At 36.6% G+C, this 142,863-nt stretch overlaps 11 protein-coding genes, 1 long non-coding RNA gene, 1 other non-coding gene and 1 pseudogene across 20 annotated transcripts; 6 read left to right on the plus strand and 8 right to left on the minus strand.

The window, feature by feature from the left end:
- The first annotated feature begins 4,672 nt into the window (after positions 1–4,672).
- LOC137737441 (acid phosphatase 1-like) lies at positions 4,673–7,232 on the plus strand. Its single transcript, XM_068476916.1, has 3 exons — positions 4,673–5,190; positions 6,541–6,750; positions 6,843–7,232. Exons 1-3 carry the CDS (start codon positions 4,802–4,804, stop codon positions 7,018–7,020), a joined length of 777 nt encoding a protein of 258 aa, XP_068333017.1. The 5' UTR covers positions 4,673–4,801; the 3' UTR covers positions 7,021–7,232.
- A 406-nt stretch (positions 7,233–7,638) lies between these two features.
- On the minus strand, positions 7,639–9,328 carry LOC137711173 (leucine-rich repeat extensin-like protein 6). Its single transcript, XM_068450384.1, has one exon. It carries the CDS (start codon positions 9,126–9,128, stop codon positions 7,929–7,931), a length of 1,200 nt encoding a protein of 399 aa, XP_068306485.1. The 5' UTR covers positions 9,129–9,328; the 3' UTR covers positions 7,639–7,928.
- A 5,377-nt stretch (positions 9,329–14,705) lies between these two features.
- Positions 14,706–18,977, plus strand: LOC137740635 (phosphatidylglycerophosphate phosphatase PTPMT2-like). 2 transcript variants are annotated; one of them, XR_011069172.1, is made up of 8 exons: positions 14,706–14,898; positions 15,036–15,258; positions 15,721–15,843; positions 17,248–17,341; positions 17,444–17,526; positions 17,642–17,731; positions 17,867–18,233; positions 18,592–18,977. XR_011069172.1 is itself a non-coding variant. In XM_068480472.1 (7 exons), exons 2-7 carry the CDS (start codon positions 15,058–15,060, stop codon positions 18,131–18,133), a joined length of 858 nt encoding a protein of 285 aa, XP_068336573.1. In that variant the 5' UTR covers positions 14,706–14,898; positions 15,036–15,057; the 3' UTR covers positions 18,134–18,478. The 2 variants fall into 2 exon arrangements, 1 of the variants encoding a protein (XP_068336573.1); XM_068480472.1 differs by lacking the exon at positions 18,592–18,977 and having other exon boundaries at positions 17,867–18,478.
- Positions 18,978–27,851: 8,874 nt separating this feature from the next.
- LOC137715762 (NAC domain-containing protein 75-like) lies at positions 27,852–33,202 on the minus strand. The gene is made up of 6 exons (XM_068455110.1): positions 32,448–33,202; positions 32,031–32,208; positions 31,149–31,753; positions 30,257–30,610; positions 29,290–29,427; positions 27,852–28,545 (listed from the first exon to the last, which is right to left on the minus strand). Exons 1-6 carry the CDS (start codon positions 32,568–32,570, stop codon positions 28,456–28,458), a joined length of 1,488 nt encoding a protein of 495 aa, XP_068311211.1. The 5' UTR covers positions 32,571–33,202; the 3' UTR covers positions 27,852–28,455.
- A 4,109-nt stretch (positions 33,203–37,311) lies between these two features.
- On the minus strand, positions 37,312–39,876 carry LOC137716095 (uncharacterized). Of its 6 annotated transcripts, XR_011065645.1 has the most exons (7): positions 39,690–39,876; positions 38,959–39,247; positions 38,768–38,848; positions 38,479–38,587; positions 38,157–38,254; positions 38,009–38,065; positions 37,312–37,629 (listed from the first exon to the last, which is right to left on the minus strand). It is a non-coding gene; the product is annotated as an uncharacterized lncRNA (long non-coding RNA). The 6 variants fall into 6 exon arrangements; XR_011065644.1 differs by having other exon boundaries at positions 37,312–38,065; XR_011065643.1 differs by having other exon boundaries at positions 37,312–38,254; positions 38,479–38,545.
- A 1,488-nt stretch (positions 39,877–41,364) lies between these two features.
- Positions 41,365–43,541, plus strand: LOC137729230 (nudix hydrolase 8-like). Its single transcript, XM_068468097.1, has 9 exons — positions 41,365–41,452; positions 41,679–41,944; positions 42,036–42,101; positions 42,317–42,454; positions 42,558–42,632; positions 42,720–42,770; positions 42,858–42,892; positions 42,976–43,084; positions 43,275–43,541. The coding sequence occupies exons 1-9, from the start codon at positions 41,365–41,367 to the stop codon at positions 43,458–43,460; spliced, it is 1,014 nt and encodes a 337-aa protein (XP_068324198.1). The 3' UTR covers positions 43,461–43,541.
- LOC137720543 (U6 spliceosomal RNA) lies at positions 42,124–42,225 on the minus strand. The gene has a single exon (XR_011066536.1). It is a non-coding gene; the product is annotated as a U6 spliceosomal RNA (small nuclear RNA).
- Positions 43,542–44,405: 864 nt separating the features above from the next.
- LOC137747535 (ATP-dependent 6-phosphofructokinase 7-like) lies at positions 44,406–46,048 on the plus strand (annotated as a pseudogene).
- Positions 46,049–46,759: 711 nt separating this feature from the next.
- On the plus strand, positions 46,760–48,508 carry LOC137743580 (AP-4 complex subunit sigma-like). The gene is made up of 4 exons (XM_068483506.1): positions 46,760–47,008; positions 47,890–47,976; positions 48,067–48,135; positions 48,255–48,508. Exons 1-4 carry the CDS (start codon positions 46,868–46,870, stop codon positions 48,387–48,389), a joined length of 432 nt encoding a protein of 143 aa, XP_068339607.1. The 5' UTR covers positions 46,760–46,867; the 3' UTR covers positions 48,390–48,508.
- On the minus strand, positions 48,486–51,940 carry LOC137743565 (glutathione hydrolase 3). 2 transcript variants are annotated; one of them, XM_068483488.1, is made up of 7 exons: positions 51,697–51,940; positions 50,875–51,215; positions 50,007–50,525; positions 49,639–49,874; positions 49,289–49,553; positions 49,068–49,205; positions 48,486–48,980 (listed from the first exon to the last, which is right to left on the minus strand). In XM_068483488.1, exons 1-7 carry the CDS (start codon positions 51,812–51,814, stop codon positions 48,708–48,710), a joined length of 1,890 nt encoding a protein of 629 aa, XP_068339589.1. In that variant the 5' UTR covers positions 51,815–51,940; the 3' UTR covers positions 48,486–48,707. The 2 variants fall into 2 exon arrangements, with proteins under 2 accessions (XP_068339589.1, XP_068339596.1); XM_068483495.1 differs by lacking the exon at positions 51,697–51,940 and adding an exon at positions 51,428–51,676.
- A 1,108-nt stretch (positions 51,941–53,048) lies between these two features.
- LOC137709178 (uncharacterized) lies at positions 53,049–61,600 on the minus strand. The gene is made up of 22 exons (XM_068448290.1): positions 60,370–61,600; positions 60,093–60,208; positions 59,708–59,916; positions 59,458–59,577; positions 59,156–59,284; positions 58,937–59,062; positions 58,530–58,585; positions 58,354–58,453; positions 58,116–58,233; positions 57,762–57,971; positions 57,216–57,546; positions 56,864–56,957; positions 56,416–56,524; positions 55,952–56,223; positions 55,694–55,821; positions 55,269–55,503; positions 54,968–55,156; positions 54,579–54,868; positions 54,319–54,502; positions 53,954–54,196; positions 53,756–53,841; positions 53,049–53,679 (listed from the first exon to the last, which is right to left on the minus strand). Exons 1-22 carry the CDS (start codon positions 61,188–61,190, stop codon positions 53,532–53,534), a joined length of 4,314 nt encoding a protein of 1,437 aa, XP_068304391.1. The 5' UTR covers positions 61,191–61,600; the 3' UTR covers positions 53,049–53,531.
- Positions 61,601–63,312: 1,712 nt separating this feature from the next.
- LOC137718336 (inositol oxygenase 2-like) lies at positions 63,313–65,887 on the minus strand. Its single transcript, XM_068457869.1, has 10 exons — positions 65,714–65,887; positions 65,283–65,472; positions 64,885–65,171; positions 64,516–64,575; positions 64,371–64,423; positions 64,152–64,274; positions 63,991–64,060; positions 63,829–63,907; positions 63,626–63,707; positions 63,313–63,530 (listed from the first exon to the last, which is right to left on the minus strand). Exons 1-10 carry the CDS (start codon positions 65,742–65,744, stop codon positions 63,504–63,506), a joined length of 1,002 nt encoding a protein of 333 aa, XP_068313970.1. The 5' UTR covers positions 65,745–65,887; the 3' UTR covers positions 63,313–63,503.
- A 25,011-nt stretch (positions 65,888–90,898) lies between these two features.
- On the minus strand, positions 90,899–91,216 carry LOC137747723 (uncharacterized). Its single transcript, XM_068487902.1, has one exon. The coding sequence runs from the start codon at positions 91,214–91,216 to the stop codon at positions 90,899–90,901; it is 318 nt and encodes a 105-aa protein (XP_068344003.1).
- A 46,043-nt stretch (positions 91,217–137,259) lies between these two features.
- LOC137713358 (zinc finger CCCH domain-containing protein 20-like) lies at positions 137,260–138,963 on the plus strand. The gene has a single exon (XM_068452651.1). The coding sequence runs from the start codon at positions 137,296–137,298 to the stop codon at positions 138,484–138,486; it is 1,191 nt and encodes a 396-aa protein (XP_068308752.1). The 5' UTR covers positions 137,260–137,295; the 3' UTR covers positions 138,487–138,963.
- The last annotated feature ends 3,900 nt before the right edge of the window (positions 138,964–142,863 follow it).

The following is a 142,863-nucleotide window of genomic DNA, read 5'->3' on the forward strand; positions in this document are numbered from 1 at the left end:
CCAATTGGAATAATGATCCTCAACTAAAAATCTATGACAATTGGTTCCCTAAGACCATCTCCAACCGCAAGGTCCAGAGGGCCGAAAATAGTCCGAAAATCGTCTCCAACCGAGGGTTAAAGCCAAAGGGCTTGTGGGCCCCACTAGACAAAAAAGGGCCAAAGAGCCAACCGCCTGGCCCAAATGAGCCAGCCAACCAGCCTCGGGCTAGGCTAGAATTTTGAGTATTCTTGTCGGATATAACCGACAACATTGTACTTATTCATGTCGGTTATATCCGACAAGAATGGTAGGCCTTTTTTTTTTTTTTTTTACAAAATTTTTAATTTTTTTTCTAAATTCTATTTTTTTCCTATAACTTCCTAAGCCATTATACAACATTAAACAATATCAAACAACATTAAACAACATTAAATTTAAATAATAAACTATGTTTGGCCCTATGGCCCTCGGTTGGAGACGAATTTTTTGTGACAGGGCTAAAACGAGCCATATGGCCCTTGGTTAGAGATGGGGGCAAACATGGCCATGTACTGTTCATTAAAATATTCATATATTGGAGGACTAGAGGGCTAAAATGAGCCATCTGGCCCTCATTCGGTTGGAGATGGCCTAACTCATCCAAATATGCCATTGTCTTTTTCGTCAACTCCGTCAGAACTTCCGTCAAAATGAGACACGTGTCATGCACGTGAGGCTGAATCAAGGGCCAAATATAGAAACCCAAATGAGAAAGTTGTAGCAATGGTCCCTCAATTTTAACTTAATTAGAGAAATTGTCCCTCAACGTTAATCCAATTATAGCAATGACTGACACACCTCGACTCGGAATGTTCACTACGACTCCGAATCGAGCTGTGTTGGCCGACACCTGAAATGTGACGAAGTCATAAAGTGTAGTGATGTGGAAAATGTAAATAAATTTAAACCTAAAAGTGCCTAAATATAAGAGTGCGCTGGTGACCGGGAGTGAACCCATTTCACACGTGATTACAGATCATAAGTAAGGTACAATAAGGTAAGATAATGATTATACCATCATCCATCATAGGTCAACACATGTTTTATTTGATGAACATGTGTTTCCTTAATTCCATAAGCTTTCTAGCTCTGAGATCTCTAGCTCTCAGTCACCTAAACCTTTGGTTGTGCATCCCACTACTTTTCATCATCCACCACTTGTTCTTTTTCCTTTCCCACAACTTTTTTCTCAGTTTACTTCTCCAACAAATGTTACTCTGTATTGCTCTCAGTCAACAAGTGACCTTGTCTCTACTGGTGGATCTCCGCAGTTGGTTCAAGACCCTATTTCTACACAAGTGCCTCATTCTGAGTTATATCCAGATTTGTCCATGTCTCAAGCAACAGTGTTACAACAAGTGTCTTTATCCTTAGGAAATGTTCATCCAATGCATACTAGATCTAAGTTTGGCATTATCAAGAAGAAGCAAGTTTTTAGTGCTCATGTGCAATAAGATTTCTCTGTCATAAAGCCTCAATCCTACTCTGCAACATCTAAACTTGTTCATTGGAAAACAGCTATGCAAAAGGAGATGGATGCCTTAGTTCAATAGGGCACTTGGAGTTTAGTTCCACTTCTTCCCAATAAAAATGTGGTAGGGTGTAAATGGATATATAAAGTTAAAAAGCATCCTGATGGTTCGGTTGCTTGCTATAAAGCCCAATTAGTAGCTAAGGGGTTATCTCAGAAAGTTGGCCTTCCCTGTAGTTAAACTTACTACAGTGAGGCTTATGTTATCTCTAGCTGCTTCAAAAGGGTGGAAACTGAAACAACTGGATGTCAAAAACGCTTTCTTACATGGCTTTCTTGACGAATAAGTCTTTATGGCTCAACCATAAGGCTTTGTGGATGTTGATCACCCAGATTTCTTTTATCTTTGGGGTTTCAATCCTCGTATGTCGATCCATCATTGTTTGTGAAGTCTACTGGCCAGTCTATTGTTGTTCTCCTTTTGTATATTGATGATATAATTTTGACTAGGAATGTTGAGAGTCATGTTCAAGTTGTGATAAATCAATTGACCAAAGAATTTGATATGAAGGATCTTGGTATGCTGCACTATTTCCTTGGCTTACAGATTGAATATCAAGCTCAAGGTATCTTTGTTCATCAGTCCAAATATATTACAAATCTTTTGCTGAAAACTGATATGCTTCATTGCAAGCCTTGCATCACTCATTGTCATCTCAATCACAAGTTACTAAATCGTGGTAGCTCTTCTGTATTGGATCATAGTCTTTACATAAGCATAGTTGAAGCATTACAATACCTCACCTTCACACACCCAGACATTGCGTATTCAGTTAATCAAGTGTGTGAGTTCATGCATTCCCCTATTGAAGATCATTTTGTTGCTGTAAAACGAATTTTGAGGTATCTTCGAGGTACCATTGGTCTCATACTATGTTTTAGACCTGGTTTCATGGATATTAAGGCATACACAGATGCTAATTAGGCTGGTGACTCGAATGATAGGCGTTCAACCACTTGTTTTGTTGTGTTTTTAGGCTCTAATTCGGTTTCTTGGAGTTCTAAGAAACAACATACAGTAAGTCGGTCATCTACAGAAGCTGAATATCAAGCAATGGCTACTACCACTGCTGAAGTAGTGTGGATTCAACAGCTACTCAAGGATCTGCATCTTTCTAGTTCATCTATTCCCCCACTACATTGTGACAATATTTCTACTAATCATGTGTTACACTCCAAAGCAAAGCATATTGAAGTTGACTGCCACTTTGTGCAAGAATGTGTTCAACAAGGCACAATTTTGTTGCATCTTGTCTCTTATGCAGAACAGTGTGCACATGTGCTTACTAAGGGGTTGTGCTCTTCTCAGTTCAATGTCCATTGTTCCAATCTTATGCTTGGTTCTCACCTCCATAAGATTGAGGGGGAATGTTAAGCTATAGAGATTAGCTTAGGATTGTGCCAAGTGTTATGTATTAGATGTGTGCCATGTATCACAAGTGTATTAGATGAGTTAGTTATATGGGGATGTATTTATATATAAACAAGTGATGTAACAATATTAATCAATACAGTGAACTATTGGGGGGCGTTTGTTGCGCCGGACTATCTCGGACTGGATTAGCTTCAAAGACTAAGCTGGACTGGCTTAGACTAGACTAAACTGGACTAACTTAGTGAAGCGTTTGGTGCAGTATTGGACTAAGAAGTTGGATAATAATAAATTCTAATATTATTTTATTTAATATATAAATTATTAATATTTTATTATGATCTTATCTTTTTCTCCATCTTTTCCTACCATTTCCGTCCCACTCTTTTCCTCTTCTCTCATCGTCCCACCCTCTCCCTCTTTTTTTCCTCTCAGACCTCTCAATTCATGTCTCTTTCTCATTCTTGGTCAAACTCCTTATTGATTCCAGTCTCTATTTTTTTGTCCTCCCTCCCTCTCTAGCTATGCGTTGTTCGAACGGAACCTCACGACTCCAATTTTCCCGACGAGTTGCAGGTTTCCCGATGTGTTTTTTGGCCAACCCTTATTAAATTGGATGAAGTTAGCACCGCCAAAAAATTCATCACCATCCTTGGACCGAGATCTTAGCTTTGCATGCTCGAATTTGTCATGGATTTGAAGAAGCCCAAACAGGCCGAGACTTCCAGGCCATTTTCCGGCCACATTCGACCACATTTTGGCCTCGATTCAAGTAAAATCGTAATCTTGTCATTCCAGCTTCAATTTGGTATATTTTATATGAAAGTTGGTTGTGAAATGGATCTAAAAGAGAGTCGGGAAGTTAATGATTGATCTAAGTGACCGGCGATGACGAGGAGTTTGTCGGGAGTGGTCGTTGAGCATGACAAGGACGAGAAATAGAGGATAGTCTTAGATAGTCCCATGGTTATTGGGGGGTCTCACTAAGACCTCATAGTGAAGGGTTTTGTCCATGCTAGTCCCCTTTAGTCTCATTAATGTTAGTCCCAGCATGGAACAAACACAGTATTGGACTAATAGCTAGTCCAGTCCAGTCCAGTCCGAGTTAGTGAGGGCAAACAAACGCCCCCTTGAAGAAATACACAATCTCTCTCTCTCTCTCTCTCTCTATGTAAGATTTGTTAACATAAATTACTATCTATTTATCCAATAAAATGGCAAAAACCAAAAAGGAAATTACTACCCAACTAAAGAGAAAAACCATTTCGCATGATTGTATTGGTCTCGAGGTACTAGGTTCTCACTTAGTTAAATTTCACCTTCATGAAGGCAGCGGATATATGCTATATCATGACTTATTATAGTTTGTTGTAAGTAACGAATGTTCATTTTATAAGTAATGTTAAATCCTATAAAACCCGTGAATGCGATTTATTATCTAAAATTTGATTGCTTTTCTGGTGATGAAACTAAAATTATTTATTTTTATAAATTTTTTTATAAGTAATGTTAAATCCTATAAAACCTGTGAATGCGATTTATTTTCTAAAATTTGATTGCTTTTCTGGTGATGAAACTAAAATTAATTGTTTTTATAAAAATTGATGTAAAATAATTATAGTTTTTACCGAAAAAATAAAAACCAAACTAAAATGCGGTAAAATTTGTAGTTTTTGCGGCAAAATTTGTATGTAAAAACTCTGTAAAAACTCTCGGGTTCGGATAAAATCATAAAAGAACAGGACAAAACCCCCCAAAATCGTTTAGAAAAAAAAGCTCTCGGAGTCTCTCCCTCCTCCCTCCTTCTCGATTCTCAATCCGAAACCAGAAAGCTCTTTCCGATTCCCGCAAAGATCTTTCTGGGTTCAGCAAAATCAATGGCCTCCGTTCGCCACCGCCCTCTCCTGCTCCTCATCACCCTCCTCGCAATCCCCACGTCCTTATCATCCCAATCCATCATCCAAATGCCGACGAAACGACACCGCGTCTCCGCCTCCGACGACAGCCTCTTCTGCGACAGCTGGAGATTCTCCGTCGAGACCAACGACGCCGGGACCTGGTCCAACATTCCGTCCAGGTGCGTCGGGTTCGTCCAGAACTACATGACCGGCGACCGGTACCTGTCCGATTCGGCGGCCGTCGCGAATTTCTCGCTGAGCTTCGCGAAGGGGGTGACCATAGGCGGCGATGGGAAGGACGCGTGGGTGTTCGACATCGATGAGACTCTGCTTTCGAATTTGCCCTACTATCAGGCACATGGATTCGGGTAAGCTCCAGTCGATCACAACCGTCCGATTTGCTTTGATTGGTTTGATTTTTACTGCAGATTAAATTGTTGTGGGTTAGGAATGTTAGGCCTTTTGTGGTTGGTGTGGAATATACACGTGATTGATTCGTCATTGGCAGGTGGGATTAGCTAATGAGAGGCCGCCACGTAAGGTGGATAGATAGTGTACTGTGTGATGCATGCTAGGGTGCAGGCCCCACCCAAAGCAGAAAGTGTGATGATCTTGATCTAATTTTAAGCTTTGCGACAAATGTCCAATTTTGATGAGGAAATATGGAATGATTGGATTTTGATTGTAAAATTGTATGTTTATAGAATTTAGAAGTTTAGATTCATGCATAAGAGAGCCTTTATTAGGAGAGAATGTCATACCTCTGCAGTCTGCAGATATATTTTTAAGTATCGGTAACACTCAGGTCACGTGATAAGGACGACTAACGTTAGAGATAGCCGGTGACTCAATGGATTTTCTCCATTGTTACAGGGCATTCTTTGTAGCCTTCATTTTGGTTTGTTTGTTTGTTGATCATTTGGTTTGTTAACTTATGAGTATTGCTTGTAAAAGATGATGATGCTGCATATACCTTATTAGTTTGTGCCAAAGTGATACCTTGCACCAAAGTGATACCTTGCACCAAAGTGATACCTTGCACTTTGTGACTTGTGACAAAGCACAGTGAGAAGGTCTAAATGGGAAGAAACAGTGTGACTTTTAGCAATTTAGAGTGAGAAGGAAATAACTTTTAGCAATTTGGTAACATTGTAATTTGGAGAAAACATTTCAAACCCAATACTTTAGTGGAAAACTTAACAGACGTGGTAATGAGGGAAGGGCACCATAGGAAATTATACAACTTCAAATCAATTAGAGCAAGACAAGTGGATAGATAAGTCATTTAAAACTTATCGTCGGGGTGTTTTTTTTGTTTTTTTTTTCTAATTTACACGGGGTAAGGGGAAAGGGAACATATAGCTGAAGTATGGGTAAGGTAAACAATCTTACTTGTGTTATACAGAACACATTTATGCTGCAGATTCCAGTTTTTTTTTCTTTGACGAACTGGGGTTGCATAATCATCACATTGTTCACTTCCTTCAAGTCCTCTATCCTCCATCGTAGCAATGAGAGTTCCACTGAAAACTCTCTGTTTTTCTTTGTAATTTTCGATTTCCCAACATCACTCTTAGCCGGTATAGGTCTGGTTTATGTTCCTTTAACTAGAGTGAGTTATGCGGGATTCTTGGAATACATCAATGATTTTAGTTGTCTTGATTGATAAGTTTTCCATACGATGAAATTTGACTGGGTCTACATTCTTTTGGACATAGATCAGAGACGTTCGATGAAGCATCTTTCGATGAGTGGGTGGAGTTGGCTGAGGCCCCTGCTCTCCCAGCAAGTTTAAATCTATACAGTCAGCTTGAGCGGTTGGGTTTCAAGATTTTTCTGTTAACTGGGCGGAGCGAATATCAGAGAAATGCCACCGCGAAAAACCTTCTAGTTGCAGGTTACAACAATTGGGAGAGGCTGCTGCTGAGGTACATTGCGCTAACTTCATTTCTTTCCTTGTCTTTCTTCGTAACTTGGTAGTAAAGACTGTTGATGTTTGGTTAATCCGCTAATGATACAGAGGACCTTCTGATCAAGGAACACTTGCCACGGTCTTCAAATCCCAGAAGAGATCGGACTTGATAAATGAAGGTTATCAAATTCATGGGAGCTCGGGAGATCAATGGAGTGATTTGGTGGGTTTTGCAATTGCTCAACGATCCTTTAAACTTCCAAACCCAATGTATTACATTGCCTAGCAAATTACCAACATTCAGCAATTGTCTGTAATATAATTACATTCTTGTATTTTCCCTTAAGTTCAATTGCCACAGTGATTAAAATTGGTTGCCATCGTTTGTCTGCTAACCCGGCGGCGAGCCAATCCAATCCGGAGAACCTTGTATTTGTATTCATCTTTTCAAGTGGTATGAAAGTCGGCTTGATTTAGAGTCGCATATGCCTTGTTTCATTTGATTGGAATAAGTTGGTGCAAACAGGAGTGCCAGGAACAGTCACACACTTGTGCAGAGATGGTCGAGCCAAGTGCGTACGCAAATGATCCTATCATTTTTTGTGGAAAACTTAAAAGACTTGTTTATGAATGCTTCTGAAGAAAACACTTTTAGCGCTTCAAGAACTATTAGAAACATGTTGAAACTTTTATTGAAAAACCAAGCGCACTTCAAAAAATACTTGGGCGTGGTTGCTTCTTGATAAAGTGCTTATACAATCCACAAGCGCTTTTAAGTTTTCTGTCCAAACGGAATTAGAAGTGCTTTTGCCGGTTACAACAATTAGGTAGAAACATTCAAGTTCTCAAGTATGTTTGTTCAACAACGGCAAAGACGAAAGCTTTTAATTATATGAGCACTGGATTGGAAATGCCAAAACAAGATTTTCAAAAGTTGAGATGAAGTCACGTGACACAAGCCGATAAACATACATGCGAGTGCGGCACAAAAAGATATCACATAAATTCCATAAGAATGTCACATGACAAACAGAAGCAAACCATTTTATATATCCCACTGTTTCTGCTCACGATTCTTCCATTGCTCAAATCCAAAGCCAATCATGAAATCTGCTTTTTAAAATAGTGCTTCTGGGAATCTTGGTTAACAAAACACTTGTCTGGATATTAGAGAAATTAAGCTCTGAAATCTCCTTATGGAGAAGACGACGGGTAGCGGGACCCACAGACCAGAGGCTTGGACCCCGGAATTCTCAGGCAATTCAACCCGCCGCCCGGAATCAGAGAGCATTCCGGCTGCGGCCGCTGCATGTTCCGCCCGGGAATGCAATTCAGGGAGAAATCAAACCACACATTCCGGTCAGACAACTTCGTACATTCCTGACTAAACCCAGAAAAGAAATTGTAAGCAACGGTCAGATTCTCCAGGCTTTTCAACGAACACACCAAGTCTGGCAGCACCCCCGACAGCTCGTTGTGCGCCAAGTTCAGAACTTCGATTTCTTCCAGGCAAGAAATCGTGTCGGGAAGATGACCCATCAGGGAATTATGGCTTGCATCGAACACCTTAACGTCTGTGAAGATCCCGACTCCTTCGGGAATGCAGCCGGTTAACTGGTTGTTGAGGAACAAAATCTCCTTCAGTTTCGTCCCCATGAAGCCGAAGCTGGCCGGGAGGTTTCCGGTGAACTGGTTGTTTGCGAAATTGATGACGGAGGCTTGGGAGTTTCCTAAACTCTCGGGGATTTCGCCTTCGAAATTGTTGTTGTTGAGGAAGATCGCGTCGAGTTTTTGGTTGAAGAGTTCGCCCGGGATGGTGCCGGAGAAGCTGTTGTATCGGAGGTCGAGGTAGATGAGGTTCGGAATTTGTAATGTGACCGTTGGGAAGCTGCCGGAGAAGTCGTTGTTGCTGAGGTCGAGTTCTTGGAGGGCGGTGAGGTCTCGGAAAGTTTCGGGGATTTGGCCGGAGAATCTGTTGCTGTTGAGGTGGATGAGAGAGAGTTGAGAGAGTAAAGAGAGCTCTTGGACGAGATTGCCCTTGAGATTGGCGTGGTTGAGATCTATGCCTGCAACTTCTTGAGAATCAGGTGAGCAGAAAACCCCTTTGTAAGAACACACATTCGGGCCGACCCATGAGTCTAGAACCTTTGATGGGTCGTCGGAGATGGCGGATTTCCACGCCTGGAGGGCGGTGAAAGCTCTCTCGAGGCCTGAAGGAGAAGACCCAGACGGGACTGGGGGATTCCCGTTTCCATTGATTCCTCCACCAATCCAGACACCGCCGCCGCCAACAGGGTCGACATTGACACCAACTCCTCCGCCCACGTTAATCCCAGCTTCCGTGGGGATAGCAATCAGTAGGAGAAGTGCACGAAACCACCACCATTTCTCCATTTTTTTAGTGGAGAAAACACTATAATGCTTCTTTGCTGGGTTTACTTGTAAAGTTGTCCAAATACGTTTGCAGCATTAATGAGAGTGGAAACTGGTGGGGTTTATTTGGCCTTGAACGAGAGTAAAATGTATTGTAACAATACTATTGTTGGCTTAAGATACCACTTCGTGACATTTTTGTTCACATGAAAGTGTCCATGATCGAGATATTGTTATAATAATATCACCGTAAAATAAAAATGATCATGATCAAGATACTGTTTCAATGACATTTTCCATCGGATGGAACTGTTTTAATTATATTTTTTTATTAATGTTTTTGTTTTCGTTTTAATGTTCTGGTTGTAACATTTCACTGTACATATGTTGACTTACGAGCGAGTGATTAAGTGTTATCATCATTCAATTTCATGGTGATAGAACAGGCTGGTCAGCTTCTTTTGGTGACAGAGAAGTTCTGGTCAGTAAGTTGGTCCATTAGTAAACCGACCAATATAAATGCGCAGGGGCAAATTAGTCTATATGAGCTTGCGTAATGATATGATATAGCTCCTAATCATTGACAGAAAGCAGAGTGAGAAGGATACAAACATTTTGGGTGGCTCATAATGTTATGAATCAGTACACGTAGTATTGATTAGATGGGACAAAGTTCAGATACCTATTGTATTTGTAGCCAGGCTCAAACTTATTATTCAGATAATAATATTTACTTCACTCTATTCATTTACTCTTTCTCGGTGTCTGAATCGAGATATTTTGGTAAATTGCCTGATTCTGACATTTTTCACTAGGTGAGATTAGTCCAAAATCAAATCATACAAAGATATAATATTTTTCTTTTTATTTGTAAAATATCATTTAAATGACGTAGTTAAGCAAACGTAACGTAACCAAACCAATCTTTTCTCTAAAACACTAAATGTTACGGTTTATGCCACATATGAGATGGTTTAACGCATGTCTAAATGGCGCAACTGCAATACTCCTATCACTTAAACTATATCCCAATCCATAGGGTAATCTATGGTTTTCAAGTTTTAACCTAGCTTGAGGATATCAGGTTCTTCATTCCCAGTTGATCTTGAAGTAAGTTGGGATCATTTGCTTGGTTGCGTGAAGAGCACAGGAGTTTTCTAGACGTCTAGTACGCACCGATGTACGGTATACACCTGAATCCTTAACATATCCAGCCCTCTATTCAGCTGAGGTAGATAAGTTTGCCCTATTGTCGGCATAATATTGCACATGCACTGTGGAACAAAAAGGGATTCATGGTGAGAACATGAATCAAAAGGCAAGCGCGTGCTCTACTTGGAGTTGAATCTCTCTATTGGATGGCAGCTAGCTTCCATGGTACCAAATTCAACTGTCTCACTATAAGTGGAAGCCCTGCAAATTAGTTTTGTTTACAAAAATCTTGGGCACAAGAATGTAAGCACCAATTTTTCTCTATTCATTTGTGATACCTATTATTTGCAGTTTTTTTGGAACGGTCGATATTTTGAAAACATCGAAGAAATTCTTAAATTTCGGATAATATCGACAGATTTCGTCAGTATTTACGATATATCGGTTAAATATTGACAAACTGCCTTTTAACATTCTCTAAAGTTTCATTTTAAATTTACACATTTTTGAGCAAATTTTCATTATTTCCATCGAAAAAAATATTATATGGGAGCTTTATATATAGGGACAATTTTTTTTACTATATTTCAAGGAACTCTACTAGTTTTTAAATATGTCAAGGAGAGACAAAAACATAAAAACAATTAAAGGCCAGCCCAAAAACATGAAAACAATATTTTAAAATACTAACCATACCCTCTAAGATTTTAGGCTTTCAATAGAATCCAACTCTCACAACTCCAACAAAATTAATATGTTTCATAAGCTCAACCCATTTTCGACTATTTCTGCAGAATCAGTTTTGAAATTATATGTAGAATAAGTTTGTATCATTTATTACTATAATCAGTTCAATCAGTCATTGACTATTTTTGCATAATCAGTTTAACCCGTTTTCGACTATTTTTGCAGAATCAATTCAACACATCTTCGACCATTTGCAGAATCAGTTCAACCCGTCTTCGACCATTTTTGCATAATTAGTTTAACCTGTCCTTGATTATTTTTGCAGAATCAGTTCAACCCGTCCTCGACCATTTGCAGAATTAGTTCAACCCGTTTTCGACCATTTTTGTAGATTCAATTTAATCCGCCATCGACCGTTTTTGCACAATCAGTTCAACCCGCCTTCGACCATTGTTGCAAAATCAGTTCAAACTGCCTTCGACCATTTTTGCAAAGTCAATTTCAAATACATGTAAAATCAGTTTTGTATACTTTTTTTACTTAAAAAAAATATATGCAACTTTCCTACTCATGCGAGGGAGGTGAGGGTTACGGAAGAATCGAGAGTATCATGGAACATGAAATTGAACCAGTTTTATATATTTTATAATAGAACCAGTTTGTATAGTTTTAGAAGAGTTAGTAAATGGGGAAGCCTAGTTTGTGTTGGGTTGAGTTAGATTGATTCTTACTCAGTATTTGTAAGTTCCAAAGAATTTACTTTTTTTTTATCAATCAAATTAAGTTCAAAGTTAATTAACATCCTCCTTCAAATTAAATTAATCACTGTGTATTAATTTAATTTCTCTTGTGCAAGCTTCATCATGTGTTTAATCTTTTGAGAGTTCATTGAACAATGTCCAAATGTATAAGAATATAAGATTGACGCTTGTTTTGTAAGTTGGTCTTTTGTTTACTTGGATCAATTTTTTTATCCTTTTAAAAAGTTTGAGAGCATATTTGATGTACCTAATGAAACAAATAAATTTGAAATAGGTTTTCTAAAGTCTCGTTCCCAAGTGTAAATATAATTGTTTTAGCTTTTGTACTAGTTAACCTCAACTTATGATGGGAAGCTCATTCTTGCGGCAAAAAGGTGTAGATGCCCAACCTGCACGACTACATCATCTCTTTAAACCCTGAGAAACAAGGCACCTAGGTGGCACGAACAACCCCAATGCTGGAGAGAGAAGTGTGAAAAGATACCATAGATAAAGGGTATTTTCGTAGGTTAAACTCCAAAGAAAAAAAAAACAAATGATGTCATCTTTCACATTTATTATTGTTTGTCTCTCCTTGAAATGTTTAAAAAATGTTGTCTCAATATAAAATTAAGTAGTAAAAGTATACTATATGTGTAATTTTTTCATATTATATCTATTGATATTTCCATAAATTTACATATTAATATTTTCAATGATACCGATATTTTAAACACTGTTAATACCCAACAATATAAAAATTAAAAGAAAAAAAAGAAGGAATCAAGGCAGCATGTGAATATTAGGTAAGCATCAAGATTTTTTGTGACAATAAATAATCTCATTCCTATGAATTATTTTAGAATGCAAGGGAATGTTGGGGATAAAAAAAAAAACCTAATTGTGTGAAGCCAGGTGGATAGGCTTCTAAATTGGCAAACCCAAAACTCACCTGTATCTCATGTGCTTGTGCTCAGTTGGGGTGGGAATTTATGCCAATTCTCCGATTGCTCTTAAGATCTTGATTCATTTACATTTATGGAGTGGAAGGAAACACAACTAGACAACTCTAAAAATTATATCAGTTGTCAGGTACTTTCTTTTACATTTATGGAGTGAAACGCAACTAGACAACTCTCAAAATTATATCAGTTGTCAGGTACTTGTAACTCACGTGCGATTAGAATTGTTTATTTATATATTAAGAAGTTTTAAGTTCGAATCTTTCTTCCGAAATATTCATTTACATAAAAAGATATCAAAGTACATAACTTGGGTCTTTTGGTTTGGATCTTTTGGAGGTGTTTTGAGATAGAAAACAGCAAAGTTGGACTCTGAAATGATAGAGTGAATTTTAGGGCCCAAAATTGTACTTGTTTAGACTTTTTGTTACCAATATTTGGACTGGGCTCATGCAACATGGCTAGGGCCTAATACAAACAGAACAATCTGGGTAATTAGGGTTTATTCAACTAATTAATCAAGTATTGACCAGCAACCAGTCCAAATTGTGATCAATTAATCACTCAATTAGTGTGTGCTTAGGAGTTAGGCAGAGTTTTGAAGATAGGGAACAGATGGTATCTGTTGCAACATAAATTATCCATCTAACCAATTAAATCCAAAATGATTATGTTTTTTATTTGTCCATCCAAAAGGATTATGTTGGATGAGGCGCGTAAAAGACCAGAAAAGAATCACCCCAACCCAACTATTACACACATACATATAATATTTGTCACTTTGATCCAAAACAAAATCAATCCATATGCTGCCCCTTTTTGTTAAGAGTAGTAATTTCGCGTCTAGGAATGAAGAGATTTTGCATGTACTTATGAGTAGTTTGACTAATCCTTCATGGTGTCTATGGAAAAAAAACTTCTTAAGGGTATTAGAGTAGGTTGTCTTGCTTGTGAAGCTCAACGGCTGCATATGCTTCAGGTCACCAATTTGTGTTGTCCACGTGCTAGTCTTGAAAATTCATCAAACGTGACGAGACATATTGAAAATATTAATTCCACATCGAATAAAGAAGAGACGTATATACCCTTATAAGTAATTGAGTTATTCTAATGTTACCAATTGTTTTTCACACCACTGAGCAGGAGTGAGTTATACAATAACCTACTTGAAACTACATTTTTACTCCTTGTGATTTATTAAAAAGTAATAAAAAATTTCCTGTTGGGGATTAGTTTTGAAGTGCAATTTCTGTGTTTCCGAAGTGAATGAGATTCATGCGACACCTACTTTGCATAAAAAAACTCCCACTTTCTTTACTTTTGAGACAAATTGTTCGATCCCCTCTGAGAAGCGGGGGACCACCACTCTCGTATCAACAAGATGTAACCCTACCTAGCTACCCTTCATATGCATGGTTCACGGTTGAACTTGAAGCTCCCTCTTTGCAGTCTTCTTTTCTACTGCCCACTTCACATTACTAATAAAATCTAAGAAACAACACTTGAGAAAATAGTACAACAAAGACCTAGGGGAGGGAATGCCGAAATACGACCTGAACGCGGAACCTCTTTCAATATTTAAAGAGTAAAGTACCATAGCTTCTGTTTTTACAAAGTTCAATTTCTTTAAACACAAATGTTGACTACAAAATTATTTAAAATGCAACTTATTATCCATGATGTAAATCAAATCCACGTCGAAGCACGTTGTTACACTCTTAGAGCATGAAATGAAAACGAAAAAAAACTTACTAACTTGGAGATTAAGTTAAGACTTATTCCTTGACAACTTTCTTGGTCATGCTTCCATCTAATTAATTACTTTTTCCTACCAAGGGCGCTAAGTTAACCTATCTTTTCCTTTATTAACTAACCACTTTAAGACCGACCCTTTTGACTAACCATTCGGATCACCCACCAGTCACCATGAGACACATAACCTTCCAATGGCATTTAACGTAATAAACTCCAACTCCAGCCCCCATTTATAACCACCACCTACCCGTATTTCCCAGATTTTGACTATTTACAACTTCCTATTTCAGTTACCAGAAATTATTCGCATACAAAATCCAATTCCTTGGCATCTAAGTTAAACAGTGCACACTCTTTCTCTAACTCCCCAAATTTAGAAGCCCACCTCTCTAATTTCCCTAATTTCCGTTTTCCCACCCAAAAATCCCTAATTTTCCATTCGGGATCGGCCCCCAATTTGCCTGTTCATTGCAATTCCGCTTCTTGGTTCGCCAAGTATGTAAATTTCTTGTTTGTTTTTTTATTCGGAAATTTATATCCCAATTGCGAATTAGGGATTCGGAAAATCGGAATCTTTTTGGGGATTTTATTACCCTTTGTGTTTTCTCATTAAATTTGGATCTGGTGGTCAGGGGTGTTTGTTGTGTGTGGGAAATGAAGATCGAGGAACTGGAGGCGGAGGGGGATTGCGATCGGAATGACGGCCTTTCCGGGAGGCAGGTAGTTGGGGTTGACGACGCCAAGCGAGCACTCGTTGGAGCCGGGGCGCGGATCCTCTTTTACCCGACCCTGTTGTATAATGTGCTGCGGAACAAGATGGAAGCTGAGTTCAGATGGTGGGATGAAGTTGACCAGGTTTTTCTTTCTCGATTTTGTTCAATTTATGTATTTTTGTGGTTGGGTTCGTTAATCCTCTGTTTGTTGACCTAGAAATTGTAGGAAAATTGATTTCTTTTCTTCTTTTTTTTTGTTGATTTTAATTTATATATCTTTGTTATGTAGCTACAATTTGTTTGGTTTCTGAGAAAGTTGGTTTCGAAAGAAGAAACGAGTTTTTGAAATTGATCAATCAGTTTTCTCACTTTCTTGGCAATCAATCGAAATTTGGGATAAGAAAAAAAATTTGAAAATTTGATGTTTTCAGGACTTTACACAAAAGTGGATTCTTGCATGTTGCTATTACATATATTTGAATAGACCGAGTATATATGTATGAATATCGTCTTGGATTTGTTGTAAGAGGTGTACTTGTTTGGTAAAATGTATTTCGTTGCTCATTTCGTGGTGTTTAATGGATACGCGGTGCTGTTCTTTCAGTTTGTTCTGCTCGGTGCGGTTCCATTTCCCAAAGACGTTCCCCAGTTGAAGCGGCTAGGTGTTGGTGGTGTTATCACTCTCAATGAACCTTACGAAACTTTGGTTCCGACATCCTTGTATCGTGTGTGTTACTTCTCTGCACCATATGGTTCTGAATTGCTACTACCATGTTAGAAATATAAATATTTTTTTTTTGGAGAAATTAGGTTCTCATCCATCCTTTTTCAACTCCGTTGATCAAAACCTTATTCATTTTCAATTTTTGATCAAGGTCCCTTGGTTTTAATAAACATCATTCAATACTAAAATATTTTACATATCAAAATAATTAAATTTTATTAATAAATATATTCATTTAGTGTTAGAAACGTTACATTTGATATATATATACACACACACACACACTTATGGGTAAATTTTGTATCATATATTTTTATGTTTAGTTTGTACCCATTTTAATTTGCAGCCCTTTTTTTAAATTGTACAAATTTTCTTTTCAGTTTTAGTTTGTACCCATATATTAATTTCTTTTTGTGTCCATATTTTTCAAACTTTTATTTTTACACCTTTTTTTAACCTTTTTTTTTTTGTACCAATAATTTATTGATAATGTACCTATTTTTCTTTAAAGATGTTCCACCTTGTTATATGTAAAATATACCAAATTTGTTTTTGTAAGTACCATGTTTTTTATGTAAAATGTACCCATTTTTTAATGTAAGATGTATTTATATTTTTAATCTAAAATGTACCCATTGTTTTATTATATAAAATGTACCCATTGTTTTGTATATAATATGTACCAATTTTTTCATCTAAAACGTACCACCTTTTTTGTATAAAATGTACCTAACTTTTTGTATGTAAATAGTATCATATAAAAATTACCAATTTTTTGTATGTAAAATGTCATTAATATTAGTAATGACAAATAATGTGTTTTATTTAAATATAATTTATCTTAATGACAAATCATGTCATTAATATAAATTATACTTTTTTTATATAAGTATAATTTATTTTTTGAATATTTTCAACCCAACAAATCATGAATTTTATTTAATATCTCATTAATATAAGTAACTACAAATATCAAATTTAATTTAAAATTATAATAACCAACATAGAAATGTATTATTGTATTAATTTCAGGGACCCCAATCAAAAACTAAAAACTAACCAGATTTCAATCAAAGAACGTTGATAAGTAAGGACCGCATCCAAAGTTACCCAATTTTTCTTGGTTCTTGTCCTTGGATAATATGATGTAACGAAATCATTATTTCAAGTTTTTTTCCTCTAACGAAAATATGTTTTTAAATGTCTAAATAAGGACAAGTTTGAAATCACCTTTATTTGATCTAACATATGAGAAAAGGAACCCCCAGATTAAGATTTGAAACTATAATGATTCTTTCTATTTGTTTTGAGATGTTTTCTTATCCTGCCAATAAGAAGAGTGAAATGCATTTAAATCTTCTCAATCTGGATTGTACTTATTCGTTTAAGATGTTTGATGGTTCTCAGGCCCATGGAATTGACCATCTTGTAATTCCCACGCGAGATTATCTATTTGCTCCTTCCTTTGTTGATATCGACAGAGCTGTAGAATTCATTCACGGTGAGGATCTTATTCAACTTCAATATTTTGCTAGTTCGTAATTTTTAGCTTTCATTTGTAGAGCTGTTAATTTAATTATTTAACCTTGGTTCCCAAACACAGAGAATGCATCGTGTGGTGAAGTTACTTATGTGCACTGTAAAGCTGGTCGGGGAAGGAGCACAACTATCGTGCTTTGCTATTTGGTAACTATCTCCTGCTTTTCAAAAGTTGCTGGTTGCATTAGCTGAAGAGTTACTGATGATGAACCCTTGTCAACCTCTAGGACATGATAGGATTGAATTGATTTGCTTTCTGCAGGTGAAATACAAGAACATGACACCATCTGCAGCCCTAGACTATGTCCGGTCTAGAAGACCACGTGTACTGCTAGCCCCCTCACAATGGAAGGTATGTGTTGTAGTTCTCTCTTGTATATATGCATTTTGTTATAATCTGCAATCTTCTATCATTCGTTGCTGACTGATTTTATTAATTCCCATTCCCGTACAACCTCAATCACCATGTTTTGCTGTTTCTTGGCAGGCTGTTCTAGAATACAGCAGATGTGGATCAACTACCGCAGCATGTTCTCCCTCAGGAGATGCAGTTTTAATTACCAAAGATGATCTTGAAGGGTACCATGGAACTTACGACGACACTGCTCGTAAGCAGTTGGCAATTGTTCCCAAAATGGTGAAAGCCAGCCCTATGATAGCTAGGTTATCATGCCTTTTCGCATCCTTGAAAGTCTCAGGAAATTGTGGACCAGTCGCGAGGCGGTTGTCTGTGCCGGAGCCACGTGCTTGCTGAGCTCTCACACATATCACGCAAGTGTCGATAGTTGTTTGCTTGTAGAAGTTTTATGACGCGCCAATGTTTCTGGTCGCTTCATGTTTACGAGAGAGAGAAGGTAAATGAAGAAATTAAAGATCAAAAAAAAAAAAAAGGTTTCGGCGGCATTCTTCAAGATTGTGTATAACGCATTGTCAATGGCTGAGGAATGTATTTTGGAGCTTCTACATGTACATTACACAGCACGTCAAATTTTCTTCCTTTTTTAATGTAATTTCTTCGTTGTTATTTTCCTAGTTTGTACCAATGGCACACTATGTACTGCTGCTGCTGCATTTAAAGCATCATTGTTTTGCTTTTTAACCTTTGGTGGTGTTGTGTTTTGCTTTAGCAACTTGTGCCAGCGGTGAAACTAGTACGAGGTTTCTTTCTTTCTATTATACATTGGCTAATGTCAAAGTTCTGAATGGCGACAGGTCTTTGGGAGGGCGAGGTGCCATAAACTATGGTACGGACAATGGAGACAAACTGATGCCTGACCTCTGTATACAAAGCATGATACACTAGAACGGATTTACTGTCATGTGGTGGTTCTGTTCCAATAAACAATGACAAGTGTAAGGCACGTGAGACCAAATACAGGGGGTGTGTTAGTATGGCTGCATGCACGTGGTATGGAGGGGCGGAAGCTAGAATTTTCCACGGACAATGGGTTACAAATGTTATCTTATGCTTAGTCGCGAGAGGTCTCGTACATATAACATAGTCATGCACCTTACCTAAGATTTTCCTCTATTTGAACATATGCAATAGCCAACTATTGTAGCTGTAGAGTTTGACCATTTTGATAATTTTCACATAATGGCCGGGTCTTATCTGTCGGGCTATTTTACATTGCTAGGTTGTTTGGATTATTTTGTGGTGATGGGGATCTTGTGATTTACGGATTCCGGCTCCAATTGGCCCATCCATCAATGCCCATTCAAGTCCGGCCAATTGACCAAAGCAATGTGCTATTCAAGTTTTAATCTTTTCGCGTGAATTAAAACAGCTTAGAATATGTTGCGTCATTCTTTCAAAATAGTAATATGCATATTAAGTCATCTCTTCTATATACAGTTCAGTTCAGATGTACCAATAATTATTACACGCTATGCAATTATCGCCGGAGGAACAAGAGCAAAAATAGAAACATGAAAAGTAGGTGGGGGTGGGAGAAAGACAGGTGAATTTTATGCTAACATTGTTTTCAACGTAGGTTTTTTCATTTAGTGTACGCGTAAGTGCGGACTTAAATGGAACCCTAATTTAAATTTCAAGCCTTCAAAAGTCAGGGCCATTTGGCCAGGAATCCGTTAAATCTCATTGTGCAGTCTTTATGGTTGATCTATTGTGGGTTGGCAAGGCTGTCTCTGAGATTTCAGGGGCTTGTATAAAATTTATGATGCGATATGATCATAAACATCGTCTCCATATCGACCTGTTCCATTCCCGAACCGATGTCCGATCTTTCAGCGAGTAATAATGATGCAGATGTCCCAAATTCAGTACCATAAGTTGAGCTATTAAGGGGTCTAAGTTCCGACGCCGAAATGAAAGGAGCTCCCAACCCTTTATTTATTAGGCAAACGTCCATGGTATTTGATTCTGCAAAACCAATAATCTCCTTTGTAACAATATCTAAAGCATTGCCACACCTCACCCTTAACCAAAAGTTGACGCCGAAATACAGATCAAATTCAGGCAGCTTGTTTTCTCCATTAATTGTAGTTTCCATACAAGAAGGGAGGTCTAATCAAATTCAATATATCTTGGAATGGATCTCCATTGTTTGGACAGTTCATTCCACGCTACATACACGCAGACGAATATCTAATTCAAAAGCTCTGGTGGAAAAGATCATGAAATTTCGATATCCAAGGCAAATGACTCTTCCCTTCCTCCCGTTCTCAATTGCCATGGAGATTTTCCAAGTCGTGCAGCTAGTTGAATCACCTACTTATGGTGAAGATGGTATGTCTTTTTTTGTCGAACCATCAAGCACATTCTTATATGTGTTGATATATGCTTTGGTGTGGGTGCCTGGAAGATCATGGAGCGTTCTATCCGGGGCTAGGTTCCCTCTAATCGCTTTGAGCGAGGGTAGGGTAGGATGCTTTAGTAGTCAGGTCACTTGGCCCTGGTGTGTAGTTGTGCTCCCATAATCCTCTTTTGTCCTCGCTACTGCCATTAAAACTAAGATAGGTTTTAGTGCATTGGTAATTGTTAGTTGCTCGGAAAAATATATGCTTTCACATCGTTCCTGTTTGATCTCTCTTTGTTAATGAATGCAGTCGATGCCATAAGGAACATCACTACTATGTATCAAATAAAAAGAAACTGGGCTGGTGATCCTTGTGGACCTAAGGATTTCTCTTGGGAAGGTCCAGAACGCAACTATATCACTTCGCTTGCTCGGATTATTTCCCTATGAGTCCTTCTGGGGAACTAGTTTTCTTACAATTCTTTGTCTTTGCAATTTCTAAGCAAAATTGCCCTTTATTGTGATTGGGAACTTGAGTTCAAGCAATTTGAATTGGATAATAGCTGCTTCCATTGCCAAGCTGTCATCGCTTGAGTCCTTGTAGTTGTTCTTCACTTTTGCTTCCATAAAGACTCATCTTGCTGAAGCTATTCACTTTAATATCCTGCAGAACATACTAACTATAATGCTTTTTGTCCCAGAGATTTGTCGAACAATAACTTAACCAGGCCAATGCCTCTGTTCCTGGAAGAATTGAAGTTTCTCAAATCCCTGTAAGTGTAATTAGTCCGTGATGATGTACTTATTTGACACAAGAATTCCATTATTAAGAGTTAACCTGCAGGAAATTGAAGGGCAATCCGCATTTGAACCTTTGCAACTCTCGAAACAGATTTCTTAGAAACAAAGAACATCCGCATTTACATTGTGGTCTCGAGAAAATTTCTGCAGTTATCTTTTTAAATCATGAAAAGCGAGGTATTTATCTGTAGGATGAGATTATTGAAGAGGACATGTATGTTATGTTTCTTCGCATTTGTTGCTTTGCTTTTCCAACAAGCTGCTAAACTCTTTATGCTTTTGTAAATAATGATCTTTCAACCGTTGAATCCTTATCAAACGATTGACATCGATTTTCAAACATGACCGTTTCTATTTCCTTTCTCGTAAAAAATACGATTGTCGAGTTTTAATTTGTAAGATCTTCAAGACAAAATTCCAACCCTACTTTTTTATTCTATATATATCCAATGTAGTAGGGTTTGGAAGAGCAAACTAATTGGAAAAAAAGATTAAGCACGCTAAAATGTTGTTTTGGCAAAAACTTTGTGTGTAAAATAGAAATTCTTATAAGTGGGAAGTGGCTTATCATTTATTGAGTTAGAAAAGTATTATTGATAATTATTAAAGCTAAATGCCATGGAAATTGGTCTTTTGATGGTCTTTCTACAATTTTTGCATAAAAGAACTGTAAACTAAGAGTTATAACTTATCATTTTTGTGAAAAATGCAACTTTTGAGTTTTGATAAGATCATTTGTATGTGCAGTATGAAAAATATTAGTCATTTAAAAGCGATCATACCTTAAGTTCCATAAGTGAATTTTATTGAATTCTTATATTGTAAAAAAAATAAAAACAAAAAATGAATACTAGCGGCCCATAACAGATATTAAAAGCCATTATATATTTTCAGTGGTAAGAACAACTATGGATTGTTCTGTATGAGTTTTATGAAACTTTTGTGCGGCAAAAATTTCACGAACTTAAGTTTAATAATGTTTTTTCAAAACTGCACAATATCAACTAAGCTAGTAAGAAAAATACGTTTGTTCGTTTTAATTTGTAAGATCTTTTCCTTGTGCATTAAGAAATATAATATAAATCATTTATGATTTATGGACTTCAGGTCCATGGTGCAAGACCCATTAAGCACATGCTGGTTAACATTCAGCTCATATAGTACATTTCAGTTTATAAGCGTTATTGTTATAGATACGTCAAAAAACTTAAATCCAAATGCTTCCAAGAACTATGATGAAAATTGAAAAATGATTTTTTTCTTAAACTTTTTTATGAAACGTTGTTAAAGGGATTACTTAGAATTATAAAGACACTTCTAAACATACCCTTAGAATTATAAACTAGTTCCTTTGTTAATGCAGTTTCTAATGTTTGCTACATATTAATCATATATTGTTTAGCTAGTTGCTTAATTTCATAACAGGCATATGATTGATTTGAAACTCTTTTCCATTACATACATATACATGCTTTCCTTCCAATCGATGTTTGCAGACGATCTTACATACGTTATAAGCACTCAAAGTTTGGCAGTTCATACATGTCTCTTTTCAGTCTTATCCAAACCCTATCCTAGAATATATACAATTATTATTATTAATTATTATTAGAGCATTGTTTTCAACATCCATAAGCCCTACATTCTATTATTTGTCCAATGGGACACTGCCCATTCAGTCCGTACCAGTTACATATCGACGATACTTTATTATAAACACTTCTCTAGCTTAAATTGATGTGATCTAATTGGGCCCTCATTTGCTTTTCAAAGAAAGCTCCTTTTCAACTTTAGTCCATTTTGTATCTGTATATATACACACAAAACTCTGGTGTTTATATCTGATACCGTATTCACAACATAATTGTAGATCCATTTTTTATGTAAATTAACAAACCATATCTGTGTTGTTCATCCTTCCATCCCAACTCTAATTTCCATATTTTATGCATACAAATCGTCCATGCATGGAACGCTATTCTAATGTTAAATTAATCTGGAAAAAATATGAGCATTGTAATTCACGTAGTTAAGAGGATTTAGTCATGTTTCCTTCAATATTATGTATCAAATTCTCCTACCCAATATCGTATATACTTATCTGCAAAACGGCAATATTAATTACATATGATGAAAAGTTGTCATTACTTAAATCCCTAAGATATAGTACTGGTTTGGTACTGAGATGCTTTTGAAAAAAGCGGGTATCAAAAAAAGCTGGGAGCTTTTTTGTGTTTGGTAAACTTTCAACTTCAGTTTTTTATTTTTATTTTTATTTTTTATTATTATTTTTTCACAGTTTTGGATGAAAAAAACCAAAAAACAGAAGCAGCAAAAGCTAGCTTTGAAAAACCAGCTTTTTTTGCTTCCACAGCTTCAGGGCAAACCTAATTTGCAAGAGGCGACGAGTCCTTTAATGAAACTTTCAAATACCCAAAATGGCCTTAAACAATTAAATAGAGTACACATAATACCAACTGGAAGACGTCGCCGACTTCAATTGGGAGATCGTCCTCGTGAACTCTGCCACAACACTGTTCACTCCCACCTTCAGCAATCATCGTTATTGACCTTTGATTCCATACCCTACGACATTGTTTATGTCTCTGTCCTTTCACCCATATATCGTTCGTCCTCTCTCACTCCCATGCTGACAAAATCACATCGAGAAACACCACCATATTTTCCAGTGATAACCAAACTCGGATTCAGATTCGGTTTTGGCATTGCGAACTTGCCCAGATTTCCCAGATTGCACCGCTTATAGGAGACTGATCTTCATATTTCTGCAAATTAGGAGAGCCTAGATTGCCCAGACGAAGAAAATGAGGAAGAAAAATGCAGTGAGACAGGTGAGAGAGATTGAGGAACAACCCATCAAAGACGGCATAATCACAGCGTTGGTGCCTTCGAAATCCATGGAGATGAAAATAAAAAAGAAGAAGATGGAGCAGAAAAAATAAAAACTGAGAAAATTGGGGTAGTGGGGGAGACTTCTAGAGAGATTTGTTTTGGTTTTTGGAAAAGTCTAGTCGATGCATATGGAGAGAATAAAGGGAGGAGACTCTAGAGAGAGTATTAATAAATAAAATAATAAATACAATTATTATTCTTTATTTTTTGTCAAATATAAATAAAATTATTCTTATTTTACATTTAATATCATACTCATTTTTGTCATTTGACATAGTTACAGTAGCTTTGTATAAAAGTTTACCAAACATCTTTACACTTAAGAGCACTTTAAAAAAAAAAAAAAAAGTTTATCAAACACTCAATTGCTTTATTTTACAATTGTTTATTCTTACAACACAGCAGAAGTATTTTTTTTTTTTTTTTTAAAGTATAGCAATACCAAACTAGCCCATAAAGTAACTGCTTAAGAGTTGCACTCATGCACCATACGCTTAAGTAACCCTCCAAACTAAAGATAGTCATGCATTTCTGCAATTACTTGAAGATCGATCCCCAAATGATATGTATATGAGCCTAGAATAAGCAGAAGCAGAAGCAGTAGTGGACCATATATGTGTGTGTGTTTTATATGAAAAATGAAAAGCAAATAAAAAGAGGTGGTGGGACGTTGTGGAAGAATATATCCCAAAAAGGGTGAGTTTGGCCATGTTGTGATATTCGTCCTTGCACTACCCACCACCCACAATTCTTCCTGCAACTTCTTTATGGGACCAAATCTCTAGACACCAACAAATCTCAATATATATATACTTGCTACCGCTATGTGCTAACCCTACCTGTACGTACTAAACTCATAAACAGTGTTGAATCTCCAGCTGCAACTCATAAACCCCTCGATCTTATTCTGATACAATAGCAAATAAATATAGTACCGCGCACATAAACTAAGTTTCCATATATAAATGAAGAAATTAGGTTCTCATTCCTATATTTTCAACTCCATTAATTGATTGAAACCTTATTTCTTTTCAAATTTTAATCAAGGTCCCTTGGTTTTAATAAACATCATTAATTAATTCAATAATAAAATATTTTACATAGCAAGATAATTAAATTTTATTTTTAAATTATTCATTTAGTGTTAGAAACGTTACATTTGGTATATTTATATTTATGGCTAAATTTTGTGTCATATATTTTTATTTTTAGTTTGTACCCATTTTAATTTGCAACCCTTTTTTTTAAATTGTGCCAATTTTCTATTCAGTTTTAGTTTGTAACCATATATTAATTTCTTTTTGTGTCCATATTTTTCAAACTTTTATTTGTACTCATATTGTTTTTTTTGACCTTTTATTTGTATCCATAATTTATTAATAAGTACCCATTTGTCTTTAAAAATGTGTCACTTTGTTATATGTAAAATGTACCGAACTTTTTTTTTTGTAAGTACCATCTCTTTTGTGTAAAATGTACCCATTGTTTTTTATTTTTTATTTTTTATTTTTTATTTTTATATATATACGAAATGTAACCATTATATAAAACGTATCACTTTTTTTTTTTTTTTTTTGTATAAAATGTACCAACTTTTTGTATGTAAAATGCATCGTATAAAAATTACCAATTTTTTGTATGTAAAATGTCATTAATATAAGTAATGACAAATCATGGGTTTTATTTAAGTATAACTTCTTTTAATATTTTCAACAAATTATGGATTCTATTTAAAATCTCATTAATATAAATAACTACAAATATCAAATTTTAATTTAAAAATTATAATAACCTACATAGAAATGCATTATTGCATTAATTTCAGGGAATTCAATAAAAAATAAAAAACCAACAAGGTTTCAATCAAAGAATGTTGATCAATAGAGACCGCATCTAAAGTCACCCTATATAAATTGTATTAGCTAGATTGGGACAATATTCGTATGAATATATATGCTGTCGGGTATTTTTAGTTTGTATACGATAAATATGTGCCAGTGGATATGCCAATTTACAAGTTCATAAATGTATTTTATATAAAATTAAAAAATACATATATTTCAGAGATAATGTTTCTGTTTTCCCCTATGGGAACCTACTTGTCCCCTCTCCCCTCTTTCTCTTACAATTAACGAATTTTTATTGTCTGAATATTGATCATAATCCAAATTGTTCATTTACTTTACCATCATCTAAATATCAAATATGTAAAAAATTATTCAATTTGGAGATCTTTTAGCCACATTCATATGCATAAAAAAATAGACGGTTTTTCATGAGGATGCTACTTGTTATCAAAACTGTTGATTAGTTTGACACATAGGGATGACTAAACAATCTCCAAATTGAATACTATTTTGCAAATATGATCTTTAGATGATGACAAAGAGAATGCATAAAAAAAAATTGAAGGTTTTTCATGAGGATGCTACTTGTTATCAAAACCGTTGATTGATTTGATACATATGGATGACTAAATGATCTCCAAATTAGACGATGATAAAGAGAATGATTGGTTTCGATTGTGATATTCGGACGGTAAAGATTCTTTAATTACAACTTGTAAGTGAGGGAAAAAAGTAGGTACCCAAAACAGTACAAGTATTATCCATATTTCAGAGCCATTGTATTTGTATAATCAGGGTAATTGGGAATAAGGGCTCGATCAGGAGATGTTGGTCATTTTGCAAGTACTAAAGTTTATTCTTGTCTAATTCTTGGTTCCTCTTTATTCCCTTCAGAAACTACGATGAAGCTGCTTAATTATCCTCCACGTTGTTTTAACCTTTATTTCAATTTTCATGCACGTCCCATGAAAATAAAGATCGCATGCACGTTACTCTCTCTCTCTCTCTCTCTCTCTCTCTCCTCTCTCTAGCTAATTAGAGAGGGAGAAACATATCTTTACTCTATAATACTGCTGAAAAAGATCGAATATGGAATAGAATAAAGCAACAAAGAAAGCCCTCAAGTAACAAATTAATTAAACAACGGAGAGACCGACTAAAATTGTGAACTCATTGTTACTATATATTATACTAGCTAAGATTCCAAATTAATTTCTAATAAAAAATTATATTTTAGCTGAACCCCACTTCACTTCCTTTTTAGTGGCTAAGTAGTTCAAATATTGGAAAACCACTTATGGTACGGCCTTTAAGAGAAAGCATAAAAACCATGCATGCACTTCGACTTCGAAATCCACCAATAGTGATATCATTGTTTTCATAAAAGAAGACCAATTAGGGTGCAACTTCCACTAAGATGTGTATATATTCCATTTGGATCACTTATTAAGAAGTGACATAAAATGTAATTATCCTAATTAATTTTAAGAGTTAAGTAGGGAGCCACATAATTGGTGGCATGACAGTGTAAAGTTTCTGTCCTAACAAAAATAGAAAGCAAACTTCCTTTTCATAATGGGAAAACATCTGGATTCTAGAGCAATGCAAGCACACAAGACAATAGTATATGAACCAGAAATCTCTTCGCATTTGTTGATAATTGGAAGCCATCCAGATAATTTGATCTTTACTAGCAAATATTTAAGATATATGCGTATATACATCACGAAAGAAAATGGAAAACATAAAAAAAAAAAAAAAAAAAAATTAATGAATCATATGATAACCATTTAAAAAAAAAAATGTGAAACTAAAAACTGAAAAATAAAAAATAAAAATGGTTATCAAATTAGTCCCAGATATATCTTGAAGTTATCCATATACCATAGGAGTAAAACAATTGCAAATATATCTCATGACATCATTAAGAATTAGTTCCTTATGTGTTATACTTTTCTTAATTTTCTTCTCCTTTTTCTTTTTGGTTTCTATGGATTTATTTTCCAATAACATTGAAACTTGAAAGAAGTGGACAAAAAGCAAAGCACTATGAAAAAAAGATACTGTGTTGTCTTAATATAATAACACATTTACATTTCTATGAAGAGAAAAAATGTGAAACCCTATTGATATTTTACTAACAAAGCCACTGACCAAAGCTAGAGCACAATTAACAAAGTATATGTTGCATTAGTTGGCGCAAACTCTTTGGTATTTTTTTTTTCTGTAAAAGAACAAGAAAAAAGAAACATTCTACAAACATTTAAAAAATAAAATAAAATAATAATAAGATATAGCCCATAAAGATGATATTGTGCAATGATAGTGGTGATGATTTTCATGCACGAAGAGAATAGCAATGGATTTGCTTTGGGTCTTCGGTTTCTCCTTCTATTTTGTCAGAAGAGAGAGCAGCATGCAGCCTTTCCTTCATTTCTTTTTTTTCTTTTCTTTTACTTTTCCGCCCTTTTTTCCTTTCTCCTCTCCTATCTTTCCTTTCCAACATTGGACCGTTTGCTCAGTTAGTTCAGTTGAAAGCCGAGAGAGAGAAGAAAGAAAAAAGTTGGTGACCAAACGAAACCATGGATGGTTATAACTTCTTTGCTTCTCACGTTCGAAAGCAACTTCACGAGGGATGGTGGTGGGAAACAAATGATGATTGATGACAATGATGTTGTCTGTGACTGTGACTGTGATCGATGACGGTGAGTTTATTATTCTCTCTCTATTAATATATTTCTTTTTTGTGTGCTCTTCTACCCATGATGATCTGGGTTGTCAGGGTCAGGCCAGAAGGAAGAGTACTTCATCCACTCTGCCTCTTGAGGGTTTGGCATGGATGACTCCTGCAACAAAATTAATTGCAAGCTTGCCACGTTTAGATTAATAATTAGAACTAATTAGGGTTTCTAAAAAGTTAATTTTCTGATAATTTTGCAACAAATAATTTCCTGTAAAATTATAATTACAATTAGCAGAGAACCAGAGTCCAGGGCTATCACTACCTTTGTTTTCTAAAAGTGAAAAAGAGAGTTTCTACTTGAGTTCAATAGAAAGCCGGTCGTTTTCACAATGTACATTGGTCTCTCACTATATAATTTAATAAATATATTCTTTATATGTTGTTAGGGTTTGATCCTATTATGTTTTTTACTACCTCATTTAAGAATAAAATGGTGGGTAATAAAGGTTTTGTGTTTTGAATTTCGGTTTGAAATTATTCAACATAATGACGGCTTTACAGTCAGGTGGCAAAAAAGATTATATTCTGTATAGCCCTTAGAGTCTAGATATGCTAAGTGTCTACCGTCCTTTTTTCTTTTGGGGGAGGATTATAAAACCTCCAAAACTTGTAAATGATAAGGCCAAAAAAAAAAAAAAAAGATAAAGAGAAAAGGGCAAAAAGGCTTTGGCTTCTCTCTATCTTTAATTTAAATTAATAGTAATAAATAAATTGGTCTTTGTTGCTTTTGGTTCTTTCTAATGATCCTTTGCTTACTTTTTCCTTCTTTTTGTCTTGTAATTAGTTTGTATTATGACAAAACAAAGGTCATGAAATTCAGAGTAAAAAAGTTGATATATGTACTCACTTCTTTGATATTACTACTGCTGGAAGTGCAGCCCATTATTAGTTCCTCCAAACCAGATGCAGACCTATCTCCCATTTTATGATGCTGTTGTTGGTTGTGGTGTTGCTGCTGTTGATGCTGCTGTTGTTGTTGCTGTGCCTGTTTATTGATAGATAAATGCAATATATAAATTAACGACAAACAAACCAAAAACATATAAATTAAATAAATAAAAAAGTGCACATCTTAATGATGTTGTCTTCAAGGATTAAAAAGTGAAATGACAGTTTCATTGTTTGCAATTTAGCAAACACTAAAAGCTACCCCAGAGATTGGTTTGCCACATGTACAGTACAGCATGGCATAGACGCTAGGGTTTGGTCATGTGATAACGGGCAGGTGCAACTCAGTTCGAGTTATTGACCCAGTTTTTTACTTCCTCCTTCCTTTCTTTGTTTGGTTGAGGAATATATTTTCAATGAAAGTTTGGCGGCATATTGTAAATTGATGACAATATTTGTATCTAACGGTTTTGATAACAAGTACTATTCTCGTGATCTATTTATCTTATTTAAATGAATGACTAAGTGATTTCCAACTTGGTTGATCTTTTACAGAGATAATCTTCATATAATGATACTAAAGAATAAACAGTTTCATTTATAAAATTTATACTGTAAAATACGGTCACAAGTGAGTAGATAAGGAACTACGCACACAGAGTGAACACAAGTGTATGCACCAAGTAATTATAACATGTGACCACTAACAAATGAACAAATGTAAAACTAAACCAACTAGAATAAATACACCAGCTGATTACTGGTGATGAGCTCTAATTCAAATGATAGTGGAGTAGGGTGAAAAAGTGATTAGTTCAATTTTTATAGCATGTCAAATATATTGCTTCATTATGTATACTTATATATGCTAGCTAGCTTGGGTTACTTGTGATAGTACGAAGATATGGGGTTTGATGGAATATTACCTGGAAATTTTCGTTTTGAAGTATCAACCGGGAGTAGGAGTCCTGATCAAGAATGATGGAGGTGTGGTGGAGAGGAGATGGAGAGATGATGGTGGAAATGGGATGTGAAGGGCGATTGATGTGGAAAGCTGTAGCTGTTGCAATTTGTTGATGATGGTGCAGTTGCTGCTGCTGCTGTTGATGTTCATGTTGATGCTGCTGCTGATGATCAGGTACTAGTTCATGGCCCATATGATGATGATGATGATGACGACGCTGTACTGCTACTGATCTCTGGTGCTGCTCTTGTATCTCTTCGCACGTGCCAGTTTCTGGTCTTTCCCTTGCCGTCGACGCCTCTCCTCCTATCCCCACCTGCAAATGGATACCCCCATGAACAAATCCGCTACCATGTCTTTTTTATATCAACCACATTTTATTCACTTCATTTTCTTATTAATCTTTTCTTTGTTTTATTTATTTCTGTGTGTGTTTATTAGTCGAGCAGCTTGAAATTTGATTTCAGTCTGGACCATTTTGGTATGTAAACTAGTTTTATTAGCTGAGAAATGAAATCAAGAGTGGTACATGAAATTTGTAATGCCGCAATTGCAAGCAATGGGTTATGAAGAAAATGACAGCATATAGAAAACATTTTTATTATTACCACATATGGCTAATTAAATTTTTGGAAAGTATTTAGATGCATATATGAAAAATTTGTTTTAAGTGTTTAATTTAATAATGAATAAGCTAGTCTTATCACGGTTTTAGGCGACATAATGTGAAACGTGATGTGTAAATACAAACATTATTTAATAAAATTTATCTTATTAAATTTTAATTTAATTGTTTTGAAGTTGAAGATGCAGAAAGCATTTATATGATTGATGTAATTATAATTGTTAATTACCTCATCAAAGCTTTTTCTGAAGGGGCCAAAGCTGAAGTGGTCTGATTTCAACTGATGAATGTCAATGCCACTGTAGCTTGAAATTGGAGCAGCAGCAGCAACCGCAGCTATTGCTGTTGCCGCCATTTGATCATGATCTCTATGAGGATGAGAAGGTAATATTTCCTTAGAAGAACAACTCCCACTCCCACTATCTCTTCTGCTATTAGTAGCCATAATATCACTGCTTCCTTCTCCAGTTGTCGCACTAGCTCTATCAGACCAGTTGCATTGCCTTGGCTGAGTCTGATAGAATATCTTTGACACCACAAGCTCTCCTTCTTTCTCCTCCTCATGCTGCCCAAGATGGTATTGGTGCATCACCCAATTCGTTTTTTCAGGTTTTCGGTTTTTCCCAAAGTTAGTGTAGAGCACTAGAATTTTCTTGCAGCCTTTTTGTTTTCCGTTCACCATGACTGGCCTGGTCTTGCCTGTCTTGTGCCACCTTGTTTCCCCTCCTTGCAAGTCACATTCTGTTTGGATTTTTCTTCTCTTTCTTGTCCCAGTTGTGTAGGCTTTTGATGGCCTATGGAAGAAGTGCCTGCTCAACCCATCTCTTGTGACTCCTATTGCAAGAAATAATGTGAACAAGAAATTAATATTATTGCCAAATCAAAAGGTTAGGTTGACTTAGGTGTGACAAAATGTGATACAATATTTAGCTTCTTTCAATTAAGTCATAACCAGCTGAAGTAGTGTATGGTAAGCAACAAACTAACTGCAAATTGCCAATCATACTATTTCAACTTCACTAATTTGAGAGAGAGAGAGAGAGAGAGAGAGAGAGAGAGAGAGAGAGAGAGATAGAGATAGAGATAGAGACTAATATTCAAATATTTTTACCTGGAAGTTTTTCAGGATGGGTGTAACAAATCCCATCTTCTCCTTCAATTGTAGGGATGAATTCATCAATCAAAGGGTGAGATTTGGAGTCTTTGGCTTCTACCTTTGCTTCAAGGTGTTCAATTAGTTCTTGGTCTGTTGGATCAAATTTCACTCCTGCTGGTAGACCTAACCAGTCCTGCAAGCAAATTAGCTCCATTTAATTTTATTTCAACTAAAAATATTGAATTAAAGCACCCATAAAAAAGAGAACAAACAAATTAAAGTAAAAGATAAAGATGGACCCTTTTTATATTAGCATAAAATTTTACTCCATTTTCAAAATAATTACTATCAAACAATATTATGCAAGAACCATAATTCTTCATATGCCAAGCTAAGAATATTAATTGTTGGATTAATATGATTTACTCGTACCGGCTTTCCTTCGAGTTTGTGTCCACAACCGGGACACTGCTTGGATCCGCACATCTGATGCTCTTCAAGCTTTGCATCAATGAGATCAGAACTTCTGATGGACCCCAAATTACTCTTACTCATTGCTCTTTTCAAATGAAATGCTATCTTCTTCTTTCTCTCAAACTCATCAACATACCGTCTTCTGCGAAATTTTCGTCATCCTTGTAAAAACGCCTGCTGCTCATATCCCAGCCGCTTTCTCTCTATACACAAATCATACACAAATTTGATTGAGATCTGCTGATGAACTGTATGCACAAAAGGGTACTCTTAAAAAAGAGTAATGAAAAACATATATTTGATATAATATATATATATATATATATATATATATTTTTTTTGGATTGATTCTGGGAATTTGATTGAGGATCGAAATACGAACTAAATATCAAGCAAGAAGAACAGCTTCATCAAGCTAATGCAGAAAGGAAGCAAAATATCGTAAACAAGTTTTGAAAGCTTGTAAAGTTTTCTCCCTTTGCCGAATCCAATTAATATGAAAAGGTGGGATTTTTGCAGAACCCAAGTGAGATATATGAAACCCAAGACAGAAATACAGATATTTTGATTGAGGAAAATCAGTGAGGAGGAGAGAAGAGGGATCTGAGGTAAGCTAGGGAGAGAAAAGGAAAGAAACTGTCACAGTGAGAGATTGAGCTATAAACCTGCTTTAACCATGGAAAACACCAGAGAGAGAGAGATGAGAGTTTCCCTCTCTACTTTAACTGAAGGGGCAGTGAGAAAAAGAAGGAAAAGTTGTCCTCAAACCCCTAACTGCATACCACCTTTAAGCCCTTAAAGCCTTATTTGCTAGGCGGTTTGACAGAGAGAGAGAGAGAGAGAGAGAGAGAGAGAGAGAGAGAGAGAGATACGAGAAGAGGATAGAAAGAGAGAAAGAAAACCAAGTTGGTTTTGCTCTAAAGAAAGCTAGAGAGCCTTGACTACAAAAGCAAAAGGCAAGAAACAGCCTTCACAGCTGTTACTAAGGCACAAATACAAAAGCAGATGAACCCATCTTTGCAATATTTATATATATTTATTGAAAAAATTGATTTATACGTATAATATTATAGTATATAGGAGCCCTAATATATATGTGTCTATATGTATAAAATAATGGTTGGTATTTTCATGGTAAAAGGCGGACAAAATAAAAAGAAAAAAACAAAGATATATATATATATATATATATATATATATATATATATATATTGAATGTATAATTAAGTAGCAATTGGTAGAGTGTTTTGATAATTAGAGCAATTTTTTACTATCTCATTACATCCTGATTTTAACCCTCCTCATTTTTTTAGTCTAGCTTTGAGTAGTACGTATAAAGTTTTAAACAAGAAACTTATAATATATACATATGTTTATACTTATAAAACAATGGTTTGGTATTTTTGGTAATAGGTGGATGTCAACAAAGGTATTTAAATTCATGACAAAAAAGAAAGAAAAAAAATAAAGATAGATATACTTGTACATATATATATATATATATATATATATATATATATATATATATATATACGTGGCAGCAGAAACTTTGAGTGATAGAGACGAAATCAGGAATTTTACAGTCCCACTATTTTTTTATTTTCCTACAAAAGTTTTAGTTGTGAGGCATATATAATAAAGCCAAAAAATTGTTCAAAAGATATATTGTAGAGAAACAAAAGATGATTGGTGCTCACATGGGTATTGAGCTGGAGTGCTGATCATGATGCTTTGGCCATGAATGTTGCAGAGAGAGAGAGAGAGAGAGAGAGAGAGAGGCATTAGAAGGTTGCTTGATGTGCAAGGCAAATAAGCAGTATACTTAATGGACCACCACCACCCCTTTTAATTACAACTTATGCAAAAAAACATATTATAAAAAGAAACAAATAAAAAAAACTCTAGAGGAAACTTCAGGTAGAAGCACCCACCGAGTAAATAAATTACCTCATCCGAAAAGAAATCATGTTTTTTTGCCTGCAAAATATATTTTTCTATGGCCCTTGTTTCTGGCTTGTGTTATTTGTATTTAGAGGAGGATGTCTCGGATACTGCACACTCATACAAAGTATGTTAGCCTCCTCCTATATTTGAAAGAAGTGGGGTCCCCAAAGGGTGGGACTTAGATCCTTGTGGCCTGGGAAAATCTTGTGCTATCGAAAGTGTCTTGATATGCATCAGATGATGGTGAGCCCTTCACGTTTATAACATTCATTCATTCATTCAAGCAGTCAAAAATAAAATGATGGATGGTCCAACATGCTGTTTACACAACAGATACATGTCCATGATTGCTTATTTGTCTGATATCTCCCCCTTCGTTTTTTTTTTTTTTTTTTTTTTTTGCTTTTTCTCTGTTCTTTAATTAAAAATAGAAATCCCTAAGTTAACTTATTTTTATTCCATTTTGGGCTTAAATCGTAATTTTCTTAATGAAAAGATCAGATATCATTGATTCTGGGGAATATATAACAGAAATACGAGACAAAAATCATGAATTCAACTTGTTGAAAACCTTGGATTGGTCCCTTTTTGTCCCTAGGGAATGAAAGAATTAGATTGTCCTATTGTATTATTCAATAAAAACAGCTTATATCAGCACTTTTTTTTATGCTTTATTGATACTTCGTATGGAAAAATTCTTTAATGTAACGATCATCACCACATAGTACCAACGGATAAAAATGACACAGTTAAATTTCATAAACTTAGGATCTAAACTTGAGTTATAATAATTAACGTATGAGGTGAATATATAGGTAACTGCACAGTTACACTAAAAAATTTCTTCAGTATATGTGGCATGTCTATCTACAAATTTTTTTGTATTTTAAAACTGGAAACTGCTATGTCATTTCAGCAAGAGGAAAAATTGAGGCATGGAATATTTACTAATAAGGGACAATTCAAATTTATATGGCATGATTTGCATATGAAATATTCGAAGAACTTTCAAAGCTCTGCATTATTTGGGCACATCTTTACGAGGAAAATACTCCCTCTTTATGAATTATATAAGTAAAGACATGTATGAGAATATTTGCTACAAGTAGGTAGAATAATACTTGGTACATGTCAAAGAATATATAAATTAAGATTCAACCCAAGAATTAAATTCTTGAATATAATATAAACCTTGCAATTTGTATTTTATATTCATAAAACCCTCTGAAAAAGTTTCCTGAGCAAAATTCAAGACAAGATTATCGGGAAGGACAAGGACTTGGTTAGAAAGTCGTGATGTCCGGGACCGAAAGGAAAATGCTTAATACGGTTACCCGTATTCAAGCACCTGCCTTTTCAAATGTGGACATTTTTAATTGAAAATGCTTGATAGGCATGCTGCATGCTAACGCACATACATATTTACAATTGAATATGGTTCGTGAAATCGTAGATGAGTAAGAGCACCTCCAACTATACTGGTTAAAAAATAATCCGTTTCGACTTGAAATGATGTAAATGTACGTTGTTTATAACTAGCCACTTTCATAATGCTCTCCAACATCGCTAGCCAAAGTTTGGAAAGCTTTGATTGTTTCTTTAAAGTAAAACTCACATTACTTAAAAAATGTAGTACATTGGAAGGGTTTTTCTAGAGTCACCTTCTCTCCCTTGTGAGCATCCATTGTTTGGAAAACTAAACTTGACTCACGGATAACTAATTTGTTTGAAGAGTATTGTGAAGAAATTTGAGTTGAAAAGAGTTTAGTCAATCTACTAAAGATTTCCTCAAAGTTGTAGTGTCGGTAAACATTTACCTCCGCACTCGAGGCCAAAGTTCGAATGATCTTCAACGTTTGACCATTTTGTAACCAAACAAAATACACTACACATATAGTTCAGGAGTTTTGGTACAAAATGCAAGAGGAGACTACTCATTGGGGGCGGGACGTTGTCATAAAAAATATGGTTTGTAGAAAGCAAACGACGTACTTTGATTTGGAAGAAAATATTGTTCATGATGATCATAAGTTTATGATAATGGTGTTTTTGCATGCATGTTTTAACACATTCCTCATTGCCAATCTCATCCCGTGGTAAAACTGCGTATGAGTGGATGAGCGGGTGAGTGGGTGGTTGCCAAATGCTAATGGATGTTCGCCACAAATGGTAAATCCATCGGCACATTCATGATTTCTCAAAGCACAAAGTGAGAGACAAGTAGAGGCGACAAAAGACACGAATAATATAATTTTCTTTTTCTATTTTACTTCTCTTTTCTTTTCTTTGTTTTGTACTTTTTCCAGATTGGGCAGAAGATTGAGAGGGGGAAGAATATTCAGAATTTTGTCCCTAAATCTCTTCATCTTTATATTTATATTAGAGTAGATGTGAGTTAAATTAGTTAATTAAAATAATATATTTACTCCTTAAGACATGAGTTAGATCAGTTGATTAGGATAGCATATTATCATAGAATATCGTAAATAGTTTAGAATATATTGTCTAGCTAGAATATAATATCGGATGCTCATCCATGTAATATAGAACATCGTAAATAGTTTAGAATATATTGTCTAGCTAGAATATATTATCATAGAATTTTGAGTGTACGGACGTGCAAGATTTGTCATGGTAAGTTCGGTACGACTCCGAATGGTTGTGAGAGGAGAGCAGTGCCGATGTTAGGTTCATCTACAATATCTAACATTTGCTTCCATTTCTTCAACAATTTGCACTTTGACTTTTCCATCAACGTTTGCTAATAAAATTAGACACAAGGATACAATAACAATGGCATAACCATCGTCTGATAAACTGTACCAACAAGAGATACATATAAGATCGAGACTACGTATTGGGTTAATTACACTCGAGATTACGTATATTTCCTCATTCATCCGAAATTTTTTTATACAAGCTCTAGCGTATGTGGATGCCAAGCAAAACGAAGACAACAGATCAGCTTAATGCCCAGTTTGGCACACGAAAGCAAATTCATTTTAAATGGAACTTTTCGCAGACTGAACCGTAGCTTGGGACTCTGGTAACATGAACAGAGGATTCTCAGTAAGATGATAACCTGCAATCACCATATGATGCCATTGTAAGAGGGGAAGATAAAAGCTTTTAACCAATAGGAGGGATATCCTTCAACGAAACCTCATCCACAGCCTTCAAGAGATGGCTCAGTTTCCTAACAAGGAAAAAAAGTTTCTGTGAAGATAAAAACCAGAAACGAACTTCTTTCAAGTGGTTTGTACAAAGGCGTAAACATGTAAGCAGCATAAGGTATTGATAAACCTAGGAGTTCCATGTGAAAATATGCGTGTGAGAGGGATAGGAGAACCGATGCTGAAATAGTTTGGGGCTTTTTCCACAATTATACCAATACCAATCATGTGGTACAATCTATAATGGACGAATAGCACAATATGGTTGCAAAGCATTATCGTACAATCCATTTTCGTTAAACAGATAACTAACAAGCAAGGTCCGCATTAGCAATCAAAAATGCATTAGGCACATCCAACACAGTTCAACACTAATGTATACAGGTACGAGAAAGGCCTTACCAATCACTGTACGTCAGAATTTGTCTCCCAATGGCTGTTGCAAAAAAAATCTGGACACTGAAATCCAGAGGCAGCTCCCAGTATAGTTTAAACAGAAAATAAATTCTCCTTATTCACATTTTCACATGACATAAGGAAAGTTTCTTACAGTGGAAGCTTGGATTCCAAAAATGCCAGTATTGTTGTAGATGCTACTGAATGCTAAAATCGAATGAAATTCTGAATATCGATTTAACACACGGGAATCTGCTCATCACGTATAGCACATTAATTCAGATGCCAAGGCTATTTAAACCAGAATAAGAAAAAAAAATGAACACTTCTGATCTAAAAGAACGGAATAGGTGAAACATAAAAGGGACTCTACTTCCTAGTGGCTAGTTGAACAGAACCTCCTGAAGCACTAATGTCCATGTTATACTTTTTTTAGTTGGACTATTTAAATTTCTGCTTGTCTTTTGAAAACTTACATAGACGTGAGTGCATCCCATTTCCAGGTCCACAGGCTGAAAAAGATTCACCACCTCCCATTAGTGCCTACATTAAACTGGATTCGTTACCGCTTTCCAACTTTCAATCCTAATAAAGAGCACAGAGTAAAATTCTGAAATGCATATAGCATAAATAAAATAAGAGCAACACTTGAAAGCACACTAAGGAGAAGTATTAAAGCATCAATTTTATTTTTTTGGGGTGGGGGGAGGGGGGCGGAACACAAGGAGTTATAGTTACTAGAGAAAGACGATAGTTGATATAGACCTGAAGAATATTCAGAGTCATTGCATCCCTCTCATTGTGCCAGCCACCAGGAAGTTTAAATGCAAGGTCACAATGAGTTTCCTGTCATGCAAGACAATGCAAACTTTTAAGTTACCGGATGAAAAAGAAAGAAAGGATAGATAAATTAGATCAAATAAGCACTTCCATGAACGACCGTGCGTGCCTCTGACCTTAAGGAAACTATTTTGACACCATTCGGGAGAGTTGTTATCTTAACATCTAGTGGTTGAACATGGTCAGGCAATGCAGGTGGGAGGTTGATGCCTGAAAGAAGCAAGCCTAATGGAGGCATAGACCTGGACTTTTCCCCAATCAGCCAGCCAAAACAAACCTCGGAAAGGAGAGGAGGAGGAGGAGGAGGAGGAGGAGGACGGCTTCGTTGCAACATCATTCAAACTTGAAAATCTGGCCACTCCCCTGTTAAACGCGCTTATACGACCCTAATATCCCCATCGAAATCTGCGAATAGAAAAGTTACATTCTATCAGACTATCAGCGTACATGAAATAACACAGAAATTTTGTATAGAAGCTAAAAGACTGAACCTTTCGTTTTCGGGTAAATTACTGAGCATCTCAACTTCCACCAAAACATACAGAACCTTGAAAAACTTGATCTTTACTAAAACGTAGCGAATTGATTTTTTTTTCTATGAAAGTTGAATTTGCTTCTCAAAAACTTGAACATTACTACTCTGAAACGAATTGAATATAACTTTACTAAAACGTAGTGAATTGAATTCACGCAGAAAACATTGAACTTTACTAATCTAACGGATTGAATTTTACTATCTTAACGTCGCAAACTTCCAATTTTCTTACACTTTCTCGGCATCCAAACAACCATCACGCATTACTAAAATCCAAATGAAATCACCAAATTATCAGAGACAAGTACTGACCTTGAGAGCCCTAAGGCGCGAAGCTGCGGTTTTGAACATGGCGGCGGTCGGAGGGTGCCGATCACCTTCAAAATCCTTGACCGTACGGACTTTGATTCGCTGTGAATTTTTGGTGGAAGGATCTGGGAAGAGTGGAGGAGGAATCGGATGTGAGGGACTGGCTGGCACGTGTCGGTGCCACCATTACCGGTTGCGGAGGTCGGACGCGAGTGGAATTTTGCGAATGGGGAAATCTGGGCCGTAGAATTGACGACAAGATACAATCCTTACATTGACGGCTGGATTAGTGCCAAGTCAACAATCGTGTAAGCATGAGCATATATGTCTTGCTCATACTTACACGAGTGTCCATGAAATGTATTAATTAACAAAAAAAAAATTTGGATTTTCCTTTTCTAAAACAAAGAAAAAACACCACCAATTATTGTCTCATTAAATACAAGTTTAAAAAGTATTGATTAACGAGTGTACATGAAATGAAAATAACAATATCAATTGATGAGTGTTAAATAAATTTTAAATACTGTTAGATTCATTTTTCAGTGTATATGAAATACCATCATTCAAGTTTTTAAATTTCAAGGTTAAAAAGTAGTTTATTTGATCCATTTCAATCTTTTGATCACTCAAAATCTCGCTAGAACATACGAATTGATTCAAAGTGAGTGTGTTAAAATTCCTATATTTTGTTATACAAATGAAACGTTGCCATTTGTGTTTTTATGATAAAATACTTCTTTTATGAAGTTGTCATGTTTTTGTTAGACTATTCGTCAAATATGTATAGTATTTATCTCAGATTGCGGGCGGGACAAGTGGTCGCATTCCAACTGTTCAATATTCTACCAACTTATGAGCATCAAAGAATGTGAATATATCCTTAGTGCTAAGTAACTCATGGTGATGCTAAAGTTAATGAGACAATGATCCTTATTCAAATGATGATTCTGTTTAGAAAATGATCTGGAAGACCAAGATTTTAAACTCTTTGGAATCCTGCTTCCTGCCAACTTGGAAGCAAATTCGAACTAATTACCTCCATTTCCAGAAGCTTTAATTAAGATGAACAATGAAGTGGATTAACGTGAACATGAAGTGACGGAAAAGGATAAAACATGATGAATTTTATAAGAACATTGTCAAATTATTAAAGGTATGGAAAATTATGGAAGTCCAATTTTCTAAATATTGGATTAAGATTGAGAATTTATATGCAGAGAATGTCCATGAAATGCTTGAAAATGGAATGGAATATATCATCATTCTTTTTAAAAGGACGTAAGGATAAGTTCACTACTACTAGTTGCAGTTGTAGTTGCTTCCATCCATTGGGGTGACCTTTTGTTCCTACTTTAAACTCTAATGGATGATTAGAAAAAGAGAATGTAATAAATTTCATTACTAGTTACATTGAAACAATTTGTGATAAGACCACGCACCTACAATGCAACGTTGATTAATGATGGGCCGCTAATATGTCACTTTCAAATCTTGACATAATGTTGTATATGCATAATAGATTAAGCGATATTCTCTTTCCTCTACTACTTGTCCTGCAGATGCTATTCCCTTCAATATTCACCTTCTCTCCGTTTCCTGCACATCAATTTGCATGCAATGGCTATATACAAATACTAGTTTGGTCCTGTCTTAATTTGTTTCCAAAACTATGACAATGGCAACAGCAACATTGGGGGGTTTCCACGGGCCAATGTTTGCAGCTTCCTGGACTAAAAATTGCACTTTCGAGTGGTTGCCAAATGGTCAGTACTTACTTCTCCTTGCCATATAAGATTATATGTGTTTCTAGTTTACATTGCAAAACAAATGTTTTTATGTTTTTGACAAGATGATACTTTAAACTAGTCTAGTCTTTAGGGAAGAGAAATCGATCTTAACTGTAAGGGGATGGACACATTGCCTTAATCAGTTGGCTTAAGACATTTCTTTGCATAAGGACTTTAATCAACTTTTTATTATGTTATTCAGGATTTCGGCAGAAATATATTCTCTCAATGACCTCAACTGCTAAGCTCAATTTTCACGGCATGCCATTTCTTGGGGGTGGCTTCAAGAAAACAGCAGCAACTCATGTCACATCTCCCAACTCATCTTCCCAGAGTGTGACAACGGGAATACTTGATGCATGGAACGATGAATATGGTGGAGTCATAATTAATTCGGAGAGCCTTCCCACGAGTGCAAATGCTTTTGCATCCGCTTTTCAGGCTTCCTTATCCAACTGGAAAATGAAGGTATAATATATGGGAAAATGAGACACATTCGTACCATATTAGTATGGATAGGCACTTTGTAAACATGGCTCAAAAGTACTATTATGTGCAGGGAAAAAGGGGGGTATGGCTCAAAATACTGCAAGAGCAAGCTGATCTTGTTCCAATTGCAGTTCGGGTAACAATTCCATAATATATGTAAAAAAATGAACTATTTCTCAATCTATATGTGTCATCCTTGCGCTGAGGCTATAGTAATTTTCTTTATACCGTTCCAAATGGACATAATATTGTTGTCCAATGGGACCTCAGAAACACTCGATTCTCATCATAACTTAATAAATTTATAGTTTTAGTTAATTACAACACATCTGACTGGCTTATGTTAATCAGGAGGGTTTCAACTATCACCATGCTGAACCAGGATATATTATGCTAACATACTGGATTCCGAAGGAACCATGTGTGCTTCCTGCTAGCCCCTCGCATCAAATTGGTATCGCAGGATTTGTGATCAACGATAAAAGAGAGGTATATATCTATGGAAATCCAATAAAGTTTTGTTCGCGTTTTTGGGGCCATTGCATAATTTGTAAATTTTTCTGACTGATGCAATTTACATAACATAATTAAGGTTCTTGTGGTAAAAGAGAAGTGCCCTTGTAGTTGCTCCGGTGTGTGGAAGTTGCCCACTGGCTATATCAACAAGGTGAATAATTCTCATTTATTTGTTTCATGGAATTTCAGTTTCCTTGATGGAAAAGAAATAATGTGATTCTCTTCTTAATTTTCTTAGTCTGAAGACATATTTTCTGGAGCTATCAGAGAAGTAAAAGAAGAAACTGGTGTAAGAACATAATTTTAATCATTGCCTTAATTACTTCTTAATAATAATCTAATCACACCCACTAATCACACTTTTTAATGTTCACAGATTGACACCACTTTCCTAAAAATGGTAGCTTTCAGGTGAGGTCTTGGCACCAATCTCTCCTTAGTTTGCTATGTATATAAATATGCATATGAAATTAATATCTATTTTCTTCTGCTAGGCATGCACACTTGGTAGCATTTGACCAGTCAGACTTGCTCTTTGTCTGCATGCTCAAGCCATTATCCTACGAGGTCACAATAGATGACAAGGAAATCCAAGCTGCAAAGGTATAATCAAATTTTACTCACATTAAATTTCTTTGAAAGCGATCATGGTTAGACCAGTTATTAGACGTCATGTCCTGTAAATTAGACTAATAAAAAATATTCGTCTTATCAAAAACTTTATCGGGAAATTAATTTTTGTTCCCACTCCGATTTCTGAGTGATTGATGTGTTTGATCATCTTCTTGTTCAGTGGATGCCTGTTGATGAGTTTATTACCCAGCCATATTACCAAGATGACTTCTTGTCAAAGAAAGTCATTGATATATGCATGGCGGCCAAAGAAGATCGTTACAGTGGATTCATTGGTCATCAGCTCAACTCCAAAATTGATGGAAAAGTGTCTTACTTGTATTATGATGAATTCAAAAATATGTAGAATTTCATCTTATATTATTTTCCAAGGGGACATATTTAATTACCCCCTGAATCTATTATATATCATATAAAAAAGATGATAATTTCCTCCATAATCTAATCTATAACATTATTAAATAACTTGTCAAATTAATGACATTTTTTTTTATAACACAAAACCAAGTTGTTTGAGAATGAATTTCACATCGATGGGAAGATGGACCTTACATGGGCTATAAGTTTGGCTGGTCCACATATTTCTAATTGGTTTTATGGTGGAATCTAAACTCTTTGCATGGTATTCAGAGCATGTAGTCCCACGTGTAGAACCCAAAGACCACACGTGCTCCACTTTATCCTATTATATTGTTCACATGTTAGATTTAAAAATAAGTCATAGGAGAATGAATCCCACATTGATGAGAATGGACTTCTTGAAAATTCGCCACACTTAATTACCTCGTGAATCTAATGTATATCATATTATAAAGATGATAATTTCCTCCAACACTATGTTATTTTTTATATTAAAACTCCAACTGCATGCATACAGTTGGGGATACACTTGCGATAAATTATAAAAAAGAGGATATTTTAGGTGCATACAAAACTCAAAACTTAAAGAACTTAGTTGCATAGGACGCTATGCTGAATTATATATATAAAAAAAACTTCACAATTAATCTTATCTAATTACGGTAAAGATCAAATTGGACAGTGGCATCTGTTGAACGCATGCGTACTCTAATGTGGAACTCATGTACATCAAGAGACTTAACACTCCCCTTTTACAAATAAAGAGCATCGATCCACCTATATATCGTAGTTATAAGATTGTGACAAGAACACCTGAAGATGGTTCTGCAGAGTACATCAAACCCTATACCCTAATCCGACCATACAAATACATGTGGCACACAGCCCTTGAATGTGACAAATCCAACCTACCCAAATCCGCTGTGTTTTGATGGCCTTTTTGCAGACCCACCCGAACCCGTTGCAAGGCAATCCTGCATACTCAGTTGTCAAGTAAGTTGTGTGAAGTTGTTCCTCATACGACGGTGTGTTTTTTTAAGACACAACTTTTGTTTTTGATAGTTATGTTTGAGTTTTGAACAGCTTTTTATGCTATCTTTTATACTCTATTGGTGTTTGAAACATCTTTTCCCAAAAAAAAGTTAATCACACACATTTATAGGATATATTAATTTGTTATTGTAGTTGTATTTTAAGTTTATCACACACAATTATTTGAAAATTATATATATATATATAGTTAACTTGAAATACCGTTACAGTGACATTTCAAGTGCATATAAAATTTTTTTTTCTTATTTCAAGCAGTACTTTGTTTTAGTGTTTTTCTTTTTGAAATTATCATCAGGCAGTACTTTGTTAATGTGGATGACACTGTTGCCTAAAAGGTAAGCCTTTTCCTTTATTGAATGCCGTTTTCCCTCCAATTTTCTGATAAAGAAATTACATGTTCATATTGGATTGCAATTTTTACTATCTGTGTAAAATTAGTTCTTGTGTTCTCTTCTGCCTTTCGCAGATTGTTGTTCACAGCAATAGTCCAAGGGGCACACATTTCCGGAGGGCAGGACCGCGCCAAAGAGTACGTATTTTCGTGTATTTTACAAACGAATTTTGACATGATTAAATACCATGATCCTGTCAATTGACTTTGTTGCTTCTTTGTCATCAGGTGTATTTTCAAGCGGATGATGTTAATGCCTGTATTGTGACATGTGGGGGTCTATGCCCTGGACTCAACACAGTGATTAGGGAGATAGCATGTTGCTTGCACCATATGTATTATGTAAAGGAAGTTATCGGAATTGATGCAAGTGATTTATAGTGTCAAACTGATTTATGGAGATTTGGATTGCATGATTCAGTGGCATCATTGGCTAATGGAGTACGTAAATTTGCAGGAAGGATACCGGGGTTTCTACTCGCGTAACACGATTCCTCACTCTAAGAGCGTGAACAACATCCATAAACGCGGCGGAACAATTATGTTCTCAGCAAGAGGAAGGACTAGAGCAATTAATCAAGCATTGCACTTCATTATTTGCAGATCCTACGTATAAGATCTGAGCGGTTCCAAGAAATGCCCTCCGATAACGTGTACTGCATGCTTCTTGCTCTAAGCGCTGTCCATGGAGCAATGGCTGGTTACACATGATTTACAGTTGGGCCTGTCAATGGGAGACATTCTTATATACCCTTCCATGTGAGTGCGTCATATCATGCATAAAACTAGGAGGCATACGCAGACATACTGACGTTTAACAAAAAATAGAACGGGAGGGACACCAAACATACAATAGAAGAATACTAAAACGTGAGCCATGTACGGTTAAATGTCTGTTTAGGGTCCTCAACTCTATGTTGATTAAAAGTTTGTAACTAGTTTTGCTAACGCACATTATCCGTAAAATTTATCTATCTTTTAGTTTGTGATAAAACATGAACTAGTGATTGACATGAAGTGATTGATTAATGGATGATTTGCAGAGAATCATAGAGCAGCGGAACAAGGTTGTGATAATTGGCAGAATGTGGCCCGGCTTCTATCTTCGACAAACCAGCCAAGCTTCTTGAGTGCTAAAGATGTCATCGAGGACAAGAAAGAGGAAGATCCGCCAACCTAGTTGCTGGATCAGGAAAATGGTTTAGAGGACAACTTGTTGAACAAGGAAATCAGCTATGCTTGTAATTGAGATCGCTACTGTAATGCTCCTTAGTTTTAGTTTCATATATTCAAAAGAGAAGGCGAGAATCGAAGTCTTATTGTTGTAGGTGTTCGGGGATGTAAGGCTTTTGTTTCCAGAATATTTGACTGTGATGCAGTCTACCATGAAAAAAAGTAATGGATGACCAAGACGTCGTTTGGGAAGATCAAGAAGAGATATGCCACCCATTCATTCTAGTATTCCATGTCTTTTAGACAAAATAAACAGAAACAAGTAATTAAAATTGAGCGACTTTTAAGTATTAGAAAGTAAAGCGCGATTTTTGAGTTTCAGAAAATAAAGTGAGATCAAAATCGAGTTTCAAGGATAATAGCTAAAATTAGCCCTTAAAAAGTTATGATCCGTGCTTGTTCACCGCAGCAGCACCAAACACCTATAGGATAGTTCAGTAGCACCCAACTTTAGAACTTTTTTGGGAAAATATTCGGTATCTCAGTGCCGAAACATAGAAGTTATTCAAAGAGATACGTTCGGCACTCTCCACCAAACTTGTAGGAAAAAGAAAATATATTTTTAATAAGAAAAGGAAAGCTTGTGAAAAATGATTCAGCAAAACAGATCCTCGAGGTTTCGTACAAAATAAAAAACAGATCCTCGAGGCTGCTCGAGCTGCAGAAAACCAGACGTCCGTCTGAGAAGTTGGAGAGAGTGAGAGAGGAGGAAGGAGATGGGGATCAGATTTATACTGATGGTGAACAAACAGGGGCAGACCCGGCTTGCCCAATACTACGAATACCTCACTCTCGAAGAACGGCGAGCTCTTGAACCTGAAATCGTCCGCAAATGCCTCGCCCGCGCAGAGCAACAGGTACCCCTCTCTCTCTCTCTGCACTTCCCTTTCATCGATTTCTACGCCTGATCATCGAATCTAATTATCGGAACCAGAATCTCCGATTTTCTTTTGTTGCATACGAAATTAGCAATGCCCAATTGCTCAATGCTGAGTTTTCATGCTAAGTTGTTGAACCTTGGAATATCATTAGGTGACGATGGATTTTGCTTGTTCATCGAAAAAAAGTGGAACTCGGATCCGAAACTTTGTTGGGTTATTTTGGTTTTGTATTTCTTAAGTTTTACTGGGTGCATTGAGTTTTTGTTTCAGAAAATGTTCTTGTTAATTCGCTTTAGATCGAACTCGAAACTCCGAGTATATGTTTGATGATTTGACGTTAGAATACAGATCGTGAATATCAAGCACTTGCTACATTACGCTCATTACCGTATGATCCATGTTCTGCATTAGGATTTTATGTTTAGGGGCTTTGGTGGGCAATCTCATTTGTCACGAACCCTTTTCGAAGTTCATATTTTTGGGTCCCGCTGAGCTTAATTCATTTGGAAGAGTTCACTACCTGCCTTCCTACCTTGAACGAGGTCTAGTAAACGCCTAAACGGGTTGCGTTGGTTGGTTATTAGGATGCTCACGCATAGGTGACTGGGTGGGGAATGCTAATGCTAGTCATGTTTAGCACCGGTAGTGGTTATTTCTTCGCTTGCATATGCATGGAATTTGGATGGGCTGTGTCATAAAGTTTTGTAGTTAAATAGCATAAGTATATCAAACTTGATCAACTTGTCGTTCTTTTTGAGTTAACTCAAGTTAGTTTTTTGTTTTCTTGTTATTAGTAGATACTATGCGAAGCCGTTATCCATGTTTATGATGCTGATGTGTATTTGTACATGGAACAGTGTTCGTTTGTTGAGCATCGGAACTACAAAATTGTGTACAGGCGCTATGCTTCGTTGTTTTTCCTGGTTGGAGTTGACAATGATGAAGTAAGTTACTCAAACACAAACCTGTTCTTTTGATGCCTCCAACCGTGTCTTTGAATCGTTGTTTCCCTCTACTTGTCATTTCCATTGCAGAATGAGCTTGCAATTTTGGAGTTCATACATCTGTTGGTTGAGACTATGGACCGTCATTTCGGCAATGTGGTAAGCTCCTCTTCCAGAAACAGAGTGCATAGTTAACTTTTTCTTGTAACTTTCGAGCTAAATGAACATTTTCTTGGTATTTACTTCCGACTTTTGTTTTCCTACTCTTGAATTTGCAGTGTGAACTAGACATCATGTTCCATTTGGAGAAAGCGCATTTCATGCTAGAAGAAATGGTCATGAATGGATGCATTGTTGAAACGAACAAGTCTAGCATTCTGGCGCCGATACAGCTGATGGACAAAATGAATTAGAAAGATGCCATTTTAGATGCTAGTTGCTATGCGTTGAATCGAGTTACTCGAAGGGTTTGATTTTGTTTTTGTTTGCCTGTTGTACAACAATCGCAATGAGGATAAATACCATTCTTTTTTCTTGGTTATTGAAAATTGTGATTGGTTTAATTGGAAGTTGGAACACACTATAATATTGCTGAAATTCATCCAAAAACACAAAGTGAAGGAGAACATTACTGAAAATTAACCTATGCTACGCGTGATGTCTTTCTATGTACGAACAAATCTGCACAATCCGACTATGGCCTCTCCTTCCTAATCTACAGAAACTTGCAATCATACGGCTGCAGGCTTCCCGTCCTTTCTCGGGTCACTTACAGCGGTGAGTCTACCGTGAAAAATTTGTTCATTAGAATTCTTTCCGCTTTTCCGGCCTATGTTTGCAGGGTTTCGAAGGGTTTGAACAACGAGCTGAGTGATGGCTCCCCCTGCCTTAGCCTGCAACTTATGACCCCGCTCTAGCAAGAAGAGCTTTCTTTCGTCTGAAAGCTCAATGTGATCACCGTCTATCACAGTCATGTTCTCGTAGGAAACTATGTTCGGTATCAGCTGCACGGAATTAATAGAAAATATTAAAAAAAACGTACAGAGTTCATAACATCTATCATGGATATGAACTGAAGCAAGAAAGCAAACCCTGTGGTAGATCCTTGGACTTTGAACGGCATCTAAAGGGTCCATCCCCATTACGAAATGATTCAGGAAAACCTGGGTTACTGCAGGAATTATGTTCATACCACCGCTACCGCCAAGAACCCCGGCCAACTGATTGTCCTGCAAATGCAGAAAACCCTTCCTTTGATTAGCTACTATTATCTTAAGGACACGCAAAGTATGCAATGCAGCAGTTTCTGTACCTTGGTGATTATAAGTGGAGTCATGGAAGATAAAGGTCTCTTGTTCGGTTCAATAAAATTTGCTGGAGCAGGAGGGAGATGGTCGGGGGATATCTCTGTCGGAGTTGAGAAGTCATCCATCTCGTTGTTGAGAATAACTCCAGTAGAAGGAGAAAGCACTCCACCTCCAAAAGGGTAATTTACGGTGCTTGTAACCGATACTGCATTTCTATCTGCGTCTACTATGCAGAAATGACTTGTTCCATGATCTCTGAGCTGACTCCACCTGGTTAATTATGAGCTGAAAAAAATTCAGAATAATCACTCAGAGAAAAGCTCTAATTTGAACTACAAAAGTCAGCTGATCGTGCCTGTGCAAATAGTACTCTGGAGGGAAAGTTGTGTTGTCAAATATCTTCTGCCGAATTTTCTTTGCAAAAGATGGGGAAAGCATAGCAGACGCGGATTCACTTGTATCAACAAAAGCAGGGTCGCCCAAATTCATTCGGATTGCAAACATGTGTTTCAACGCTTCAATCAGGCGGTGTAGACCAAGATCTCCGTTCGCAGCATCCGTGGTTCCATAGCTGTTGAAAATGTTCAGAACCTGTGTTTCAATTTTCAAAAGGCATTGCCATCGTCATCCCATTAGGATTGAAAACTAATGCTTTCATAAGCTATTGCATTTTCTGAAGAACAAAATGGTAAAGAAAAGAATTCGGAAAGAGAAACCACCCACCAAAGACAGCCCCAATGTTCCACTCGAAGGAGGAGGCATTCCGAAAACAGCGTAGCCCAACACATTCGCAGCCATTGCATCCACAACATTCACCTTGTAATTCCTCAGATCCTCCATTGTCAAGATCCCACCAGCCTCTCTCACATCCTTGACTAATTTCTCGCCAAGAGTGCCATTATAGAATGCTTGCGGCCCAAGTTCTGCCACCGCCTCTAAGCTCCGGCCAAGTTCCACATTGTAGCATGTATCGCCTGCCTTTAAAATCTTCCCATTTGGTGCAAACACTTGCCTTAAGCCAGGATCGCTTAAAATTTTATCTCCATGTGTACTTAGATATCCTCCCAGATAAGGAGCAACTACGTATCCATCTCTAGCAAGTTTTATTGCAGGTTGAAATAAAGTCCTCCAAGCAATACGCCCGTATTGCAACCAAGCTTCATGGAGACCGGCTATCTCACCCGGAACTCCCATGGACAGTGCACCCTCAGCCTTGGCTTTGGGATTGCTCGCATACATATTCTGTTTGTTTACAATGACAATGATCAGCCTAAAGGATTAGATCAGACCCATTGGCAGGACGCTTTAAGAAAACCCCACTTTATACTAAATTTTCTTCAACTTCGATCATATCCACTGACATGGTTCATTCTTTTAGGTTTCTAGTCTCTGATGTTATTCGCTTCAATTAACCTGAAATCGAACTTCTAAGGGACCATTCTAGACCATGATGGATCAACAATGTCTATAAATGCGATCAAAGTCGAAGAAAATTAAACAGAAGTGAGGTTTGTCAATGCGTCCGGTCTTCCCATACAATATCTCTACAAACAAAACTAGCATTTCAGCCAAAAAGATGAAATTTTTAGACCTGTGAAGCAGCTAATGGCGCAGTTTCCCTCATATCAAAAGCTTGGGTTTGGGAGGTTGCTGAAGATCTCACAAGCATGAAACCTCCACCTCCAATCCCACTTGCCATGGAATTAACAACACCAAGGCACAATGCAGTTGCCACTGCTGCATCAACTGCATGCCCTCCCTGCCTGAGCATCAACGCTCCGACTTCGGAACACCTGGCATCGTCTGCAGCAACAACTCCATTTTCTGACTCAACAATGTCAGATTCATTGCCTCCAAATTTCCCCTCACTGTTTTTGTTTGCTCCTTCAAGTAACCAGCCCTTCGTGTCCCCTCCAAATATAAGGCCTACAACTAGAAAATTAAATGAAAAATAGAAAAATTGGTCAAATATTAAAGCATTTATCTTTACGATGTGTGGCCAAGAATTATGCTTCTACGTTGTATAAACAAGAATCTTAAAAAAAGGGTAGATTCCAATTTTCTGATTTTCTTTCCAAATAAATCACAGTTTGATGTTTTTATTTTTTGTAATTTTGGTGAGATACATTTGAATTGCTTCATACCCTTGACAAGGAAAATTATCCGGAGAAAATAAAATGTAAAACATAATAGTGGAAATTAAGCTATGAGAGAACGATCGAGTTGAAATCATGAAGATTTTGGTCTCCTCCATAGCTGCAGTTTGCAGAGTTGAGCATGTTGATCAAACAGAAAAACAGAAATCGGGGTTCCTTAATCAAAGAAAACTGAAAGTTTTTACAATATCAAAAACCAGAACACAGATCACACACACACATATATGATCAGAGAGAGAGAGAGAGAGAGAACTGACAGATGATGATGGCTAAAAATGTAAGTAGGAGGAGCCAGAGAGGTCTGGCAGTCTTTTTGCTGTTATTGACCAAACCATGACTGCCCAAGAGTGGAGCTGCCAAGCTCTGCTCCCCCATTATTCCTCTCTGTTCTGAGACTCACCAAGGGAGAGAAGGTTAGGTGATTTTGGCAGGGAAAAGTAGTTATACTTGTTTCTTTGCGTGGCACTCTCCCTAGATATTTTCTATGAAATAATAATTGTGGTGATACATGACAAATGTACATTTGTCACAGAAAATAACGCATTTGTCACCGTTGTAAGGAGAGGATGGTTACATACATATATATTTATACCAAACAAGAACATAAAGAGAGAAAGAGGAAGATGGTTCGGTTTTAATCCAGAATTGACTTCTACACGTCCTTATTTATTTCATTTTAAATTGAGTAGAGTAAAAGAAAATGAAGAAACAAAACATTGAAGAAGAAAAATGATGTGCATAAATCGTATCTCTTAATCTAGTTCTTATTGTGACCTGATACAGAGTTTTTAATCTTATTGGATTTTTCTCTTTCAATCCATAAAGTAAAAAATAGACATTAACCTTATATAGGCTTTAGAGTTTAGATACCAGCGGGGAAGAGATTTTTTCCGGATCTCTTTGACCAAATCTTCCCAATCAACAAATTCAGACCTTTGAAATTTGATCCAACGGCTAAACACAGGAAGCCCTTTTAAAAGTTATAATAACTTTAGCCGTTAGATCAAATTTCAAGGACTCGAATGGGATGATTGAGTGAATTTGATAGAAGAGATCCGAAAATGATTTCTGGCGACGGACAAAGAAACAAAATAGAAGGTTTACATCCGTCTGCACTGGGTTAACCTCCACCAACTAACTGCTGCCACGTCATCATACCATATCAAAGAATATAAATCGTGATAATTGGACAGTGATTGGGTTTTAATCAAGTGTTGGACTCGTCATCTGAAGTCAAGCTTAAATTTTTTTAATTTATAGATAAGAAACAATATTATCAAACCGCAAAACAAAAATATTGGTTTAATACCTATTTCATTTATTGTTATAATTTTGCGTCTTATTTGGTATAAAAGATTTACTTTAATTGTTTATGACCAGTTGCAGTGTGCTGATGAACAATTTTTCGGTGGAGTCGTCGAGCTTCGTATCGTTACCGTGGACAAAGACTTTTATGATACGTGCACACAAACATAAAAAATCCGCTTTCGTTATGCTGCCATCAAACTAAGCACTGCCTAAGCCCTCGAGTTAGTGAATAGACCCACCACAGCCCACCCCACTCCTAATAAGTTTGCACGAAATCATAACTTCTCTCGCCTGAAAACAGAGTACGAAGTAGGGCCAACTCAAGTCCCTTCTAATTGGAAACAATGTTGTTTAGTACTTTTATTTCATTTACAACCCCATCGTTTCGTAATCAAACATGTCACGAATTCGGACTTTCGAGGACTGATAAGTAGGGTTTTCCTTTTCATAATGTCAGGTAAATATATGAACATTGCGAGCGAAAACCGATTTGGATACACCGGCACAAGCAAATGGATGAAAGGCATGGAGCGTTGTTGAAAAACTGTGTTTGGGTTGACAACGGTTAGATGATGCTCTATACCTCAAGACATTTGTACGAGAACTTTTCTTTTTTTCTCTCTTTTTTTTTTTTTTTGTAATAATATAGGCCACGATCTAAAAGATGACCTCGATCGAAAAAAGAAATATCTATATAGGGTACACATATTTACCAAAAAAACAAAAAAAAAAAAAACCAAATATTAAAATTAAATAAAACTTGAACTTTGTCAATGAACCTCTTTCATGACTGCCAGAACACGTCAGGGTCCTTGCTGTACAACGAGTGATCCTGAATTTCCTGGTTCGCCACATGGCAATCGATGAGACGCGACTGCACGAGTTTACACAGTGCCAAGCCACAGGGAAGCACCCACCATTCACTTTCATCCCTGTATTGACACAAGAACTTTACGTTGCTGCAGTAACTATATAAACACTTGCCGCAATGAAGGTTTAACAACTTACATGCTAAAATTCCAGGATTGAAAGTTCGAATGCTTCTTCCTCGTGTGGGTCGTATAATGAATCAATCCACAAGTAAATGCAACAACCTGTTAACAACCGGAAAATGTCAGGAATCATGCTGTTGAAAAAGGGCATTGCCTGCTTGTATCCTATGCTGTTCTTTTGAATACGAAAGCCATTCGGTCCAGAACAACTTACGACATTGATCAAGGATGTGATATTCCACAAAGCATATATACGCGCAAGACCTGCTGCCCGTCTAGGTCCATGACTAAACAAAGCACTGATTCCAGCCGGGAAGGGGAATAGTAGACCGAGAGGAAGAATAAATAAGACCAAGAAAAAGTTCAACAGTGAAATAGAATATAGCTGCAGCAAACTGAGCAAGACTAGGCTAAAATCTCCCAAGAGTAGAATAGAGATGAACAAACCGACAAGATCCTGTGATAACGGAAGAACATACCAGGGAGAATTAGAATAGCATCCAAGAACAACCGGATTTCAGAACGAGGAACGATAAAAAGACCAAGTCGGTATAATATAAACATAGGCATGTTCAATACCTGATGGCCAACCGGTTTGCCATTATAAACTATGAAAGAAAACGGATAACATATGACTTTCTTCTCTTTAAACGTCCTTAAGCTCTTGCTGAGTAAAATTCCTCCAGAAATTCTTTTCTGTGACATCCAATGGTCAATGAGTCTCAAATGGTCGAATGGGTTTTCCCAATGATTTCTTGGTGTACTGCAAATAGGGTGGAAGAAACATGAGCCATATGGTATGTAACTTGCTACAAAGATAATCAGGAGCTGAATGTTACCGTGACAGATGATCCCGCGGTGACAATGCATCTTGACCCTCCAGTGCTGGTGGCACACTTTCGTTGTTTAAAGCATATACCAAAAGTCCAAACTGGCTATACCCAGACGCTGTAGGCTGAAACCACGCAAGAGCAACATGTAAGCCATATGCACTAAGAGTAGGGTTGGCGTGCGTTTCAAGCCAGCTGATAACATGACCAAAAGTCAACTTTAAGTGACCACGCCGAACTAATCGCAGTTGAGCGTTTAGACCAGCTACAAGCCGATACCAGATGGTAGGTGGAATACTCTGAAAGCAGATCAAATATCAGAACTTATGCTTTATACAAATAGCAATAGGAAACAAATAACTTCATATCTAACACAGCCCTAAAGGTAGATAGATAACCTGACTCATGAGGCTAGTGAGAATGTTATCACTGCAAAGATGGAAAGGCGCCATGTAACTTCCATCTCCTCCAAAAATTAATGACAAGGGAAATCTCTGATGAAGACGGGGAGGAAGACCAGCTCTTTTCTCATCTCCACCGAGGTAAAAGTCCATGTATGCAAGCATTAAATCAGAAGTTGCAGCTACCTGCGGCACAAAACAGTAAATGATGCTAAAACTGTTAATTCAACTCCTATATCTCCAATTAGGTACACTTCAAAAGACGTTGGCAAGAGAATTATGACTTCCTTAGATATACCTTGAGTCCTTCATACAGTGCACGTGAACGACAAGAACGCAAGCAAGAATGATCATATTCTGATCGAACATATTCACGCAGTTGTTGTAACTTCTTTTTCCTTCGACTCTGTAACCATGACCACGCAAGTGGATAGACAAAAACACAAAGAATGCTGTAGACTGATCCTTCCCACCACTGATAAGCAGCTAAAGCATTAATCTCTTCCACAAATCTATTAAATGCAGCCTCATACCTGCCATGTAATGAAATACTTTAAAACACTTGCAGAAGTTTATGCAACTTGGGTACTATAAAGCAATGAGCTAATTATCAAGCACAAAGCATAAATGTAGTGCATAACTAAGGTACCACTTGTCGCAATTATTTTAAAGAGGGCATCATACCACCAAAATCCTAATACACTAAAGAGAAAGAGAGCTTACACAATATCTGTGACTTGTTCCGGAGGGGAATGAGGTAGATGCCAAGGTTCACTGAATGTATTTGGCCCCATGAAAAACATCCTATACACATGACTCTGAGATTCCTCGTTTCTATTTGTTTCCAAAACCTACACAAGAACAGGATTGTCACATCTAACATGACATGTCGTAGATTACAGGGCACTGTAATTTGGTTTTTAAATGACCATTCTTCCAGTCATAAAAACTAAGTAGCCAAAGTTAAGACTGGAGGTGAACCTCATTCAACGATTCCAGGAAAGGGAAGGAATGATCCAAACGAGAGCCCTGTCGAGCAGGTACAGGAGTCGGTAATTCGTCTCCAGTAACATACTTCATCCGTGCAACGCTAAGCACGAGAGCTAACAGGATGAGGACACTTAACAGAATAAGACCAAACCACCATGGTCCACCAAAAGTGTAAACCAACTCTTCAAATGCTGTATAACATTTTGGCATGTGATATCTGTCAGAAATGCACTTGTATGGACATGGAGTTTCGGTGACACCACCTGACAAAATTTCAACTAGTTAAAGAGGTGATTTACCCAAAGAATAATATAATTGAGGCAAATCACGTAACACCACTCTCAACAAAAAAAAAATCCAATCCATCACAATTTCCAGGTCTTATTTAAATAAGCTCACAAGAAAATCATAGCAAAGCTCTTGCCCATAGTAGCCAGAGTTAAATTTAGGGATACCTCGAACCGTGACATATATGGCACGATGTGGAAGCTCCAAAGATGGGCAAGCATGACAAAGGGCTCTATCAGAGCCACTCACATTCTTGAAGGTGCCAATAGGGCATTCCTGCAGTACAATTTGGTCAAATAGTGAACAAAAAAAAAAAGGTATTTTACCGGGGAAAAAAAAACATAAACATGAAAACCATGAGAAACTAAGCAAACTCATTGAAAACATGTTCAATCCTATAATCATAAAGGCAAATATTAATACAAAATATTCCAATTGAACAATTAAATAATGTAAAACTGACATCAACTAGAATTTTCAAAATAAGCTTACAACAAGAAGCTTAACTTATGGAACGTGTTTCTTACGCGATGCTTGATATATTCGCATGAACAGAGCCATATTATATCTTAAAACTAAGTCAAAATGTCATCCAAATATAAATAGTGAAGCTACCTCACAAAAGATACCATAAAGCCCTCTGGGACAGGCCTTTCCAGTAACAGTCCCATTTTGTCCAGCCCGACCATGACCTCTACTGAAACCTCCCCTGCACCAAGGAAACGAAAAAGAGGGTTAAAACTTGAGTGATATCTCAACACCAGAAACACTTGTTATACAAAGAAACTATTTTATATTTGAACAATATTTATATTAAAGAAACTTAATAGAAGTGGCACGTGTTCTAGTGTACACCTATCATTAAGTGAGAAAATTATAGTGGTACTTAAAAACAAATTTACTTCAACAATGTACGATGCATATATGTCAAAATTGTGAAAAGCAGTATCTATTTCCAGATACTAACTCAGAAATGATGCTTCCTCCCGCACTTGCTATAGGTAGATATGCATCCCCAACTGGTATATCTGACCAGTGAAAGTGAATCCTCCCACCACCTCCTCCACCACCACCACTAGGACTACCATGTCCACCAACAGTTGAGATTGTAGAAGAATTACCAAGTTCTAATGTTTGAACAAACAATAGAACAGTTCCACCAGAACCACCCCCAGGACCTATATTTGAAAAGATCCTATCATTTTTCTCCAAATATTCTTCTCCAAAGCTTTCTCCATCGGCTCTAAGTGAACCATCAAGAGACAAACTTGCCAATGAGCGCTCCAATGAACCCATTACTGTTCAGGGAGAGGGGAAAAAAAAAAGGAAGCATGTTACAGTTCAGAAAAGAATAATGACCCAATACCATTAGCTATCAATCACAAAAAGAAAGTCATCACTCATCACAAACAAAACCTAATTTAACAATTTAGACATGTTTAATCCATTGATTAGTTGATATCTTCTAAAACTTTCTCCACATGTTTCGATATATTTATTTAATGTTTCTTACCGATGATACCACCACCTGCAGTTGCACCAGCTAGGCTATCATTTCCGCTACCACTACCAAGTTCACAAGGCAAATCAGCATCTCCATAGGAAGCACCACCATCAATAAAATTTCCATCGTAATACCCATCCCCACCTTTGCCACCATGCCCACCACCACCACCAAGTCCATTTGCAAAAAGCTTTCCTCTACCAACCCCACCAGTGCAACCTGTGCATAGAAATAGAAATTCCTATGATCTTCGAATGCATAGTCTAGGTAATCATTTATCGCCTCAAATCCAAGCAAACATCCAGGTTGCATGTTGAGTCAAAATTGTTATAAAAAAAAAAACTAAAGAGTCCAAATGCATACCTAGCCCGGATGCACTAATTACCCCGGAAGAGTGGACCGATACAGCTCTAACCCAGTGAAAATGTATAACAGATCCAGTTATACTTCCTTGAACAATAACATCTTCAACTCGACAGATCTGAAGGAGGAAGCTAACCATTTATCAGAAAAACAAGGTGGACTCTGTTCAACCTTCTTAAACATTTAACCAAATTGACAAAGATAAGTACTTAGTTCCCAATCTGGATCAATGGGAGACCTGAAGAGTGAAGGTCAATGTAGAGTTCATGTTACAATCTTCGGGTGGATGAAGTAATTCCATGGGGCAGTTTGGAAGTTCACAGTTGAGTTGGGGTTTCCTACCATTCCCAAAACGAAAATCAATGCCAATGGGAAAAAAATGACATCATTGAGAACTATGAATTTAAAACTTACGTCATATTACTACCGCCACTGTCCAGGGGCCCTCGCAGTAAAGATCCAGGTCCAATCTTCAGTATTAAAAGAAGAAAATTCAGTATGTACATGGCCACAAGATATTAATAATGCACAAATCATACGGTACACTTCAAAAGTTACACTTGAAACAAAATCAGAGAATATGTTTTCGTACATATTTTAAGTGTTTTCTTATGCTGTTAAAAAGCAAATCAACAAATCAATACAAGTTTCCAAATTTAAGTAACAGAACTGATTCCAAATAAATTGTCCCTCAGATGCCAACAATTCTAGGTATATGATACTTGGGTGGATACTTAAAAACTCTGCACCATAAAATTCATAAAACCTGGTTTTAACGAAATGATGAATACATAAAAATACACACCAAATCTGCAGTTTACCTTGATACTGAAAAATAGAGACAGAATCAGGTGTTGTGCTTCAATCAGGTCTCCTGGCCCGGACAAATTCAAGAAACCTTGTCCGTGAACTCCCAAATTCGCATTAGAATGTATCACAGACGCCCCCTGACAACCAAATACGGAAGCATGATTTGACAACGTAAATCAAGGTTCTATGTGTCTTTTAAGTGTAAAATCAAGGTTCTAGTTTCAACATACCCTGAGAACCACTAAATTGCTTGCCTCAAGTAAGGATGTTGCCACAATTGAATCAGCACCACCATCTATTAGCATTTTAGAATTCCACATCAAGTGCATTTTGACAGACATTCGAAGAGCCCCAAATATCTGAGCTTATCAGAAAAAGACAATAGACACTCAAGTTTTAGAATACTGCAACATATGAGATGGTGTTTTCCTATTTCCACCCCCACCCCCAATTAAATTTTGCCCTGACAGTCAAACATGTAAGAATAGAAAGAAAGAAAGAAATAAATAAAACGGATAAGTCTTACGCTTACCTTGACAATAGAATCACTCATCAGAAGCTCTTCAGCCATTAACTCAAATTCTGATGAAGCAAAATGTGCAAGACCAAAACTCAAAACTGCACCACATGATAAACGAATTTGACCTCGAACCTGTACAATGCATTACAATTTCAGTATAATATGACTTTAAATAGCATGTTTGTATTTATAATTATAAAAATTGAGACAAGAAGAGCCCTTCATCACAGAGCCGCCAAAGTTAGTTTAGTTCTTCAATCACCTGAACACGGCTCCAATACAAAGGAACCAAAGCCTTGGCATGATTTTGGATGTCAACATTTGTCCAAAGTGGCTGTTTAGGAAACTCTAGCAGAAGCGTGTCAGTCTGTGTGGAGAAGTTGTGATTACTGACTATAAGTCTCCGAGGTACAGCATCATAATATGTTCCCGCAGCACCCGCATTTTCAAGACAGCCTAAACTCCTTCCCCCTGCCAGAAGAAGCAGAACATCACCAACATAGCAGTGGTATTGTACAAAAACAAAGTAGTTCCAATGGTTCTCCCAAAAATAAGTTCTTCCTCTACATATTACTGAAGAGAAACTTAAGCAAGTTCTTTGCTTTGATGTACAAAATTATATTACAAAATGATAACTTTTTACTCACCATGAGTGAAGATATCGGTATCATCACGCCTGCTGAAAACCTTGATGGAAACTCTTCCACCTCCTCCTCCAGCAAATCCATTACCTCCCACTGCACTTATCCTGCCACTTCCAGTCCTGCTCTTCAAGAAAAATAATTGTAGTTACGCAATGCAAGAGGTACTTAACAAGAAATCCAACAAAACAAACTATTAGCTTCCATGATTGAGCATATTAATAGACATAATCATTAGTGAGTCATTGTTTAAAGTTAAACACAAAACAGGTAAAGTACATACATTCTACGAGCTTTGACAAATATGCTGCCCCCTGAACCTCCACCACCCTTAATCCCACCATCACCACCATCAGCCAAAACACTCCCACTAAGATCAATTGAACTTCTTGCCTCCAACCAAATCCTCCCACCTCCTTCCCCACCATACTTCTCATCCTTACTAGTTGTTCCACCCTTACTGCCATAACTCACTGGCTCATCCAACGATGACCACGCATATGGATCCCCACCCCAAACATCATCGGGGAGCTTCGTATTATCAATCACACAACTAGCACCTCTCCCACCATGCCCTCCACCAGAACCCTGAACACCATCCGGGGTGCCACTAGTCTGCGCCGGGGGTGCACCAGCCAATGCCGTAACATTTATTACTGAACCAGTTAAAAAGCTCGCATTCGAAGCATTAACCGAAACTAACCCGGCAATAATCATTGAATTTCTACCTAAACTAAATTCCCCACTAATGTTAACCACAATTTCACAACCCAATAATGGGCAGCTCAAATTAACACCGGAAAGTATATATAAGCTCCCATTTCCTTCTATATACACATTATCTTCAAGAATCAAGCTTGAATTCAGCTCACAAGTGGTGTCCAGAGACCCAATTCCGTTGAGACCCCCCTGGCACGAGAGCGGGGGAGGGTGGGGCGGCGGCGGACTCGGAGGCGGCGAAGGTGGCGAGTAGTCCCCGTGAATTTCGAACCCAAGAATCGAAAAATCATCGTCCGAATCAGCGCAGAGACTAGGGTATATGGCGAAACTGATGAAGACGTTGAGGATGAAAAGGTGAAGAAGAAACGGGGGGTTTTGAGCCATACAGAAGAGGCAAAACTCATCACAGAGATAAAAACCCTAGCTGGAAATAGACTGCGGAATCGAATTCTGAGTTTTGGGGATTTGGGGTTTGTGAGAATTGGTTTTAGTGGTGTGATTTTTGGATCAAAGACTAGAGCTTGAACGAGAAATTGAGGGGTAAATTTGGTGAATCCATAAAATCTTGGACCTTTTTTTAGCAATTTGAACTGGTGGCGAAAATGGTAAGCAATCTTAGAAATTTTATGGCGTTCTTTGGCGCTTTTGCTTTGACGGAGGAGAAGACGAAGAGCTGGCGCCTTGGTGGATAGACAGAACGGAACAGACGCAGCGCACGTGTGCACGGCAAGTGCGACCGTCTTTGTTTAATTGAGGCATTTTTTCACTTTCAGATAACAATAGACAAATCTTATAATGCATATAGGTGTATCAGACTAATCTTATAATGCATATAGGTGTATCAGACTGTTATTTTTTTAAAATAGCTAAATTTGTGTGGTTTAAGTTAAATATTCTAATTTACCGCTTGTAAAATGCCAAGAAGAGTCTAGTAAAAACGACCCTTCATGTACATTTTGCCATCTTATATTTTTGACATAATGATTTATAATGTTAACACGTGAATTGATGTTAAACTGTGAGGCAATACAAATTTCATACTTAGTCCATTTTGAGAAAGTCTCTTTAGCATTTCTCTTTAGCGTTTATAAAATCGATGCATCACATACAACAGTGCAGTCTATAAGAATAATGACTCGTTTGGATGTGCTTTTAAAATGACTAAAAGCGCTATTATTGAAATTAATTTTGAGTTCCAAAAACACTTTTTAAGTGCTTTTTGAAAGAAGCACTAGATATGTGCTTATTGCAGGAAGCACTTAAAATGCTTTTTCATGATACACTGGATTTTTACTAAAGTTTAGTTTCAAAAATATTTTCACTAAAAACACTTTAAATCATTTTAAAAGCACATCCAAACAAGCCATAAGACTCCAATCAATTACTACAAAAAGCTCTTCTTCTTGAATTCAATTCAACGATCCTATCCAACTTTCTAGGTGGAAAGAAGAAAAAAGCCATTAAGCAAAAGAAATATTTTTGCTACAATTCGAAAAAAATAGTGTAATTAGTCAATGGTTTTGATGCGTTACGTAATTTACCAAATAATTGTATATTATTTTATTTTTTATATGCTAATGTCATTGTTTTAGTTTAAGTGTCACATTGGACTTTATATATAGATTGTGCTTTGGTTTATCTTATATGATCTGTCAAATCCACCACGATAGTCACGCCATTCTTCTTTTGTTTCTTTCCTATATTTTTTATTATCGTAAACTACCATCTTATAACGATATTATATCTTGCAATGCATCTGCTTTAGGAGAATATTATTGTACGAAGATTTATCATCATATTTACTTTTCACTTGATTAGGTTACGTAATGATCTGATAATAAATATTACACAAAGAGAGGAATATATTTTGAGTAACAACTCAAGTTTTTTCTCTCGTTAGATTCATGAAAGAAACTTTTATCTTTTAATTTTTGACACTCGGCTTCTGGTATTGCAGGGTTTTGACTGTATTATATTACTAGTGCATCTGTCACTTTGAACATGGGAATTGAATAATAAGAATGCACGACTTTGACTTTGATCTTTTCTTATTTACTTAAACATTGTTTTGTACATTTGCTATTGTGTATAGCAAATGGAATAATTAATAAAATACTCCACTAATCACAGCTTGATGAACAAAATTCCAAACAGTGGTTTGTCTCAGTGGGATCTAATTCTCATGAAATTTGTGGGGTGGAGAAGATACTCTTCTTCTCTTTCTCACTCTACACTCGTACTTAGGTGATGAGTGAGAGAGAGATGATACACTCGGGGTAGGAAAGTATTTCTTGTGGGGTGCCATGGCAGTCGACGAAACAAGACATGACCATTTTGTCTGCAATATATGAACTTGGGCTGCTGGTTCGCAGACTGGCGGATCCAGAAATTTTTCGACCGAAAGAAATAGGTTGAGAAAGCATAGAAGATATTTAGAAGCTTGTGGAATTACTGAAATGAAAGATGCAGAAATACAATTTTCTTTATTTATCTTTGAATTTGGGGCAGCGGCACAAGAAGAATACATTTATTGAAAGTTAAAAGCATAAAATACAACTCCTCACATAGAATTTAATACAACTCAACAGCCTCTTTTTTAATCAAACACTTTGTACAACACTGAACATCTTGAAGCAGAACATAAGGGTTCAATTTTCCTTAATATATATGTCAGATCATGCCGAAAACCTAAAGGGCTCACCATCTCAGTTTTGCTGGGAAATACTGCGGAAAAATTCACATGCAAATTAATCAGAATACGAGTTAGTGAATAATCGAAGATTCAGAATCCGGTCGAGGAACTACAGAACAGTACTCACCTTCTCAATGAGGGACAAATAATATGGCTTCACCTTTTCGACATCAACTCGAACTTTGCTCTTGCTGTAGAGGTCATATTTGCTGCACAACATCACAAAAAGAAAAGCACAGTATGGTCAGTTTTGTTCATGAAATCTTGCAATCACAAGATATATACATACATATGTATACATAAATTAAGTGAAGTAGAAATGGAGCTTACTTGAATACTTGAAGCCACTTAAGATTCTCTTCATCCTCCTTGTTCATAAGGTGTCTATATGCCCCTGCCCTATGTAAAGCTGCAACATAATGATAAATTGGAAGTTAGCATTTGGTCACATTTGCTTTCTTGCAAGGGATTCTGCATTTTCGAGGTACTTACGATAAAATGAGTGATACCGGATGATGAACAATCCAGCCTTAGGCAAAGTTGTTCTGTTTTCTTTGGCCACCTGCAGATTAATTTGAATACACCAGTTAACAAAATCAGGGTTACCTTGATATTAACGTTTGAAATTCGCACGCACGAAGTGAAAGACGTACCAAGTACATGTAGTCATCATGACCCCAAGAGATCATGACATTGTCCAGTCCACATCCTTCTGAGTAGATCCCATTCTTGGTGTTGTAGGAAGGATTGTTGTAATCCAGATTTTCCTTGAAATACTGCAAGAGCAAAGAAATGATTGACTATAAATTTATGATCACATTTAAGATGTTTACTTCAGTCTAACTAAATCTTTGATGGGAAATGATAAATACCTTGTGGTGAACAATGGATTCATCAAAAGCGCAACCGAGAGGATGTGTGTCTCCTGCAACATAAAGTTTGAATACTTTTTCAGTTGAAATAGCTCAAAATTGTGAAAGGGTAATCAAATTTCAATAGTCAAAACACAACACTCACCAACAACAGCCCATTGAGGAAGCTCTCCAAAGCTAGGAAGCAGAAGCACTTTTCCAAGATCTGAAACCCATGCAAGATTAAGTTAATGCGAGAGAAGAAGCACTTTTATCAAATCCAAGAAATTGGGTATGGAGAACTTCATTGGAAAAAGTCATAAGCAGTTGTGGATCATTCTAATTCTAGAATTATGTAAACTATAATATATGAGTCATTCTACAGTACGGTTAACTGCATTTAAAAAATTAAGTATTCAAGTTTATTGAAAACATATTTACATTTAAACATGTGGAAGAAAAGTCCGTTATATATTCTAACAAATGAACAGCTAAGATTAAAATCAAAATTAAGGGATTTTAATTGGGAATATACCATGAATAAGAGCAGTCAAGTGCAACCAATCTTCATCGGGATAGTCTTTTCTAATTGCTTCAGCAGTTTGCAGCAAGTGCTCAATTTGTGGTTCATCCAAGTCAGGATCACTGTCATCCACAACCTCATTGAGGAGCTCACAACATTCCCATATGCTCATTTCGACTCGATTCAACTTGCTATACTCCTCCCTCATTTGCTGCACGAAATCATAAGTTTGATGAATGTGGTTCAACCGGTAGAATTCCTCCACAGATTTATGCCTTTCGCTTTCAGCGTTATAATCCCTGCATTGCATTTGCATATGCACGTCAGACCTCAATATTTCACAACAACAACTACATGAAAAATGTGACAAAAAGTTAATTATAAGAACAATTTTATATAATTATGCAGACCTGAAAGACTGGCCAAATGAATTAATTTCAGGTGCAATGAAAGCCTCATTGGATGCTGCAATGTCTTGTGCCACAATTCCATCATTTTTGGAGATCTCTTTGGGCACCACAAACCCACCATCCAATACTAATTCATTGATTTCTCCATCTATCTCTGAAGAAATAATCTTCTTTTCCTCCATTTGTAACCCTATCGAGCAAATTAATATCATAATTAATTAACTAATCATTAAAAAAAAAAAAAAAACCGGAACATAAAACCAATGCAATAGAGTTAAACAAGGTACTAAGGGCAAGGGCTTGCAGCTCGCTTGGATGCCAGCATTCAACCATTCATCCAAGGTTCTGTGTTCAACTCCTCCCTCCACCACCATAGCTCGGAAAAAAAAAAAAAAAAAAAGGAATTAAAGGAAAAGGGTAGAAGGGTTTACCAAGCTCAGGCTGCTCAGTGAGGATAGTCATCTTTGCCTACGAAAAATCGAGCAATTAAAATATGACTCGAAGCAAACAAGAAGCCAAAAGCAGAGAAGAAAGCAAATTGCTTCTGTGTGGTACGATATGTTGCAAAACTAGATTCTTATATAGCAACCTAAAATGTCCCTGCATGAAAATTTGGAAGCATGGGAGTCCTTCAACTTAAGAAACGACCTGTTGAAATTCCTATTTTATCCAACTAGATTGTATAAATTCCATAAATACTGTCCTTGCATGGAAATTTAGGAAACGTGGGAGTCCTCAACTGAAAATATTATCCAACAATTCCGAATGAAACGTTCAAAACACAGTTGTACAAAGAAACAGATGATAAGGCTGATCTGCCCTTATTAGAAAACTAAAATGAGTGGATTATAAGTCAAAGGACTCAGAGTCAGCCATTACGTGGATGTCATTATCCAAAATTCTTGGCTGGATCTACTGACATGGAATCTAGTCATGGCCAAGTAATGCATGCAACTGTTATTTTTAATTTAGAAACGTTGTCGTCTGAACTTAATTACGTCATTTTTCACATTGCATCTTGAATTTATAATTCGGTTTTTCATGCAAATCATGGTGGAATCTGATTAAATTATTTATCAATTAGAATTTAATAAAACCCATCCTTTTAACCAAGAAAAAAAAATTATAATTCGGTTTTTAAATGTCTTGATTTTTTAGTTGTTCAATTCCACTTGCTATCCTCGTCGGATGTGTTAGAATTTCTCTTAAATCTATCAAGTGATGATGATGCACTTATGATTTAAGAGGGACGCGAATCACTAAGGGAGTATTTTTGCTCACCGTTATTTAGTGTGGTATATACTTACCACTTTATTTATCACCGTTAGATGAATTTGAATTTCGAGATTCGTGTAATGGATATGAACAAATCTCAAAATTCAAACTCATATAACGGTGATAAATATGGTGGTGAGCATAGACCACACTAAATAGTGGTGAGTAAAAATGCACTCGAATCACTAACATGCAAAAAAAAAAAAAAAAAAAAAAAAAAGGGCCAACTAACTTTATACAAAGAGATTGCAGAGATTTAATTTGAGTGAAATTTGGCGTGGTAAAATTTACAAAATAAATAGAGGGATGTGCTATCTAGACACCATCTTAATTTTTGACCGTCGGATTAAATGAATTGAAGAAAATCAAAGGGCAAAAATTAATAAGGAATGTGTGGGAAGTACAAAATTGTGAGTGAATATAATACCCCTCTATATATGATTAAGTCACGTCAAATTATCTTCTTCTTTTTTTTTTTTTTTTTTTTTGTCATAAGCCTCAAATTATTTTTAGGCCAAATTTTTTTCGTGGTCCTGGTGACACGACACTTTCAATGTCATCCTCGTGGTGACAAGTTGTTATTTAAACCCTCGTAGTGAGCCTTGTTAGCAATTGAGGTCCAATCCAAACTTCCGTTAAATAAACTCGTGTGACTATCACATGGAGGGTCAAATTCATCATTTCAATTCAAATTACATTGTATGCGGTGGACATCTAGTATGACTTAAGATTTAATTGAAATTAGATTTTACATAAGGAAAAAAAAAAACTTAAATGCAATGAAACTAAACCTATAAAACCATGTCAATGGCTAGGAGAAGAGGTGAAGGTGAAGTCGCGCCTAATTTCTTAGGTATGATTTCGTTTGGAAATCCTAATACTTCTAATAAACCATTGTTTTCTTTTTTCAATGCCAACACGTGTTTGATCATGAGTTAGAGACTTAGACTTATTTGAATTTTAATTCTTCTATCAATTTGTACCAGTCTGCTTATATGCCTTTCAATTTTGTCTTTAATTAATAGAATGGTTTGATGCAGGTCGTAGTCTTGCAGTACACAACCTTGCAATGCACCTTGGAGACCTCTTGGAATGACCTCTGCAATATCATCAAATGGTAAAAATCCTTGGAGACCTTCTAGAATTGCCCCAATGCACGACATGCAAAATCAACAGATGAAAAAGCACAATACCTTGCCAAAAAAAAAAAAAAAATTGAAGTGAAGGGAATTGATTTTGTTTTGTGAAAAACTAGATTATTTGTTTAGTTTGTGGAAAACATCTTTAGTGACTTTTTGTTATGATGAACCACAATATATTGTGGAAGACATACTTCTGTCTTTGTTTTTATTTTTTTTATTTTTTGGGTTCGATATATGCTATTGTCATTAGTGTGCAAAATACATTATGGCATGAGAAATGATGAAGCTATTTTTTCTTTCGTGAATGGTTAATGTAAATTATCTCCCCTTTGTTTCAATTGCTTTGTACACTGGAATCAGATGCCAACTCACAAGAGAAAGAAGTGTACATCATAACTCATTCATAAAGAATGCATGTATACGGTATACCTAAGTCATGCTAGATGTCCATGAAATAGGATGTAATTTGGATTGAAATGATGAATTTGACTCATCCACATGATAGTCACATGAGTATTTAAGGGAACACTAACTGAAGTTTGGATTTGGACCTCAATTGCTAACAGGGCTCACCAAATTTTTTTCACTACAAGAGTTACATTGAAAGTGTCGTGTCACCATAGGAACCAAGAAAAAAATTTGGCCTTATTTTTACTACGAGTGATTAGGTTTACAACTTTTTTTTTTAATTAATAAAATCCCTCTTTATCATAAAAACCAGTCACCGATGAGGGCTAAAGGTATTCATATGGACATTATGTGCACATCACATTGATTAAATTTAAGGGTAAATTATATTTTACCCCTTCAGGTTCAGTGTAATTACAACCTCATGCAACATTTTAAAAACATTTCAATCTCATACATTTAGTATTATTTTATTTCAATTTCATACAACCATTAAAAAATCTGTTAAGTTAACCGTTAAGTGATGATGTGGCAAATATAGGATCCCCATTTGTGTTGACATGGTTGCCACATTTGTGCCACGTGGCTAAACACTTAATAACAAATTTAAAATATTAAAATAATTAATTAAAGGAAAAAAAAAAAAAAAAAAACAGAAACCCCTTCTTCATCTTCCCTACCCGAGCCACCCCTTCATCCCTTCCACGGCTCCACCCTTTTCCCCCATCACTTCTGCACCTTTCTCTAACCATAAATCTCATTCATCTTCCTTCTCTTATCACCAATCATTTGCCTCAAAATTTTCCCACCCCAGGTTGCAGGCTGATCCACCCCTTTCTGCATCACTTCTACACATTTCTTTAGTCCCCTTCTTCATCTTCCTTCTGCTATCACCAACCCTTAGCCCCAAATCTTTCCCACCCCAAGTCACACGCTATAGCCACCCCTTGCCTATCACGAAGGAATTGCATGAGGCGGGTCCAATTTCAGGCAGTAGTGACAGTAAGACGTGGCTCGATGGGGCAGATCCAACTCAACTTGGTGTCGATGCTGGAAGTCCCAATTCAAGGAGTCTCAATGTCGTTGCAATCGAACATGAGCTTGGTGGGTGGATAAGGGTGGTTGAAGGAGAAGGTCGGATCGCTGGAAAACCAGACGGTGGCGGAGGTTAGGAAGAGTTGGTGTTTTGACGGGGAAGATATATTTTTGGTTTTTTTTTGGGTTTGAGAAGGAGTTTAGAACTAATGGGGAAAGGGGTGGGTGAAGGGGGACGGGAGAAGGGGGTGGGTTCGAGTGGGGGAAGACGAAGGGGATTTTTGGTTTTTTTTTTTTTACTTTTCTTTAATTAATTTTTTAAAATTTTAAAATTTTTTATTAAGTGTTTAGCCACGTGGCACAAATGTGGCAGCCACATTAGCACAAATGGGGACCTCATATTTGCCACGTCATCACTTAATGGTTAACTTAACAGATTTTTTAACGGTTGCGTGAAATTGAAATAAAATAATACTAAATGTATGAGATTGAAATGTTTTAAAGATATTGTATGAGGTTGTAATTACACCGAAATCTGAGAAGGTAAAATGTAATTTATTCTAAATTTAATCGAAATTCTAACGCATTTGACGGCCGAAGGCGAATCGTTGAGTGGAGGTGAAAACCAACCTAAATATTCATTGTGAATGTAGAACAATTGCAGAAGTTAACGAGACATTGCTGAAATTTTCCTCTTTTTTTTTTTTTTTTTTTGGTTGGAGTGCGAGATCACACATATTAGCTGTGATCCTCCTCATCCTTCCGTTTAAAATTTGATTAATACGGTAGGGTAATGAAAATCGACGACCATCACTGAATATTGGGACGCCGACAACAACTTGCAGTAGTTTTGCTGAGAACATCAACCTCCAAGGCTGCAACTTGCCTTCTTGTTGTCATGCAGATGTGTTATATTCTTAATAATGCACCGATCGGCTATAATCTTAGAGGATACGCAGTAGATCATTTTCCTGGTATAAATTAATACCACTGCCGGCTATGATTTACGATAAATTAAGGAAAATGTTTTTTTATCAGACTGCACGACGTATAACATGGTCATATTACAAGACTCTAAATTTCGTTGGTTTGCGGTGGATAGTTGTTAAAATATACCATACCATTCGTTATTCTTATATGCACTATGTTTACATGTAAATTTGATAAGAAAGCATTACTTGGTAAAATATACGATGTTTAAATTGCTCAAGGGACTCGGATTGATTGATAATAGTTTGAACACGTTTTCATAATTCCAGAAAACAAAACCATTTCTTGTCGAGAGAATAGTACAACTTTTAGTTGAGGTCCTTCAATGGGAACCGGATCCCCTCCGGACCCAAAAGAACTGAATTCACTCATCAAATGATTCAAGCCATTGAAATTTGATTCAACGGCTACAAACAGGGGGCCCCTCTAAAAGTTATAATAATTGTAGCCATTTGATCAAATTTCAATGGCCCGGATCAGTTGATCCATGGGCTCAGTTCCTTTAGGTCCGGAGGGGATTCGGTTGCCTTCAATGGATCCCGTTGCCACTTGTTATCCTACAAATAAAAAACGTTTTGTACAATATATGTTATTAAAATGAAACTGTCTCCCATAGTTCCCTGCCACAAGTAAATGTAGTGTACCCACCACAGTGTTACATATTGTTATCATTCCACCAATATTATTTGTATCTCAATCAAATATATGTCAGCAAGTGACTTCATACAAACTTCTTGCTTTTCATGACGCGCTCCGTTCGCATGTTCTTCCCATTTTGATAGTTCACCGTCTTCAAACAGCAGCATTTTGAGCTCAAGTGATAGAACATCAGATAGTAGAAAACTTTACCAGACTAAATGTTGGGGTTTTTTAGTAGAAATATCATTCTATCACATTTTCCCACATTGCTCACCATCAAAAGTTTCTCCCACTTTGTAACACCTTGTCCTTCTTAAAAGACGATTGGAAAGATGGACTATGGAGAGCAAAATAGGCTTGAGCCTCGGTTTGGGCTTTGGGATAGACTATGGAGAGCAAAATTGAGGTCCTTCAATGGATACCCTGTTGCCACTTGTTACCCTACAAATGAAAAATGTTTTGTACAATATATGTCAAGAAAATGAAACTGTCTCCCATAACTCCCTACCACGAGTAAATGTAGTGTACCGACCACACTGTCATGTACTCCTATCACTCCACCCATATCATTTATACCTCAACCAAAGATATTTCAGCAAGTGACATCATAAAAACTATCTAAAGCTTTACTAGACTAAATGTTGGAGTTTTTTTAAGTAGAAATCTCATACCTCATTGTCCCACGTTGTTCACAACCAAAAGTTTCGCCCACTTTGTAACACCTTGTCCTTCTTAAAAAAAAATGATTGGAAATATGGACTATGGAGAGCAAAACTGGCTTGAACCTAGGTTTGGGATGTTATAATTATATATACTAGCATATGGACACACACAAAGTGTGAGAAAATTTTTTATTTTTGTTTTTGAAATAGAAGGAAAGGGGAAGAGAATGATAGAGAACGTGGGAGTTGGAAGTTTTTTTTATTTTTTTATTTTTTAATTACATATATGTTAGAATTACATGTAGGTGAGTCTTAAAAAAAACAGCAAAATTTGATTGTGTGAAATTACATTTCTGCCCCATATTTTTTATTCATGTTCTGTTTTAATTAGAGAGTTAAACCGGTAATTTTATAGGGTTTTGGTTGACATTATTAATTAGTAGAGAGATATATATATATTAATTGTCATATGATGGGATTTAAATTCATAATTAATTTAGTAAATATATTTTTAATTTATTAAATAATTTCTTATTTAGTTTATCTTTTTATTTCATCATACTCATCCTTTCGGATCTTGACTTAGATCATTGAATCTTGATGAAGTAGATGCCTACAGAACTACAAGCACAAAGTAGAGGCTAATTTCTATTTCAAGGACATTGCGGTAAGCAAGCCTCAATCTTCATTTCATCTATTTAAATATTAGTCATGTTTATTCGAATTTTGTCAATATACATAGTTGCAATTATTTGTTTATTAGGAATAATTGTATATATAAATCTTGTTTTATTCCTACAATATATCAATATATATATATATATATATATATATATTGTTGTGGCTTATTTTATCTGACAGGAAGAGATATGTTTGTAGAAGATGTTATTCCCCCTACGTAGTGTCTTTATTTATAGTAATAAAGGAAGGAAGAATCCTTCTCCTCCAAGAAATACAAGTCCTAATAGGGAAGAATAACTAGTATAAAATCTAATCTAGGATTTACACAATCACACTTAAATACGAAGTTTATAACACTCCCCCTTGAGTATGTAAATACTCAAGTAGATTCAGTATCATTTAGAGTTGAGGAAGTCTACTCGTTGGTACTGATTCTGAGAACACGCTAGTCTCAAAGTAAAGTAGAAACTTGCATATGGAACTAAGTCTCACAATAGACCCAATTGCTATGGTAAAACCCAAGCAGGAACAAAACCCATAGTCTAAAGAAAAATGCGTGAGAAAATGCAAAGTCATATGAAATGTCTACAGGATGTCATCAGGGATATGATTAACCTAAGGTGGGTGCCTCGTCAAAACCTCATTAGGTAGCAAAAACTTAGTGGGAAAAATGTTCCTAATCATAAGGAAAAAGAATACATTAAGATTAAGCAAATATACTTTAGGATACTCCCCTGAGTTTGACATAATTCCAAAAAGAAATGACAATGTTACAACTCAAAAAGTTTAAATATACCTATTCCCTAAACAAGCTTCTGAAACGTCACCTTTGGTAGTGATTTGGTTAAGAGGTCAGCCATATTGTCTTGTGAACGGATTTGCGTGACCTCCAAGAGATTGCGGTGCCTCCAACGATAAAGACATAACTCATTTAAGAATGCGCCTTGTGCTGGTCAGATAAGCAACATGTGCGGGCATAACCAACAAGGCGATAATCGACTTAAGATAAGAGGGTGCAGCATTACTCGAGGATCCGTAGGGATAAAACAAGCCTACCAAAAGATTAACAACGAAGGAGATGTCGGGTATAATGCATTAAGCTAAGTATAATAAAGCGCCTATTGCACTTAAATAAGGAACTTCAGACTCCAAAATCTCTTCATCAGCCTCATTTGGAAGAAAGGAATCTCGTTTTGCATCTAGTGATTAAACGACCATAGGAATACACGAAGACTTCGCTTTATCCTTGTTAAAGCGGTGTAACACTTTATGGGTGTAGTTCAATTGATGTACTAAGATTCTATTTGAACGGTGCTCTATCTCGAGATCAAGACAATATCGAGTCTTTTCTAGATCTTTTATCTCAAATTCTAACTTCAGGTGTGTGGCATTTTTCTCGAGCTCTTCAGGAGTTCTAATAAGGTTCAGGTCGTTGACATAAACTGCAACAATCGCAAAACCAGAATGTGACTTCTTAATGAACACGTAAGGGCATAGTTTGTTGTTCACATATCCCTGACTAGTCAAATATTCACTCAGACGGTTATACCACATTTTTCCAGATTGTTTCAAAACGTAAAGTGAACGCCTCAGCCGAATTGGGAGCGTGTTTCGTGGTTTGGAAATATTTGTGCAAGTACTTCGAGAACTTTTGTATAAATTCCGTATCAAAATCCTCATCGAGATACACAGTTACTACGTCTATCAGCTGCATACTTAATTTTTCTGAAACTACCGAACTGCTAAGGTAGCGAAAAGTAATCACATCCATAAAAGGTGTATAAGTTTCGTCATAGTCAATCCCGGGGCGTTGTGAGAAGCCTTGCACAACAAGACGAGCTTTGTAAAGCATAATTTCATTCTACTCATTACGCTTTCGAACGAAAACCTACTTGTAGCCAACGGGCTTCACATGTGGAGGAGTAGGAGTTACAGGTCCAAACACTTTACGTTTCACAAGCGAATCGAGTTCGACTTAGATTGCTTATTTCCAGTTTGACTAATCAGTTTTACGTCGACATTCTTCAACGAAATGGGATTCAATGTCATTACTCAACACGATCTCAATAGCTATTGCATATGCTAATGCATTGTCGATGATCATCTCATTTTTACACCAAACATTATCCAAGCTAGCATAATGGACCAAAATCTTGCAATTCTCGGGAGGTAGATTCGTCTCTTCAAGGACGTTTCTGTAATCTAGAATTTCCTCATGAGTTGAATAAAATGAGTAGACGATAGTCGGATTCACGGTAAGCTCAAGAGGAACTTGTGCCGTGGGTTTCCTCTTCCGGGGGTGTGAATCTAAGTGGTTTGCCACACTTTTGTGTAGGGGGTAGAAGATTGACTAGCTGCTAATATACGTGGATTCACCAAGGTGGCTTTTCGGGCTTTCAAGAGGGAAGTACATTGTACATTTGGTACATCCATCTTTGTTGGCACATTTGCAGCTGGAATATGTGATCTGGTCACTTGCGCTAGATTCGTGAAAACATTTGGCATGCTCTGAGCTACGCTCTGGACATTTAATATATGCTGCACTTTAGTTTCAGACTGAGCGATGTGGGGATCTAAATGAGACAAAGTATGAGTTGTTCATGATAATTCGCATCATTCTTTAGGAATGGTGACGTTCTTATCTCCCCCTAATGACGGGAAGACTGTCTCATAGAAATGACAATCCGCGAAACGAGCGGTAAACAGATCGTTTGTCAAAGGTTCTAAGTAACGAATAATTGAAGGAGAATCATATTTAACATAGATTCCCATCCTTTACCAAGGCTCATTTTTGTACGTAAGGGCGGCGAAATCATCACATAGACCGCACAACAAAAAACGCTCAGATGCTATATGTCAGGTTAATATCCAGTAACCAACTGAAGGGCGATATATAGTTGGGTCGCAATAGGCCTCAGGCGAACCAACATGGTTGCATGTAATATTGCATGGCTCTAAACAGCAATCGGGAGCTTGGTATGTATGACCAATGATTGAGCAATCATTTGTAAGCGTTTAATGAATGCCTATGCCAGGCTGTTTTGGGTGTGAACATGGGGTACTAAATATTCAACTTCAACCCCAACCAACATGCAATAGTCATTAAAAGTTTTAGATGTGAATTCTCCAGCATTATCCAATTGAATAAATTTGATCGGATCATTAGAGTGGTAGGGCCTGAGCTTTATAATCTGAGCCAACAGTTTGGAGAATACAGCGTTCTTTGTAGACAACAAGCAAACGTGTGGAAGTATAAACCAAAACCATAAAATATCTAAATGGTTCGCTGGGATGGTGAATCGGTCTGCAAATGTCCCCTTGAATTCTTTGTAGAAAAATAGGAGGATTCGAATAAATCTTGTCATAAGAAGGCCTAATAATAAGCTTTCTTATGGAGCAGGTTTGACATGTGATTCCTTGGATCGAACTTAAACTTCGGGTTAGTGGATGCCCATGTGATGATTTAAAGATACGGCGCATCGCTGTTCGTCGAAGGTGTCTCAAACGATCATGCCAAAATGTAATTTCATGTGCGGTCCCTCAGGTAAGGCCGGCCACATAGTGGCTTTCTATAAGGTGTATAGTCGTAGTATACAAACCGCTTGGGATACGCTCCATCTTCTCTATAATACAGTTCTGGCCATATTCGTAAGAAGTGATGCACATAAATTCAACTCCATTTTCTACATAGGTTTTAGTGTGGTAATTATGATCTCTAATGTCCTTGAAACTCAACAACGTTTTTCCAGAACGAGGAGAATAAAGTGCCTCATCAATGGTCAAAATTGTACCATTAGACAAATTATACGTACCTTACTGTATCCTTCGATCATGTTGGATGGGCCTGAGAGGGTTGTCAAATGTGCATTCTTAGGTACAAAGTTAGTGAAATAGATGTGTTGATGCAAAATGGTGTGCGTGGTTGCACTATCTACCAGACAACTAACTTTCCCATTAGTCGTACCTAGAAATAAAAATTAATTTGAATCGGTTATATGTATAAAAGTTCTTAAAACAAATATCCATGCAAATTAATTTAAGTATTCAAGGATGGTAATTAAAAAAAATTTAATATCCAAAAACAAATCACCAACAAATAATCCAAACATAAAGGAAAATTGTCCAAACTTAAACCAAAAACAAGGAGGGTCAACCACTATGTGAAATTCACCCCATTGTTCCAAAATTCAACTAAAAATAGTTCTTGTCTAAGATTCTAATCTTCCATAAGGGTCATAACCTCTTGAAAGTCAAAAACCTCCATCTTGGTACTCTCCGGTTCATCCATTTGCATAAAGTTTGATTCAAATTTCTTACGATGAGAATGATATTCAGCTACAACCTTCTAGGAAGCATGTCAAACATGGGACCAATGGTCATTTAAACCACATCGGTAGCACATGTTCACATCCATGGTGTCAGGTGCTTTGCCTTTTTACTTGAGGTTTGGGGCCTTAGAAGCTAGGTTAGAGTGCTTTTGGGCTCAGTTTCCTCCCTTAGATGGGCCTTAGCTCTGTTGACCTTGACGAGGTGACTTCTGGCCCCCCTTACTATGCCTATGTTGGTATTTTGGATGTTGATTTGTGCTATAATGTGCTTCAGGCATAGTAGTCGACCCAGTAGGTCAAGCTTGATGATTTTTCATCAACAGCTAATTCTACTTTTCAGCGAGAAGTAAAACAGAGATCAAATCCAAAAACTTAGTGAACTTCTGAGACATATATTGTTGTTGTAGGACAACATTGGTAGCAAAGAAGGTCGAATATGTTTTCTCCAGAAGATCCTATTCAGTCAAGTTCTTATTATAGAACTTGAGAAGTGATCAAATTCAACAGATTTCAGAATTATATTCATTCACAAACTTAAAGTCTTGGAAACGCAGATGTTGCCAGTCATGTCTTGCTTCAGGCAAGAAGATGTCCTTTTGGTGATCAAAGAGATCAGCCAAAGTGACCCAATGTACTCATAGATATTCCTCAGCAAGGTATTCGGTTTGCAATGCCTCATGAATGTGTCTTCGGATAAAGATCATGGCAATGGCTTTCTCAGCTTCGCCAACCGGATTGTCCATCTCATCTTCAATGGCGGGACGCAAATTCTTTGCAGTGAGGTGGAGCTTCACATCTTGGACCCACTTGAGGTAGTTTCTTCTAGAGACCTTTAAAGTGGTGAAGTTAAGTTTGTTCAAATTTTACATGCTTCTATCATAAAATAAATTGACAATGATGTGGTTAGTGTAATGGAGAAAAAATCAATCCATTCACGTAGAAGTAAAACATTCAGGTTCTAATTGACATGTATTAGTTTAAATTTACATGAAAAAACTTCAAGTTTTCATGGGTGCTGTTTTTTAGGAAAACTTCAGGTTTTCAAACAAGGCATGTTTTTAGAAACTTCAAGTTTCGAAAGAATTATGAACTTCAAGTTCATATGTTCCTGCAGACAAATGCAAATATATATACAAAAATATGCAAATAGATTTTCAGGTGTAGAATTATGATTGAATTAATTATTTGGACCTTGGGCCAAAATTATAGTGTGGGTGAAAAATTATAAAACCCGTAAGGCCTAATAAAAAAAAGAAAAAGGCAATTAAACTCGGGGCCCAAAAATATAGACCAAAGTTCACGGGTGGGCTGAGAAAATTGGTGTCATGAGGTCTAGGCCCAAAAATTGGGCTGGGGTAGGCACGTGCCTTGCATGTGAGCAAGATCAATCGTTACAGCGAAGTGGGCTATGAATGCAATCCCAAAAATAAGGGCCTAGACAGGATATGATCTAGTGTGACGCGATGCGAGTGCACCGATGCACCAGCTGCAAGCTAGGATCGAGTGCATGCTAGGACATGGATGCACCAGCGCTGGGCTGGGATTCGATACAACGTGGGTGTAGGGGGAACACCAAAGCCCAACGGGCTAGTGTCACATGGGCTTAAGGTGATCAGCAGCAGGCCTAGGTTCGCACGCCCAAATAAATAAATAAAATTAATTATTGTTGCAAGCCGAGAAGAGTCCATGCCTAAATGGTCGTGGGTCAGACCAAACACAAACCCCAGTTGTGATGGGTGTGCGTATTGGAGAAAAGGATCGGCGCTGCTGTTTTTGGCGGTTTTGTCTAGGTTCAGAGAACTCAGGGCGAGTCACGAGGGTCAACGATGACCACGGTGGTGAATGGAGAAGGTTAATCTCGACGTTCAAGAACCAAACCCTAGAAATTTCAAATCGGATTTTCAAGAAATTCCGATGAGATTCAAGTGAATCTCGGTCCAATTTTCATCGAGAACGATTTCTGGTCGTCGGTGACAGTGACCAGAGGCTCGAGGCGGTGGCTGCAGGCCATGCCCGTGGTGGTCGTGGATAAGGATGCCATTAATGGCATCGAGTTTTTCTGAGTTACAAAGCCTGGAGCTTTTGGCTCTGTGGCTTGGTTAACTCGGCTCGGCGTAGGGAGCCAAACGACTTAACTTTCAACCATCGTACTCAGAGTTCCCAACGAAACCCTAATATAATTTTTTTCTGTTTTTTTTTTCAATTTCAAGATTATAATTCAATACATATTTAACATATAGCAGATGTTTGATGCAATTCATGAAGATATCAATTCACATAATTCAACAATTATGGGTATAATGCATACACAATTTATGTAGAATCTAAAATTTGAAAAATGTAAAGTGGGGTCATGCATTATGGTGAATGCTCATGCTATCAGAGTTGCAAAATATCAAGATAAAAACCGTTGTTTTGGAAGAACCTGATTGCGTGATGATATTGATTAATTGGTTTGATGCAGAAAGCTTCCACATTAGATTCTTAAGCGCAGGGGTAGGAGAATGCTGATAACGTGTTGTGGTTTATTTTATCTGACAGAGAGAGAGATGTGTTTGCAGGGTTGTGTAGAGGTCTTACGTAGTGCTTTTATTTATAGTATTAAGGGAGGCAAGAATCCTTCTCTTCCAAGGAATACAGGTCATAATATGAAATAATAACTATAATCAAATCTAATTTAGGATTTAAAGAAGCACACTTAAATACAAAGTTGTTTATAATATATATATATATATATATATATATATATATATGTGTGTGTGTGTGTGTGTGTGTGTGTGTGTGATTAATTGTTGATTCCAATCCAATACTAAACAGTGTAATGGAATACATAATCTTATGCGAAGCTCCAAATGGCAAAAAAACACTTCACGCCTATTTTATCAGTCAAAATATAATTAGTAAAATACATCATCATATGTTGAGCTACGATAGTTTACAAACTACTTAAAAATGCCAGTTGATCCTTAGCAATTGAGTAGATATTTAAAAGCTGTCATTTATTTATGCATTCGATGTCTTAAGTTTGGGGAATTTTTTTTTTTTTTTTTTTTTCCTACTATTATTTTTATCAAAAAAAAAAGAAAATTGTGCTCAGTTAAAATGAATTGCCACTTTACCACACCTAGTACTCGGCCCAAAAGTGGGTGGCCCAACTAATTCTTCTACGAAACCGGATCAAATGTCGACAAATGCATACACTGAGACTGGGCTTGGGCCAGTCCACACCAATTATTTGGGCTACCTAGGAAAAAATAAACGCTGCCGCTTTTTTCTTTTGCAAGAGATTTTTCTGCACATTTTGTTTTTTCTTTTAATTCTCCTATATTGTGGATGTCATATGATTCGAATTTGAGACATTTATAACACTGTGAATGAAAAATATTGGCAGACTAAGAATTAGCGGTAATTGTGGTCCAAAACCCACCATCTTAAATCTATGGAACAAAAAGTAGATATTTGTTTTTTGGGCAATAGGTTAGTCAAAAGATAAAACATGTAGATCAAGTTTAGGTGAGATTGTTATCTGCTTTACAGGTCCAATCTTTAGAAACAAGCCAAGTTTAAAAGATGCATGATTTTGTTTAATCTTTCGTTATTCCTAAACCATTACTATATGCAAACAACATCCCCTAAAATCATCCATAAAATATACATAAAATCATAATAAATTAACATGCAATTGGCAACCTTTTCCATCTGTTTTAGCATCTTAAATCGAAGAAAAGTGTTATTCCCACACTTATTTTTACCTCTCACATATTTTTGGTAACTTTTTATCATTAATCTTCTTCAACTCATTCATTCCGATAGCCGAAAATCGAGAGAAAATGTGTGAGAAATACAATTATAAATAGCACTATCCAAATTGAATTGTACTAGGCTCTACTACACATTAATTATAATTAAGTACATTTATTTTTGCACTCGAGATGTTACGCTTGAATGTTTCTTCCACTGCTAACTATATAATGTCAAAGAAATCTTTAACATGACTTGACCTTGGGTAGCCTCGACAGGGAGCGTACACAACGAAGTAATCGAGTAACTACAAAATACGAACAAGTCAAAGCATTTAAAATTCGATTAATTTTGTATTAATGACCGACTATCTATCATATATGCAATATTATTACTATAATGTGCACATAGATGGAGCCAATGAAGGCTCAATGGGGGCAGATGCCCCCACTCAAGTAATTCGTTTGTTTAGTTGTAGATTACAATTATATAATATACACGGATTATCTTTGAAAAAAATATATGTATCTGATATCTAACATACATTCATTCTACTTAAACTCCATATCGAATATTATATCAGCAATAGTGCTCTTGTTCTGTTATTCAAATCGAAAAAAACCCTCTCCCACATACCATGTACTTATGTTTTTCTCATCACTTTGCCACTTTCCACTACTATATTGAAATTTTTGTAACATTGGAATTGTGATACATCATCATTTGAAATCATCCTTAATATCATATTGCTTATAACCATACTATAATAAGATTTTCTTAGTTGTTTTTGGTTGCCCCCACTAGAAGAAATTTTTGGTTCTGTCCTTGAATGTGCATGCATTGACAATTGACAAGTATCATACCTAACAATAATTCTACGTAAATCACTATACTTAGCTTTCACACTGTTTCCATGAGATCGTGTGGCTAGGATGGAAGCATGCCTTATAACCTAACCAGAAATCTGTTTGCCCTCATGATGGAGAAGATGGACGTCGGTTCCAACCAGAGCTTTCGATCAACCACGTCGCAAAAGCAAGAAAATTCGCACAATTTGTAGGTTGGGTTCAAAGACAAAGCGATATCTGAATTTTCAAATTGCCCAAAATGATAAGGTGGAGGATCCCCATATATCTGAATTTGCAAAGACAAAATGCGAGGATCTTCGATTCTTCTGGAGTTTGAGATCGAAATTCGATTGGTTTATGTCTTCCTTGTTCGTGAGACAGTTCTTTCTCCGTGGAAGTTCCGTTCCAGGAAAAGAAAAGAATAAAATAAGTCATGTCAAATGTCAAACGCGCGATCTCATTACCAAGCTACTGAATCTCATTTTTTTGCAAAAAGATCCTCTCTTTAAAGAAGCTGATTGTATACATATTTAGTGTAGTAACCCCAACGCATCAAAAAGCTTTTACAAAATTATATACATTATTCTTTTCGTAATCAACACTTCATATTCTTACATCTATGATCAACTCCAAATAAAGTCATCCATGCATAGGTAATAGGTTACTAATAAAAAAACAAGGCATGTATTAATCAATTGTTACTTTTATCGGTTACACATGAAAAAGAAACATGTCGCATACATAGAAACTTTTCAGCAACACAACCTCGTACACCATGTGTTATTATAGATGAATTGTTTTTACTTATAACATATTCGTCAAAATGTCAATGTCAAATGAATTACTGTGGTTTTGGCATTCTTTAATTTCCTCCACTTAGCTCATCTAACAGTTTGCTTCAATAGTTTGAGGTTAATTTCAATTATACTGCACAGTTGAGGTTTTTTTTTTTCCTTCTTTAACTCCAGCAATGTTTGCTTGATTCCAAATTTCCAATTGATTTCTTTTGTGTGATTTCTTTTAGCTTTTTTTTATAATGCACATTTGGGTTTATTTATTGTAGTATCATCCACAACTTTGTACAGGAAACAATTATGAAGAGATGGTTCAAATTAAAAAGAAAACAATAAGGTTGGTAGCCTTATATTGTAAAATATTACTCTTATCACTTGGATTAAGGTGTAACCTTATGTTGTGGTATATGTTTATGCTAAATATATACCATGAGCAATGCTTTGCTATTTAAAGATAAGTAGGAACTCCTATTCAAAATTCTTCGCGTTCCACTCACAGAACTTTGTACTTATGGTAGAATCATTTATATTATGAATCACTTAATAAAGATTACCTCTGTTAAAAATGAATTAAAACTAAGGTCATTGTGTCCATATATTGTAGTAAATACATGGATGGTTCGTAATGCTTTTTATCAATTCTATTCATTTGTTTCCATACATTTCAATAATAAAAGACCTTAATGTTAATTGATTTTTTTGCAGAGGCGATCTTCAGGCCTGGCCCAAGCCCAATGCGGGCAGGGCGACCGTCTGGGGCCCCAAAAAATTGGGGGCACCAAAATTATTATGGTGATATATTTATATATGTTTTTATAAGAGTATAAATTTATGAAATTTCGTTTAGTGACAAAGAAATTTAACTAGAATTGGTGGTTTTGTTGTTTAAAATTAATGAGGAGGTCTTAAGTTCAAAACACCATGTGTACTTATTTACATTCCATTTTTTACAAATCTCTTTTCATAACAGTATAAATTTATAAAATTTGGCTAAATGATCAAGAAGTTTAATTAGAAGCAATGGTTTTTGTTGTTTAAAATTAACGAGAGGTCCTAAGTTTGAAATGCTATGTGCAAGTTTTTTTTTTTCAATTTTTACAAATTTTCGTTTGGTTGTTAATTTATTTACTAGCTAGTATCTATGTGGGTTGCTATTTTCAATTATCCGTTCCAATTCAAGTCTAATCTTCAACAAAGAGTAACGTGTAGACTAAATTTTTAGACCAAATTTGCAAATAATATTACGTGTCATCAAAATGTTTAATTTAGTGTTCATTCATTATGTATACATAACCTTAAAGACTCGAAAACATTATTATTTTTTTTAGTCTTATATTGACGAGGTTAGTAAATAAGAAAAAAATATCTCACAATTTATACAAAAACACTTTAAAAGTTCAGATGAAAAACAAAACTCATAATCAATCTACTTGTAAGCCCTTTTTTGGTTTCCTTATCTCGATACAAAATAAATTAGTTATTCCGTGTTTATAAATTATTGAATTTGAAGTGTTTTTCTAAATATAATTTTATCGATGTCTTATGTGTGAAAACAAATAATTTTTTTATATGAAGTGAGACACATTTTTTAGCGTCGCCCCAGGTCTCAAAAATCTCTAGACCGGCCCCGGCGATCTTTATAGAGTGATATATAAAATGAACAATTCTGATTATAAACACAAAATTTTATTAATCAGCTAAAACACTTTTGAGTATTTGAGTGGGAACTCCTACTCATCATTTGAGTAACCGAATATTATTCAAATACAATATTATTTGTTAAATATTAGTAAATATCTCATCTTCCTACAGTTTGTGTGATCTGACTTTACGTTTTCTACATAATTTGACATACAGGAATGCACAAAAGAATTTGGTATGTTGTTTACAATTTACAAGATTGTTATAATATATTGTGTGCTCTGACTATTAGTGTGGTACTTTGACGTGATGGGAAACATGATTATTATAGGTCATGGTAAAATACACCTTACAAAAGCCTAGAGAAGATACTCTAATTAAAAGTAAAAAACATCAAAGAACAACACAATGTAAAATGAAAATAATAGAACTATTAAGAAGATTCTCTTAAAATAAAACTTTTCATCAAGAACTATTTTGAAAAAAAATAATAATAATAATGAGTCGCGCGTCGAATGTTCATGTCGACTGTGGAAAACGTGCAGAAAGACTAATATTAATAAAAATTTTGCGGCTAAAAATTAAAGTTAGGTCATTGATCGGTTTATTGAAGTAGGAGAATCGCATGTTCTCCCAAAAGGTCCAAAACCAATATATTGAGGACATACCAATCGCGTGTTTGGATAATGCTACGCAGCGGCTGACATGACACATCAACGTGTTTCACAAGCTAGTGTTGAGAATTATTTGATAGAGACACAAAATGTGACATTTTTATGAGTGGCAGTGCTTCCAAATTTTAATTATTCTTTTGCAAGAGACACATAACCAAATATTTATGATTCGAATTTGAGACATATAACCAAATAAATTGGGCTACATTTTCATTTTTTACCAACGAAAAAATTTGGGCTACCCATGAAAAAATAAATGCTGCAATTTTCTTTATTTTGCAAGAGATTTCTCTACACATTTGTTTTTTTCTTTATTCTCTTATTGTGGATGTCATAGGATTCGAATTTGAGACATCTTACAACACTGTAAACGAAAAATATTGGCAGACTAAGAATTAGTTACACTTCGCCCTTCTCTCCAAAAGTGAGAGCTTTTCTCTCTAGAATGAGAGCCCTTCTCACCGTTTGTGTGAGCCTTTCCCTTCTTCGTTCCTTCGGTGGCACCGGCCCTAGCTTCGGTTAGGGTCGGTTGCCATATCCTGTTTCCTTTTTTCTTCTTCTTCTTTTCTTTTCGTTTCTACTAATGTTTCTTCCTTTTTTTCCCTCCGGTATGTCCTCTTCTTCAATTCCTGTTGGTATACCTCTCCACATCTCTTCCTCAGTCTGATCTTCAACCATATTTCCTATTGAGTTCGTGTGTAGAGATGATATGTTTTTCCTGGCTCTGGTGTTTCCCACACCACCACATTCTCCTTGATGTTTGTCGTTTTCAGTAGTGTTGCTCGTGAGTTTCCCCGAGCTTCTTACTGGTAGTTGGCTAATCCCTCTTTGGTGCCGACTGTCTTGTTAATGGCTATGATTTGGTTGCTGTTCGGGGTTGGCGGTGGTGTCTGAGGCGGCGATACTCGGTGGTGGTTGACGTTTTTAGTTAGCTGACCTTGACCTCTGTTGGTGGAGGGATTTCGGTAGAAACTTCTCGGCTGTTGTGTGTTTTTTAGGCTTCATTGTTGTTAGGCCCTCTTTGTATTTTTTTGTTGGTTTTGGCCCTTTTTTGGTTGTGTATAGTTTTAACTTGGACCCTTAGTTTGCTTGTAAATTTGGGTTTGCTGTTTTAATAAAAGTTGAGGGAATTTTGACTGTAGCTTGCTACAATCAGACTTTTACCTATAAAAAAAAAATAAAAATAAAAAAACTACCATTAAATCTATGGAACGAAAAGTAGATATTTGTATTTTGGGCAACAGGTTAGTCAAAAGATATACATGTAAATCTAGTTTTGGTGAGATTGTTATCCACTTTACAGGTCCAATCTTTAGAAACAAGCCAACTTGATTTTGTTTAATCTTCAACTTGATTTTGTTTAATCTTCAACTTGATTTTGTTTAGTCTTTCGTAATTCCTAAACCATTACCATATGCAAACAACATCCCCTAAAAAGCATCCATAATATATATATATATATAAAATAACATACAATTGGCAACCTTATCTATCTCTTTCAGTATCTTAAATTGAAGAAAAGTGTCATCCACACACTTATTTTCACCTTTTACCCACTTTTGTTAATTTTTTTGTCATTGATCTTTTTCTATTTATTCGTTCCGACAAAAGGAGTGTGTGAGAAGGAAAATTGTGAATAGCACTATCCAAATTAAATTGTACTAGGCTCTACCATACAGTCCAAGGTTATAAAACATTAATTATAATTAAGTACACTTATTTTTGCCCTCAAGATGTTTTTTTTTTTTTGTCAAACAATAAATTTGTTAAATTAGATGTTAGATTAGGAAGCCGACGGGGTTCAAACCACATCATAGTGCAAGAGCAACACTCATCTTCACTGTGGTAGAGGGCCACTTACTGCACTTGAGATTTTATGTTTGAATTTTTCTTCCACTGCTAACTATATAATGTCAAAGAAATCTTTAACATGACTTGACCTTGTGTAGCCGCGACAGGGAGCATACACAACGAAGTAATCGAGTAACTACAAAATAGGAACATGTCAAAGCATTTGAATTCGATTATTTTTGTATTAATGAACGGCTATCAATCATATATGCAACATTAGTATTACTGTAATGTGCATGCATTGACAATTGACAAGTATCATATACCTACTAATAATTCTACGTAAATCACTATACTTAGCTTTCACACGATGATCAGCCATCGGATTTGTTTTCAATCATCGTGTGGCTAGGATGGAAGCATGCCTTATAACCTAATCAGATATCTGTTTGTCCTCATGATGGAGAAGACCGACGTCGGTTCCAACCAGAGCTTCAGTCGACCACGTCGCAAAAGCAAGAAAATTCGCACAATTTGTAGGTTCGGTTCAAAGACAAAGCGATATCTGAATTTTCAAACTGCCCAAAATGATAAGGTGGAGGATCCCCATATATCTGAATTTGCAAATACAAAATGAGAGGATCTTCGATTCTTCTGGAGTTTGAGATCGAAATTTGTGGAAAATATGGAAGAGAATGCTTTTTTTTCATTATCTTTCTCTACAAGATTACAAGGATATATATACATGATACAAGTGTGTAGGTAGGACAAGGTAGCCGTCCTAGTGTGTAGGTAGGACAAGGTAGGACGGCTGTAGGACGGCTAGTGTGTAGGTAGGACAAGGTAGGACGGCTGTAGGACGGCTTGACGGCTGTAGGACGGTTGTAGGACGGCTAATTCTTCCAATACTCCCCTTCAAGCTGGATCAAGGAGGTTAATTGATCCAAGCTTGGAGAGCAGACCTTGAAACTGAGGAGAAGCAAGAGACTTCGTGAAAATATCAGCAAGTTGATCTTGGCTTCGAGTGAATGTGATTTGAATTACCTTGGACTGGACTTGTTCCCGAACGTAGTGACAGTCAACTTCAATGTGTTTGGTGCGTTCATGGAACACCGGATTGGAGGCAATATGCATAGCTGCTTGATTGTCACAGAAAAAAGACATAGGTGTGTTGATTGAGAACCCCAAGTCCGAGAGAAGGCCCTTGAGCCAAATGAGTTCACATGCAGTGGAAGCCATGGCTCTATACTCAGCTTCGGCACTTGAGCGAGCAATTACATTTTGTTTTTTGCTCTTCCATGTCACGAAGTTTCCTCCAACCAACGTGCAGTAGCCAGTAGTGGATTTTCCATCAATAGCATTCCCTGCCCAGTCAGCATCGATGTAGGCAATGATTTGAGTATGACCATTGTTTTTCATGACGATTCCCCGAATGACCATTGTTTTTCATGACGATTCCCTGACCAATGGAGCCTTTGAGGTATCTGAGAATTCTTTTAACAACATTTAAATGAGCTTCAGTGGGTGCATGCATGAATTGGCTTACAAGACTGACGGCGTAAGTTATATCCGGTTTGGTGATGGTGAGATATATAAGCTTACCCACCAATCGTTGGTAGTAATTGATATCACTGAGAGGTTCTCCTGTCAAGTCCAACTCCAATTTGCTATCAAGAGGAGTACGAGTTGGTTTGCAATCCATCATCTTCACTTCTTGAAGTAAGTCAATCACATATTTCCTTTGACTAAAAAAAAGTCCCTTGGGGGAAGTGGCCAGTTCAATCCCAAGGAAGTATTTTAAAACTCCTAAGTCTTTAATGGAAAATTGTTGATGAAGAGAATGTTTAAGAGTGTGAATCTCATCAATGTTATCACCTGTGATGATGATATCATCAACATAGATTAGTACAACTAATTTGCCAACTGATCCTATTCGAACAAACAGGGAGGAATCAGCATGACTTCTCTTGAACCCAAAATTTTCAAGTACCGAGCTTAATTTGGCATACCAGGCACGAGGAGATTGTTTCAAGCCATAGATTGACTTATGAAGCTTGCAAGCCATACCTGAATTCTGTGCTTGTGGATGACCCGGGGGTAGTTGCATGTAGACTTCCTCTTCGAGGTCTCCATGTAAAAAAGCATTTTTTACATCCATTTGGTACAATGGTCATTCATGGTTCACTGCAAAAGATAACAAAACCCTTATTGTGCTCATCTTAGCCACGGGAGCAAATGTCTCCTTATAGTCCACTCCAAAAGTTTGAGTAAAACCGCGAGCCACCAATCTTGCCTTGTGTCGTTCAATTGAGCCATCAGAATTAAACTTGATTTTATAGACCCATCGACTGCCTACCACCTTCTTGCCTTTGGGAAGTTGAACTACACTCCAGGTTTTATTTTCATTCAAGGCTTTGAGTTCTTCTTCCATGGCTAGCCTCCACACAACTTGACGATTGGCTTCTTGAAAGTTCCTTGGTTCACTTTCATAGGACAGTTTACTGAGGAAAACTGCATGAGAGTGAGAGACTTTGGAGTAATTTACAAACTTGTGAATAGGGTACTTGGCATGGTAAGTTTCATAGTCTTGCAGCCTTGATGGTGGATGTCGATCTCGAGTCGGATTCCTGCGGGGTTGAGCTGGGATCACAATAGGTTCAGCTCCACTCTCTTGTATAGATGTTGTGTTATGGTCATGGGGAACTACTTGTGCTTCTGAGGCTTCAGTGTCGTCTCCAATAAGCAGGTTGTCATTAAGAGTTGCATGAGAGTCCCGGTTGTGAGGTAGTGAATGGACACAGTCACTTGGTTCGACTGGATTTGGCAATGGGAAGAGATCTAGGAAATGCTCCCCCTGACGATTTTGATCTGATGATTTGTTGAAATATGGTTGGTTTTCATCAAACCGTACATCTCTTGAGACAAACATCTTCCTGGAGCACGGATTGTAGCATTTGTACCCTTTTTGGGTGGAGGAGTATCCCATGAAAACACACTTGACAGCTTTGGGATCAAGCTTGTCTCGGTGATGGGATTGAATATGAACATAACAGGTACATCCAAAGATTCTCAGATGGGAAAGATTAATTTTTTTGTTTTGCATAACCTCAGATGGTGATTTTGTATCCAGAACACGACTAGGCAGTCTGTTGATAAGGTAGGTGGCTGCAAGAACTCCTTGAGACCAAAACCTCTTAGGCACATTCATTTGCAACATTAGCGCCCTGGTTTTTTCAAGTAGGTCCCGATTCTTCCTTTCGGCAATTCCATTTTGCTGAGGAGTACCTACACAACTTGTTTGATGTATAATTCCATGGGTGCTCAAATAGTTAGTCATATTTTTGGATGTATATTAAGTGCCATTATCAGAACTTAGTATGTGGATTTGGGACGAAAAATGGTTCATGACAAGATTATGAAAATCCTTGAAAGCATCCATAATTTCACTTTTGAATTTTAGGAGGTACAACCAAGTGGCTCTTGAGAAATCATCAACAAAGATAACGTAGTACCTATAACCATCAAAAGACTCTAGAGGTGCAGGTCCCCAAACATCGGAGTGCACCATCTCAAACAACTTGCTAGTCCTAGACATGGAAGAATTGAATGGGAGTCTAGTAGATTTTGACAAATGACAAATTTCACATACAAGGGAGGATTTGCATAAACTAGGGAACAACGTAGACAACACAGATTCTGAGGGATGTGCTAGGCGTTGATGCCACAACCGATGTTCTAGGTTTGAGCTGACTTGGAACCCCTTTGGAACATTGAGGTCCTCTGAAAAATAGTACAGCCCATTTAGGTAGTGACCTTCACCAATCAGCTTCTTGGTGGCTAGATCCTGAAAAACAACATTGTGGGGGGAAAAATTGCACGACAGTTTAGAGAGTTTGTAATCTTTCCTACGGACAATAATTGAAAAGGAAAAGATGGAACATATAACGCTGTGGACTCAACAGTTTCTGAGATCAGTTTAACTTTCCCTCTACCTAGAACTGGCACACCTCTACCATTTGCTACAGAAACTAGTGATGGTTTAGTGTGGCTTTCAAAATCGTATAGCTTAGAATATTGATTTGTCATGTGATCTGTGGCACCTGAGTCTATAATCCAAAAATCATGAGAGTGACTAACATTTAGAGCAGTTGAAAGAGCACACATGATACCTGGAATGTCTCCTTGAGGTACATGACCAGATTCAGCTAAGAACCCTGCAAATTGTCTAAGAAGAGCAGTTTGACTTTCCCCAGTCGACGTTTCACCTGTGCTTCCTTTTCTGGTTTGAAGGTAGGTTGAGAACTCATTCAACAAGTCAGCCGGATTGGCTGTAAAGTTCATCGACCCACTGATGGATGTAGCAGCAGCAGCATGGTACTTGTTTGTATGTGGTCTAGCGTGTGAGCCCTTATGATCTCTTAAAGGCTTGTTCTTAAACCTTGGCTTCAACTCAGGGTGCAATATCCAGCATCGATCTATTAGATGTCCAACATTATTACAATGTAGACACTTTAATCTGGCCTTTTTCCCTTGTATACTTTATCTCCAAATGACTTGTGATTTGTCACAAAAGCTCTAGCCTCAGACACACTAGGTTTTACGTCAACATTCATGACTTTTCTGCGTACTTCTTCTCGCTGGATAGTAGTGCAAACACTTGCAAATGATGGAAGTTCGGGATTCATTAGAATATGGCTTCTAAGATCTTCATATTCAGAACCCAAACTTGCAAGCAAATGAAAGATTTTGTCTTCCTCGGACCTTTTTAACAGTACGGCAGCATCGATAGTGTGTGGTCGATACATTTCTAGTTCGTTCCACATGTTTTTCATGCAACCGAGATGATGAACAAAGGATTTATCACCTTGTTGAAGACTTGCAAGATTCCTCTTAAGCTGGAACACTCGAGCAACATTGTTTTGATTTCCATACATATCCTTGACTGCTTTCCAAAGAGCACTAGAGGATTATGAAAAACTGAAAATTTCAGACAGCTTAGGATCCATGGAGTTGAGGAGCCACGACATGACCAGCTGGTCTTTGCACAGCCATGCTTCATACTCCGGCGATGCAACGTCAGGTGCTTCAATACTTCCATTGACGAATCCAAGTTTGGATCTTCCTCCAAGGGCAAGAGATATTGATCTGGACCATGGAAGATAGTTAAACTCATTTAACAACACAGAACACAAACGTTGGTTTGGGTTGACTTCAGCTTCTGGAAAACTAAAGCGAGGAGCTGTGAAGCTTTCAGCTTCTGAGACAAAAAGATTATCTTCTGCCATTATCAAAACGAATGTGCAGAAGAAGAGAAGGGACAACAATGGAGTCAGGCCGGTTAAGGTTCCGTCTCTGATACCATGTGGAAAATATGGAAGAGAATGTTTTTTCTCATTATCTTTCTCTACAAGATTACAAGGATATATATACATGATACAAGTGTGTAGGTAGGACAAGGTAGCCGTCCTAGTGTGTAGGTAGGACAAGGTAGGACGGCTGTAGGATGGCTAGTGTGTAGGTAGGACAAGGTAGGACGGCTGTAGGACGGCTTGACGGCTGTAGGACGGCTTGACGGCTGTAGGACGGCTAATTCTTCCAATAAAATTCGATTGGTTTATGTCTTCCTTATTCGTGAAACAGTTTTTTCTCCGTGGAAGTTCCGTTGCAGGAAAAGAAAAAAAATAAAATAAGGCGTGTCAAATGTCAAACGCACGATCTCATTACCAAGCTACTGATCCTGTAATCTCATTTTTTTTTTTTGCAAAAAGATCCTCTCTTTAAAGAAGCTGATTGTATACATATTTAGTGTAGTAACCCTAACGCATCAAAGAGCTTTTACAAAATTATATACATTATTCTTTTCGTAATCAACACTTCATATTCTTACATCTCTGATCAACTCCAAATAAAGTCATCCATGCATAGCTAATAGGTTACTAATAAAAAAAACAAGGCATGTATTAATCAATTGTCACTTTCATCGGTTACACACGAAAAAAAAAGCCTGTCCCATACATAGAAACTTTTCCGAAACACAGCCTCGTATTCCAAGTGTTATTATAGATGAATTGACTTTGCTTATAACATATTCGTCAACATGTAAATGTCAAATGAATTAATGTGGTTTTGGCATTCTTTAATTTCCTCCACTTAGCTTATCTAATAGTTTGCTTCAATAGTTTGAGGTTAATTTCAATTATACTGCACATTTGAGGTTTTTTTTTGTTGGATTTTAGACTCTAATCCAACGGTTAATAGGTCAATATAGTTAATAAGGATTGATGTGGAATGTAACTGTGATCATGGTTTAATCATAAGCTATAACTTGGACTCCAAGTAAAGGTATATAACCCAGTTATAATTGGAGAATAAGGGATCTTGATACTATCCTATTTGGATTGAGATTTGGTAGATTATATCCTTGTACAATAAGGGATCCTACTGTATGATTATGGGAATGTACGCCGGGGTTGTAGTAGTATAAATACCAAGGGAAGGTCCCTGCATACACCACTGAGACACATACTTAGAGAACTCCCCATAAGTTCGAGTAATACAGTTGTGGTGAGTGTGCAAAAGATCGACCTTTGAAATTCATAGTGTTCGAGAAGGAGGTTGCTGCAACTACAGTGCTTGGTGCGTTAAGGAAGATGCCTTCTCAAGGTTATTTCGATGGTGTTTTATTATACATGAACGTATTAGGTTTAATAGTTGGTATCAGTGCCAACATTTGTGTGATTAAAATCTATAAAGAACTGATGTACATGACATCATGATAGGAGCATATTTATGTGCCTTAGTTTGCTTGTTTTCTTGCATTTATGTTGCTAGTACTTAGTAATTTTAGTACTTTAAGCTATTTTCGTGTGTTTGTAGGTCCAAAGGGCTAAAGGAGCAAGAAAGTGCATTTTGGAGTAGTTTGGGGCATTAAATGGATTGCATATGCTTAAAGCCAAGTAGATGGACGAAATTGAAGACCAAACCATAGTCACCACATATCATACACTTATCATAACCATACACTTATCACTTATCATAACCATAACCATACCTTCCCCCTTGCATTCCAGCCACTCCACATTCATCACCAACACAATCATCAACAAAAGAACTCTCTAATCCGTGCATTCCCCTTGCATTTCCAACCTAATCCACATGCATTCATCATCATAACCTAGCTGTCATTCCACATGCACATTCACCCCTAATTCCAGCCTTGTCGTGCACATCACCACACATTCCAGCCATTCCACACACCTTTCCAACCTAATCCACATGCATTCATCATCATAACCTAGCTGTCATTCCACATGCTCATTCACCCCTAATTCCAGCCATCCCACTTCATCATTGCAGCCACCATTTACCCCTTTCTCCACACCTTGCCGTGCACATGCATTCCCCTTTTGCAATTCCATTCTTTCCCATTCTATAATTCACCCACATGCACCCATAATCATCCACACCTTGCAGCCACATTCATCACCAAAGAACTCATCATTGTCGTGCACATTCCCTTGCATTTCCAGCTTTCCCCTTTCAATAAACAATCAGCCACATTTCCAACCTAGCAGCAACCCTTTAATCATTCCCTCATAGCTGTTATTCACATGCTCTTCCATCCATTCTCTCCCTATAAAAACCATACACACTTCACACCAAAGAGAATCCCTTGAGCCGTGCATCACACATTCATTTTCAGCACAATCACTTCAAAGCCGTGCATAACCTTCCATTTCCAGCATTTCTCCTCCATTGAAGCCACTCCAACCACTCCCCATTCCATTCCACATACAAATATAACCCCAAACCTATCCTTAGACCTTGTGCCGCAACAAAAAGGAAGAGAAGAGGGCCTAAACGTTCATACAATTCAAGTTTGAGTTGTTGGAATGTTTAGGTGTTTCTTTTCCTTTGATTTCAATGTTTAATTTCAATTCTCTTTGTCTTGTACATATGAGGAACTAAACCCCCCTTGGCTAGGGGGGGATTCGAAATATATGTTTATGCTTGCAATATGATTTGATTACTTCTAATTGCGTTTCATAAGTTGTGAATTGAATTTACTTATCTATGTGAATTAAACTGATTTGTGTGTGTTGGTTGAGAGTGCACGCTTAATAATCATGCGTAAATCTAATGCTAGGATATAAGGAAGTTTCACCTAATCGTTACAAACTTATATTCACAAGTAGTAAAAGTTGATGATCTCAATTGCGTTAAGTAAATTCTTGGCATAAGTTTCATGCAGTTCATAGTAACAAGTGCTTCGTCAATGCTTATGGTTTTCAAAGAACTTAATGATTCTTGCTTGTATCTCTATTATGCAATTCATATAGGGAACTTGTGGGAAATGCTTTGGGTTGTCGTATGCAATCATCCAATTCAATAACGTTAGGAAAATCTGAGGGTTAATTAGTGCAATTCACGGTTAATCTGGGGCGTTGAGAATTCATGGTTTATTGAAAAGCAATTGGAAATCGTTTTATATGCAAGTATAACATGTATGGAGATGAACCCCTTAGCTAGCTTCCCATCCATTCCATTCCATCAAATTCCTTTAATTACAATCTGTGCATTTAGTTTAATTTCGTCAAAACCTCAATCCCCCTTTACTTTATTGTCCATTTTAGTTAGAAAGTGTCTTAGTTTGTGTTTCTAAGTGTTTTGAATCAATTTACTACGCAATTTCGTCCAAAGTAGTCAAAGTGCTCAAAACTGCCCAGATTGTGTTTTTAAGGCAGTTTTGAGTGTTTTAGGTGCTGTTTGAGTCTTTTGGTTTGTTTTAGTTTTTAAGTGTTTAGTTTTGCATTCTTTAAGTCTAGTTTAGTGTTTTAAACTTTATTTTACGTTTTTGAGTCAGTTTCCAAGTGATTTTGCAATCCCTCCTAATCCCCGGTTAAGAACGATCCCTACTTATATCTATACTACAATTGTCAAAAAGAGGGTTTAATTTGTGTGCGTATAATTCCCGCATCACATCATGCATGCAATATGAATGAACTGATGTTTCTTTAAATTTCGATTATGGTTTCTTTTCCCATGCTATGCTTAATAATTGCATGTATGAAGTTTTGAAATATTTTCCTTGCATATTTATAAGAATTTCAACTAAGTATAGGACTAAGTAATATGCATAAGAGAACTACAAACAAGTGCCATGAATGTTGTGCTTGCATTCAAGAAACCCTAAAACTGTCTACCATGCATAACTAGTGTAAAGAACTGTTTTGGCCTATTCAAACTAAGAAATTCTTTGCTTTAGAAGTCTTGATTGTTACGCATGTTTGATAATCGAAAGTTTCAAGGTTCATAACATGCTGGAAGTTATATCAGGATTAATGTTTTTTAGATGTAATTGAATGAGTGAAACACAACAAATTCATTTCAATCATTCAAGAACTGCTAAAAATTCAAGGTTTAAATTGATCAACTTGTATCAGTAACCATAACAATGAGGTTATATCCCCAAATAAAGGTGTGACTAATCGACATTGGTTTAGTTACTGATAGCTCAATGATAACATATAAGATGCATGAGCTGTGAAAGTTAATTGCCAAACAAAGGTGGATGGCTTTCATGTTGTACCATTACTTATGCAAGTTATATGTTTTGCATTGATACTTATTAAACTTGAAAAACCAAACAAATGTTGAGTTGTTTCAATTATACAGAATATAGAGTCATGAGTGCTTATTTTCGTTTGAAAATCTTTTAGTAATTAGCTCATTGAATTCAATTTAAACACTCAATAGAACCAACTATAAGAAGTGGAGGCAAGATATTGTAATAACTCTAGGTCTCATGGATTTCGCTTTATCTCTAAGAGAGAATGAACCAGCTAAGCCTACTGAAGGTACAGCTGCAGAAAAGAAGAATGAATATGAAAAGTGGATTAAGGCTAACAAAATGGCATTGCTAGTGATCAAAAGATCAATGTCTGATTTGGTTCGATGGGCTATCACTGAATCAGACAATGCTAAGGCATACCTTGATTCCATAGAAGCAGAGTTCAAATAGTCCGAGAACGCAGAAACTGGAACACTCATGAACACTCTTATAACCACTAAGTACATTGGTGGTGATGTGAGAGAACATATTCTCTCGATGGTTGATGCAGCTACAATTCCTTACCTCCTGAGTACTCTCAGTTGAAGAGTACTTACATAGCTCAGAAAGAAAAATGGGACCTGAACAAGTTGATTGCTATCTGTGTGCATGAAAAGCAAAATATTCGACAAGATAAGGGGAAGAAACAAGTCGATGCAGTGTAGAATGTCAATCTTGCAAGTCCTCCTAATGAGAAAGACAACCCTCCACAGAAAAACAATAAAAGGGCTACAGGAAGAGTCAATAAGGGCAATAACCATCTAAGAATTCATAAGGGTGTTGGAATGAAATGTTTCTTTTGTAAGAAGGTATGACATCAAAAAAATGAGTGCACTGGGTATAAACGTTGGAAGGAAAACAATGAAAGTAAGAAAAACAAAGGTATGGTGCATAAAATTTCAGTTTGTTTTGAATCAAATTTGGTTGAGATATCTTATGATACCTGGTGGCTTGATACTGGTGCTACAATTCATGTAACAAACTAATTGTAGGGGTACATTAGTAAGAGGGTGCCAAACAAGGATGAGGTGTCAGTGTTCATGGGTAATGGAGCTAGAGTTGCAGTGGAATTCATTGGAGTAGTTATGCTTGAATTATTTTCTAGTTTTTTGCTAGATTTGGTTGATGTTGCTGATATACCTTCCATGAAAAGGAACTTAGTTTAAGTTAGTAGGCTTGTTAAATCAAAGTTTATATTAATGAGATTGGCTTTTCAATATTTTGAAGTTCCAACCTAATTCGTGATGGAGTATTGACTGGTGACACGTTCAAGCTTAACTGCAATATACCAATGAGTGTAGTTAACATAATAGGGCACAAACAAACACTGATAAACGACACCTCATCCAAGTTATGGCATAAGAGATTAGGGCATACTTCAAAAGAGAGAATGCAAAGATTAACTAGAGAACAAATTCTGCCATCACTGAACTATGGTGATTTCAACATTTGCACTAACTGCATTAAGGGTAAGTTGACAGATAAGAAGAAGAAGAGTTCAACTAGAAGTACAAAGCTACTAAAATTAATCCACATAGACATTTGTGGACCTTTTCCAACACAAACACACGATGGCTACAAGTATTTCATTACATTCACATATGACTTTTCCAGGTTTGGGTATGTATACTTGTTGGCTAAGAAGTTTAGTGCCTGTGCTATTTTCAAAATTTATAAGGCAAAAGTAGAGAATAAATTAGAATGTAAAATCAAGGTGGTAAGGTCTGATAAGGGTGGAAAGTATTATGGAAAGTTTAGTGAATCTGGGAGACAGCCTGGTCATTTTGTATTGTTTCTACAAGAGCATGGAATTGTTGCTCAATACACCAATCCAGGTACCCTTGAACAAAATAGAGTTAGTGAAAGAAGAAATAGAACCTTGATCGAAATGGTAAAGAGCTTGATGAGTAATTTGAAGCCACCTACTTTCCTTTGGGGAAAAGCAATCAAAACTGCCAACTACTTGCTAAATAGGGTCCCTAGCAAGTTTACCCCTAAGACACCCTTCGAGTTATGGACTAACAGAAAACTAGTGTCAAATCACTTCAGGATTTGGGGATGCACAACATAAGCAAGAGCATACAATCTAATAGAGAAAAAGCTAGAACTTAGAACAATCACATGCTTCTTTGTAAGGTATCCAAAAAGAACCAAGGGTTACAGTTCTATTGCCCCATTCTTACTTCAACATTTATTGAAACTAGGAGAGCCAAGTTCATTGAAGAAGTTAATGATGTTCAATGGGAGGATAATCTTGATTGGAATGAAGATACTACAGTAATGCAAGAAGAAAACTTAGGTAATGTTATGACAGATGAAGTTGTTCTACCAATTCTAGTGCAAAGCGACCGAGTTGTAGAACCAACATAAGTTGTTTAACAAGAAGAAGTGATTGCAGAAGAACCTGTGCAGTTGAACAACACACTAGCCATTCAAGAATAGAACTTTGAGCCTGTGCTTATGGAAACCAGAAGATCTATTCACACAAGAAAGCTTGCAATCTCATATAATTTCCTTGTGTATTTGCAAGAGGTTGAGTTCAGTAGTCAAGAAGAAGATCCATTAACCTTCAAGAAGGAAATTGATAGTCTCAATAATGCACATTGGCAAAAAGCTATGCAATCAAAATTGGATTCCATGAATAAGAACAAAGTGTGGGAGTTGGTTGAGCTATCACAAGGATGTAAACCAATATGCTACAAGTGGGTTTACAAGACTAAGCGAGACTCCAAAGGTGATATCAAAAAATACAGAGCTAGACTTGTAGCTAAGGGTTATACTTAGCAAGAAAGAGTTGATTACAATGAAACATTCTCTCCAGTCTTTACAAAAGACGCTTTTAGAGTGATCATGGCACTAGTGGCTCACTTCGATCTACTCCTGCATCAAATAGACATTAAAACTACATTCTTGAATAGAAATCTTGAGGAAGAGATCTACATGAAGCAACCAGAGGGTTTCATTCAAGAAGAAAGAGAGAATTTGGTCTGTAAACTTAACAAGTCTGTTTATGGATTGAAACAAGCCTCGAGATAATGGTATTTGAAGTTTGATGAGGTTGTTTCATTACATGGTTTCAAAGAAAGCCCTAGTGATGTGTGTGTTTACATGAAAATGAATGGAAACTGTTTTATTTTTCTCATTCTTTACGTAGATGATATATTACTAGCATACAATAATGCATCATTGCTGAGTGACATCAAGAAATTTATGTCCAAACGCTTTGAGATGAAGGATATGGGAGAGACAGCTTTTATTCTTGGTATTTAGATCACAAAAGGTCGAAGTAGAAGACTACTTTGTTTATCACAGTGAGCATATATTGAAAAGGTACTTAAAAGGTTCAAGAATGGATGTGATGTTCCCATGACAAAGGGAGAAAAGCTCAGTTAGGATAAGTGCCCTAAGACTGAGTTTAAGAAGAAAAAAATGGCTAGCAAGCCTTATGATTCTCTCGTTGGGAGTCAATTATGCACATGTATATACCAGACTTAATATTGCATATATATTTTTTGGTCAAAAATGAAGCTTCATTAATGAAAGGAAGATACAATTTGTGCTAGAAAGGTCTACACCTAAACAGAGCACAAAGCTATACATAACAAAGCAAACATAAGATAGAGGACAAGCCCAAACAAGGAGAGCTACAACTCCAGTTACAAAGAGAGGCCCACACTGATTTAGGCCCGTAGGCTACAAAAGAAACAATAAATAGTAAAACCCTTAAATCCCGAAGCCAAAAACCGATCACCACCGCCATATCCGCCATTACCTCTGTGAAGAAGGACATCGCACCAAACAGAAAAATGCACCCGAACCAAAACCAAGATCTGAGAGTATTGCACAAAATCAATCCACCAAGAGCCAAATCCACCATAACCACACCTAAAAGGAAAGTCACCAAACGTAACAAGGGAAAGGGGAGGACAAAGAGGGTGTGTAAAACACCCTTGTTTCAACGTGAATCGTTCCACACTTCGCTCATTTTTTCCAGTAAGCCGGATCGATAGTGGGCTGTGCGAGTTAGGTCTTGATTAAAGATAGAGCCCAATACTCGTAGATCTAATCATGGTTTAAAGTCGAGAAAGATGAAGGGCAACAGGAGGAAGGTAAGAGACCAAGGTGTGATAAGGATGTATAAGGGGGATGACGGTGAACGACCGATGATTGAGGAGAGGGAAAAAAACTGACACCAAAGCTCATATAGATGAGGCAAAGCTCAGAAAAAAAACATAAACAAAAAAAAAAGACAGGGAATGGAAGAGATAGGGTCAGTGGTTATAAAAACTCATGAACACTTATGTAAGTTCATAGTCTCTGATAGTTCTAAATGAGTAGTCTTTACTTGACAGAAGTATGCAAGAAGCTTATTAGGTTAAATCATGCTTACTGATTCATTAAAGTTCTTTCTTGAATTAACTAATTGACCTAGTTGGAGAATGTTGGATGTTAGACTTTAATCCAATGTCTAATAGGTCAATATACTTAATAAGGATTCATATGGAATGTAAGTATGATTAGGGTTTAGTCATAAGCTATAACTTGGACTCCAAGTAAAGGTATATAACCTGGTTATAATTAGAGAATAAGGGTTCTTGATATTATCCTATTTGGATTGAGATTTGGTAGATTATATCCTTGTACAATAAGAGATCCCAGTGTATGATTATGGGAATGTACATTAGGGTTGTAGTAGTATAAATACCAAGGGAAGGTCCCTGCATACACCACCGATACACATACTTAGAGAACTACCCATAAGTTTGAGTAATACAATGGTGGTAAGTGTGCAAAAGATGGCCCTTTGAAATTTATAGTGTTCGAGAATGAGCTTGTTACAACTGCAATGCTTGGTGTGTTAAGGAAGATGTCGTCTCAAGGTTAGTTCAATGATGTTTTATTATACATGAACGTATTAGGTTTAACATTTTTTACTCCAACAATGTTTGCTTGATTCCAAATTTCCAATTGATTTCTTTTGTGTGATTTCTTTTATCTTTTTTTATATTGCACATTTGGGTTTTTTTATTGTAGTATCATCCACAACTTCGTATAGGAAACAATTATGAAGAGATGGTTCAAATTAAAAAAATAATAAGGTTGATAGCTTTATATTGTAAAATATTACACTTATCACTTGGATTAAGGTGTAACTTTATATTGTGGTATATGTTTATGCTAAATATATACTATGAACAATGCTTGGATACTTAAAGATAAATAGGAACTCCTACTCAAAACTCTTTGTGTTCCACTCACAAAGCTTTGTGCTTATGATCATAATCATTTATATTATGAATCACTTAATAAAGTTACCTCTATAAAAAATGAATTAAAACTAAGGTCGTTTAGTCCATCTATTTTAGCAAATACATAGATGGTTCGTAATGTTTTTACCAATTTTATTCGTCTATTTCCATACAGTTCGATAACAAACGACCTTAGTATTAATTGATTTTTTAGCCGATCTTTATAGAGTGATATATAAAATAAACGATTCTAATTATAAACACAATGTTTTATAAATCGACTTAAACACTTTTGAGTATGAACTCCTACTTATCCTTTGAGTAGCCGAGTATTATTCAAGTACAATATTATTTGTTAAATATTAGTAAATATCTCATCTTCCTACAGTTTGTGTGCTTTGAGTTCTTACATTTTCTACATACGTAGACATACAGGCAGTGGCGAAGCCACGTGAGAGCGAGAAGTGGCGGCCGCTACTCCCCTCGTCGGAAAAACAAGACTGGAGCACTGGTTTTGCCCCTTCGTTCTTCGGAAAATCCACTGGTTATGCTGTTGTCCTTCATCCCGATCTGTTTGGATCTGCTTTGCTTGCAGCAGAGCTTTCATTTTTTTTTTTTTTAAACAACCAGGCCAAAACGACGTCGTTTTGGTCCTGGTAAAAAAAAAAAATTTAAAAAAACCTGAAACGGTGCCTTTTCGATAAGTTGGATATATATATATGAGGGGATCGCGTGTCCCCCATTCCATTCATCTCTCAACCTCGCGTGTCCCCCATTCCGTTTTCAACCCCCAATCAGAACAGCAAAAGATGCAGCCTTGCTCCCCAATTCGAAGCAGAAAATGGAACGGAAATCCCAGTCAACACCCACCCACCGCTTGGCCCTTAGGTAGCCACTCTCCACTCCAACCGCCAATTTTCAACCTTCAAAGCCACTCTTTAGGTAAAATTTTTAATACCTAAATTTATAATCCCTAACCCTAATTAATTATTTAAAACAAATTTTGTTTAATTGGTATAAAATCATATGGTAATACACTCAATGCACTGATATGATTATTGGTTATTGATATGATTCTATGATTATTGATATGAAATTATTTTTTAGGGTAAAGTTCAAAATTTGAATTCTCAATTATTTGAATTATTACATAATGTATACAATTATTCATATGATTAGTTGAATTGAATTTTTATTTATCGAATAATTTATATGCTTATTGGTATTGATCAATTGAATTGTTGGTTGGATTAGTTAGTATGCATACTATAGTATAGTCTACTCTAGGATTAAGAGTCTAAGAATTTTTTTTTCTTTCCATTTTACAGTTACGTAATGGAACGATACTATAAAAAACAATGCTTAAATCCTCCTTCAAACATTTTGGGTAGTCATTTTCCTTCAAATATTCCGAGTAGTCCTCATCCTCCTCCTTCAAATATTCCAAGAAGTCCTCCTTCGAATATTCCGAGTAGATCACAACAAAGTGAGGCCACTGAGTTGGATGTGATATTGTAACATCCCACATCGTCCAGGGGAGTGATCCTTAAATGTATATTCCCATCCTAACCTAGCACGAGACCTTTTGGGAGCTCACTGGCTTTGGGTTCCGTAGGAACTCCGAAGTTAAGCGAGAAGCGCGCGAGAGCATTCCCGGGATGGGTGACCTACTGGGAAGTTCTCGTGTGAGTTCCCAGAAACAAAACCGTGAGGGTGTGGTCAGGGCCCAAAGCGGACAATATCGTGCTACGGTGGTGGAGTGGGCCCGGGAAGTGATCTGCCCCAGGCTGGGATGTGACAGATATTGGCTAATCTTCCTGCAGACCCTGCACATAGACGTCGAATGCTTAATTATCCACCTAATTATCGTGAAGCAATTCGTAGATACTATCTCCAAAATGATCCTTGTCAACCTAGAGACCACATCATGCCAAGAAAAGTTAGCAACAAACGATGTTTTATCATTGGTTGGTTTGATAAGTTTAAGTGGTTGGAGTATAGTATATCAAAAAATGCTGCATTTTTTCGTTATTGCTATATTTTCAAATGTGATTTCGATCAAATGGGTAGCATTGGAAGTGATGTCTTCACTGAGAAAGGGTTTAGAAATTGGAAGAAAGGACCCAAAAATCTTCGAGTCCATGAAGGGGGTGTTGGAAGTCTTCATAATAAAGCTGTACAACAGGCTAGAGATTTGATGACACAAAAACAACACATTGAAACATTTGTGATTAAGCAAACTGATGAAGCTCACAATAATTATCATACCTTATTGAGTGCCTCACTTGAGTGCACAGGATGGTTGTTGGGACAAGGTTTGCCTTTTCATGGCCATGATGAATCGTTGAAGTGAAGCAATAGGGGTAATTATTTGGAGCTTATGCAATTTCTTTCCAAGCATAATGAACAAGTTAGGAAGGTTGTATTTGAGAATGCTCCCAAGAATCTCAAGCATACTTCTTCCGATATTCAAAAAGATCTTGTTTGTACTTGTGCCATTGAAACTATAGATGCAATCACTAAAGATATGAAATGTGCCTTTTTTCTCTTTTAGTTGATGTAGCACGTGATTCTTCAACTAAAGAGCAAATGGCAGTGGTATTGCGTTATGTGAAGAAAAAACGAGAAGGAATTGAAAAGTTTTTGGGTGTTCAACATGTTTCCTCTACAACTACATGGTGGAACTCACATTATTATTATGTTTGAAGCCGTGGTGGAGGTGGTTGATTGGATTAAAAGTGATCGCAACTAAGAAAATCTCGGTGAAGCAACTAGGTTATTCAAAGACATACAAACTTTTGATTTTGCATTTCACCTTTTCTTGATGAGATTTATATTGGTAATTACAAATGAGTTATCACAAGCATTGCAAAAGAAAGATCAAGATATTGTGAACGTGATGGTGTTAGTGGAAGTATGCAAGCAAAGACTACAATCCTTGAATGATGATGACTTTGTGGACTTGTTTCATGATGTAGAAAAGTTTTGTGAGGAGCATGATATTATCATTTCTAACATGGAGGATTTGCATTTTGTACCTGGAAAATCAAGGCGTAAAGCTCCAAAAATCACAAACTTCCATTATTATCGTGTGGACCTCTATGCAACTAAAGGAATTAAATGAGCGCTTCAATGAGGTAAACATCAAGTTGCTCCTTTGTATGGCATGTTTGAGTCCGGTTAATAATTTTGCATCTTTTGACGAAGCCAAAATTGTTCGTTTAGCCCAACTTTATCCTCAAATTTTGATCGTATGGACCTCATGAATCTTCCAATTCAACTTAATAATTACATTCATGATATGAAGATGCATGGTGAGTTTTCATCATTGAGAGGAATTAGTGATCTTGCAAAAGAGTTAGTGAAGATTGAGAGGTGTGAAAGCTATATGTTAGTGTACAAGCTTCTTACATTGGCTTTGGTGTTACCAACTGCAACTGCTTCGGTGGAAAGAGCTTTTTCTGCTATGAAGATTATGAAAACACCATTGAGTAACAAAATAGGAGATCAATGGTTGAGTGATAGCATGATTGTTTACATTGAGAGAGATGTATTTTCTTGTATTTATAATGAGCCTATTCTGCGACATTTTCATGACATGAAACATCGCCGGCAACAATTGTAATTTGTTTGTATTGATTAATTATGGAAGACAAAGATTTAGTTGTTGCCGTTTTTCTTTAACCTTGCATTGCCGTTTTTCTTTAACCTTGCACTCTTTTAACTTCTCCCCTCCTCTCGAGAAATCCTAGCTTCATCACTGCATACAAGGACACAAAAGAATTTGGTACGTGGTTTACAATTTACAAGATTGTTATAACATATTGTGTGATCTGACTATTGGTGTGGTACTTTGACGTGATGGGAAACATGAATATTATAGGTCATGGTAAAATACACCTTACAAAAGCCTAGAGAAGATATTCTAATTAAAAGTCAAAAACACCAAAGAACAACACAATGTAAAATGAAAATTATAGAAATATTAAGAGGATTATCTTAAAATGAAACTCTTGATCAAGAACTATTTTGGGAAAAAAAATATTGAGTCGCGCATCCTATGTTCATGCCGAATGTGGAAAACGTGCGGAAAGACTAATATTAATAAAAAATTTGCGGCTAAAAATTAAAATTAGGTCATTGATTGGTTTATTGAACCAGGAGCATCGCATGTTCTCCCAAAAGGTCCAAAACCAATATATTGAGGACATAGCAATCACGTGTTTGGATAATGCTACGCAGCAGCAGACATGACAGAAATCAAAAACATCAACGTGTTTCACAAGATAGGGTTGAGAATTATTTGACAGAGACACAAAATGTGACATTTTTATGAGGGACGGTGCTTCCAAAATTTTAATTATTCTTGCTAGCTATCTTATGTAATTTACGTGGATTTCTGAGGTTGATGGAGAAATCAATTCGTAGGGATTTATTAGTCTCCAAATTTCATCTTGGTACTTTTGATTTAGGGTAAATTACATAAAATTACCTCAACTATTGGTGTCACGACACTTTCATACCTTATTTTTTTAAATTGACAATGTCATACCTCGTCTTTAGAATATGGTCCAATGTTATACCTTTCGTTAGCCCGGCCGTTAATTTGTCAGTTAAATGCTGACGTGGCTTGATCCAGACCCCACTTTCTATTAAAAAAATTAATAAAGTATTAAAAAAATAAAAAAAAATCATTTAATATATTTTAAATATTAAAATAATAAAGAAAAGTAAAAATGAATCAAATAAAAAAAAAAACAAAACCTTTCGTCCATTTCCCCCCTTCCTCCCCCATCTACCTGCTGTAACCCAGAAAAGAGAAGAAGGAAAAAAAAAAAAAAAAACAAAAAAACAAAACAAAACAAAACTTCATCCCTTCCCCATCCCCCCCTACCCCCATTTTCTCCCCCAACCGAGCCCCTACCTGTAACCCAGAAAAAAAAAAAAAAAAAAAAAAAAAAAATCCCAGTTCGTCTTCCCCTTGCATCCACCCTCCGCATTTTTTTTTGGGTGGGTGGGTGGGGGGGGGGGGGGAGGACGAACTGGGTTGGTTTTTTTTTTTTCTTTTTTCTTCTTCTTCTTCTTCTCCTCCTCCTCCTTCTTCGGGGGAGGAAGGGGGTTGGGGGTCGATAGGTTTTCAATTTTTTTTTTTTTTTTGGTTGAAGATTAAGCAGAGAAGAAGATGAAGATGGGGAAAGAGAGAAGAGGGAGGAGGGTGGAAGGGACGAAAGGTTTTGTTTTGTTTTTTTTTTTTTTTTTAACTTTTCTCTTTTATTTTAATATTTAAAAATATTAAATGATTTTTTTTTTAGTTTTTTTAATATTTTATTATTATTTTAATAGAAAGTGGGGTCTGGATCAAGCCACGTCAGTATTTAATTGACAAATTAATGGCAGGCTAACAGAAGGTATAACATTGTATCAAATTCTAAAGACGAGGTATAACATTATCAATTTTAAAAGATGAGGTATGAAAGTGTCGTGACACCAATAGTTGAGGTAATTTTGTGTAATTTACCCTTTGATTTAATATACATGTTGTAGAAATCTGAGAATTTGATTCAACACCATTTTGCAATTGGTGGAGAAAAAGACGCATAAGTGTGTCCACACAAACACATAATTGAGTAGTATGTCAAACCATAATGACTTTTGTGTATATACTATTGTTTGGGTTAATATTTGAATATTAGGCTTAAATAAAAGAAAGCCTAAGGATGCCAAATTAAAGGAAGACTTGCCCGAAGCCCGTTGAGTCCATAAGCAAATTAAAGCCTTTTTCAGCCAAGCTACAAGCCACGTGGCTATAATTAAAATGACAAGTGATGGAGACTAACCTACTACCAGCCAAAGAACATTTTTCAGTGGCATTACAAGTAAAAATTTGATGACTCACAACCCTCCAAGTGCTTTCGGGTAAGAGCAAAAGCTACAACAGTCGGGTCAAACTGCCTATAAAAGTAAGAAGAGACAACAAGGATAAGAAAACTCAACCAATCAAACAAACAAACATACAAACTTTGCTCTAAAGCCAGATTTGCATCCAAAAGCTGAAATCAACCCAGATTTAGTTCTTTCTAGTGATAGTTCTATGAAAAGCTATTTTTTTATCTAGTTTAAAAGCTCTATTATCTCCTTTAGAGGTGTAGTATCGATTCTCTCATGTAAACTTGTTTACCATCCATCCCTTTTTAGCATATAACCTTTGTAAATTCAAAGAGAAGTGACTGCAAGAAGTTCAACATTGCCAGACAAGTTGTTTTCTAAATTGGTAGATCTATTACTTAATGCATTCTTCAGCATGTATTCAAGTTATTTCAACATGTTTTTCTACTTTCAGAGCTCCACTTGCATCTGGATCTGATTAGCTTGATGGATATGTTTTCATTAAATGTAATCTAGAACCAAACTAGTCATTTAAAGGGCACTAGACTCCCTTCATTTGGACGTACAAGACTATGAATTAAAAGTCATTGTTTACAAGGCAAGAAAAATAACTTAATGTAAACTTAACCCATCCATGACAATCTTTTGATAGCAAGAAGTTCGAGAAAATTGGGGCGCAATAATCGACTTAAAACACACTTGTTCTACATCTGCTATACTGAGATAGCAGTGATACGCCTAGCACTAAGTTAGTTTTGATTGTAAGCCTCAAGGCCTACACCTAAGGCCCCACAAAAACACCTTTCAGAACTAACTTTGTTTTCTTCTTGTAGCATATCAACAAGCGAGACTACACATCCAAAGTGTTAACCCCTTGGGGAGTTGTGCTGAGGTCTGAGGATCTTTCTCCAGAGAAATCTTTGCCCGAACATAGTTTTGGCACGCCCAGTAGGGCTTATTTAATCATGTATGCCAAGAAGGAAAAGGAATGAGAGAACCTTCAAGTGGAACACATAATATGGGCCACCCTAGTGTCTACCAAAATTAAGCATGACAGATCAACAGGAAGATTTCCCTTCCTTATGAAGACCAGCTATTCTAGAGAGTCAGACTTCATCTGAGAAGTCAGAAGGAAAGATGACCAATGAAAACTTACAAGCCACCATGATACAAGTATTGAAAACTATGGAAAAGATTACTCTGGAAACCAGATGAGAAGTGAGTATGCTCTGTTCCTTAGCAAGGAGTCTACAAAGAAGATTAGATCTGGAGTACTCTCTAAAAAATGATTATGCTAGGGAAATGATGAGAGAAGCAAGCCCTAAGAAAGAACCAATTATCCCCTATTTCCTTTTCTTGAGGAAAAGAAGGATAAGGGAAAAAACAATGAAGGATTTGGAATTAGTCATCCGATATTGAAGGAAATCCGGGAAATAGAATTCCCCGACCCCTTATTATTTTCACTAGATATTGGGGGGCAAAGCGGACAAGAAAGAAATAAGAATGGGATGCTTTAGTTAATATGAGAATCCAATAGGAAAGGTGAGCTCACAACTGTGGACAAACCTTCCTCCTTATAGGCCACCACCATTGGCTAATAAGGGAAAAAGGGCCAGATAGGAGAAAGCCCGAACCAAAAAATGAAACTTTCTCAGGTAATGATTGTAGCCCAAAGTGGGAACTTCCTCATACCTAATATAATAATACAACCAATCAACAACTCAGAGATGAGTTACCCGAGTTAAGAAGTATAATAGTCCAAAATGCCCAACCTTAGGCTCACCCGCTGTTTAGGATCACCTACTAGAAGCCATATCCCGAGTATATTGATAAGCAGAATCCTTTTCCCCTTAACTTCAAGATGCCCGCGTTTCCCACTTTTAGTGGAGAAGATGGCAGTGTATCCTGTAAATATCACATTTTCAAGTTCTCCAACCATTGTGTAGCATTTGAAGACAATCCTAAGTTAAGATTGTTTGGGAACTCGTTGGTCAGCCTAGCATCTCAGTTGTATTAGATGTTGCCCCCCAATTCCATTACTACCTGGGGGCAAATAGAGATGGTTTTTCATGAACATTTTTATAGGATAGAGCCCGAGATAACCATCAACGATCTAGTGGAGGTCAAACAATATGAACATGAGTATACAGAAAACTTCATGATGAGGTTTAGAAAGACAAGGATGAGGTGTCAATTCCTTATCAATCATGCCCAACTTATATCTATTGCTCAGAAGGCTTTAAGGCTGCCTTTAAGGAAAAAGTTTTATGATGTACAGTTCAATGAACTGCAAGAGTTGGTATACCAAGAAGGAAAAGAATGAGAGGGAGATCATATGCCACAAAGCCCTTATCTAGGAAAATACAGAATCTTGAAGAGAGTTCAAGAGGATATGGTAATGATGCCAACCCCAAGATGAAGTCCATAACTAATATGTTTTGGAACTATTTCGCCTCAAAGGATAATGCCCTCACCTTTGTTAGTTGATACTTTTTGTGAAATCCCAAAACAGGTGCAAGACTTTGGTATAACTCGAGAAGAAAAGTTGCCTAAGCTAATGTTGCCAAAAGAAGCACATACCTGGTTAAATGAATTCATGTACCACATTGGGGGTCAAGAAAGAGGATTTACCTTAACCTAGCAACTTCCACGTAAACATGACATATGTTATATCTGCCATATTTTGCACTGAGCCTGATCAACTTGCCATGATGGAAGGTAATTACTTGGCAACAGAACCTATGATGGCACATGTTAGTATTGAGAAAGCAGGAAAATGAGAGTCGGGAAGAGCAAGTTTGCCTGAGCTTGTAAAGAAAGAACCCGAGAGGGTATATTCAGATAAAATGGTCTTCAACCGTCTGAGTTTAGCCCTAGCTAACCATCTCAAGCCCATAAATGTAACTGCTCATTTGGAGAGAGTACCCTTCAAGGAGATCTTAATTGATGGAGGAGCTGTGGTCAATATAATACCATTAAAATAGATGAAGAAGTTAGGAAGAAGTGAAAAAGATCTTATTTCTACTGACTTAACAGTCTCTAGCATTTCTGGAACCATTACCAAAACTCATAGAATATTACCTTTGGAGGTTGACTTGGGTTCCAAGTAAATCATGTTAGCTTTCTTTGTGGTGGACAGTAGTTCTACGTATGGAGTTTTGCTTAGTAGAGATTGATTCATCAAAGTCTTTCTATACCATCCACTTTGCATCAACAGGTAGCTGTTTACCACGAAGAAGGAATTATGAGACCAGGATTTTGGGAAATGGTGGAGGCCGAGTCACGGCCATTCCCTCCTACAACCAATGTTGCAGAAGCTAGTTTCTACAATCCTAGAATTGGCAGCTGCCCGACCAAAGTGGTGGCCCAAAAGCTCGTAGAACAAGGATTACTCCTTACTAGGGAAGAATAGGACAGCCCCCATATCGTCCCAACTGCCTAACATCAGTAATGTCAAAACAAAGAAAGAATGACCAAGTAGTTGCGGTCAGGTCCTTAATCAAGAGATTATTGGTGTATAGGAAAAAGAGAAAGTAAGAAAGAGAATTCAAATAAGGAAGAAGAAAAGTGGGGCAATGAGGTCCCAAGCAACCAAGACCCTAAAAAGTTTTTTTCGAAATGAACTGGAAGCAGCTATACAGATGGCTGAATGTATATATGACTTACACTAGCCCGAGGATATGCCCGAGAGTCATGAGCTAGTCGAATTTTTGTGTGCAAAACCTGACAAACTAGCACCAGAGGTACAAGACCCCTTAGAAACCATTGATTTAGGGACTAAAGAAGATCCAAGGCCTATACAGATCAATGGCCTGTTAGAAGTTGGAGATCGGGCAAAGATAATTAATTTTCTGCACGAGTTTAAAAACTATTAAGGAGAACACATAATGCCTATTAAGGAGGGATATAAACCTGTAAAACAAGCACCCCAAAGGATGTCAAATAAGATTAAAGAAAAAGTCAAATAAGAGATTGAAAAGCTGGTGAAGGCTGGATTTATTAGACCTGCCAAATATGTCGAGTAGTTAGCCAACATTGTACCTGTATTAAAAGTTATAACTAATGTGGTCTTGTGTTGTGTTAACTATAGAAAAATTAATGGAGCCACACCTAAAGATGAGTATCTCATGCCCATGGCTGACCTATCCATAGATGCAGTTTTAAAACACAAAGTTCTATCTTTCATGGATAGGAAAACTAGTTATAATTATATAAAAATGGCCAAAGAAGATATACATAAAACAACTTTTAAGTGCCCGGGCCATGTTGGAGCATATGAATACTTAGTTATGCCATTCGGGCTAGAAAAATGCTGGTGCAACCTATCAAAGAACAATGAATGCTATTTTTCATGATTTGATTAGTCATAACATGGAAGTATACATTGATGACATCGTGGTGAAATCTAAAACTGAAGAACAGCACCTAGTAGACCTCAGACAAGCCTTAACAAGAATGGAATCCATAAGTTGAAAATGAATCCTAAGAAATGTGTTTTTGGGGTAAGGTCAGGCAACTTTTTGGGATTCCTCTTTCATCAAAGAGGGGTGGAGGTCGACAAAAATAAAGCTCGAGCAATAATGGAATCACCTCCTTCTACCTACAAAGTACAACTACAGAGACTACTAGGAAAAATCAACTTCTTGAAGAGATTTATTGCTAACTTGGCAGACAAGATTCAACCGCTAACTCCTTTGTTAAGATTGAAAGACAAAGAAAAGTTCGAGTGGGGCCCACCACACCAACAGGCATTTGACAGAATAAAAGTTTACTTAACTTCTCCACCAGTGCTTATACCACCTCAGAGAGGGAAGCCTTTAAAGCTTTACATTTCTGCCTCTGAAAAGTCAATGGGAAGCTTACTGGCTCAAAACAATGAAGGTGGGAAGGAACAAGCAATATACTACCTCAGTATAATCTTTACTGAAATAGAAGCAAGATATACCTTAGTGGAAAACTTGTGTTTGGCTCTATACTTCACTGCCTGCAAGTTAAGGCCTTACATGTTGCCTTGCCACATCCACATTATTGCTAAGACAAATATGATCAAATACATGCTATCAAAATCAATGCTAACTGGAAGGATTGGAAAGTGGATTCTAGCACTGTCAGAGTTCAGTTTTCAATATGTGCCTCAAAAAGCGATCAAGGGATAAGCAATTGCAGACTTCTTGGTTGAGCACCAAGAATCGCAGGATGAACTTATCAACATCTCAGGAACTCTAGAGATGGCTATTTTTTGGATCCCACCAAGCAAAGCCTTCTCGAGCAAGGAAGAGTGGATCCATCAAGAAATAAAAAGGATGGCTAGTCTCTGGATCACTCTTTAGAGGCTATATTATGACGGATCTTGCACTCAGAATAATGTTGGAGCCAGGATTGTTATCATTGATTCTAAAGGTGCTCATCATTGTTATTCATTTCTCTTAAATTATCAAGGGAATACCAACAATCAGGCAGAGTATGAAGCATTGATAATTGGCTTAGAAATCTTGATAGAATTGGGGGCAACTAAAGTTGAAGTGTTTGGTGATTCAGAGTTAGTAATCAATAAGCTAAATGGGGAATACAAGTGCAAACACATTACCATGGCAGGCTATTACTTGGCAGCCACTCAATTGTTAAGCTATTGGGGCACTGAAATATAAGTCAGTCATATTCCCAGAGATTTAAATGCAATGGCTAATGAGATGGCACAGATTCAAGAAAGAAGATTCGAGGTGGAGGTGGAGGTGGAAGTGCAAAGAAGAAATCTCCCTTCTATCCTTGATAAAGGATTCAACCTAGATGTAATGACTAAGGAGCCGAAGGTACTAGATTGGAAGTCATCTATTACTCAATACTTGAAAAATCCTTCTTTCCCGACAAGTAAGAAGAATATACAGCAAACAACTAAGTATATTATGTGGGAGGAGAATCTGTTAAGAAAAACCCCAAATGGACTTTTGTTAAAATGCTTAGGCCAAGAAGAATCAATGAGAATAATGGTTGAAATACATGAAAGAATCTGTGGAGCACATCAAGTGGGAACTAAGATGAGATGGTTGCTCAGAAAATATGGTTACTTCTGGTCCGACATGGAAAAAGTCTGCAAGGCCTATACCCGAGGGTGTGAAGAGTGTCAAAGACATGGACCTCTCCAACATATACCCTCAGTACCCTTGAACCCTGTGGTCAAGCATTGATCCTTCAAATGATGGGCAATGGACTTCATTGGGAAAATTTACCCAACTTCTACCAAAGGGCATACATTTATAATAATGGCCACAGATTACTTCACCAAATGGGTGGAAGCTTTAGCTATGAAAACTATCACCTCAAATGTTGTTAGAAAGTTCATCAAAACCAAGATCTTACACAGATATAGGGTGCCCGAGACAATTGTTACAGACCGCTGGCCATCTTTTATTTCAAAAGAAGTAGCATAATTTGCAAGTAAGTTCAAGATAAAGATGATCCAATCTAGTCTTTACTACCCCCAATCAAATGGTCAAGCAAAAACTAGCAACAAGGTCTTGGTGAATGTTATAAAGATAATGGTGGCGGATAATCCAGAGAAATGTCATAAGAAGTTAAGAGACATTTTATAGGCTTATAAAACCTCCAAGAGGGCAGGAATTGGAACTACCCCATACACCCTAACCTTTGGGCAAGATGTTGTACTCCCCATGGAGATTAATGTAAGTTCTGTTAGAATTCAAAACCAATTTGGGCTACATAGTGAAGAGTACATTCAGGCTATGTGTTAAGGAGTTGAAGATATAGATGTAGCCCGAATTGAAGCTTTAAATAAAATTCAAAAAGGGAAGAAAGCTGTTGCTCGAGCATACAACAAGAAAGTAAAATTGAAGACTTTCAAGGAAAGAAAATTAGTGTGGAAGGTAATTTTGCCCTTAAGAGCTCAAGTAAGAGGCTTTGGGAAGTGGTGCCCTACTTGGGAAGTCCTTTCATTATCAATTAAGTGCTGGATAAGGAAGGATATTACTTGGCGGATTTAGAGGGAAACTTGCAAAGGCATCCAGTTAATGTTAAATTTTTAAAGAAATACCATCCAACTTTATAGGGTGCAAGAAATTGTTATATTGAAGAGATCTAAGCAAGTGGGGAAGGGTTGAAGTTAGGTTACTACAGATAAAACTCAAAGAGAAATACGACAAGATAAAGATGAAGAGATTCATTTCATATAAAAAATATTACAAATGGTCCTAGCCTAACAAATTTACATCTTCACCCAAAGAAATTATTTGGGAGTGGTAAGTTTGCATGATTGTAAAAATTCTGGTAGGCTCGGCCAAGACAATGTTGTTATTAGCAAGTTGAGACTCAGCATCTTCCATCTCTAGATTTGCTTTCTTCACCTCTTCAATTTGTTGATGAAGTTGGCTGAGGATAGTGGTTTGTTTAGCTTTCAGTACAACAAGTTGCTCCTCTAACTTCTGGATCTCAGAAGTCACCACATTGATCCTCTTTTCTGTAGCTGTACCTTCATCCATCAATTTTCGAATATGAGTCGAAGTAGTAGTTTGTTTCACCTTGAAGCACCTCACTCGATTCGCTTACCTCTCAGCCTGCTGATATTGATTCCTTAAAGCCCTCAAGTTCTCGAAGTAAGAGAGAAAAGACTCATACTGAGCTTTGGATAGCTAATTAACCTTGAACAGATCAGTAATGGCCTTCTCTACGTCGTGAAGAGCCTTGAAGCTGAAGGAGACTGAGAATTCCCTCATGGACCACTCTTGGAAAATCGACTTTGATCGTGAAAACCTTGGGGCTTATAGGGATGCCTTGAAGATCTTAGTCTTGTCTTGAGTTGCCCGAACTCTTTAAAAAGCTCGGGCAAAGATGCTATTGTAGAGATAGGTGCAAGGGAAGAGGGCAGTGCTCCCACTCCTTTAGAAGGTACAACAATGAAAGCAGTCTTAACAGATAGATAAGCCCAAGAGGTAGGAGCAGCGGTGGTCTTAGCCACTTCTTAGGCCTAAGGATAGGGATCTGTCAAGCCCCGGACCTAGGGTCAATAGGAAAAATCTCGAACCCAAATCTTGGGCGCGAGCTAAAAATAAAATTAAATAAAAAGAAAGTGAAAATGGGTGGAAAAATATGAAATTCCTCTTATAACAAAAAATCGATAATTCTTACAAGACTAAAATAAATAAATACAAAATTCTATCCTCACACTTAATCTGATCTTATCCCGTCTACCTTTTTTTACTGTTTAGTTCTTAAGCCTACATAACAATAGAGGGGTGAGCTTTAACAGCTCAGTAGGGACATAACCTTTTCACAGTAAATTGACAATATTAAATTAAGTGTCATGAAATCATATAGCCAAATATCAAATCATTATTGATAATAATGCATGAATGCAACTAAACCTCTTCATCTACCCCCGTTAATTTATATAATAAAACACATGGACCTGCATGTCCCATACCATGCATTTTACCCCTGCAAAGGTGGTTCAAATGTTCTATTATAGAAACTAACCCCCATATGATATCCCAAGTTCATAAACCCATTTTGCTAATCATCTTATCTAATTCATTGATCTCCAGCCCAAATCAACCACATCGACAATTCACATCGATATCCTGTTCTAATGTGCACACCGGGCTCGCCTAGAACTGGTTTCATAATGAATAGATTCAAATACACAAAAGATCATTTCCAACTACCCTCATTTCCATACTTCCAATCTGAATATTGAAATTCCAACCACATCAACATGAATGATGCACAACTAATGTCATTTTATCTTTCACATCTATCACAGTATATTCTCAATGATTAGCATTCGAACAATAACTCCATAACCAAAAACAAGTAAACACTTAACTGAAGTAATTAGCCAATTATCATCCAATCACATTAATCAACCCAAAAGGATCAAGTATATTATAACACTTCATGAAATTTAATAAAATCAATTTCTATAAAGGTCTGCCTTATTTCCCCTACCTGGATTCCACAGCTAAAACAAAGATCCATGGAACTACTAGAATAACTAAGCTCCATGTACTTATCCACGTCACTATGAAATAGTTAAGTTCCACGTACTTAAGCAAGCTCCTTGATCACATTCTAATGCCATGTATTACTTTATTTTCTTCTCTAATCTCTCCCTCTTTAACATAAATAATGTATATACACACACGTACATATATATATATATATACACACATATATACACGGGCATACATGCATGGCTTCCTAGCAGCCAACATATGTTTCCTAAAATCGTGAATAAAAGAATGAAATGCAACCTCTATTTATAGTAAAAAGGGTCGGCTCCCTACAATGTAAAATATATTATATATAGGAATAGAAATGTAATTGACTAATGGCCAGTTGACAAGTGTGTTTCAAGGTGTCGTTGTGCATGGGGTAGATGACTTGAGATTAACACATGTGGCTTTGCCAAGAATAGTGGAAGCTGGTGGTGTCAATGGAATCCCTCAAAACCTCACACCTCATTGTAAATATAACAGCTGTCAAGAAACTGAAGTGCTGCATGTTGGACTATGAAGGAAGCCATCTAATTGTTGAACACCTGTAAGCAAAATGGGATAGACTTCAATTGCAAGACTACACCTTGCTAATTGTAAGAAGCAATCAACTAAAAGTTGACAGCAAAATGCAAAAACTAATATGTAATATGTACAATATATATATGGAAAAGAAATAAACAATATCATAGTAGTTTCAAAATACCATTTGTTCTATATTTTTAAAATACAAATTCTCACAGGATCCATGTGACCCCAAAAGTTAGAGAATGTCGGGGAGGGTCTACCTTGCCCACCAAGTGTGGAGGAAATTTGCCTGAACCCTCTCCAAGACCCTGTCACAAACCAAGGAAAACAAAATAAGAAGGTAGCCCTAGAATAAAGTTAAAAAGAAAACGAAAGAAATGGAAATGGTATACTGAGTTGAACCTGAAGCTTTGGAAGGAGTTGGAGGAGGAGTTGTTTCTCTTAACGGATCATTCCCACTTGCTTGAAAATGAGGAATGATGTATGAGCCTTCACCATAGACCTATAAATATCAAGGAGAGATGACTAATGTCAGTAATTAACTTATGGAGAAAAGAAAATAGAAATAAAGATACTTCTATACCTGAGCAGGATCTTGAATAGAATGAGGAAACTCCTCTGTGATAGTTGCTGGTTGAGGAAAAGCCTGCAGGCTAATTACCTCTGAGACCACGGGGATCTCAGGGACTATGGGCTCTTCGAAGGCTGTTGCTGCTGGTTGATGAGACTTTTGCGCTAGGGATGGCTAGAAAAAACAAGACAAAAAATAAGTATGAATAAAAAGATGTTAAAACAGAAAATTCAAGCTAAAGGTACTCACCGGACTGCTGTCGTCTTCCACAAAGTGTAGTATCTCCCCAGTCTTCAGGTCAAACTAGGAAGTAGGAGCCACCACAGAGGAAGGAGAAGTTGAAAGAATAGAGGTAGAGCTTTGCCCAACTAAAGGTGTAGCTGCTCCAACATAAGTCTATAAAAATTAAAAATCAAGTATTAAAGCTCTAAAAGTGATGAAAATACAAGTTCAAAAGAGTGAAGAAGAGATATACCTTTTAAGACTTACCCTAAGGAAGAGAAATATGCGTTGATCAGGTATGAGAAAAAAAAGCCTCGGGCTAAATGGACCCTTCACCTCTAATGTCCTATGTGAAAAGTACAAGTGATGAGTCAGTACAAGTACTGGGAAAGATAAATATGAAGAAGAGTGGGGTACTTGAAAGAATCGAACCAGTACCTCCAATTCCTTAAGGGATGCGTCAAGAATGGGCTCGTCTTTCTGAAACATTTTCGCCCCTAGTGGCTCATCCTTTGAAACAAAGGTTGGTTTTTTGGTTCCTTAAGGCCCTAGTTACAGAAAATGGTCAGTTCATATTCCAAGGTGAAGTAAAATGGCAGCAAAGAAAAATAGAAGATTGCTTACTAGAAGATTTCTACTTCTTCCTGCCCACCTTAGCTGGAGAAATGGTAGAGGCAGAATGAGCTTTCGAAGCTTTGGAAACCTATGGCCTTGTCCTCTTTTTAGTAGAAATTGCCCGCGAACCTGGGATGGAGAGGCTCAACGTCGCTCTTCAAGCTCGGACTACGAAGTCTTAACCACAGTTGTTCTTGCTCGCCGAGTAGCCCGAACCTTCACTCCATGCTTGGCTTCAGCCTCTGAATCTCAAAAGAGTTCAAAAATATCTCTACTAGCTCCAGCTCCTTGTCTCTCTGCCTTAGTCGAAGCCTCTTGGATGACAAATGTATCTGCAACTTCTTCCTCCAGCCCGACATACACATCATCAGTGTTGCCTTAGGCTACAAGTGCAAAGAAACCAAAGAATGGATTAAAAGAAAGCAGATTCATAAAATATCATTAAATACAAGTCAAGAAGATAAAAATACCTATCAGAAGGAGTTGGTTTTTCTGGTGAATCATTTCCTTCTAATTCTCGAGCTCACCCGACTTAGGATAGGACTTGATTGAAAGTTGATTGAAAATGCGGTCGTGAGATTCCTTGAGATCCCTCCGTACTTCTTAACCCACTTGGTTTCCCACCAAGTGGAGAACTTTGAGGTACACTCAAAATTAAGAGCTAATGGCTTTTGGGCAACCTTACTCATAACTTCGAGATTGCGTCAGGCAGCTCGGAATGTAACTTCTTGCTAGATATCTCCTCAGAACTAAAGCTCCTCACTCCAAGTCTGCCCGAGTGCAGCATGATCTGAAGAAATACATGCAAGAAAATGTAGAGTGGTTGGTGGGTGAGGCCTTGACCAAGATTTAGGCAGAAGCAACACACTCAGGAAACTCCAAATTAAGTGCTCGAAGCTCAGGGAAATACCATTATAGCCACAGCTGGATCATCTAAATTTGCCCCGTTGAGTTTGGTCTTAAAGGATTTGCCTCTGGTCATCTCATATAGAAGATGATATAGATGAGCAAGGAGAAAGGGGCCCGTAGCCACATCATCAAAATTGTGCAGAGCTTCCACCAAAGGGATCCATTCGACCTTCACCCCCTTGGACTTGTTGGGGAAGACATACTTGTTGAGCCAGTACAGAAGGAAGTACATATGCTTCTAGTCTTAGTTAGCATTAGAGGTAGAAAACCTAAAGGTCTTCTTAACAAACGGGATGAAACCCATGAAAGGGGTCTCATAACTCTTGAAAGTAGAAGAGTTAAAGTCCAATTGGGTTATGGGATCAGAGGTACCCGAGCTCTCAGCACTCGGGCAAGAAGGAGGTGACCAATCATGGGTAACATCCACGACTCTGCTCAAGGGCCTCAGCCCCGAAGACCTGCACCATGTCTAGGATAGTCAGGGACATGGGACCCATCCTAAAGTCAAAGGTGTTTGTCCACGAATTTCAGAAAATGAAGGTCGTGGTAAACAGCTTATGTTTAGCAATCACGGTGGTCTTAGATAGCACAATTAGCTCATATATGCCGTTGTTCATCCATTTCTGCTTGAAGGTAAGCTGGTTCATTTATCCACTACATCCATCCATCATCCTTCATCAAAGGAAATCCACGACAGTGGTTCAACCACATGGACGCTGAAATGCCAAACTCGGCCAAAAATGGGTTCAGGGTGAACCAATTCGCCTTAGGCATGTTGTTTTCCATGGCAATAGGAACCTGAGAAGTCCATGCAAGCCCAAAGGAGTGTGCTCCACCCTTTTCGAAGAAAAATGAGGTATGCAGGCTTGCCCGAGGGCGATGAAGACCTTTGAGCAAGCAACACATAGCGGCAATACCCTCACCAGATTCATAAGAAGATTAAGTTTGAGCAGTTTTGGGAGCCATTTGATGGGTTTGGAAGGAGAATAAGAAGAAGATTGAAAATAAGGGGCAAGAATTAAAAGCAAAAGAGTTCTGAAATTTCTGGGAAGTCTGGAAATTCGAAGGTTTGGAAGTGCTAAGGTATTTGACCGAGGAGTTTAAGTGAGGATTATATAGTAAGCAGTTACCTAACGTTGGAATTTGAGGGTTAACGCAAAGGTTTAGTTAACAATGGTTATCTTAAAAGGTGCAAGTCCCAAGTAAGGGCATGCGGCAATTGTTTAATCATCATTAATGCCTCGATTTGCAGACTCAACAATGATTAAACGGGGCATTATTTGGGTTAATATTTGAATATTGGGCTTAAATAAAAGAAAGCCCAAGGATTCCAAATTAAAGGAAGACTTACCCGAAGCCCGTTGAGTCCAGAAGCAAATTGAAGAATGTTTCAGCCAAGCTACAAGCCACGTGGCTATATTAAAATGAAAAGTGATGGAGACTAGCCTACTACCGGCCAAAGAACAATTTCCAATGGCATTACAAGTAAAAATTTGATGACTCACTACCCTCCAAGTAGTTTCGAGCCAGAGCAACAGCTACAGCAGTCGGGTCAAACTGCCTATAAAAGGAAGAAGAGACAACAGGGACAAGGACACTCAACTAATCAAACAAATAAACATACAAACTCTGCTCTCAAGCCAGATTTGTATCCAAAAGCTGAAATCAACCTAGATTCAGTTCTTTCTAGTGATAGTTCTCTGAAAAGCTATCTTTTATCTAGTTTAAAAGCTTTGCTATCTCCTTTAGAGGTGTAGTATCAATTCCCTCATGTAAACTTGTTTACCATCCATCCATTTTTAGCATATAATCCTTGTACATTCAAAGAGAAGTGACTACAAGAAGTTCAACCTTGCCAGACAAGGTGAAATCTTGCTCGAGGCTCTTTGTTTGTTTTCTAAAGTAGTAGATCTATTACTTAATGCATTCTTCAGCATGTATTCAAGTTATTTCAACATGTTTTTCTACTTTAGAAGCTCCACTTGCATCTGGATTTGGTTAGCTTGATGGATATGTTTTCATTAAATGTAATCTAGAACCGAACTAGTAATTTAAGGGGCTCTGGACTCCCTTCATTTGGACATACAAGCCTATGAATTAAAAGTCATTGTTTACAAGGCAAGAAAAAGAACTTAATGTAGACTTAACTCATCCACGACAATCTTTTGATAGCAAGAAGTTCAAGAAACTTGGGGAGCAAGTAATCGACTTAAAACACACTTGTTCTACATCTGCTATACTGAGATAGCAGCAGCACGCCTAGCACTAAGTTACTTTTGATTATGAGCCTCAAGGCTTACACCTAAGGCCCCATAAAGGCATCTTTCAGAACTAACTTTGTCCTCTTCTTGTAGCATATCAACAAGCGAGAGCCCGACTACACATCCAAAGTGCCAATCCCTAGGAGAGCTATGCTGAGGTCTGAGGATCCTTCTCCAGAAAAATCTTTGCCCGAACAACTATGATAACATGGAGTAAGTTGGATTAAATAACACACTGAGTTAGCATAATATGTTATCAAATTTAAGATTCATAACAGTCGAGTTTAAGATTTTTATCTACAAGTGAAGATGACTATTAGTAGACGACATTGCTAGTGATGACCATCATAAGTTTAGATTTCAAAAGTCGCCAAACAATTAAATTGATGGATTGTTATCCTTTTACTTTGGCTTGGAAGGTAAGAGGCAAAAAGATCTATCGATGGTCAAAATTAAGATGATCTAAATCTTCCATGTCGGGATATATAGCTAGGTAGGTGTTTGGTCACATCATATGGGGGAGCTAATTAACAATGACCTTCAGCAAGAGAATTAGGCTCAAAATTTTGGACAAGTAACTGCAGTACCTGCAGTCCAGGGAAACCTTGATCATATCCATGTCGTTTTTTCGTCTGTGTCACTCTCCTCGCTTTTGAAAAATTGGATAATATCCCATAAGTTTAATATTCTGTGATGTTGATTTATTGGAAGTTTTATTTAGAAAATTAGAAAACAGCGAATCAAGTCAACTGATTTCCATTCACTTTGTAGTTATATATTTATTCATCTTATCTAATGTGCCAAGATATGATTGATTAATTAGGAACTACCTTCACCGTTACAAGACCAAAAAACAATTGGAAAAACTTGTTTAACATATCGGATCCACTTAGGCAAATGTTTGTAATATCATTTAATTAGACAGTAAAGTGCTACCAAACTTATCAAATAACATATTAATTATTAATTACTAATTAGGTTATAATATGCAAGTAGTAGATTTTCCTGATAGAATATTTCTCTTCAACCTACTGTGTCATTCTTGTTCAATCCCTACTGATTTTCTTAGTGTAGCTCAAAATAGTACTATCGTTTATGATATAAACGTTATATGATCTTCAGTAGCTTCCCATATTTTTCTTCCAACTTGACCCCTTTTGTACGAAATATGATTTCTTTCCTCCTAATTTGGCCAGCATTGTGCAGTGTGCTTTCACTTTCAATAAAAAAAGGCAGCAAGATCTTCTAAATCCCAAGAACGTTAACAACTCCTCCATTATCAGAAAAAGGCAAAGTACATAGATATGTAACGTCCCCCTAGGGTTATTGAACCAAATTTCACCCCAAGAACTTGATTGGGCAGCACCGGATGAGATGGCCAAAACACTCTTTAGTCTTTAGACTTTTAGCAGTAGTCGATCACAAGCTAAAAGACTCTCCAACTGAATTATCTAAACTTGATGACTTGAAAGTCTTCCCGAATGATCATGATTCATGACCACCACCACTACTAATGTCAACAAAAAAAAAAAAAATTGTTTTTGGGTTCGTTTAAGCCATGTTCTCTCCCATAAGATCACTAGTAATTTATACACATACCATGCATGCTTGTGATTATGGAATTATCAATGAAAAGTTAAAAAAAAAATAATAATAATAATAATATTAACAAGAAGAAAGCTATCCTAGTGAAAATTATGATATCATCTAAGGTTATTTAAGTTACCCTTAATCTCATTAAACATAAACTGGGCGCAATAGTCAAATTACCCCATTTAAATTATAGAAGAGAAGATATGTTTGTCAATACTAATCAGTGTTCAAATGAACTTTAATTTACGCACAAGAAGAACACAACATTTCAGATTGCCGTGAAAGAAAATAAATCAAGGATGGTCTTGATTTTATTTGCTTGAAATGAACTTAATGTGCGATCTTCATTTTATTTGCTTGAAAAGGCGGTCTTGATTCTTCTTTGTGTTTTTCAGTTCGGATTCCAAATATCTTGGACCGTCGGTAATTTTTTTATTTTGTTTTATGCTAAATGGGGCAACATATAAGGGTTTATTTAGAAGTGCCTACAAATTTACTAAAATTATTTTTGGCAAAAATGTTTTCATAACCAAGTTTTCATACAAATTCAAATGGATCCTAAAAAAGTATTTAAGTGTTTGCAAATATCTGATGCTCATTTCAAAACGCACTTAAAACGCTTTTAGAATCTAAAATTAATTTCACCAAAAACACTTTTAATCATTATAAAAACATTTTCAAACAAGTTTTGATTAACTTTTTTTTCTTTTTTGCATGTCATTTGATAATATATTTTGATATTTAATTTTCTTTTTGTGTGTGTGTGGAGAGGAAGGGAGTATATTAAGTGATCATGCAATTAAATTAGATCAACATGGTTGTTTATCATGGACCTAGAGGACATCTGTAATATATGTGAAATCAATGAAGTTAACAATTAAATGTTGGACGTCTTAATCCTTCTCACTTGCTCTCGCAGAAATTCGACACTTGTTATCTTTAATAACAGTATATAATTAGAAGTCATGTCATGTCACGTAAGTGGTGTTTTGTTCAGTTGACTATACTACTCGTGATATTAGCTTGAGCTCTCGCTGGTATTTGCATGTTACATGTATCAGACACTAAGTTAACGATCGTCTTCATTTATTTTCTGACTGGGACTTGTGCTCAGTGGCAAAGCCACAGCAGGGCAAGGAGGGGCGGCCGCTCTTTCGGTCATCGGAAATTCACATGCAGGAATCCACCCTTTGGTCATTGAAAAGCCATATAAAGAGCTTTGGTGTTGGTGGGTTGCTTGTTGCAGAGGAGGGCAACTCTTGCACGAGGAAGAAGAGCAGAAAAGAAAAGTTGTTTTAAAAAAATCTTGGACCGGACGACTTCATCTCAGCATTCCTTTTAAATGAAACGTTGCATTTTGTTACTTCTTCTTCTATCCTTCTTTTGTTGCATTTCTCCATATTTTTTCTTTCCCTTTTTTTTTCAAGCAATGCTATTCATACCATGTTTTTATACTATATTTTCATACCACCTTAGGTGACATTTGATGTGGACAGCCACATCATTTAAATTAATCAGATTTTTAAATTTAGTTCATTATTTAATAAACTAATAATTAAGAAAAACTAGTTAATTAAATAATGATCGTGGTATACGAGGAGTTTTTCTTCTTCATTTCCTTGAGTTTTGCAAATTTTTCAAATGATGTGGCTATCCACATCATATGGCACCTAAGGTGGTATAGAAATGTGGTATAAAAATATGGTATGAATAACATTACCCTTTTTTTTTTTTCCTTCTATTTTTTTTCCGTTTGACTTGGTTCCTTTGTTTTTGGTAATGGTTTGGCTTGGTCTCTCTTTCTTTTGGTTTGATATTTTAATTAGTCCCTAATTATAAGTGCTTCAATGAAATATTTTAGATAAACCATACCTACAAAATACCACATAAAATAAGACTTACAATACTAAAAATACCTTAATGTTGTTAATACAATATGGAGGAGGTTATTTCATACTCAAATTTGTATGTTTTTTTTTAACCATCACTACTTTCGATGAATTTCAGATGACTTTGAGAGCTTGTTTCATGTTTCAAATAATAAGAAAACTAATGGAAAGAGTTTGAAAAATTTTGACTTTTAACCAAAATGACAAAAATGTGTTGTAAGTGAATAGTACTAGAAGTGACTTTTTAGAGTAAAAATGTCCTTAACATTAAAAGTGAACAGTACCATGAGTGTTTCGTTAAGACTCCCTAATTTAAATCCATCTAGGCTCCTGCCTAGATCTCACCTAGGCACCTAGCTGCTAGATTATAGTCCACTGCTTGACTAGCACTTAACCGTTTTTAGGATCTAATCCTAATCAATTTAAGCTTCTTACATTGGCTTTGATATTATTGCTTACAACCGCTTTGGTGAAGAGATTATTTTCTGCTATGAATATTGACTCAAAACTTTGCGCTCTCCAATGTGAAAGCAACCACTTCGATTGAACCTTGCACTCTTTTGAATTTCGCCCTCCCCTTAGCAAATCCTGGCTTTGCCACTGCTTTTGCTGAAAGGGAACAACGGACTCTAAGACGAGTAAGGGCGAAGCAGTGACGAAATGCTTAGGTGTTGTAAATAAGCAAAGATCTAGAGATTTTTTAATAGGTTAATATCTCGAACTGTTGTTTAATTCATGGATAGGTAAGAGACAATCCGGCAAACTGAAACATTTTAGTAGCTAGAAGAAAAGAAAGCAAAAGCGATTCCTGTAGTAGCGGTGAGCAAAATAGGAGCAGCCTAAACAGTCAAAACGGGGTTGTGGGATAGCAACACCCTATAAACAATGAATTCAGGTATCTATTATTAGAAGTCTAAATGTTTTATTAAAAGTGAAGATTTTAGTTTATTTATTGAGACATTCTGTTGAACACTTAATGAGTTTGTTACACGAAATATGTTGCGCACATCTCTGCAAATATATATATATATATATATATGTCAAAGCAATCTAAAGAGCTTTATATATTTAGAGAATTTATCGAGTAATCTCGATGCAACCCATTGAGTGTCGGCGAATTAAATACTCCTAGTAAACATTATTTTCAAACAATTGATATAAAATTCCATACTAAACATTCGAAGATACTCAAAATACAATATATATTTTTCAAATTTTAATTGATCTTGAGATGCCACCTAATACTATAGTCTGATAGTATTCTTTTTCACTTGTAAGTGAGAGATCTTAAATTCGAATCTCGTAGATGATGAATTTGATACTAAATTGAATTACTTATTATGTGACTCAATTAAAGGGAATTATTATTGGCACTCCAAAAATCTTATTTTACATTCTAAACTTTCTATATTTGAAAAGAAAAATACACTTGTAAGGAGTGTGAAATGAAATTTTTGGAATGCGAATAACACATCCCCAATTAAATTCTCTTTTTTTAATAATATGTTGTACTAAAAAAATAATGATCTTGAGATTCCCAATGTACATGTGTTACCTCATATAGTATGTGCTGTGCGTCCTTCCTTATTTAATTAATTTTCTGTAACAGCAAAATCAATAATTTGCTAATTTGGACGATCGAGAGTTGAGTGAAGATCATTGTCGTTGCACGTCATGTCAGATGTTGTCCACTTTAAAGTATAAACCGAAAACGACAAATCTAAACAAAGATATATTCTATTCTACTTTCTCTTCACGTCCTAAAAAAGAATATCTTCACACGTATGGGAAATTGTGAGCACTAACTTATTTCTCGTAGAACAAAAATGTCTGTAAAAAAAATTAAAAAAAAAAAATTGTCCTGTCTACGTTCATGTTTAAATTTGATATCAAAGATGGAAGATAAATAAGACAAGTATTATTGGTATTTCAAAAATCTCATTCTACATTCTTCATAAGTGTATTTTTTTTTCCTAGTATAAAATGTTTGGAGTGTAAAATGAGATTTTTAGAGTGCTAATAACAATTCTCATAAATAAATGTGCTCATATTTTTATACTAAACTCAATTTCAGCGACAATTAATCATCAGATGATCAGAAATTACCGAGTGATCAAGAAAATAAAATTCTTCCCATGCAGGCAAAGTACAATTACAAAACTAAAACTTCCAAAAGTTTACAAACCAATATCAAAATGGGTTAAGTTTTCAGAGAAACAGATATTCTGAGCTTTCAGAGAATAACCTCTTCGTACTTACTGACGCGTTAAGTTTTTCCCACGCATGAGAGGCTGTTTAAATCATGCAGAGCGACTAGAAAACCTAAGCAAAATAGGGTTTCAATAGAAAGATTGAGTTCTTCTGAACCTTATCCTATGAACATAAATAAGCGGTTTGATAATCAAATCAAGTTCATTGATCGTACTTTTGGTGGTGATAATCCTAATCAACCCTGATCTTACGCCTTGATGAACGGCGGTGTTCTTGCTGATGTTGGAGCGACACACGGGATAATAGATCTTCTCTACGATAGACACCAAGGCCGTCAACTGGAAAAAAAAAACACCAGAAACGTCAATATCACGAGAATCTCGAGATCTTTAACGCAGGGAGATGACGCTACGTGTTGGAACGCTGTGTGCGTGGCAGCCCGTGTGGGTCCTTACTTGTCGCTTCCCGAGAGAGTGGAAAAAGACATGGACACGCGTATGGCAACGGAGACACAATAGGGACCCGTAGTAAGTGACCGTACCGCCATCGCATTCACTGTAGGGAGAAGCAAGCATATCTCTCGTACGGCGAGCTTGTTCTGTTTGTCCGGACGACAAAGCACCCCTCAGTCTGGGACATCTCACCTCCTTTGGCCCGACCCTTTTTAGGGTAGTACTAGAGAAATCGAATTTAAAATTAAATTGTAATCGAATAATGCAGTTGTAGGTGTCGATTCACTTATTCATCTTTTGTTGACCATATATCTAATTTGATTTAATATTTTGATCTTTCTAGCTTAACCTGCCTTTTATTTGGTCACCAATTTAGGTGACATTGATTTAGTGCCAATACTTTTTCCAAAACATTCTCAAAAGTGATATTCTTTATGCACTTTCTATCACGATGAAAATACTAATATTAAACTATAAAATAGCAGATAATCCTTTAAAAAATCTCACATTAAGAGAGTACCTTTAGCATTTCTCAGCAACCTTATCCACAACTTTTGGCAGCTAATTTCATATCAATGCCATATACACTAATTTTTCAAATTAAATTTTGTAAATTATGTGATATATTACCAATAAAACAGTAATTAATATTTAAGTAACAATATAATCATCAACAATCACATCATATTTTTTAAATATTATGACATAAATAGATAGTTTTCTTAATATTACTGTTTTATGTTTAATGAAAAACATGTTAAAATTTGTCGATCACGCGCATACCTAAATTACATTAATTGAATTCGTAACAATTAATACCATAAGCATATAGTAAAGTTGTTTGGAACGATTGTAATAATAACACTCTCTATCGTATTGATTTCTTTTGAAAAGGATAATGCTTGTGAGGGAGACTTACTTGTTCCTTCACATAGGACTAACAATTTTTTACCCTTAAAACATCATAATCATAACTGTTCATTCTCTTTATCTTTATCTAAAAAAAAAATCACATTTGCAAAAATATTTTTAATTTTAAGATCGTTTATCTTCTGTTATTCAGATGAACAATTTGAATTACAAGTAGTATCATGATGGATCGTCTATTTGTTTATGCATATAAATAATTAAAAGATTTCCAAATTAAATATTTTTTTATTGTTAGAAAAAAAGTTCCCATTATAATGTTTTGACAATAAATATTCGATAATAGTGAGTTGAAAAACAAAATACTTAGTCTTCCCATGCATGAACACAAGCTTATCTTTCTTATAAATAAAATTCCACTGTTACAACGACTACACCGAATTCCAATGTGAACAAACTGTCACACTTTAACTGAGATTATTCCTTTCTGTAAAGCACATATATTGACACAGGTCATATATTATCAATTAGGAATATATCATTTATAGGATGATGTTTGATGTGTTAGTTTATATTGAGAAATTCCCAATCTTTGAATTTATCTTAGGGAATAACAAATCCCATCAAAACAGAATCCGGTTCAAGTATTTGATGATGTGCATAGATACCGAATTAAGGAGATCTGTTTTCATTTATTAATGGGGGATGAAGTTTAAGGTATCCAATTTTAGATTGATAATGGTTGACAGATAAGATTTCCTAGCTAGTTGGGAGAATCAGAATAAAAATGCTTAGCCCCCAAGACAAGAAGGCTAGAGCCCGAAAGCGATTTGTAAAACTAGAAGTTTATAATTCAGGTAGTTTATAATTATTTAAAAACATTTACTTACGTACACGAATAACAGATTGTAGAGACAAAGGAGTATCCTCCCTAACTAGAATCCCAAAAGAACCAAAACAAATTTGGTACAGTGCGATCAGTGATGCAAGCACACGTTGGACAAAAAGATGGCACTGCTTTAGAATGCGCTGGAAACCCTAGAAGGCTAGAATCACCATTATCAAACGGGATATTAGTCCAGTCCAGAGTCCAGACTTGACTACTGCATTGCATCAGAGAGTACTGAATTATGTTGTTGTGTTGTGGTGAATAAATGAACGCTTGCGTGCCGCAGCAGAAGGGCCAAGTGTGAGTCTCGAACGGCTCATAGCGCTAGCCTCCCTCTCATACCATGATTTGTATTTCTGACCGCACAATATACGATGAACAAACACAATTTATGGATTTTTGGAATCCTTACAAAGAAGATTTGGCGAGGATCTAGACTCATCATCCAATAGGATCCTCTCCGGATCCTTTTGGTGAGGATCATGGGGATCCATCTGGTGACCGTTTATCGTATATCATGTGGTTAGTTTTTTTAGCACTGTTTATGTTTATTTTTAAATAAAAATATTTAAAATAATTTATGATCGTACGATGTACGATGAATGGACACAATTTACGAATTTCTGGAATCCTCACAAAGAGGATCGGCGAGAATTCGGACCTTTGTATCGTTGCACTGAACATCCAGCAGCAGCAGCTGAGCTAGGGTTTTTAATATTTTTTGCATGGTTGAAGTTTGGCTGAGCTTTATATCTTTATATAAAAAGTCAACAATTTTTTTTGGGGTCACAAGCTCCACCAAAAATTTTTGGACAAAAATACTTCCAAAACAAAAATTTCAAAAACAACCCTAAATAATGCAGAGATATTTTCGTCATTTTAAAAGTGTTTTTTAATAATTAATTATTTTTGTACAATTTTTTTTTAATTAGTACCTCACAATAAGCTGGTAATAATGTGATTCAATCAATTGTTCATTAAATATTATTTTCTCTATTGTTAAACACGTTCAAAACATCTTACTAGGCGTGTAATATTGGTTATAAAAAAGGTCTTTCGCACGCACATAATAATGCGATTAAATTAGTTGTCAAATGATGATTTTTTTTTTTTTTGAATAAACAATATTATCTACACTAAAAGGAATGGGGTGGGCTTAACATCACAATGGGCTAGCAATAATGTGATCAATCAGTTATTTATTAAATATTATTTTATTCTATTCTTAATGTAAATTCAATAGAATATAGATGGAAATTGAAAGATCGATTTTATTATATGAATTCAACTATTTTGATTGGTTTGTGAGAAGTTTTTTCTAGCATGATCTAAGATTATTCATTTACTTCAAATATTTAACTTTTCTTTTGTTAATTCATGCATATAAATACATTTAAAATATGTAAATCGCATGTAGCACACTGCATGAAGGCTAATGTGTGTATGCTTGATCTTTACCTTATTCCTTCAGTGCTGCACCTTTGCACATGCCTGCCTTATTCTTATCCCCTTAACTCACCTCCACGTCTACTCCTAATTGTCCCCATCTATAATGATTTCGTATTTATCTAATTTGAATTTGTTTTGTTTTGGAGTTGAGATACTATGGGATAAAGGTTACAATTTCAAAGATGGTTGATGGTATTTAAGGTTTTTTCTTTCTTACGACAAGTTTTATACAATTATGCAAGATAGATTGCCTGCCTGTAAGACGGATATTAGCAATCTTGTCATTTAAATATTTTCACCCTACAATGTTATAGATAATTTGAATCATTTAATTTCTAACTCTCAAATAAAAATCATCCGTAAACAATTAACTGATAAATCCAAATTACACCGTCTCGTATATATCATAAAAAGATATGATTACGAATATCCTTTATTATTTGTGTACAAGTTTCTTTCATCACGTGACGTATATACAAACTTTATTAATGTTGATTATATACAGAGTGTGACTATAATATTCAGTCACTTTAGTTGTTAGATAAAGCTAACGAAAGTGTATAATACATTTCTTTAAATCTTACACGTTTTGAATTTATGTTTCATCTGATGAAATTGTAAATATTCCGGCCATTTGTATGGAAAAACCACTTTTTCTTTTCTTAATAAGTTTGATATTAATATAAACATTTAATCAAATAGACAACTCATGAAAGTTGATCAACTAATTTTATTGATTAATTATAGTCATTAAACCATTATTTGTTGGTTTTGGAGTACAAACAATAGACTGGTTCTGTTTGGTAAAATATCCATAAACGGTGAGCCGTGAGCCCCATCTGCTGCTGTCCTCTAGTTATCATGGACTACAGAAACAGAAGAAGAATAATGTAAAACATCGGGGAATCTTTCCTTCATCTGAAGTGGATATAACAAAGCTCTACCACACGTGCTGACCTGTATGCCAGCTGCCCCATTTTTAACGTGTCTGAGGATATTGTGGCCCTGAACGGTTGGATCCCGATGGGGGAACACATGATATATTTGGTTAAATCCCAGATAATCACATCCCAAATACAGCAAAAACAAGATCTGCGGTTTTTACACCAACTTCAACCCTTGTTCCAAACTAAAAAAAATAAAAAGGAAACTAATGAAAAATCTTTAAAATCTTTAAGTCTTAACGATAATGCCAAAATAAAACGTAAAGTAAATAGTATCAGGATTGACTTTTTAGTGTAAAAATGTAATTTTTCATTAAAGTTCCCAAAAACAAATGTTGCTTAATACTAAAACTTTAACCTAAGACCTACTCCAATTCTTGGAGTAAAACTCAAATTTTAAGTTCAAAACTTACCCCAACCCTTGGGACAAACATGAATTAAAACTGGGGCAAATTTAGCCCAAAATTCTCTTGGGTTGGTGGGGATGGGCCACCATATATGTATATTTATTTTAGTTTTATATTTGTAAATTCATTGAATCCAACGGTTAAGATCTAATTTGATCAAATCCAATGGTAAAAAAAAAAATTTAACAGTCCAAATTTAAATTCAATGGCTAAAGTAATTATATTTTTTTTATTTTATGTGTTTCATATTCTTTCGTAGTGTTCCACGAGTTTCATGGTATCGGTTTAGTGATTTTTCAATATTGATCGGAATCTAAATATTTTTAGGTTCAAATTTTAATAAAATTAAATTAGGCTAGTCTACATAAATTTTTTTTTTCAAAGTTACTTTAAGAAAAAAATTATCCTAAATTCATTCTTTAATAATCTCGAGCTAAAAATTTAATCCATAAGGGTTGGAGGAGAAAAATTATTTCTGGGTTAAAAGTTAAAACCTATATTTTCTAGGTTAAAAATTTTAAGTTTTAGCCTAAGGGTTGGAGATGGTCTAAAATGTTTGAGTTTAAACCCAATCAATACCCAAATTTAGGTTCAAATTTGGATTACTCAAATCTTTAGTGGACCCTACTTTTTAAAAGAAAAATGTGGTTGAAGCAAACAGTTAGTGGCCAACGGCTGGTCCCTGTGTGCGTCAAATGGTAACTATTAGTTTTTTTTTTAGTACAAAAATATAATTTACATTGAAGGGAGGGGAAGTTTGGCTAAGCCACACAATGGGCAACCTAATTTGTTATCGAATTCGCTATCCACGAGATTCAAACCTAAGACCTCTCACTTACAAGTAAAGAAGAATATCACCAAACCATAGTACTGAGTGACTGATAACTATTAGTTACCATTAGATCGAAATGCCTAAATTAAAACGAATGGTAACTATTAGTTTTAATTTAGGCATTCGATTTCTAAACCTTAATGGTCCATATCAAACTCCCTTCTTTTTAGACAATCATTTGAAAATGATCTAACGTTTCATATTTGTTTTTGTCAAATTTAACGGTAAAAAAAATTCAACGATTGAAACTTAACCTAACGGTCAAAATAACAAAATAAAATTTTAAAACAGTCAACTAATTGTTATCGTTGGTTGGTTGGTGTGATTTGTTCAATTTTGGAAATTTTGCTGAAATTTAAATTTAGGTTATAACATTCTAAAGTTAAATTAAGATAGCATAACTTAAAGTTAAAAGAAGAAAAAAATCCTTACCGAACAAAATTAGGTTAAAATCATTCCACAACTAATACATTTTATGTCCTGAAATTTAGGGTAAATTACACAGAACTAACTCAACAATTGGGTCATTAACAATTTCATACCTCGTCCTTAAAAAGTTTCAATGTCATACCTCATCTATGAATTTGTTACAATTTCATACCTTCCATTGGTTATCTGTCAATTCCTCCATTAAAATGTTGACGTGGCAAGTGACGAGACTCATTTTCTATTAAAAATAATTAAATATTTAAAAAAAAAAACAAGAAACCCAAACCCATATCCCATATCCCATTCCCCACCCCCCCCCCCCCCCCCCCCCCACGGGGGAAACCCATCTCCCTTTCCCATCTTCCCTATCCATCCACCCTTCCCATCTTCCCCATCTGTCCCCCCTTCCAAATCTAAATCCCATCCCCCCCATCTCCCCTCCCCCGCAACCGCTCTCTCTCTCCCTCCCTTCCTCCCTCCCTCTCCTTCTCTCCTCACACATATTCTCACACATTTTCGTTCCCAAAAATAAATCCCAAATCATGCGGCAAAGGGAGAAAGGGAGAGCGCCATGAAAGCAAGCCCAACGATGCGAACCAGAGGAACCGGAACTTGTTGCTGCCCCAGCCTGCTCATGGTGGCTTGGTCGAGCTCAGCGATCTGAGCATGCAAGTGGAATGAGGGGGATCGTGAGTGTGTGGGGGTGAAGGCTGGCTGGGGTGCAGCAACGGCGGCAATGGATGAGGGACTGGATTTCTTCTTCCGGGAGAAGAGGGATTTGAATTTGAAAATTGGGGGAATTTTGTGGGTTTTTTAATTTGAAAATTGGGGGAATTTGGGATTTGTTTTTGGTTTTGGGGATGTGGTGGGGTGGGTGGGGGGGGGGGGGGGTAAGGAGGGTTCTGGTTTTGGGTGAGCTAGGCGTGGGTTGGGGGAAGATGAAAGCCGGGAAGAAGAAGGCTGAGGTTTTTTTTTTAAATTTTTTTAATAGAAAATGGATCCCATCACTTGCCACATCAGTATTTTAATAGAGGAATTGATAGACAACTGACGAAATGTATGAAATTGTAACAAATTCATAGATGAGGTATGACATTGAACTTTTTAAAGACGAGGTATGAAACTGTTAATAACCCAATAGTTGAGGTAGTTTTGTGTAATTTACCCTGAAATTTAAGTGGAGGGTTTGGGGACATTCACTGTTCACATAACTAAATTATGTGTTTTAGTAAATTTAAATATCTGAGTTTGTGTCCAAGAGTTGGTGTTGGTCTTATTAGATCTAAATTATCAATCAAAAGCAAAAACAAGTAATTTTTCAAAGTTTAGAACACGATCACGTAAAGTTATCATTGCACTCAAATCACAATATGTAAGTTTTTTCTATATGTTGTACTAAATTACTTACATTAAGGTCTTCAGTAGGCAAGCTGCACTATAGAACACAAAGGGAGAAGAAAACCTCGCTTTGTCCTTTCTCTTCAAAGGGGTTTAACTATTAGCCTAGGAGTCCTATTGTTAGAAGAGTTGATGTTTAGTGAACTATTCTTATACAACCGTATAAAGGAAATGAAATATACAACCTCACTCAACTACTTTTGGTCTACTATCTTAATAACAACTACTTAATATTGCGGTCTGGTGGTATTCCTCTTTACTTATAAGTGAGAGGTCTTATGTTTGATTTTCGCCAAAGCGAATTTGAACCACATTATTACAAGTTTATAGTGAGTCTTAACTCACTTCTCTGTTCCTTTAGTATATATATTATTATTTGATTAAAAACAATATCTTTAAAACAAACTACATTACGTGTATTTCTCTATGTTTTCGGTAAACAGTTCTGCGGGATGGTCACTGCAAGCCTGTTGTGAGGGGACACCCCTTCTCTTGAAGATTAGTAGGATTCTCTTCCCTCTTTTTTCCCTCCCTTTCCCTCCCCTCCTATTTAAACGGTCACGGTTAAGCCACGTCAACATCTTATATTAATTTTTTATAAAAAGAGAAAGACAAAATAGAGAATGTGAGAGGAGGGGAGAGAATGACACACCCCAACCCGAAATGTCCATTAGGACTCCAATTCAAGCTGTATTGGCCGACACCTGGAAGGTGACAAAGTCATAAAGTGTAGTGACGTGGAAAATGTGAATAAATTTAAACCTAAAAGTGCCTAAAAACAAGAGTGCCCATGTGAGCGGAAATGAACTCATTTCACATGTGATGTTAGAATATAAGTACAGTACAATAAAATCTTGGTGTGGATGATTACCTTTGATTGAGTAATTCATATCCTAATCCAGAATGTCCACTAAGACTCTGAATCGAGCTGTGTTAGCCGACACCTGAAATGTGACAAAGCCATAAACTGTAGTGATGTGGAAAATGTGAATAAATTTAAACCTAAAAGTGCCTAAATATAAGAGTGCGTTGTGATGGGATTGAACTCATTTTACACGTGATGTCAGAGCATAAGTACAGTACAGTAAGATAAGGTGAGAATTATACCATCAAACGTAATCGTCTACACCAAGATTTACCAAGAATCCTTGTCAATAAGAAAGCTCGGCTACTAAAACCTGGAGGGACGAAAAATAAAGGTGAGTGAGCCTGAAAATAAAGTTTTAATAAAAACATTTGAAAACATTATAACCCCTCACTGTAAAACATGTATAGTTTCCAAGATATACATACTCCATATAGTATGAAAATACTCACCGTAGCTTGCAAAATATCAAGATATTAATACGGCACAATAGTTCATATATAAGCGCATGATGTCAATAATCGTATATTTTCGCATAAGCAAACATATCAAACCAAGTGCTCATCAATCTATACTAGCACATAAGTTGGAGTTGCCCAACGCAACCTGTACAACTGAACTAATGCCCATCAATTTATCCTAGCACACAAATCGGAGTCCTAGTGGGGGCATTTCGGGTCAAGATATGTTAGAGAATCCTGGTTCGGACCATTTTGTCGAGTTTCTTAGTGAATATTTTCAGTCGGATCCCTTTCCACCTAATCCATCTAGTGCGGGATTCGAGTCGTTGAAATTTGATTTAACGGTTACAGTTATTATCACTTTTAAATGAGCTGTCTGTTTGTAGCCATTGAATCAAGATTCAATGATCTGGATCTCCGACCAGATGGATTAGGGGAAAAGGGGTCAGAAGAGGATTCCTTTCCTATTTTCAGGACAATTGGATTGGATATTGATTTGACCTTTCGAGCACGCTAAAATCGGTGGTGCACAGAACAAGGTACTAGTCAAAGAAGGAAGCACAATAATTTCCGAAAGAAGTAATAAAGCAGAACTACATGGAGTTTTTTTTTTTTTTTATTGGAATTGTCAATAAAATTAAAGAAATTAGTAATTACAAAAATATGAAATGTGTGTTTATACCTCTTTGATTGCTACAAAGCAAACGATGGGATCTACATTATATCCAAAGATAAGTGTAGTAGGTATAACCTAACAGTAGCATCACTCCCATCCATATTTTTCACGCATTGATGTTATCTTCACTAATGTTCTATACAACCATAAGATGAGTTCCTAATGGCAACTTTTTGAGTGTTTGGAGAACGTGATTAGAGATTATTAGATATGAATGGTACATTCGAAGTTGAAATATTAAAAAACAAAATTGGCTCAAAGTCATCTGACCTATGATATGATACTCGTCATTTTTAATAACATAAGAAGCCACTGTATGTGTTTGTTCCGTTACACGATCTAGGATCTAAGAGCAAATGAAAACAAATCTCGAATGTGTAATAGTTGCTCCGTTCTTGTTGTTGCTATAGATTCTTATATGGAATGCTTCTAGGAGAACTAGTTCATTTTAAACAAAATTTGTTGTGAATTTATTCGGAGTTTTCTATTTTAAATTAAATTTGTATCTTTGTTCCATTTATTTTTTTGTTGTTTTATGTTTGAGAAATGCTAAGTAGGATTTCTTTAAAATTAGACATATATGGATTTTCTGACATTTTATATATTTTTAAGATAGTCTTTTTGGATTCTCTGGCGTTAAACTGTAAGTTGATGGAGTGTTTACGGAGAGTTTATTTTGAGATAGTCTTTTTGGTATTTCTCTTTTGCGTTTTTGTTGGATTATTTTGTAGCTGTTTTAAATCCTTGAATTACTACTTGTCACACCCTCCACCGCCATAGGAAGCCTATTGATCAACAAACGGCACGTCCATCTGCATTCAGCTCACCCTCAAATCTTCACCCTCCATGTGGCACGGACATCAACTCAAATAAACCCCAGCCCCTCGCGGTAACCACGTGGAGAAAAAACTGTAGCTGTCCGAACCCAACCAGACAGCCCAGTGACCGAGAAACTCCCTAAACCGCGGTGGGAACTGGAGCAGCAGGGCCTGAAAGTTTTAACCCAACCACGGTTAACCTACAGCCCCATTAACCCAACCACGGTTCAAAACCCACTCCTTTAGCGGTTTATAAACCCACAGCTCACTCATGTTTCCCCAAACACCGCCATCCACCGCAAAAGGAAAGTAGAAATCCACAAAAAAAATGATGCTCGGAGAACCGCACCGTCCCAATCCAACGGTCCACGTCCCTCCGTGGCTCCTGTACGACGATTCCACGGCCGAGATGTACTCACCGTTTCCCCTGAGCGGCGTCTCTGTTAGCTCCGACGGCAATGCAAACGGCGCCGACTTCAACAGCCCGTACTACCTCCACGAAGCCCTAACGACGTTCCAGCGCTACTTGCCTTCCAACGAGACCGACCCGGACTCGGACTCAGATATTTCCGGCCGCGAATCGGACGCGCCGGTCGACGCCTACTCCTGCGACCACTTCAGGATGTTCGAGTTCAAGGTTAGGAGGTGCGCACGTGGCCGGTCACATGACTGGACCGAGTGTCCATACGCCCACCCGGGGGAGAAGGCCAGGCGCCGCGACCCGAGGAAGTATCACTATTCGGGTACGGCCTGCCCCGATTTCCGAAAGGGTCATTGCAAGAAGGGTGACGCGTGCGAGTTTGCGCACGGGGTTTTCGAGTGCTGGCTCCACCCGGCGCGCTACCGTACTCAGCCTTGCAAGGACGGCACCAGCTGCAAGCGGAGGGTTTGTTTCTTTGCTCACACGCCGGAGCAGCTTAGGGTTTTGCCTCAGCAGAGCCCCAGAGGCGGAGGCAACTCCCTCAACTCGGCCGAGTCGTATGACGGGTCACCGCTGAGGCAGGCGATGGAGGCCGCTGCTGCTTCGTGTGTGAAAACCATGCCCTTCATGTCCTCCCCGCCGGAAGAGTCGCCGGAGGTGTCGCCGCCAGTATCTCCGATGAGCCGGTCTCTTGGGTCGGGCTCTATTAATGAAATGGTAGCTTCGCTTAGGAACTTGCAGCTCGGAAAAGTCAAGTCTTTTCCCTCTTCTCGGAATGTTAAGATGGGGGGATCTTCTGGGTTTGGGTCTCCAGGATCTCCAGGGGTCGGGTCACCACGCGGGTCCATACTCCGACCCGGATTCTCCAGCCTGCCTTCAACACCGACCCGGGTCCCGCACCGTTCCGGAATCAGTTATTTGGATTTCTGCGAGGAGAGTTGTGAGGAGCCTGCAATGGAGAGGGTGGAGTCTGGAAGGGGGCTGAGAGCCAAGATGTTTGAGAAGCTGAGGGAGGAGAATTCAGTGGGCCGGGTGGACCCGGGTCCGAATTGTTCCGGTGCTCCGGATGTTGGGTGGGTTTCTGAGCTGGTTCAGTGAAGGATGACTTGTCCGATGATTACTTGTTATTACGATGCTTCTATATAGGGTGCTTGATTCTGGTGGCCTATAATTATCATATATTTTGGGTCTCTCTCTTTAGATTATGTGAATAATGCATGGAGGAGGAGAGAGGGGAATTTGATTTTATTAGCAAAGCCAAGTTGAAGAATTTGAAGATTATGCTGTTTTGTGTAAATTTTTTTGCAGAAACACAAGTATTGGGATGTCTTTTGTCGGAGATGAGTAATGGAATGAATCTATGTCTTTTTTAGGGGGATTATCTATATCGGATTAAGGAGGAGTAGATAAATTTAAGGATGGTAATTATGAAAAGGACTGGGCTTTGTTTCTTGTATAGTTGAAGAAGTGGACAGTGGAAGAACATCAAATCCCTCTTTTGTTTTTGTTAATTATGGTGTTTGGGGTAATTACCACCATCCCCTCTTACTTATCTCTATCAAATCGTTGTAAAAACTTATGCTTGCTTCCTCTGTAATGCATGGACTCTTTGTGCTAATGCAATTATCAATGTAAATTATTATTTTATCAAGTTTTACCGTGTATTGTGTACTTGATTCGTCTGCATGGACTTGTGAATGAGAGATTATATTCATACCACAAAGTACTTCTTTCATCCCTTTTTTTTTTTTTAATATTTTTTAAATATTTTACACATCTTTAACATTTGATAAAAAACATTAAATTTTTAAAAAGGTGTGGGAAAGAAATTTAGAGTGAATATAATCTCTCTGTGGATTTGTTTCTACAAAATCTCCGTTGGCTGTTATATGAAGCTTTTACTGTGAGGTAATGTTCAGTTTGGGAATTCCATCAGTTCTGCAGGAAAAGATTGGGTTCAGAAAATAATGGTATTTTGTTTGCTCTGTTTCTTTTTGTTGCCTTTTGACTTGTTGCATCGGGCTTAGTCCCCTCTTCCTTTTTTGTAATGGGGTTTTAGTCTTTGTTTTGATGGGGTGATGTTATTGATTTGGACTTGGGATAAATTACTTATGATGATTTCAATGTATGGAGTATGGGTGTTGGAAGTATTATTGGAGATGGACTAATGACATGACACGAACAATAATTTCTGGCGTAATTTGTTAATTTTCTGAGCAGTCCACTGACTTTTTTAAGGCTGGCTGGTGGAGGAAGCTGCTTTTGGCTTTTTATTACTTGTTCAACCAGCCGCCGGAGCACTTGTATGTGTTTTTGGTTTTATCGTAGTCCATGCTGATTTTACGGTGTTTATTTTTTCTCCAGTTAAGTAGTCCTTCCGAGTGCTGAATGCTATAGATTTTAGGAAGACAAATTTAGCACTTATGTTTGCCGACAAACGAGAGAGAGAGTTATAATATTGTGGTTGGGTGTATTTTTGCCCATCACCTTCAATTAGAGATACTGTTCACCATTAACAGTAGTGAAATACGAGCACTTACGAAATAGGTCATTATTCAAGTCGATAGACACTTGAAAAATGAACGTATTTTCACTTGTATAATAACATGTGATGTACCATTTTATATTTACACATATTGAAAATTCTCTTCTCCCACCTTACGTATTATCGTTTGTGAGTTTAAATTTTAATATTTATATCTCCATTACATGGATTTTAAAATTTCAACGTGGAAAACATCATCACTAATAGTGAGCAAAAATTTTGGGGTTTTTTGATATGGATCCAAAGTAACTAAAAATTGAATCTATTTCAAAATATAGTTTATAAAATTAGACGTATTTCAAATTTTTCCAAAAATTTTCCCGTTGAGTTTCGAAGATCGAACTCCAAGTGTCATTTTCTTCTTACACGAATCATAAGCTATAAAAGCCGCATCACATAAGAAGTGTGATCATGCATCTGCATGCTTGCCGCGTGTATACGTTTGCGGCACCAAACATCAATTTTGTTCGTGTCTGTGCTCTTGTGGGTGCAAATTTGGCGGCCGCGGTCCCGAATTTCTCTCAATTATATCTGCGCAGATGCCACACTGACCGCTGACTGCCAGATTATTATCAAGAATATCCCATTTAGGGTAAAAAATAAAAAACTAAAAAAAAGACCATTTTGGGCAATATAAAGCATCGATGTAGCAAATAGCAATTATCTATATGGGACCACAGCAATTATGAATCCATCGAGGAATAAAGGAAAAAACAAAGATATATAAAGAGACATGTTTGGCTTCTACCAACGGGAAGAAATTGTGTATAATTATTTAGTAATATTGTCGATAAGAGGAGTATTATGATCAGTCGCGTGCATGCATGCGTACATTCATCTTAATTAGTTGCAAGATGATAATGCTAATCGAGCGCATGCATGCATAAATTCTCCCTATCAATCGTGCGCATGCATCCGTAAATCCAAACGGCCTCCCTCTCCCGGTGGCTTTGTAAATGCCATAAACATGAGTAACTACGACCAATCCGTATAAGTGTACCGTGACAATTAATTTATGCCACTCTTAGCATAGTAATTTCCATCCTTTGTTCTTATGCCGTCTTCTTTTATTTATCTCTTGATTCTTCTTTGAATTGTATTATTAAAATGCTAAAGGATAATGATAAAATGAGTACGAAAAATCATTTTAAATTCTTCGTTGTCAATATCAGCATAAGTCCACTGAAATCTACATTATCAAAGAAAATATTGAAATGGGGTCCATTTTTAACGCGAGACAAAGCGAATACATGTTAAAGTAATATTGTTGGTGTTTGTTATTGTCAATGAGCATGGGAGGAAGAGGAGCAGGAAATTGAGTAATTATGTAGTCTGAAATCCCAGCAAGTTGAGGTTATCGTCAAACCAAGTCACTAGTTTAATCGGGTTAGTAGTTGGCAGTCGCTATAGTGCGCCGATGGTTTCGAAAGCCAAACTTTTGGATGATCCAACACCAAGTAATATATTTCAAGTCTAATGTGTTTTAGAGACAGACGATATGTAATTTATAATTTATATAATTTATGCTGCAAACATGAGTATGATGGTGATGGAATGGACTAAATTGTAAAGATAATTTGGTGTTGTGACATAGAAATAATGAAATATGGATGAGATGTGATCAAAGGGCACAGTCGCATGCATGACATGAAAGGTGGTAACCACTTATTTGCCTTTAGATCGCTGCAAATCCGGATCCAATTTGCATATTTTATTGCTAGTTGTGTTGATCAATTATTGTGTTCCTATTTGTAAGGTGGAGAAGAGAGAATTGAACACGATACTTTGGTTGTAGGTACTGAGTCGGAATGTATGCTCTTAACCACTAGAGCTATAAATTTTTGTTTTTGGTCAATATTCGACTCTCCTTCTTTCTAACCATGAATAATTTGGAACTTCGGATCGGATGGAAAATTGGACTACTTTTGCATCGTTGAAGTGAAACATGCTATTTGTTCCTCAAGAGGCTATATTTTCCATCAATGTCATGGGCTATACATTGAAATCATGAAGGTGAAGAATTGGACCGGAAGAGAGGAGAGTTTCCCATAGGCTAGAGCCAAATGAGTTGGATTTTATTGGAAGGCTGGAAGCCCAACTACCTATTATGCCAATTGAACTTATTTTTGACTCTCCAATCATGTGTAGTTTTTATTTTATTTTATTTTAATAAACGAGATTATCTATACTAAAAAGGAAGGGAGAGAGGTCAGTTTAACCTCACAATAAGTTAGCAATAATATGATTCAAATTAACCTTTGGTGAAAATCGAACTTAAGATCTCTAACTTACAAGAGAAGAGAAATATCACTAGACCGTAGTACTAAATGACTCCTTTAATGTGTAGTTTGAGTCTCACTAATACAATAGAACTTCACATCATCCCTTTTTTGCTGGAGCCTGAGGTATCGCACACCCGCGAAGGGTAAAACTAATCCCCAGTGGAGCTCAAACAGGTTAAAAGCATTTCAACCCACCCCTCTCCTAAATGGCACACGACTCCTGAAAAATTTCAATTAGGGAGTAATTCACATAATATTTAGTTTCATGCCATTGCCAACCATATTTTCATATTAAAACCCCATTTCAACTTTTATGTATGTTGTTGGAAAAATACTCGACTACTCCTTATAGAGTTGGATAGATTCTTTTAGAGACAAACTACAGTTTGATATATGTACACATTTTACATTTTGTATTTTAATGAGTTATTCTTTTTGTATGTATGTGCCATATTATAATATGTAATGAAGAATGACTCTTATGTGTGAGGACCAAAGCAGTGAACAATGTTCTATGTCATTGGCAATTTGGCAATGGCTCTTATATTTGTTTGACAACAAATGCATGAAATTTGTGCAATTTTGCCTACATAAACAAACATTTTTAAGTGAGAGATATCATGTTTAATTCATATAGATAGTGAGTTT

This window comes from Pyrus communis, chromosome 1, assembly GCF_963583255.1.
Source record: "Pyrus communis chromosome 1, drPyrComm1.1, whole genome shotgun sequence".
In the NCBI taxonomy this organism is placed as follows: Eukaryota; Viridiplantae; Streptophyta; class Magnoliopsida; order Rosales; family Rosaceae; genus Pyrus; species Pyrus communis.

Excerpts from the sequence above, each read along its gene's own strand:
- LOC137737441 (XM_068476916.1), top strand. The coding sequence starts at position 4,802 with ATGGCCTCCGTTCGCCACCGCCCTCTCCTGCTCCTCATCACCCTCCTC. Across the intron at positions 5,191-6,540 it reads TATCAGGCACATGGATTCGG|ATCAGAGACGTTCGATGAAG; the intron begins GTAAGCTCCAGT and ends TTTTGGACATAG. Across the intron at positions 6,751-6,842 it reads TGGGAGAGGCTGCTGCTGAG|AGGACCTTCTGATCAAGGAA; the intron begins GTACATTGCGCT and ends CTAATGATACAG.
- LOC137711173 (XM_068450384.1), bottom strand. The coding sequence starts at position 9,128 with ATGGAGAAATGGTGGTGGTTTCGTGCACTTCTCCTACTGATTGCTATC.
- LOC137740635 (XM_068480472.1), top strand. The coding sequence starts at position 15,058 with ATGAAGATCGAGGAACTGGAGGCGGAGGGGGATTGCGATCGGAATGAC. Across the intron at positions 15,844-17,247 it reads TTCCGACATCCTTGTATCGT|GCCCATGGAATTGACCATCT; the intron begins GTGTGTTACTTC and ends GATGGTTCTCAG. Across the intron at positions 17,527-17,641 it reads CTATCGTGCTTTGCTATTTG|GTGAAATACAAGAACATGAC; the intron begins GTAACTATCTCC and ends TGCTTTCTGCAG.
- LOC137715762 (XM_068455110.1), bottom strand. The coding sequence starts at position 32,570 with ATGAGTAAGAGTAATTTGGGGTCCATCAGAAGTTCTGATCTCATTGAT. Across the intron at positions 32,209-32,447 it reads ACAAACTCGAAGGAAAGCCG|GACTGGTTAGGTCTACCAGC; the intron begins GTACGAGTAAAT and ends ATTTGCTTGCAG. Across the intron at positions 29,428-30,256 it reads TTCAAAACGAAAATTTCCAG|GCACAGCAACAACAACAGCA; the intron begins GTAATATTCCAT and ends ATCAATAAACAG.
- LOC137729230 (XM_068468097.1), top strand. The coding sequence starts at position 41,365 with ATGGCAACAGCAACATTGGGGGGTTTCCACGGGCCAATGTTTGCAGCT. Across the intron at positions 41,453-41,678 it reads TTTCGAGTGGTTGCCAAATG|GATTTCGGCAGAAATATATT; the intron begins GTCAGTACTTAC and ends TATGTTATTCAG. Across the intron at positions 42,771-42,857 it reads AAGTAAAAGAAGAAACTGGT|ATTGACACCACTTTCCTAAA; the intron begins GTAAGAACATAA and ends TAATGTTCACAG.
- LOC137743580 (XM_068483506.1), top strand. The coding sequence starts at position 46,868 with ATGGGGATCAGATTTATACTGATGGTGAACAAACAGGGGCAGACCCGG. Across the intron at positions 47,009-47,889 it reads TCGCCCGCGCAGAGCAACAG|TGTTCGTTTGTTGAGCATCG; the intron begins GTACCCCTCTCT and ends TACATGGAACAG. Across the intron at positions 47,977-48,066 it reads TTGGAGTTGACAATGATGAA|AATGAGCTTGCAATTTTGGA; the intron begins GTAAGTTACTCA and ends TTTCCATTGCAG.
- LOC137743565 (XM_068483488.1), bottom strand. The coding sequence starts at position 51,814 with ATGGGGGAGCAGAGCTTGGCAGCTCCACTCTTGGGCAGTCATGGTTTG. Across the intron at positions 51,216-51,696 it reads ATTTTTAGCCATCATCATCT|TTGTAGGCCTTATATTTGGA; the intron begins GTCAGTTCTCTC and ends TTAATTTTCTAG. Across the intron at positions 49,206-49,288 it reads CTCCACTTATAATCACCAAG|GACAATCAGTTGGCCGGGGT; the intron begins GTACAGAAACTG and ends CTGCATTTGCAG.
- LOC137709178 (XM_068448290.1), bottom strand. The coding sequence starts at position 61,190 with ATGGCTCAAAACCCCCCGTTTCTTCTTCACCTTTTCATCCTCAACGTC. Across the intron at positions 59,917-60,092 it reads TACCGATATCTTCACTCATG|GGGGAAGGAGTTTAGGCTGT; the intron begins GTGAGTAAAAAG and ends TTCTTCTGGCAG. Across the intron at positions 54,869-54,967 it reads TCACTAGCCTCATGAGTCAG|AGTATTCCACCTACCATCTG; the intron begins GTTATCTATCTA and ends ATCTGCTTTCAG.
- LOC137718336 (XM_068457869.1), bottom strand. The coding sequence starts at position 65,744 with ATGACTATCCTCACTGAGCAGCCTGAGCTTG. Across the intron at positions 64,576-64,884 it reads CTTGACTGCTCTTATTCATG|ATCTTGGAAAAGTGCTTCTG; the intron begins GTATATTCCCAA and ends CATGGGTTTCAG. Across the intron at positions 64,275-64,370 it reads AATCCATTGTTCACCACAAG|TATTTCAAGGAAAATCTGGA; the intron begins GTATTTATCATT and ends TTGCTCTTGCAG.
- LOC137747723 (XM_068487902.1), bottom strand. The coding sequence starts at position 91,216 with ATGGCAGAAGATAATCTTTTTGTCTCAGAAGCTGAAAGCTTCACAGCT.
- LOC137713358 (XM_068452651.1), top strand. The coding sequence starts at position 137,296 with ATGATGCTCGGAGAACCGCACCGTCCCAATCCAACGGTCCACGTCCCT.